The 144,179-nt window shown below is 43.4% G+C and overlaps 1 protein-coding gene across 5 annotated transcripts; it reads left to right on the top strand.

Annotated features, from left to right (window-relative positions):
* Positions 1-76,486: 76,486 nt before the first annotated feature.
* On the top strand, positions 76,487-135,253 carry SPATA13 (spermatogenesis associated 13). Of its 5 annotated transcripts, none has more exons than XM_066583504.1 (13): positions 76,487-76,704; positions 78,686-80,411; positions 96,675-97,037; positions 100,096-100,240; positions 116,870-116,997; positions 117,779-117,958; positions 118,061-118,246; positions 118,886-119,065; positions 121,077-121,309; positions 124,365-124,494; positions 125,591-125,963; positions 129,726-129,800; positions 132,072-135,253. In XM_066583504.1, the coding sequence occupies exons 2-13, from the start codon at positions 78,846-78,848 to the stop codon at positions 132,251-132,253; spliced, it is 3,741 nt and encodes a 1,246-aa protein (XP_066439601.1). In that variant the 5' UTR covers positions 76,487-76,704; positions 78,686-78,845; the 3' UTR covers positions 132,254-135,253. The 5 variants fall into 5 exon arrangements, with proteins under 5 accessions (XP_066439601.1, XP_066439593.1, XP_066439584.1 ...); XM_066583496.1 differs by having other exon boundaries at positions 116,861-116,997; positions 121,080-121,309; XM_066583487.1 differs by having other exon boundaries at positions 116,861-116,997.
* Positions 135,254-144,179: the final 8,926 nt, after the last annotated feature.

Below are 144,179 nucleotides of genomic sequence, written 5' to 3'. Positions count from 1 at the left end.
ATAGACCAGTTTATTCCAATGGGGAATAAATTGCTGCTCGACCCCTCTGGCAGCTGCTTATCTCCACCAATGGGAACAAAGCATTGGGCATGTCAAGATCAACATGCCTGATCCTTCTCTCCCCCCAACATCTACCATCAGGGAAGAGATGTGAGGCAAAGATATATATATATATATATATATATAATATTATATATGATAGTAAGCCAATCCCATTAGCAACAACAAGTTGTGACAACTTTTATCTTAATCATATGGCCATCTGAAGAGTAGATTGCAAGTGGTAGGGATGGGGCAGTAACATCTTTGATGTCATTTTTCTGAAAATGCGTTTTGCTTCATAGGGAACTTGTATACGGATTGTAGGATCTATTATGAGAGCTTCATTCAATTTCTAAAAAAAAAGGGAGGCAATGTAAGTGGGACCATGCCAAAATATCGTGACCATATCATGGTCTAACCATAAACTAGTAAACTAGGACCCTAGCAAAGACTAAGGGTCCTTTTACACATGACCAGTTCTGATCAAAGAGGCCTTCAGACAGACCTATTCAGAATATATGAAGGACGAACAATCATACATATGATAGTTTGGTTATCATACAATTTCGTCATTGACGGCAGCACATCCCTATTCACATAGTCAGATGTGCTGCTGACAACGACCTGTTTTGGGCTGCACAAAAGATGCAATCAGCCAATTAGTGAGTGTTTGCTCATTTGTAGGCTGATTGGGCGCAGTTTCACATGGCTTGATCATTGAACAAACGAATGTTCCAATGAATGTTCTTGCCCAATCATTGGGCAGTGTAAAGAACCGTTAAGCATGGTAATTGATATGAGAACAATGTCAATCTTTCAGTATGATTTGAGAGCAGCTTAAAAATGTGTAACCTCTTTGCGAGGTGTTGTATTTCTGTGAAGTGTCTGCTAGGCCTACAGATTGCATCTTGGTCTTAAATTGCATCCTCAGCTTTTAAGTGATCTTGGCAACTGGATGTTCTATCTAGGTCTGGGTTGAATCTTAGGTGAAAGTCACCTGCCCAGATCATATTTCTAAGTGAATCATCTAAACAATGAATGATATACAGTAGGTTAGGAAGTTGGTTCTCTGGAGTTTAGTATGGGGATAGGTTGGTTGATGATGGTGGGCTCCTTTCAGAATTACAAAATGGGACTAGTTATCTGGTCACTATTAATCCTGGATACACTATGTGGGGTACTATTACTACTGGAGCTGCTATGGGGGGCACTATTGCTACTGAGGTCAGTATTAATACTGTAGCCACTATGAGGGGGGCACTGTAATTATACAGTCTAAGGGTGCATTCACACGAATGTATATCAGCTCGGTTTTCACGCCGAGCCGATATACGTCGTCCTCATGTGCAAGGGGGGGGGGGAAGGATGGAAGAGCCAGGAGCAGGAACTGAGCTCCCGCCCCCTCTATGCCTCCTCTCCGCCCCTCTGCACTATTTTCAATGGGGAGAGGCGGGGCAGGGGTGGAGCTAAATATCGGACCTTAGCCCTGCCCCGCCTCCTTTCATTGCAAATAGTGCAGAGGGGTGGAGAGGAGGCAGAGAGGGGGCGGGAGCTCAGTTCCTGCTCCTGGGCTCTTTCATCCTCCCCCCCCCCCCTGCACATGAGGACAACGTATATCGGCTCGGCGTGAAAACCGAGCCGATATACGTTCGTGGGAATGCAGCCTTTCAATTACAACGGATCCATTGAAGGTAACAATAAGGCTGATGTGGCCTTCGGTGAGTTTGACATAACTGCTGTAGCAGAACAGTGTCTAGGATAAAGTTTATGAAAGAGGTACTGTGTTATAGATATGATGAAATGGTTGTAGAAATTGATGACTTATCCTCAGGATAGGCCAGTAATGAGTTGGGGTCCTTCACCTGGGACCTGTTCTGATCAGTTGACTAAAGGGGTCATGGTGCTCATCCGAGTACTGCTGCAGCTTCATTGTTTATACCCTGTTTCCCTGAAAATAAGACATACCCTGAAAATTAGGACAGCATGATTTTCCAGAATTTTTGAGGATGCAAAATGATTTTTCAGGCTTTTTGAGGATGCTTGAAATGTAAGCCCTACTCCAAAATTAAGCCCTGCTAACAGTTAATTAAAAATGTCAATTTAAATAGTGTCCAGGCAGCTATACATGTAAACACGTTAAACCTTTTTGAACAAAAATTAATATAAGACACTGTCTTATTTTCAGGGAAACACAGTATCTAAGTACAATTCTGTTTTTATTTACAATGCAATACTTATCCTAGTGGCCGATCTGAGTACTACATGATTGTTCCATTTACTTCAGTGGGACAAACTTGCAGTACTCGGAATAGCAGCTATCAAAATGCGACATTCTGAGGACTAAAAGGATCCTACTCAAATGTAAACATTGAAGCCGTTGAAGTGCAGGACAAGTTGTGCGGCCCCTTCAATCATGTGATTGGTGGGAGTCCCGGGAGGCAGACCCTCACCTTTCAGATATAGATATCTATCTTGAGGCTAGGCCATCAATTTTTACAACCCAGATAAGTCCTTTAAGGGCCTTTTAAACAGCCTGATGATCAAGCAAGAACATTCATAGGAGCATTTATTTGCCCAATAATCAGGCTGCGTGGTGAGACACCCAAATCATAGAAGAAACAAGCAAACAGACATTCCTGTGTGAATGGGGGGCAATGATGAAACTGTATAGAGAACAGGCGATCATATGTACAATTGTTCTTCCCCCATGTATTCTGAATTGGACTAAATGAAGGCCAGATACATGAACGCCGATGCCGTTGACCGGCACTCATCATCGAGGTCACATCTTTAAGTGTAAAAGGAACCGTAGACTTGGTACAATTGTCGCAAACTTTCAGCTCTTAGAAGTATTAGTCTGTACAGGTTTACTAGCTTTCCTAGCTGTAACAAGAATGCTATATCCTCCATACATTATAAGTTCCCCAGCATCCAGGGTGGCTCCAGTTTTCCTTTATATTAGACTGATATATGGAGACTGATTATTACAGGTCCAGGCGGTTCCTCTGGAATCTCTCAGACTACTTATTTGGATGAAGACTTCTTTCCTCATGTATTTTGTCAGCTGTCCTGGGCTTGGCAGCTGACAGATTAGAAATCAGTGGCCCTGGACTTGTTCACACAGCAGGTTGTTCTCAGCATGATCAGATTTGATATTCTCAGTTCATCTGTTCGTGCATTTTAGAAAGTGCTATAAAAATATGACAACTTCTTGTCTGCATTATTTCCTCCTTCTGCATTTCTCACTTTGTAAATAGTGTAAGCCATGGGTGTAACTATAGGGGATGCGGTTGCACCCGGGCCCAGGAGCCTTAGGGGGCCCATAAGGTCTCTCTTCTCCATATAGGGAGGCCAGTACTATGAATAAAGCATTATAGTTGGGGGCCCGGTTACAGGTTTTGCCTTGGGGCCCAGGAGCTTCAAGTCACGCCTCTGGTGTAAGCCAATGAAAATTTTAAATATCAGGTGCTGGCAATCATTTACCCAGCAGACGAAGAGGTAAAAAAAAGGTATCTATCTTAGGGCTTAGTCACACGGGCGTTTATTGCCGCGATTTGCGCATGCGCATGCGTCCGGCGACTTTTTAAAACCATTGCTTTGCAATGGTATCGGACACATGAGCGCTTTTTATGCGCTCGTCCGATAAATTAGAGAACAGAAATCGCAGATCGCACCTATCTGCGATCTGCGATTCCTGTTCTCTTCTCTATATGCGCTCAACGGGGCCGGCGGCAGCAGCGCCGACCCCATTGAGAACATATAGAAGACAAATCATTCTTCTCTGCCACAGCTGGAACAGCTGTGGCAGAGAAGAACGATGTTTGCCCATTGAATTCAATGGAGCGGCAATACAGCCGCTCCATTGAAAGCAATGGGCTGCCGGCGTGCGCGGGGTTAATTGTCGGGAAGGGGTTAAATATATAACCCCTTACCTGCAATGCATCCTTAAATGTGAAAAAATAAAAAAAAAGGATGTTCTCACCTGATCCCGGCAGCTGGAGATCCCGGCGGTCGGCCTGCAGTGGGTGTGAAGGAGGTGTGACTCAGGCTTGCCCCTGATTGGCTCAGCCTGAGCCAATCAGAGGCTGAGCTCAGTCACACCCATTCATGAATTCATGAATGGGTGTGACTGAGACTTGCTTCTGATTGGCTCAGCGCTGAGCCAATCAGGGGCAAGCCTGAGTCACACCTCCTTCACACCCACTGCAGGCCGACCGCCGGGATCTCCAGCTGCCGGGAGCAGGTGAGTACATCCTTTTTTTTTATTTTTTCACATTTAAGGATGCATTGCAGGTAAGGGGTTATATATTTAACCCCTTCCCGACAATTAACCCCGCGCACGCCCGCAGCGCTTGCATTCAATGGAGCCGCTGTATTGCCGGCTCCATTGAATGCAATGCGCTGGACAGCTCCGGCCCGTTTCTAATGAAACGCGGCTAGGAGCAGATTTTCGGGCGATTTTTGGGCCGATTTTTCGGCGCCGGTCACGCGATTTGCGCATGCGCATCCGTCATGCGATGCGCAAATCGCGTGAAAAAACGCCCGTGTGACTAAGGCCTTATAAAGAATATGAATTAATCAATTTAATCCTAGTTCAGCCTGCACCAAATGACCACTTTATTAGAGACACATTGTAGCGCATTGAACTTCCTTTGGCCTTTAGAGCTGCAGCGGTTTATCATGGCGTTGATTCCACTAGGTGCTGAAATTGTTCTTCAGGAATATTGGTCAAAATGGACAGGAAGTTTCTTGCATTTGCTGCAAATTAGATGGAGGTACCAATATGGTCTGAACAGCTAATAGGAAGGGGTCATCAATTCTTGCTGCTTGCGCCAAATTCTCACCTCCTATCAGCACAGTGCAACAGCAATCTGCATTCATCTGACCAGGCGATGTTTTTCCACTGCTCAGAGATCCAATTTACGTGTTCTTTTGCCGACTGGAGTCTTGTCTGTTTCTCTTAGGCCAACTTCAAACAGGTATAATCGCATTTGCACGGGCCTGTGTGTGTTTTACTGTATTTTTTTTGCATGCGCATTATGCGTATTTGTGCACGCAAAAAAGCACGCAACCATACTCCGATTAAGTTCAGTGAGCAGTTAAGTTAAATTAGTTTAATATGAGCAATGTTCGTGCACAATACACACAAAAATAGAACATGCTGCGTATGTTTTTTTCGCAAACGATTTGTGTTCGCAAAATACCCTCAGGTGAATTAACCCATTGAAATCAATGGGTTCTATTCACTACGTATTGTGTGTCCAAATTTTGCACGCGCAATACGCTGCACAAATGCATTCATGTGAATAAGCCCTTAGACCACAATGGCGCTGGAACTGGTCATCTGCTGCCATAGTCCATCCGTGCTAAGGAAGGATGAGTTGTGCAACCTGACATGGTAATTGGAGCGGTGACATTGTATTCGGCTGCAACTTCTGTTCATTAGAGCAATTCTTGACATCCCGACCCCTTTCGTCAAAGAGTTGTTAACGTCCATAGCATTCCGTATCACTGAATGCTTTTCCTCAAACAAACTATTCTTCTGGCCTCGGGTACTCTAGCACTGATGACCAGGCCTTATTGCAAGTTACTCAGATATCTAGATTTCCCCATTCTAATGTGGATTTGCATTGAAACTGATCCACAGAAAACTTGCTCGCTTGATTTTATGCTGTACTCGGGGTCACAGGTCTAATTTCCATACAGGGAGATTCTGGAAGGGCTGGAGTCTCTAATAAAAAAGGCTTATACAGTGTATTTCAGTGACCAAAGTAGCTTTACACATGTTACATGCACATGGTCATTTTGTGGCCCATACAAACTTCAACAAATATAGGGTTGGCTATAAAGCAACGCAGTAGGCTACTATGGGCTCATGCTTTACCTTAACATGCCTCCAATTTCTTATAGAGATCAATAGTGATTCACATGCAGTCCTACGGAAAAATTGTCCCATGTTTCATCCGATTGTGTATTATTATATTAATATGTCCTCTAAAATGGGCGATTCTGTTTCGCCTTTCTGGCTCATAGAGGGGTATCCTAAGCGCCTCTATGACATCCATAAGCCTTAATGGGGCATATAGAGAGGGGCTCTACTGATAGGATAGACCATGAATCTAAAATACAGAATGTGCGAATTGATTCTGCAGTTGATCAACACAGACGTTTCCAGAGAAGAGCGAATTCCAGGAAAAAATTCAAAAACAGACACAATGGTGACTCATTGGCTAGTGTTGATTTCTTGCAGCATTGAAGCAGTGTGTTTTAATCCAGCCAGGGCAATCTTCTTATCATATGGGAGTCATCCAAGTACCTACCTTTTCCTTTAGGGGTCACTCATACGGGTGAAGCATATTTGGGCTCATAAATATGTGTAATGCATATTTACGCAACCGAACTGTGCGTGTTCACTTTGTATTTCATGTTTGTTGCACCTGTAAATGTATATTCCCTGCATGTTTACTTATGTGTATTTCCCTCTGCTGTGTTTGACTATCTCTGTCTGTCCCATTGAAATGAATGGAACAGCACCGCTCCATTCATTTCAATGGGGCAGACAGATAGCTGAGCACAGCGCTCAGCTATCTGCCTCCGCTATTGAGAGGAATGGGGCCACTGCTACGCATGTGCAACCAGCGACTCCATTCCTCACTACACTACAGAAATGGGAGACTTTAACTTGAACTGTGAGATAGGAGGGACACTGGTCCCCCATTCTTGAGATCAGTGGGGGTCCCAGCAATCGGACCCCACCGATCAATCCATTTTTTACCCATCCGGTGGAAGGGTGAAAACTGAAAAAAGTCCCTTTAAAGGAGCCATGTGAAAAGGAAGGAGGCAGCGTGGAGAGCAGCTCTGGAGGCTGTAGAGGGACTGTGCATAAAGTAAGCAGCCGCATTAGAAAAGGGGCAGCCTGTGAACTGTGTGTGTTGATTAATGCGGCCTGAACTACAGCTGTCTCCAGTAAGTGACAATCCGACACAAAAACCTCACGGGTCCGGCGATATACCCGCGACTTGTGAGGTTTTGTAGCCCATGTTTCCCTATGGAACCTTCCTCTCTGTTGCATCGCACGAAAACGCGATTTCAGGAGGTGAGGATTTTTCAATCTTCGGCCATAAGAGATGAAGAAGACCAGTGTCTGGGACTAAGAACATAATCTGCACAGCACTTCGAGGTGAAGTATACTTTTTTTCTGCAGTTAGGGGTTATTTCAGGATAGGGCTTATATTTCATCCTCACATGGGGTGCTTCAAAGTTGCACGACTTGTACTGCTACAGAATTGCGGTATTGCCGTGAGAAGACGCAGCGACCAGCGATGTGATATCGCTGCAATTTTCTCACGCTGATGCCGTGTTGCCTGTGTGAAGGCGGCCTTATTGTGCATGTCACTGCTCAGTCAAAAACACTATGTGCCAAATCACAGCAGAACCCTGGGATGGGTTGAGAAGTCACCTTCACAATTAATAGTACATGAGTTGGAGGCAGGGGCCCCTACAATGGCCGGTGGGCCACTTAGGGAGAGGACCATGACTTATTTTTATGTTATACCATTGCATGTCTTTAGTTATTTTTTGTAGGGGGGTGAGGGGTTTCCTAGAAATCCCCTTTAATCATATCACATTCACGTTTCTAAGATGAGAAAGGTATATTGTGAGCCCCATCTGGGTCCAGACGTGACATGGGAATGTTGGTGGTATTTATGCATACAGTTATATTGGTTCACTATGACTCGTCTGTACATACCGTGTAAATTCAAGACTGTTCCTGTACTCCCATTACAATCACATGTAAAACGCTACATTTATTATGAATCCTAACACTTTACCTTCAAAGCATTTGTGGTTGTTTTATCTGCCAACAGCTTTTTCGGAAACAGCAGAGCACTATTATTATCCAAACTAGGTTCAAAGGGAAGGAAATGCTTGTTTCTCAATGAATTTCCCAGTGACTGTCTTTCATTTATGGATCACAAAAATGGCATCAGAAGTTTGTGAACTGAAAACATATTTTGTGATCAAAGTGGAAGACAATGGGGTCTGGTAAGACCAGCATGAGCAGTGAGTGAGGGAGGACATCCACCTCCAGGTCCTCAGTGAAAGTTCATCCTTCAATCATTAACTTTCCCAGGACTGATGTGAGCTCACATTTAGCAGCCTTAGCACACTATGTGGCTTTGTCTGCCACCATCAGTCATTCTGCAAACAATACCCTTTCATGAGTATCATAGGTTACAATGTTTTCAACAGTGAAACGAAAAGAAGAACATTGTCCAAGTCGTCCTCGGCAAGGAACATATTGATGAGTGTTTGTATGCGGACAATAGCAACTTGGCTGATGTTCCATGTAGCAAACAACTTCACGGCATTATATTAATATAAGTGTCATAGTCAGATGTCTGAGCAAATGCTTTGTGCAGCCACATTCCTTCACCCAATAGTCACGTCATTTAAAAGGCCTTTGAGCTTAACCATTTTCTGATCGCATTACGTAAATGTGGCCATAAGGTGTGCGTGGAATGGGCTTGGCAGCATACAGAGGTTGGGGCGCGTCCAGCACTCCATTGCCATTCAGGATGCAATTGCGGGATGCTGATGAGTTAATATGGCAGCCTTGAGCTTAGTGAAGGCTCCCAGGGCTGCCATGCGTGGATGCCTACTAAGCCATGTCTGTGGCAGGACTTAATAGGCAACATTGAAAACAACTGTATTCTGCAATACTGAAGTAGTGCAGTATATGATACAAGAGATCAAGTGACGAATGTAGAAAAAGGTTCAATAAGTTTAAAACAGTGAAAAAAAATATTGAAAATCAACAAAAAACCCTTTTCCCATTTACTCATAAAAAAAAATCTAAAACCCTCCATACTTGGTATCACCATGTTGATCAAAGTTCAGACTATTAAAGTTGCCTTGCGTGGTGAGCTTTGTAAAAGTAGTACAGAATGTCAGAACTGCATTGTTTTTTTGCCAGCCTGAATCACAAAAAACTGAATAAAAAGTGACCAAAAATGATTTATGTACTCCAAAATGGTATTAATAAAAACAAACCTTCACATAGCGCCCAAAAAAAAGAATATGTCAACAGAAGCAATTTTTAAAATCGTTTATTTACTTTTTAACAGCAATAAAAAAACACTATAAATTTGTTATTGCTGTAATCATACTGATCCACAGAATTAGAGATTATTCAGACGCCCTCTTTCCGTTCCCTCGCCACTATTTGCAATGGGAGGGGGCATGAAGGGGGTGTAACTTAGCTCCACCCCGTGTCAACCGTCCAATTGCAAACAGTGGCGAGGGCCGGAGAGGGGGCGGGAGCTCAGAGCACTGCTCCCGGCCGGTCCTGCCTCCTCTCCCTGCAGAGAGGTACAGCGTATATCGGCCAGGCATGAAAACCCGGCCGATATACAGACGTCTGAATAAGCCCTGAAGTTCACATGTCCTTTTACTACAACATGAATGCCGTACGCTGCGATTGCATTCTTTTGCGTTTCACTCCACATAAAATGTTTACGTTTTTCAGTACATTTTATGGTACATTAGTTGCTACCATTAAAATAATATAAGTTGTTCCTCAACAAAACAAGCCTTCATACGGCTATTTTGATGGGGGAAAAAAGGAAGAAACAAGGAAGGAAGAAGGAAGAAACAAATAAACAAATGAAAAAAAAGAATCGCTGGTCTTGAAGGGGTTAAGGCTGTAAGGCTGTGGTTAAAGGCATGGTACACCTTGATAGGCATTAGTGGCAGTCAGAGGGTAAAATAAAAAGATAAGACCGGTCCGCTGACTCGCTGCTCCCCTGCCACTGTTCCTGTCTTCTGGATGGTCACTGTATGCATTAGTTGCAGCAGTCACATGATTGTATACCCGCATGACAGTTGCAGCCAATAGGAGGGCCCAAAACAGGACATCATCAGTGATGTCCCAAAAACAGTGCGCATGTGACCAGGGGTGGAAGACCTGATGACATCACAGGTCCCATGTGGAAATGTGACTGAAAGCAATTTTAAACATTGGAAGGGAAAGTGAGGGAGAATACAGAAAAAAGTAAATATTAAAACCCCTATAAATTACCTTTCTTAAAAAGAAAGGTAATTTAACGCCATTGAAAACACATTTTTCAATATTTTTTCGCTGGTTTGCTTTTGCAATTGTAATCTTCAATTCACCATTTGCTTCAAGAGCTTGGCATATTTTAATCAGCATTAGGGCTCAGTAATTAGCATGATTGTCTTTTTGCTGAGACAGGCATTCCTGTTATTGCATCATCACCGGTATATTCTACACTGATCCCAGCTCACAACCTCCTCACCACTACATAAAGCTTCCATTATAGCACACCGCTGCGGTGAGTTTGTTGCGACATCCTCCGGCATCACCACATTGTGTTGCCATGGCTCAGAAGGGCTTACCATGGAATTAAATACAGTGCAGAATTGAATTCAATTCTGACCTAGTCGGACAAGTTCCAGCCACAGGCCACACCCCAGCTTTTAGGAAGGCAAATATACTCTAAGAGGTTTCAAGCAGTCTCATGGTTCTTGAAATATAAAAGTGATATATAATCTACTAACATATATCCTACCTCAGCTTGCTAATTGACAAAAGCATTAAGCTGACCATACACCTTAGATAACTGTCAGCTCATTCCAGGGGCATAACTAAAGCCTCAGGGGCCCTGATGCAAAACGTGAGCTTCCCCCCCCCCCTCTATCTGTACCTGTACCCATACCTAAACCATGCTGCACGGGAGACATAACTTGAAGCTTCTGGGCCCCAATGCAAAACCTGTAACAGGACCCACGAGTATAATGCTTTATTCATAGTCCTGGGCTCCCTGTATGAAGAAGAGAGGCCTTATGGGCCCCCAAAGGCTCCTGGGCCCGGGTGCAACCGCATCCCCTGCACCCTCTATAGTTACGCCCCTGGCTCATTCAGCTGACAGCTAATCCTCCCAAAATCCCAAACATATGCATGCTGGTATACTGCGCCAGAATGGAAGGCTAGTGTCACACTGGCAATGTCCTATTTCCACCCGGCTACACCATAGTGAAATAGTGGTGGAACAAGACGTCATGGCTGGTCTCTGCTTCTGGGGATGGTGTTGTGGTGTAGTTAGTGGAAATGAGCTCCAGCAGTCAGGGCTTAATCAGACAAGCGTATATCGGTCGGGTTTTCACGCCCGGCCGATATACGCTGTCCCTCTCTGTAAGTGAAGGAGGCGGGCCTGGCTGGGAGCTAGTGCACTTAGCTCCTGCCTCCTCTCCGGCCCTCGCCACTCCTTGCAATGGGAAGGGCAGGATGGGGGCGGAGCTAAGTTCCACCCATCCCAGCTCCTCCCATTGCAAACAGTGGTGAGGGGGCGGTAGCTTAGTGCACTAGCTCTTGGCCAGGCCCGCCTCCTCCCCTTGCAGAGAGGGACAGTGTATATCGGCTGGGCGTGACAACCCGACTGATATACGCTTGTCTGAATAAGCCCTCAGAAAGAGGTTAACAGAAAAAAACACTCACTTTTATTAACACGTCCAATACAGTCATGCTTTCTTATGTCCAAATTTCAGAAATGGTGTCTGGAAGTACCGTTGCCTACAAATCCCATACTGCTTATCCAGAGTTTTCACTGGTGCCCTTAGTCAAATCCTGCAATGTGGTACTTGGCACCTTTCTCTTTCCCTAGACCCAGGAATAGGGTTGTAGTGAGGCTGATTCCCCTAACCAGCTGTGTGCACTTGTTACTAACTAGTATGCTCTCTTCTCCTGAGTTTTTGGAACTGATTAGTAACTTTTATAAACTTTTGGGTCCTCCAAGCAGCATAGAGCTGATTAGCTGAGAGACTAGAGAAATACACTAGACAGAAACTGAGTAATACTGAATCACAGGGGCTACTCTACTCCTCTGAACTTGGCTCTATGATACTCCAACCACCACCTGCAGTATGTACATAGATTCAGCCCATACAACTGAATATTAAAAGATGTTAAACCATCATTATACATAAAAACACTTAATGGTTCATTCACACATAGCGGAAATGCTATATATTTTCTGCATCAGAAAATTCCACGGCAGAATCCGCAAAATTTTTGTAAAAGAAACATTCAAAATCCGCACCTCCTCACCCATCACAATGATGGGGTGCATTAAAAAGCACCGTCAAATGCTGCACCATGCGTTCAAAGACGCCGCTGAAGTTGCGGTAAAAAATGCCACAATTTCGAGCTGCATTTTCTGAACGCATGTGTGAGAGTGGCTTTAGGGTATGTTCATGTTGTTTGTTGTACTTTTGAACCACAATTTAAAAAAAACACATTATAAAACTGCACGCGGTATTCAAAGACCATATACGTTTTTAAGAAACTGCATACACTGTTATAAAACGAATGTGTTTTTTAATTGTGTGTAGTGTAGATTTTGACTAGAAATCAGCTACCTATCTGCAGCAAATTAATGCTGCCACATTGCTCCTCCTAACCTCGTAAGTCTTCATACTGTCAGTGCACCTCATCTCCTGGTACCCAGTGGCCTCTAGTGAGCGCAGTGGTGGTAGTCAGGTGATGTAGTGGTTGCAAATAAAGACGTATGTACCGTTTTAACCTGTTTTCAGGAAGAGACCAAAATGGTCAGTGGTGATGACGCACTGATCAATATGACCATCTCTGTTACCTGGCTGCTGGAAGAATTGCTATAGGGCCTCAGGGACAGTGATGTGTTGCCACAGAAGGAGGAGATACTAATCACCCAATTGTCTGGCCAGTCCGCCATTACTCAACACTGCAAGGAGGGTGGCTTTGGGCAAGAAAGGGGTGAATATTCTTCAACATATTTCTCCAACCATGGGAAAAGTATAGAGGAGGAAGAAGAGGATGTTAAGGAGGGGGATAATATAGAAACAGATGCAGTGAAGGAGGCCACTCAATGTTCTTTCCACCCATCACTAACCCTAGCTATTTTAGTTGAATGGCCGGACCAGTCGGAGAACACTCTTAGGCCTGACTCCAAGGAATATAGGCCATCACCCTTAGGCACTTTGAGGCATGAGTGCTTTTATGCTGCATTGCTTGTAAAAGGAGCATAGTTCATGAGTTCATTACTAGATGGCCACCCTCCTTGATCCAGACTACAAGGCCAAAATAACTAATCTCATTTAGTGGAGAGGGATCTCTAAATGCAGCATTATCAGGAGGACAGACTGTTAAGCACCTTCAGCACAGCAATTCTCCATGGTCGTGGGGATGCATCCACAATAGATCACAGGTCTGGACGGGCAGAAAACTTCTGCAGCAGCACTACCACTGGTGGAGGTGAAGTTTAACTGAAGTGTGGCATAGTTTTTTTTCAGCCCATCGCAACCTGCAGTAAAAACACAGTGTAGGACTGACAGTCACAGGCAGCATTTATCCATGATGGTCCAAGAGTATCTCAGCTCCCATGTGGATGAACTCAGACATGGTGTTGGCTCCTTTGGCTTCTGGGTGTATAAGCTGGACGAGTAGATAGAGCGTGCACAACATGCTTTAGAGGTGCTCACCTGCCCTGCTGTCAGTGTGCTATCAGAAAGGGTGTTCAGCACAGCTTGGGGTTGTAATAACTGACAGACGCATCCATCTGCCTACCCACAGACTATGTGGATCGCCTGACATTTATAACAATGAACTAGGCATGGATTTCACCTGATTTCTGTACCCCATGGCAGATTCCCCTGATTAATTAGCACCCTGGAAATTTTTACTCACATATGACTGAGCATAGATTTATATCAAAGACCACATGGTGTCCTCAAGGTGCTGGTGCTGCTGGTGGTGATTGTGTTGCTACTCTCCCTCTCCTGTTCGTGAAATCTTTCCTGCCCCAAGTTCTACCCCCAAAATGAAAACTATGCGGTTGTTAGCCATTTATGACCCTCAGGGACCCTAAAGGCAAGCACAATTTTGCACTGCTTCTTTCAGTTGTGTGATATCCATGCCAGTATCAGCTCTGACATTATCAGCCATCGTGTCGTTTGGCGACCGGGTCTTCTTTTGCCACTGATCTGTCCAAGCATTATAGATTTTTCTAGCAACTCTGCTCGCATTATATGGCCAAAATACTGGTCTGGTCTTCTTCCCCTCCAGTGATATATCAGGACTTCTCTGTTTGTTACTCTTGCCATCCAGGGCATACGCAGCAGCTTTCGCCAGCACCACAGCTCCAACGCATCAATCTTCCTTCAATCAGCTTTTTTCGCAGTCCAGCTTTTGCATTCATACATGGTTATGGGGAAAACGGTGGTTTGCACTATCCTGCAATTAGTTGCTAAAACTATGAAAAGTATGTCAATATGGAAATATAGAGGTACAGCTCTCATGTTTCTCATGAAAATTTTCTAAAACACAAGAAACAGCTGTAACTCTAAAACTCTTCCTTGGAGAAGGCCCGTGCTTGGCTGTTCTGTTCACCCGGTAGAATTTGTCCTTTGCAAACTTTATTACATTGTTTTTAAAACAAGCAGCACTACTACTGTCTTACATGGCGAAAAAATTTGGTAGCTCTACAGCTGTTTCTTAGAGCAGGCCTGTGCTTGAGTGTTGTGTTCACCTGGAAGAAATTCCCTTTGTAAAATTTCTTACATTTCTTTTAAACAAGAAGCGCATCTGCTGTCTTCCTTGGTGCGATTTTTGATATAGGAGACCCTATGTGGGCCTGCTTTTGTTTTCAGTGACACCCCTGTGCTACAATTGTCCCCTTCACCATGGTACACTATTTTTACCACTTTTTGAGAGGAGCACAGTGTTCCCCAGATCTGTGTCTATATCCCCATGCAATGTGGGGGAATTGGCTGTATTGGGGGACCTCCTGGACGGCAAATTGGTAAATCCGATTTTTTACTCCCATTAATTTTAAAAGTTGGAATAGACCATTTCCAATTTTTGATAAATTAGCCCGATACTGACACAAACCGATTATTTCACTAATCGCTGATCGCTACTTATGGCTCACTGGGTATTCAGCTATTCCGCTGTGGGCCAGTCTGGACCTGCCTATTGGTGAGTAGTACTTCTATTCCTGCCTATTTATCCAGAAAATTATTCTTAGAAACCATACCCATACCAGAGTCTTGGGGTCATTATAGTACCAAGACCCAAACCAAAGTCATAGGATAATGGAGTACTATAGATGAATTATGTGATCTGGTTGTTATTTCCTTGGGTAGATAGATGAATAGACTTGGCAATGCTATACATTTTCCTATGAGTTCACAGGCTAAATTGCACTGGAATCCATAAGTTGGGCCATGAAAAATTAGCCTGACACCATGCTCTTATCAAAGCTGTTGTTGCAGTGGTTCTGGGATTGCTTTCTTTCTAAGTAATCTGGTACAGGTTTTGTATGTGTTTCTCTATCTTCTGGCTCTGGTGGTAGTGGTATTATGTGAGAGGTGCTTGGGCTCACCTGTGGGTAATTTGTCAGGACTATTTAAGCTGCCATTGTGCTTGGTTTTGGTGCTGTTTAATTTCAATCTTCCTCTGGCTGTGCTGGATCTCCTGTTTGCGTGAGTCTTCTCAAAGCTAAGTACAATGGTTATTATCTTCTACTTTTTGTTTGTGGTGGTTTTCTCGTATCCCACCTAGCATCCGCTAGTGGCCTAGGTATGTGGTCAGGTTCGCCCTTCTCAGGACGGGTTACCTACACATAGGCAGGTCCCTTCCCTGGGTAAGGTTCTTTAGGGGCAAGCGTTTTGTGTGCTTGAGTTTGCTAAGTGTGAATCCATTGTTCAAGTGCAACGTGAATTTTGGCATCGATTCCAAAAACAGCCGCCTTATTACAAGCAAATTTACCAGTTGCACAGAAATTTTGTTCAACTAGGTTCCATATGCAATACACATCTCAGGGTCCATAAAATTCTAAACGAGTCACCCAGCACCGAAAATAGAACTTACTTGTATGTTATAAAAATTTTTGAACCTTCCTCTTTTCAGTGATGTGTGGATTGTACACCTGCTCTTATGTAGTTTGTAATTAAATCTCCAAATCTTCAACTTCTTTTTGAATAACCCTGTATAGACGGACTTTGGTAACTTCGTAATGACCTATTTTGTAATTTTGGCTTCATGGACATTAACAGATATGTACAGTATTTCTACTTGTTAAAGCTGTCAGAAATCTAGTAGGGTTTACTGTAATGTTACATATTGCAGCGCAGGGTTAATTACATGACACCTATGAATTTGAGTTTCAGAGCCAAATGTTAGCTTCGAAGTCCCGTTAATTAAAGACCATATTCACAGTTTTCCAAATGTTCTGTAATCTTGCAATGATTCACCATTCATCGCACATTCTGTTTTACAGACAGCTGAATAACACAGGAGGAGCCAGAGATGTGTTGTTCTCTAATTATAATTATAGATTCTGCGAGTGAATGGACAGAAGTATTTGTCTAAAATATAATATTATATCACTGAAAAAGACAAAGCGCTGACAAGCGAAAGGAAGCTATTGAAAATTGTGGTCAAGTCAAGAAAATGCACTGATTAAACTTGAAGGGGCTGTCCAGGACTTTTACTATGGATAACCTCCCCTCAGCATATGTTATCAGTAGTTGATAGACAGGGGTCCCCCACTCAGGCTCTCCACTAATCAGCTGTTTGCCAGGCACTCTGTCAATGCAGATAGTGCTGAAAGCAGATAGCACTGTCAATGTTGCAGTGGTTGGGGTTGGTACTGCAGGCAGAGATGCCATTGAATACAATGGGAACTGTACCTGCAGTACCAACCCCAATCACTGCACTATGGACAGTGCTATCTGCTTCTAGCACTGTCCGATTATGATAGCAGTTGAGGTGAACATCTGATTGGCAGGGATCCCAAGCGGCAGAGCTATGCTGATCAACTATTGATGACCTATCCTGAGGATAAGTAATCAATGCTAAATGTTCCAGACATGCCCTTTAATGTTTACGTTAAAGGCAAAATATTAAAGAAAAATAGCAGATTCAAAGATCTAAGGCTTGGTTACACCCTACAACGTTCCTTTTGGCAAGGCTATATGAACGAGCCTGCAAATGGATTCTCTCAGATATATGCAACTGTATGCCTGTGAGGCAATGTTATTCATCGCATTGTATAAAAAAAGGCAGTTTTTGCATAAAAAAGTTGCACATTTTGTGGCATGCAATATTTGCACAAGAATTTGTTGGTTTTTGTTTTTCCACTGCCTTCACTTAAGAAAAGAAAAGGGAACAAAACTTAGGGCTCCTTCACAGGAGCGTATGCGTCTTTTACATTTGCTCGGATGCGCCCTGATTTTGCATGAATGGACAATTTTCATGATCAAGTCCCGAACTTAATTAGTGTTTTCTTGTCCATTCGCACAGCTGGGTGCAATGTTTTGGTGAAAACATACATCGCAGCCCGGAAATCCCTTGCTCGGCATAAATCCTCGGAATGACTTCAAAGGCCTAAATAGAAGCATCTGTAAGCTTCTCGCAGCGTTGGACGCTGCTAAACTGCCTCCACCTCCCTGTTTTTTTTCCAGCTCCCAAAGAAGTCTATGGGAGCTGCCAGCATATATCGGTCGAAGGATAGAACTAGTACTATCTTTTTACCCACCGTATAATAGCAGGCGTACGTATGTTCTATTTTTTACAATCTGACGTTTTTACATGCCACATATTCGCCCATGTGAACAAATTTATTGAAAGCCAATACCTCAGATGGTCGCGTATATCGGCCGACCGTGAAAACACACTTACATAGCCGCGTATATACACTCGTGTGAATAAAGCCTTAGTAAGAGGTGTTGCACCACATTTATTAAGAGGCGTTTACTCCGGCATTCTTTGGATTAACAACCTTGTATGAGCCGCCGGTTACACAGGACAACTATCGTTTGCACAGCAGTTGGAAATAGTTGCTACATCAAGCTGTTAGCCTACAAACAACTATTGTTGGCACATGGTGATTGATGCAGTTGCTGAGGCGCACATGTCCCTGCAAAATGTATTGGCTAGTTGTTGAAAGATAATGATTACCTATTAACACCATTAACACCAGATGATCATTACTCAACCAGTGATTAATTTTAGTTGAGCTGAAGCAAAGCAACTAGTGAAGAAATTTTTGCTCGCCACCCTGTTGGTGGCCGTGTTTACACAAACCAACTATGGCCTACACTCGCTAAACTGAGCAATAATTCGCACAATAGTTGTTTTGTGCGATGATGAAGATGATTATCCGTTGAGTCGCACTTTATGGATCAATTTTCTCCCCGCATCTCTGTCTTAACATGTTTGTGGTGGCCCTGATTGTATCTAGCCATCTTGTTGTCATGCTGATCTTCTCTTTCCACTGACCTTGCCGAGCATCAGTACTGTTTCCAGTGAGTTAGCGCGCATCACGTGTCCAAAAAAGGCAGACGCTGTTTGATGATTTTACCCTCTAGTGATATTTTCAGTTTGATGCGATCTAACACTACCTTGTTCATTGTCATGGCAGTCCAAGGTATCCGAAGCATTCTCCTCCAGCACCATAGTTCGAACGCATCAATATTCCTTCTGTCTGTTTTTCTGAGTGTCCAACTTTCGCAACCATACATCATTATGGGAAAGATGATTGCACTGACCAGTCTGGTTTTTGTTACAATGCTAATATTCTTGCTTTTTCAGCTATTTTCCATTCCTTGCACTGCTTTCCTACCAAGTGTAATCTGTCTCTTGATCTCAGGTCCAGATTGCCCGTTGCAATCAATTTTGGATCCAAGGAAGATTAAATCTTGGACCGTCTTGACTTCTTTGTTGTTAATTTTTATGTTCACTGTACCGTTGCCTACCGTGGTCATGACTTACGTTTTCTTGCTGTTGAGTTACAGTCCCATGCTTTCGCTTTCCTTTTGCACTTGTTGGATAAGGTATTCCAGGTTCCTTTCACTTTCTACATGCCGGTCTGTATATCGAAGGTTGTTGACATTTCTGCCACCGATTTTGACTGCGATTTCTAATTCGTCCAAATTGCATCGCCTCATGATCGTTTCTGTGTACAGATTGAACAGGACTGGTGATAGAATGCTGCCTTGCCGTGCGCCTTTCTCGATTCCGAACCAATCCGTGTTTCCATAAGCTGTCCTGACTGTTACTTCTTGGTTGTTGTAAAGCAACCTTATAAGCTGTTCAGTATGCTCTGGGGTGCCCATTTGCTTCAGCCACTTCCAAAGCTTGTCATGTTCCACACAATCAAATGCCTTGCTGTAGTCGATGGAACACATGTACACGTCTTTTTGATCCGTATAAAGCCACCTAAAGTAAATTCTCTCATCGGCCGACAATTAAAGATGGAACAAGGTCTTTAGGTCTTCAAGGAAAGAGTTTCAAACTACACCGTCCACAGACTTCACTCTTTTTTTTATTCAGCGTTTCACTCTACATTCAAGTGTTAATTGTTTGCAATGGTTACTTCTTACACACCAAAAATCTATTCCCGTGTGTCAGGTACCAATCCCACACCAATGAGCGCTCATCAGTTCTCTGGACCCAGGTGCCTACAACATTATTAGGCATTTAGACACAGAGATCAATTAGCTGTACAAAGTCATTTAAAACTAGGTTGTTATTTTCTATCTAGAAATTCTGCCTGTTTTCTCAGCAGCGCTCTAGGCAACCACCGACTTTGCCTACCCCTCATCCCAGCACTCTCTACAAGTCATATAGCTGTTCTTCATCATGATTATAGCAGTTCATGTCTATGTATTCTGTGTTTGTAAATTGAACAAGTTTTCCTTAAATTCCAATGACCTGAATAAATGACTAATTATTAATTATTTGTACACTTTACCTTGACGCGTCCTTATCATCAGGATAGAATAAACAGTTGACGTGATCCATTCGCATGCCAATAACCTGTTTGGACAGGTTTCTGTGGCATGAATACAAGTATAATTAAGGTAATCAGTAATTGGTCTGACATCATTTCCTTCTCACAAGATTACTGTTCGACTGATATTTGACCAATTGAGCTCTAGGATATCTAAAATACCTTAAAGTGCCCATACATACAGGAGCAGACATACCATACGTGCAACCTGTGCAGCTGCATGGAGGCCCAATGCAACCCTATAAACCACTTTATACTGACCAAACTGTAACAGGTGCTGAATAGGATACCATTAATGGACAAGCTGTACACAGGTTACTGCAGTAAACCATGTTTTACTGATGGATTGATTATCAAAGTTATAAAATGAGTTAGCATGAATTCACACTTCTCTTAGGGCTGTCAGTTACAATTCTGCCTCTCTTTTTGAAGCAGAGGAATGGATTTAAAATAGAAATAAAGGTTTACATTTTTTTCCTTGGGGGTCTTAAAAATGCTTTTTTAGTCTGCCTTCAGCCATTATAGTTCCATTTTTCTCACAAAAAAAGAATACATATATATATATATCAAGCATATTCTTAAAAATTCCGGATGCTGAAGATAGAAAGTTTGTTCAGGTAACAGGTAGGTGCAATCAACGTCTAAAGCAGTCTAGCCATTAAATAACTTACAGCATTAACACAGTATTTGTATTGGACATTTTCCTTATCTGACCACTTTGTTCCCACTGGTGTTCTCTTTCCCAGTTAGGCCCTGGAGCCTAAAATTGGTTTCCTCAAGTAGTAGATAAGTCTTTCCCTAAAATGCAGAGTATAGCTGACTCTTTCGAGTACACATGGTCCAGCTGTATGTCAGTACAGATGCTGGTCACTCTACACAACTCTCTCCAAAACTGCTGTCACTCCTATGAGAAAAGGATATGGTATGTATGCTGAGTCCGTTGACCAATCGGCATTGCTCTTAATATTCTGGCAGCTCATTGCCTCAAAACAGGACTCTGGTAAATCACATGACCTACTCAGGTGGTCCTTATACACATATATAATTAAAAAACAAATAAATTAAAAAAAAAAAAACACACACACACATATATATATATATATATATATATATATATTAGCTGATTTACACGGCTTCGCACGAGTTAATTTGGTACTGGTGTTTATCTGGTGTTCACATGGAAAATCTTATGAAGTCGTGGTTACTTTAGAGATACCGAGGAAAAAAATATGTCCACCATTTTGCATGGTTCTTTGCGTTACCCAGGAAACACCACGGGGAGGTAACCATGCGACGTTTCCTTTATATAAAATGACATCAGGAAGTGAGAGAATTAGATTCCGTACATAAAATTTGGACGCTAATTCTTTAGCGCTTCATATTGAATAATCGAGTTGGGACCCATTAACTTTTCCTATATATGAGATAATCAATGCTCGTGCCAAATTTCAATTTTCAATGACATCGGGAAGTGAGAGAATTAGATTCCGTACATAAAATTTGGACGCTAATTCTTTTACGCTAGAATTGAATAATCGAGTTGGGACCAATTAACTTTTCCTATTAATGACATAATCAATGCTCTTGCCAAATTTCAAGTTTCTATGACATTAGGAAGTGAGAGAATTAGATTCCGTACGTAAAATTTGGACGCTAATTCTTTTGCGCTAGAATTGACTAATCGAGTTGGGACCCATTAGCTTTTCCTATTTATGACATAATCAATGATTGTGCTAAATTTCATGTTTCTACGACAACGGGAAGTGAGAGAATTAGATTCCATACGTAAAATGTGGACGCTAATTCTTTTGCGCTAGAATTGAATAATCGAGTTGGGACCTAATTACCTTTTATATTTTGAACATAATCAATGCTCGTGCCAAATTTCATGTTTCTACAACATCGGGAAGTTGGAGAATTAGTGGCGAGCCAGTCAGTCAGTCAATGAGTCAGTGGGTGAGTCAGTGAGGGCTTCGTCTTTTTATATATATATATATATATATATTATAATTATTTAGCCCTATGAGCTAAGCTTATTGGTTGAAAGTAGATGACCTGCTGAGTCCAGGTATATTAGAGCTATACTTACCCTCCCCATCATTTTCCCGGTGTCACTGCTGAAAGCCGACGCTCAATGCATTAAGCGGGCCGCTAAGTAAGCCACCCATTCTACTTAGCAACGGCAGCTCAATGCACTGCAGTTGCAGCTTCCAGAGCTTATACCAGGGCAACAACGTGGGAGGTAAGTATAACACTTACATTCCCAGATTCAGCTGGTCGCCTACTTTTAGAACATAAAGTTAGGTCATAGAGATAAAAGTAGGTGATAGAGTCTCTTTACCTACATGACAACAGGATTATCAATTGGGTTAATCCCTTAAAACTCCACAATATACTGCCTGCAAGGGATTGAACTAATGAATTTTATAGTTTACAATTATTGGTGTATTTTTAAAAGGACATACGGGAGAGGCTTATGATGGGCTGCTAGAAAGGAAGAGGCCTATGACCTTTTCTTGCACAGGGCCCTTTGCTGTCTGTGTGGGCCCATGCTTACACATTACATCAAAGATTCTTGACTTTTTTTTACTGGGGTCTCACCATTGTTGAGAATTTAGTCCATGCTGAATTGTAAAAAAGTACCTTAATTTAGCTTAAAATTTGACTCAGTAGAACATACATAAAAATAAGCGAAAAGGACCTCAATTACATTTTAAGCCAAATACTGGTGCAATAATAGGAAGTCCTAAGCAGCCAATTATCACTTACAACAAAACTGCCCCCCAGCTGCACCTCACCAACAACTGGGGCACCTCTCAATTTGAGAAGCACTACAATGTATTAAAGTCAGCTGAAAACAATTAGATGATATATATGGGGGGTGCCCTGACTCTCCAGGACAGCAGATGTTGGGCGAAAAAGAATTGGGCATGTTGGATATCAACATGCCCGATCCCCTGTTTTCACAGGAGTTGAGACGCTGTCTTAAAGGCCTAGCAGCAGATTATTTGACTCGCCTCACTGAATACAGATGTAAGCCCGGCCAAGGATGCATATATATGTGGGAATTGTGAGGAGCAGCTTTGGTATTATGTCTGCAATACCCAGACCTCTTACGATCTTACCGAACCAGAATTTAAGGAGTTTTCCCATCTCAGACTACAAAAAGTCTGATAAATGTGGTTCCCACCTCAAGGGCCCACACATATCTCAAAAACAGAGCCCACCTACCCTCGGCCTGGCTGTATGCATTGACTGGGAGCGGTTGGTTAGGGAAACAGATGAGCAGGCTGTTCTACACTGTTTCCATAGCTCTGTAGAAGTGAAGGGCAGTTATGGGCACAATGTGACACAACCTGCTTGGCGATTTCCAGTGAGTGCCATATACAGAGGGACATTGCCATCTCCGCCATGATTCATTGACATGGTAATACAACTGTAAAGGGGATTCCAGTAATAAGAAGTTATCACCTCTGTATTGGCTTCAGATAGTCATCATCCATATTGTTCCAGCTCTATTGGAACACACAGCTCCCAAGTTAAAAAGTTTAATGTTTAACATCTACTGGATGGTGCAAGAAAGTATCGATTTTGTATCCTGAGTAGTTAAAGATATTCAAGCAACGCTTGCAGACTGTAATTTAAGAAGATAAATATTGTATTTATAAAGCGTCTGAACTTTAAGTGTAGATATAATCTATCAGTGTATGGAAAACATTCATTATGGAAAACAGCTGAGTTTTTTCTGGTAATGTGCCATAAGCGATGAAAACCCAGTCTGTGTGGGCAGCATCTGAAATGCTTAATAAATATGTAGTGAGATTTACATGGCCGCACAGCGATACCACTGGGGTTTGTTCCTGTGGAATGGAACACATTAGTAACATTAAGCTGTTCTTTGCTGCAAGGAAATGTCATAGAAAATCCAGTTCAGAAAACGTGTCCTAAATTGAATATGCAAGATTTAACCGGTTGTAGTGACCAATGAGATTGCCGCTACACTCAGTGGAAGGAATGGGGTAAAAAATGATCTATTCAGTACAGCATGGCATAATAATCAGAGAACATGGCAAAAGAAAACCCAAAACACAAGTCACAATGACATCAGTTCCAGCAATGCTCAGATATAGCATCTCGTCCTCATATAAATGAGCCATTCATCCGTTCTTATAGCCTATGTTACTTGTCTGTGCAGAACACGATACAAGAAAAGCCTTTTGTTAGTCTGATCTATTTTTGCTATATCTATGGAGATGGTGTGTCTTGTAAAAGGGAAAGTTAATAATGGACAATGGTCATTCATTCTTAATATATGAGCATGTCAATCTATCAGAGGACATCTGCGGGGCAATAAGCAGTACCGGTGATTTAGGGGACAGCTAAGCATAAACACTATGGCTACATTTGTATGGATTCTTCTGTTTTTCAGGAATATATTCTATTTTCTAACATTTCAGAAATTTTTATTTTTTAGTAAACATTGGGGGTATAAAATAGGTGTTATGTCCAAGCCGGACACCAGAAATACTTTGCTCGCATTGGACATAATAGTTGTCCAGAAAAGGATGGATATAAACTCTAGTAGAAATGTAAGAGAACAAAGTGACCAATAATTAAAAAAATAAGGGGAAAAGGGAAATCTCACCCTAACATACTGATATGGGGAAACCCTGCCTAAAGCAGGGTGATCGCACTGATGAGGGTAACCCCACATCTGGAACTTGATGGCTTCCTATACTGTCCCCAGATGGAAAAGGGGTTGACAAAGGATAGATGACAACAACAATAGTCGGACAGTAAAGGAAGCATATGCAACATCACAATTACTATAAAGAACACCAAGGACTTATCTGAATGCGGGATGACACCAGAGAGATGTGGACTTGACCAGAACTCCACAAGAGAGGAATAACCGGAGCTCTCAGAGAGTAAGAGAAACTCATATGGCAACTACTATGGTGCCTACCCCCACTTAGACATGAAGTGCACTGTGGATAATGATAGAATTAGTAGAGAATTTAATTTGGATCACAGAGAGGAAATCAAAAACATCATAAGGTTTTCATGTCCTGAACTCACTTGCAGCTTAACCCCTTAGTGACAAGCCTACTTTTTGCCTTAAGTACCAAGTGATTTTCATTGTATTATTGCAAGAGCTATAACTCATTGATATAGCTGTATGAGGGCTTGTTTTTCGTGTAACGAGCTGCATTTTTAATGATGCCCCACTGGAGTGCATGTAATGTGTTATATAACTTTTACACATTTTATTTTGGGGGGGGGGGGGGGGGATAGACATTTCACCATTGTTTTGGGGTTTACCATTTAGTAAAAACAACATGATAACCTTTTAATCAGGATCAGCATGATTACTGTGATACAAGTTTATATAGATTTGTTTTTACTACTTTTGCACAATAAAATCATGTTTTTAAAGAAAAGCTATTGAATCTGCATCATCACATTCAAAGGACTTATTTACACGAGTGTACATTGGCCAGCGTTTTTACGGCCGGACGATATACGCTTCCAGCTGAGCAGTCACCCTTTCCCTCCCCCCACTGATTCTCTGCCTCTTTCCTCCACTCTGGCATTTGCAATGGGAGGGGGTGGAGCTAAGCTCCGCTCTGTTCTGCCCACTCCCATTGCTGGCTATGGGCAAGGGGCGAGAAAGGGCGGGAGCTTAGCTCCACCCCGTCCCGCCGACTCCCATTACAAAGCCCTCGGAGGGGAGGAGAGAGGCAGAGAGCCAGTGAGGGGGAGGGAAGAGGGGACCTGCTCAGATGGAAGCGTATATCGCCCGGCTGTGAAAACACCAGACGATATATAAGTAAATACTCCCTAAGACCCATAAGATTTTTATTTTTCCGTTCTGTGAGGTCTTGTTTTCTACAGGAAGAGTTGTAGTTTTCATTGGTACCATGTTGAGGTACATAAGAATTTGTATAGCTTTTATTGTTTTTTTGTTGGGAGGCAAATAAGAGAAAAATACCAATTCTGGCATTATTTTGTAAAATTTTTACTGCGTTCACCATGCGCGATAAATAATAAAATATTTTCAAAGCCTGGGTCATTACGAATGATGGTTTTCATGTGTTGCTTTTTTGACACTGCATCACACTGTTGACTCATATTCAGTCCGTGATCTATTCCCAATTCCTCCCATTCTGTATGTGCTTTTTTCATTTTTCTTGCCCAGGTGTAGTACTTTGCATTTCTCCTTGTTAAATACCATTCTGTTAGTCGCTGCCCATATACCTGTCTTTATATGAATAAACTCGAATGCTAGTTTAATGGCCTTCAGGGAGGACACATGACTGTTTTTCTACCCTAACAGGACCTGAGCTGCCTGCTGGTGCCTGATAGACTAGGTATGCAGAGACTCTGCTAGTGCGAGCTGCAGCAGAGCTAATCTGCAGCTGAACTTGTGAGATTCTGCTGCCAGGGTGGAACAGAAAGCCTTGTGAGGAGTGAGCTGCTCCTGTGCTGCTGAAGAGTTGGGTTTTCCTGTACCAGAGAGCGCGACTTGGATTTCTGGAACATTGCTCCCCAGCTGTTGCAACATATGCAGCAGAGGGAGATCTGTCAATCATCCAAGGAAACATCAGCTGTAGATACTAACTGCAAGTCCTGAACCATCACTGGGAGAGAGACCACCAGTGAGACCATCACACAAACTCATCACCAGTAAGGCTGCATGCACACGGCACGTCCAGATTCCGGCATAGTCTGGCCTTGACCACAGCCGGTGATCCAGTGTACTTACGTTCTTCTTCTTAATCTGTACTGCGGATGGTCCGACTGTCGCGCCATCGCAGTACAGATTTCCCTGCACCATCAATAGGCGATAACATGGAATTTGTGACCTTTCCGGAATGTTGTTTGCAGAAGAGCCATGGGTCAGACGGCTTCCATTGACTTCAATGGAAGCCATCCGTGCGGGGCCCGCAGAAAAATGGAGCATGCTGGGATCCTTTCCCTACGATCAGAAATCACAATTGATTTCCGCTCGTTGGCATGAAAAATCGATTTGCCATAGCATGCTATTGAGGGTTATTGCTGCGGAATCCGGGGGCAGATGCCCGCCCTAGATACCGCAGCTGTTACCCATCTGTTACCTGTCAATCACCCCTAGCTAGGACTGGGATTGGGTATTGAGGATCCCCTTAGACCAGGATTGGTCAGTGGGGATAGTATAAAAGACAGAGCGTTGGTGGGGTTTGGGAGTGCTGTGCAATGGAGAGGGAGTCAAGTCAAGCCTGAGAAGAGCCAGAGGAATTCACCCAAGTTGTAGTGCTGTAGATACTAACTGCAAGTCCTGAAACATCACTGGGAAAGAGACCACCAGCGAGACCAGATAGACCAATAGCCAGTATCTGGATATTCATGTTTCAGTGATGTGCAATTATGAGAACTATCACACAAACTCATCACCAGTAAGGCTGCATGCATACGACATGTCCAGATTCTGGCTGCGGAATTGCGCAGCGTAATCTGGTTCTGTCCGCAGCCGGTGACCCCGCGTACCTGCGTTCTTCTTCTTAATCTGTACAGCAGATGGTCCGGCTGTTACGCTTTTGCAGTACAGATTTTCCTGCACCATCACTAGACGATAACGTGGAATCTGCGACCTTTCCGGAATGTTGTTTGCAGAAGAGCCACGGGTCAGATGGCTTCCATTGACTTCAATGGAAGCCATCCGTGCGGGGCCCGCAGAAAAATGGAGCATGCTGCGATTCTTTCCCTGCGATCAGAAATCACAATTGATTTCCGCTCGTTGGCATGAAAAATCGATTTGCCATAGCATGCTATTGAGGGTTATTGCTGCGGAATCCGGGGGCAGATGCCCGCCCTAGATTCTGCAGCTGTTACCGATCTGTTACCTGTCAATCACCCCTAGCTAGGACTGGGATTGGGTATTGAGGATTTCCTTAGACCAGGATTGGTCAGTGGGGATAGTATAAAAGACAGAGCGTTGGTGGGGTTTGGGAGTGCTGCGCAATGGAGAGGGAGTCAAGTCAAGCCTGAGAAGAGCCAGAGGAATTCACCCAAGTTGTAGTGCTGGAGGTCAGGCAGAGGGAGGAGGCCTGCAGAGCGGAGTCTTTTTCAACCTCGACTGAAGGAATCTGAGACAGGGAAGACCCCACGGAGGTTCGCAAGAAAGCAGATACCGTAACAGTGAGTTATCTTTTCCCTGCAATGTCTGAAGTCAGTGGGTCACCGGACAGCCTTTACTATTCCCTCCATTCCTCCACAAGTAACCCTCCAGCACAGTGCCCACTTAACCTAGCCTGGCAGCTTTATTCCTCAGGAAAACCTAAAGGAACAAATGTATGACCTCTTGCCTGCACCAGAAGTTAAAGGGAAATTTAGTGCCTGTAGTTTGGAAGTTTTGTGGCTGTTGTACTTGTTTTGAGTTCCAGTAAACAGTGTGCCTTCAGTTTTATTGTTGTGTCCATGGACTTGTCTCTTTATTTCATCACTGCGACACCCACGTCCAAAGGCACTGGCTAACATCGGACATTACACTAACTATTCTCACCAAGAATCCCTATTGCAATCCCACCTACTGTATGCGCCACCATTTTAGGCAACTATTGTGACAAAGTCAGAGTTAGCGCACCCACTCGGGCCACTCCCGCCGACTTCTGTTCGCTGCAGGTGAAGCGCTGAGCAAGATGCGGATGAGAAGATGGCCTTATAGACATGTATAGCGCTTTCTATACACCCTTGTGTGGGCTGTCTTTACCTGCAGGGAGTAGCCAAAAACGAGCAAACATAGCTGAGGTGGTATAGCGCTCGGGGGAGTGCTTCAGCCCTCTCATTCTAGCGATCAGCGGGGGTCCCAGCAGCAGGCTCTATGACATGTCAAAAGTTTTTGAAAAGGCCAGTGGGCGACACTAATTGTGAAAGACAAATCAAGTCCTATCTTTTGACTTCTATGGGGCCCGCTGGTAAAGGGAGGGGGGTGGGAGGAGGAGGGGAATGGAGGGGGAGCGGCATACTCCCAAATACTAGCCACTCGTGATTGCCATTCGTTTACACTATTTAACGCTCTGATAGCCGCAATGTTTTAGTATGGCTATCTGAGCGTTAAACTGATATTCATGTGAAAGAGGCCTCACACTGAATTTTTTTGCCATAAAGCTTTATGTCACGTATGCTGTTTGATTGACAGGGATCACATGGCCACATCCATGGCACCTCGGAAAGGCCACTGTCAGAATGTGGGCACATATCAATGCAATAACGTTCTATGGTCATGCAAGTCTGGTTCAGCAGAGCGGTTTGAGGTTCAGGTATTGCTCTAACATTATGGCTGTCCACAAGTGGCCCAAGAGAGGAAATACGTATGTGGCTACCTGGTTCCCCTTGATCGCTCAGAGAGGGACCACTCAGCTGTTGCAGTAATGCTATTTGAAGTCAGGGAGGAATTTCCCCCCCTTATATTAGGTAATACGATCAGCTTCATGAGTTAGGGTTTTTTTTGCCTTCTTCTGCAACAACACATTGGGTTTATAAGTTGGACTTGATGGACCTTTATCTATTTTCAGCCTTATCAGCTATGTTACTATCTGGTTTGTATTTCTAAGGCCGAATTCACACGAGAGTATTTGTGCCCCAAAAAATTTGCGCACGCAATAAACAGAATAGAACCCATTGATTTCAATGGGTTCGTTCATATGTGCGGTTTTTTTTGGTGCGTGCAAAAAGTACAGTAAAAACCGCACTTGCGTGCACAAATATGCAACACCCACTCCACGACCACGCAGCGCAAATACGGGGGTGTAAATATGCATACGCTCATGTGAATCTGGCCTTAGATCACTTCTTAGAAGCACTGTTACATGGGTCTATTATAGTGATACATACATATATCAGTACAGTTACACCACTTATCACATGTACAAAGGGGTTAACCATGAGTTTCATGCTGAGGTTTTGTATTGATTTTTTGGGCTTGCTTTTTAATAAGCACTTGTAGAAAATATTCCTCGAACTCCTTCAGATGGGTATGTGCCCAAATTCACCAGAGATGGGACATGGTGTTGCACAAATACATTTCCCAATAAGACCACAGTATATCCGCCGGCTGCGCGGCTCTGACCCTCGTTGAGTGATGGGATGTTTCTGGCTGGCTGAGCAGTCAAACATGTAAGGAATCATTACAGAAGTGAAATATCAAGGCCTTTCTGGAAAGAGCCGGGCTGTGAATAGTCTTCAATCTCAGAGGTCAACATTTTCCCAGAAGTTTGCAGCTGATTCCCATCATTATGAAATGTCATCCTCATGTCAGCGCACAGAGTTGGACGTTACTCTCTATATTCATGCTTCTTCCTCATTTTCTTATATCATTATCTGCATATAGCATATGCTGACATCGGCATAATTAGGGGTCAGACACTAATTGGCAGGGGTTCAGCGTAAGGCCTGTTCTCAGTATGTTGTACATGGAGCTGCAGTTTGACAACCATCTGATTTTATCATCACTATCTGTTGCTTATGGTGCATTCAATGATATACATAGGAGAAAGGGGGCCACAGAACAAAGTCTGAATTAGGCACCCCATTATACTGCTGGGAGGCCATATTTATACTAAAAAAATCTAAATTAAAACCCCCCTAAAGATATTTGGTATCACTGTGCCCATAAAAGTTCAATCTATCAAAGTAATGTATTATTTATCTCACATGGTGAAAGAAAAAAATAAATGTCAGACAGGGGTGTAACTATAGAGGGTGCGGTTGCACCCGGGCCCAGGAGCCTTAGGGGGCCCATGAGGCCTCTCTTCTCCATATAGGGAGCCCAGGAGCCTTAGGGGACCCATAAGACCTCTTCTCTCTATATAGGGAGCGCAGTACTAGGAATAAAGCATTATAGTTGGGGGGCCTGTTACAGATTTTGTATTGGGGTCCAGAAGCTTCAAATTACACCTCTGATGCAAGAATGGTGATTTTTTTTTTGGTCACCCTGTCTCCATGAAAAAATGTAATAAAAAGTGAGAAAAAAAATCGCATTTACTCCAAATGGTACCAATAAAAACTATGGGATGTCCCGCAAAAAATAAGTCCTTGCACAACTATGTTGACAGAAAAAAGTTATGACTGTCAGAAGCTGGAGGCAGAAAATGACCTTATTTTTTTCCCAGATACATATTTTATATTTTAACTCCTTAATGACATGGCCTATTTTGGCGTTGAGGACCAAACGATTTTTGGCATTTTTCAATCTCCTTTTTTTAAAAACCATAACTTTTTTATTTTCCCGTCGGCGCGGCCGTGTAAGGGCTTGTTTTTTGCGTGGCGAACTGTAGTTTTTATTGGTACCATTTTGGGGTACATAGACTACATTGTAAAACTTTTATTATTTTTTTTATGATCATAGGGAGAGAAAATGCATCAATTCTGCCATAGATTTTTCGTTTTTTTTAAAGCGTTAATTATGCATCATAAATGACACGCTACATTTTTTTCTGCGGGACGGTACGGTTACAACGATACCAAAATTCTTTTTTTTTTTAGGTTTTTCCACAATATAACCCCTTTTTGGGAAATTATGTTTTTCTAAACTCACTGCATTCAAAGTCCTATAACTTTTTTATTTTTCCATGGACAACGCTCTCTGAGGGCTTATTTTTTGCAAGACAAGCTGTAGTTTTTATTGGTACCATTTTGGAGTACAGACTTTTTTTTAATCACTTTTAGGCCTTAGTCAGACGGGCGTTTTTTCGCGCGATTTGCGGATCGCATGACGGATGCGCATCCGCAAATCGCGTGACCGGGGCCCGAAAATCGCCCGAAAATCTGCTCCTAGCCGCGTTTCATTAGAAACGGGCTGGAGCTGTCCAGCGCATTACATTCAATGGAGCCGGCAATACAGCCGACTCCATTGAAAGCAATGCGCTGCGGGCGAGTGTGGGATGAATTGTCGGGAAGGGCTTAAATATATAAGCCCTTCCCTGCAATTCATCCAGAAAAGTGTTAAAATAAAAAATATATACATACTCACCTGCTCCCGGCAGTCGGAGTTCCCCGCGGCCGGCCTGCAGTGGGTGTGAAGGGGGTGTGAGTCAGACCTGCCCCCTGATTGGCTCAGCGCTTACCCAATCAGGGGGCAGGTCTGACTCACACCCCCTTCACACCCACTGCAGGCCGGCCGCGCGGACCTCTGGCTGCCGGGAGCAGGTGAGTATATATATATTTTTTATTTTAACACTTTTCTGGATGAATTGCAGGGAAGGGCTTATATATTTAAGCCCTTCCCGACAATTCATCCCGCGCGCGCCGGCAGCCCATTGCTTTCAATGGAGTCGGCTGTATTGCCGGCTCCATTGAATTCAATGGGCAAACATCGTTCTTCTCTGCCACAGCTGTAACAGCTGTGGCAGAGAAGAATGATTTGTCTTCTATATGTTCTCAATGGGGTCGGCGCTGCTGCCGCCGGCCCCATTGAGCGCATATAGAGAAGAGAACAGGAATCGCAGATCGCAGATAGGTGTGATCTGCGATTTCTGTTCTATAATTTATCGGACGAGCGCATAAAAAGCGCTGACGTGTCCGATACCATTGCAAAGCAATGGTTTTAAAAAATCACCGGACGCATGCGCAAATCGCGCAAAAAAACGCCCGTCTGACTAAGGCCTAATTGCGTTTTTTGGGAGGCAAAATGCTAAAAATTAGCATTTTGCCTCAGTTTTTTAGCATTTTTTTTGCCGTGCAGGATAAAAAGTATGTTCAATGTATTGTACGCGTCGTTACGGACACGTTGATACCAAATATGTGGGATTTTTAATTTTTTTTTATGCTAATATGAGAAAAAGCATAAAAAAAGGGTTAACATTTTTTTTTACATTTTTATTTTTTGTACTTTATTTTCTCTTTTTTTTTACCCCACTTGTGTCCCTCTGAGGGACTTTTACTGCAGGACTGCAGATCACTGCGAAAGGCATGGCAGGACTTCTCTCCTGCCATGCCTTATCGCTTACTATAACGATCTTAGGCTATGGCAATACAGGACGCCAGTATCTTCCTCTGTGAATGCTTTCCCTGCCGCGATCTGCTTAGATTGTGGCAGGAAAGGGGTTAAGAGCGGGGGCGCATCTCCGATGCCCCCCGCTGTTGCAGAGGGACGCTGGCTATTACTGACAGCCGGCTCCCGCTGCGGGATAGAGTGAGATCTGCTATGATCTCGCACTATCCCCATGACGTAAGGGTATGTCATTTTGCAGGAAGTACCCCGCTCCCATGACGTACCCTTACGTCATGGGGCGGGAAGGGGTTAATAGTACAGCAAAAAATACATACATAAATTTGATATCGTAATAATAGTTCCCACCCATAGAATAAACTTAGCATGTCATTTTTGCTACAGGCTGTACACCGTAGAAATAAGACCCTCCCAAAGTCCGCCTGCAGACGGGCGGAAATTCCGCGGCGGGATTTCCCGCAAGATTTCCGCCACTGGAAGCCTGCATAGGATTGCGTTAACAAACGCAATCCTATGCAGACTGCCCGGCCGCCGGCTCCGGTCTGCACATGCGCCGGCTGCCCGGCAAGCCAGCACATCAAACAGCCGGAGCCGCGCCGCTCTCTGCAGGCGCTCGGGTCCCGCAGCGAGAATCCTCACAGCCGGATCCGAACCGCCCGTCTGCAAGCGGCCAAAGATGGTGGAATTTTTTTTTTTTCTATTTCACTCCACTTAGAATTTTTTAAAGTTTTTCAGTACATTACAGGATACATTAAATAGCACCAATGAAAAATACAACTCGTCCAACAGAAAACAAGCCCTCATACAGCGACGTCGATGGATGAATAAAAGAGTTATGATTTTTTTAAAGTAGGAAAAAAGAAACAAAAAAGAAAAAAGAGGCGCATCCTTATGGGATTAATAACTAAATATTGCTTTTTGCCTGATCCAAGAAAAATTGGGGAGCTATCCAGAAGCATAACATAAACTTCTCGGGTTACAATGCACTGCCCCAACTATCATTAGTCATTTTTTAATTCTTGTCACTAATATAAGGTAGATGGACTTTTGGGTCCTTGAGGTACTGAGACCCCTGCGACCCTGTATCCGTGCCCTTAGATGCACCTAATAGAAGCAGATTTTTGTGACACATGAATCAGACAAGGAAGGAACTGGCTGAGAGTCAGAGCAGCCTTCACAGCTACAAGACATAGGAGAGCAAACCGGGGATGGGCCCAAGGGAGTCTACTGCCCTGACTGTGCAGAGGGTTCAGGTATACAGGCTCTTGTGCCTGGTGAATCTGGCTATTCTCAGGCTGAACTAATTGTTTGCAGTCTTGTATATTTACAATATGTTACAAATCGTAAACCCAGTGGTTTATGGTGGAGCATCACAATGCCCAGCAGGGTCATACCAGGAATCTCCAGGCACAAGGTCTAAGGTCACTTGTAAAGGCTGATATAATTAAACAAATCTACTTATCTTATAGTGCGATTGCATTTACATTTCGGTGCATTTTTCTTGTAATATTAGAATCCATAAAATAGAAATTGCGCTACAATATTGTTTGTTTTACAGCATTTACCAATCATGTCAACAATCTGTCATTACTAGTGATGATGATTATCCTTTCAGTCGAGGCCGACGTTCGGTCACTTTATGGGTCATCGTTCTCCATGCTTTCATATCCTTGACTGCTTCTTTCAGTTCTTCCATGTACATGTTTGTATCCGCCTTGATTGCGTCCAGCCAGCATGTTCTTTGGCGTCCTCTTCTTCGTGACTCAATATATAGTTTTTTTTTTATTGTTTACGCCGATCTAAGTAAAGTTTGTAGATGTGTAAGTGCAACAAATGTATTAGGAGGCGGAAGCCTCTTATATTTTTGCCACATCTGGAAGCACCTCCTTGAGAAGAACTGACACTTATGCTAGCTGTGAACTGGCATAGGTTTCTCCTATGATTTACACCAGGTTCTATAAATCTTACAGGCCGCAACTGCAACTTTTAGGTACCAGAATTCTTGCATAAGGGGTTTCATACATATGCCCCATAGTTCCTAAAACTGCTTATTTTCAAACATCGGAATGACAATTTCACCATGTACAGCTTTCTGTCTTGTCGTATTGTGAAAGTACCCTCCGGCCTAGTTCACACAAAGCAGGTTGGAAGCAGTTGCTGAGAATCCGCTATAGGATCCACTCCTGGGTTTGACTGTAAAAAGGCCCATATTTATTAAGCAGTGTATGCCATCATGCCAGGCTTTGGCATATACTGCAATGATAAAATGGGGCAAATGATAATATGTAAAATTAAAACACTAAAATGTACTACTTAAGGGTACATGCACACAGATGATGGGTTTTGTGTAGCCGAAAAAATCTTAGAGCGGATTCAGAGAAACATGGTTGTGGCCACATAACAGGACAAAACGAAACCACAGATATCAATTAATTTCAGTGGTTTCATTTTCGCCCATTAGTTGTACTGACGAAAAAAGATAGGACTTGCCCTATTTTTCTTGCATGTAGTGAATACAATGTTCAAACTCTTGCGCTCTGGCCCAGAGTTTCAAAAACCAGAGAAGGGGAAGGGATTCCCCTTGTTCAGGCGCAACTGCACTCTGTGCTGCAGAGCGTAGCTGCACCTATGGTTATCTGAATAAGCCCTTATTGGCAGCACATCTCATCATATGAATGGAGGCCGTGCTGCTGACAATGATGGCACTGTATAGAGCAGAGGCCCCAATGCAAAACCTGGAACGGGGTCCCCAACTATAATGCTTTATTCATAATACTGGGCTCCCTATATGGAGAAGAGAGGCCTTATGGGCCCCCTAAGGCTCCTGGGCCCGGGTGCAACCGCATCCCCTGCATCCTCTATAGTTACGCCCCTGGTATAGAGGACAAACAATCACACGCATGTCATTTGCCCTCGTATATTCTGAATCGGCCTGTGCGAAAGCCTGGTAGACGAACCCCAATCTCCTTGATTGACCTTTGTCATCGGGTTCAACTCTTATTGGGTAAAAGAACTCTTAGGCCTCCCTTACACAGGCATATGCACCTTTGCGCGTGCCTCAGAGCAATTGTTTGGTGCGCTGAATTATGCTTTTTTTGCACGCGCATCAGCGTATTTTACTGCATTTTTTCCACCCACAAGATATATTCATTTACGCATGGCAAACAAAGAGGCACCGATTTCAATGGCCATCTCGTTGCATATTGTGCGTGCTTTTATGCACCACCCATTTTGACTTTTTTTTGCGTATCTAAAATGCGCAGGTAATTACGCGCATGTGAACGAACCCATTGAGATGTCCTATTTTTTCCGACGTGATTTTTTTTTTGCGTGCCTGAAAGTCGCTCATCTGAATGAATAGATTAGAATCCAATGTCTCAGATGGTCGCGTTTTTCTGACGCGGCAACATTAGCCACGTATATACGGTCGTGTGACTAATGCCTTATGCCGGCTGCACACGGCCGTGACGGGCTCCGCCGCGGAATATTCTCTGGATGGGGTCTCTGGGCGCCCCCAGAGACCCCATACTTACCAGCGGATCTGGCGTCCTGGGTCCCGCATGACGCTTCGGCGTGACGCGCCGCAGCGTCATGTGACACGCCGGCAACGTCACAAGACACGCCCACAGCGTCACATGACGCGGCCGGCCGTGTCATATGACACGCCGGCTGCGTCATATGATGCGGCGGCAGTGGGCGGAGAGGCAATTTCACACTATCTTCCGCTGTGCTACAGTGGAAGATAGCGTGAGCGGATGGCTTCCATTGACTGCAATGGAAGCCGGCCGTGCGCACACCCGCGGCAAATAGGGCATGCCGCGGGTGAGGACGGGAGATTTCATGGTGGTGGGCATTGAGCTATTAGATTCAATAGAACCTAATAGCTGCGGGCAACGCGGCGGATTTTCGCCGCGTATTACGCAGCGGAAATCCGTCCTTGGGAAGGAGGCCTTAGGCCTCATGTCCACGGGGAAAATCAGGCCCGCTACGGATTCGACATGGAGAATCTGCAGCGGGTCCCTCCTGCCCCGCGGACATGGGCGCTGAAAATAGGAATTTAAAAGAATTTACCCATCCGGAGCGGGCGGGGAAGGTCTTCTCTTCCTCACGGCCGGATCTTCTTTTTCGGCCGGCGGATGAACTCGTCACGCCGGCGGCATGTCGACGGCACGTCGCCGACGGGCCGCGCGCATGCGCCGGGCACATCCGCCGAGCCGAAGCAAGAAAGATCCGGCCGTGAGGAAGAGAAGACCTTCCCGGTCTTCTTTTGCCCGTGGACATGAGGCCTTAGACTGTAATAAAATCTGCTCTAAACTAGGCAAAAACCGATGTATGGAGTCTGGTGTCACACCCTTCTTTAAAAGGAGTTATATGCATTTAAGACAAAGTATCGACTTCTCCGATAACATTTCCAATCCTTTGGAACAGATCCTCTTTTATATTCTCTACCGACTATAAGATTCTTACTGTATATTACGTGTCTCTGTGATTTCGGTTTCGTGTGGGTGGCAGTCAATCTTTAATTGCCGCTGTTGGATTTAGTATTCTGGCATTACAGACTTATTGTTCTTGTCACTTATTAACCTATTACTCAAACAAAGTCAGTGCATGAAACAAGCCGGAGAAACTCAAGTGCAGATTAAAGTTAAATGTTGTGACTGCTTTGTTCCTGAAGGGAGTTTGTTCACAAGCCATAAGTAGATAGTAAGCATGGTAACATGGAGTCATGGTGAGAGCGACGGCATGTGAGCACTGGACCCTATCACTCCATAGCAATCTATACTATGGAGTAGCTCCACTTAGCTAATGAGAAACTAGTAACAAATAGTTACAGTTAGGGGTAAACAAAATGTAGTTGGTCCTTCCTGGCCCCACCGTGCCGTTAGACCCACAGAAGGGGTGTGACGTGTCCCTATAGCAGGTGAACCGGTGCCTGCAGGGCTCTAATTAAAGGACTTTTCCAGTTTTATGCAAATAAAGTTTAATCATTGTATAAAATATACTTTGTGCTTTAATTCCTTGATATTTTGTCATTGAATGTAGCATTGTAATATTGTAATATGGTTGTATATGTGTAAAGGTTAAAGGGAAACGGTCAGCGGGAACATGTTGTCCAAAACATCATGTTACAGAGCAGGAGGAGCTGAGCAGATTGATATATAGTTTTATGGGGAAAGATTTACTATAAATTGTATTTTATTCATTTATATCTCTGCACATTCTGGGCTGAAGAGTCCAATGGGCGGAGCTATCAGTGATTGACAGCTATCTCTGTATGGCTATAAATACACTGTATGGCTGTCAATCACGGATAGGACCGCCCATTGGACTGTTCAGTTTAGACTGTGCAGAGGAATATAATAGTTATACTGAATCTTTCCCCATAAAACTATATATCATTCTGCTCGGCCCCTCCTGCTCTATAACATGATGCCTGCAGTTTGGGCAGCGTGTTCTTGCTGACAGACTTCCTTTAACCACTTTATGCTGCATGGCCTACAGTTATATGATAAAGGTTGGGGGTTTATATGAAGCGGGATTGGGGGTTGATTCTGATCCATACAATGCCGATATCAGCATGCCCACAAAAGCCGCAATCAGCGCTTCTTATTCTAATTGTGGCTTTAAATGCACCAGTCAGAATTTACTGATTCACACTATCAGATCGAGAGTGCTGTTCAGTTGCCATGGCAGCCAGAGGCCTTCTGAAGGTATGCCAGTGTTGTGGCTTGACAGACTGCCTGTCAGATCACGGTATAATGAAATACTATGGTATTGCAGGAGCAATCAAATTATTGCAAGTTCAAGTCCACTATGGGGACTAAAAAATAAAAGTAAAACAAAACTTTTCCCCCCATTTTTAATTTAAAAAAATCTAATTAAAAAAGACAAAACTATATTTGGTATAGTTGAATCTATCAAAGTAACTTATTCCCCATGGTGAACGTCATCACCTCACTAGACATTTGGATAGGAGTGATCTCATTTGGGGCTTGAACTGTAAGAAGCAGTCTATTATTGGGACATTAGCAGGAATGGAGCCTGAACATTTATAGACACTGTTAGTGGAGTTTATACAAACTGGATTATGGAATCTGTAAATGGCGGAAGGAAGTGTCTTTAACAATGAACTGTGATTGTCTGTTTCATTATCCACTAATGATATTCAGACTGCATTATTACCACTGTGTGTTTCTGGTATTATGATTATTCCCAAACTAAGTGTGAAGCATTAATAATTCTAATTGCACATAAAGTAATAGTTCTAAGATTTAGCGAGCCGTGGTTAGCAGAGGCGTAACTATAGAGGGTGCAGGGGATGCAGTTGCACCAGGGCCCAGGAGCCTTAGGGGGCCCATAAGGCCTTTCCTCTCCATATAGGGAGCCCAGTACTATGAATAAAGCATTATAGTTGGGGGCCCTGTTACAGGTTTTGCATTGGGGCCCAGAAACTTCAAGTTATGTCTCTGTGCAGCATGGTTTAGGTATGGGTACGGGTACAGATACAGATAGAGGGGAGGCCCAGCTCATGTTTTGCATCAGGGCCCCAGAGCCTTTAGGTACGCCCCTGGTGGTTAGTATCAGGTAATGGTACCGTACAAGTTGTTGTGTTTCCTTCACATCATACTATTGTTCTTTTACAGTTATTTGTTCTAAAATAAAAATTGTATATTTTTGTAATTTTGTCTACCACACAGTATCCTGGACCCTGCATTGCGCACCAACACCCGCAACAAATGGACAGTATTCCTTGAAGGGACATGATAGAAGTATACTGTATAAGGTTGTCAATGTGTCATGTTAATCATTTGTACTTCTGGACAATGGAACTTGTACAGCATCTCATCTTCATTGCTATTTTCCTGTCATTGTTGCCCATTTGTGAGGCATTTAAAGTAATAGTAAACCTAGGATTAATTAGCGACACTAACAATAAGAAAGTCTACGGTAAAAGATTTGTTATTCCACGGTTATTACTTACATTATTGTGTTCTTAAATAAATATTTCATATTTTTGTAACTCCTTCTTCTGCGTTGTATCCTGAATCTGTGCTGCGATACCACTACCCGCGACAGTACAACCACAACACCTCATCCTCATGGCTCTATTGAACCAAACTCTCTCTCTAGGGTTCTATGGACTAAAGTGGTCAGTCAGTGCGGTTTCTTATCCAGTATGTTGGAACATGTTGCAGATACAGAAAGAATCTACATAGAAGCTCCCTGCCTAGATGTAACTGACTTTCAAAAGATAACCTACGCACTTCCAAAAAGGCATGACCTCTGCTCCAGATCAGTCAAATTCAGCAATATTTATAGTTTCATCTAAAAGATAAGAGAATTCAAACCAGCTGTAAAAGTGGAGAAGAAAACACATTCCTGAGAAGTCCACACCGCACCTCGTGGTTCATGGCACGTTAGACCTACATTATCTAATGGTATGTGCTGTATAATAGATACCAGTCATCGGCACATGTATTGAAGAGAAGGTAGGACCAAGAGTGAATGTAGTGGCCCAGAACACCATCCTGGTCCCCTCCATAAATGTCATACATTTTTTTCATGTGGATGCACTGTGCAAAGCTGTCATGTCATTTTCTGTATGTGTGTTGCACAGCTGCAGCATCTGAAGGGTTAACTGTAAATAAAATTATTGCCTGTGAGCTCGGTCTGCTGAATGTATCTATTCTCTTGTGTCATGTGGTATAAGTGAAGGTATAAATGTGATTGTCTGAGAACGTGAAAATACTCTATCTTCAGGAGGAGATAGTGCTAACACAGAGCCGCATGGAAGTACCTTTAGCTTCCATGTAGGTGAAGATGGAAGAGGAAGAGCGACACCCCATAGCGTTTGGAGTGTGGATGTGAGGAGTGAGTCCCAGCAATAGAGAGCAACTCCCAACTTCCTAAAAACAGGTACCTATTCACAATACAGGTGTTTTTCCTGTGCAGCCGTCCAACTCTAGGATCACCGCACAGAGGTACTTGATTGTGACACCCACGTGTATGCTGTGCGGGGGGTATCTAGGCTAAGCCGTTTCTGGAGTAATTGTCTGCCAGAGTGTGTGTGGAGTGACCCCTACCCCCCTTTCCTCCTCTGGAGTGCACCCAATCCAGGATCGGTGACATATAGATAATGTGGACTGTAGGACCATATTCATCCTGTGTATCCTCCCTACCTCTGAGCTATAGCCTGTCAGTACGTTACGTGAATAACCTGTTGTTCAAGTTTATTTGAAGTAAAAGTTATACCGGGCCTTAACCGTTCCTAAGGACCCGAGGTACTACACACAAGTCTCCGTGTTTATTACTCCACCGCATAGACTAACGGTGTGTGGGAACGGTGGCATCACAAGTGATATCTACTACAACCCCCCTCATCCCCTTTATTGGCACTCCCAGTCAAAGGAGTGTCGAAGCTTGGCTGGCAATCTACACTGGCCTCGGCAGCGTATCATCCCTCTGGGACCAGAGCATGGTAAGTGCCACCATGAGACATCAGCACTTAACCCTCCCAGCTCTTCACGTTAGCCAGATCTCCTGATCCTATTGGGCTGATGTTCCACTTTGTTGACTGCTTTCTCCCCTGGCTGAACACAGATCAAGATGTCAGCAAGGAAGTGGGGCCAGATGGAATTTTTCCCCTCCGCTCAACAGTCCTGACCCTTCCTTCAGCTAGTGGCATTTATATTGTGTATCGATCTACAATTGGCTGCTCTTGGCTTAACCTCTTTAGGAGTTGTTTCGCCACCTCTTCTGAAAATGAAGCCTGGCATGGTGATTGGCTGATTACTAAAAATGCAGATCTGAACAAACAACAAGCATTCAGTTTTTTTCAAAACTCTTTGAAATCAACAGGGAATAAAACTGATCAGTTTATTTTGGTTTTAGTTCTGTTTTCTCTGCTACTCTGCTCCAAAAACAGAATAGAGAAACAAAGGCCCTGATTGGAGAGTGAACCCACCCTCATTAATCTACTGTTAGCATTGGGGGTAGATGCAGCCAGCCATATATTTGTAGGTATAAATGTGTTACATTGCAGCCATTCAAATGATTGGCTGTTCATGTAAATACAAGAACAGGCTGGATCTACTGGATCAAGAGCAGCTGATCCTCAGATGGGGGACTTGTACAGGTGACTGCCTCTCTACATTGTCTGTAGACTCCAATAGGACATGATGGAAATACTCCCTCTTACATCAAACATGTAAAGCTCCTGGAGGATATGCCGAATATATTCATAGGCCCATTGACCCACGAAGAGTCTACTTTTGGCATGTGTCAGAAAGGTAGATCTTGATACAGATGTAAACAGCAGCAGAAGCCTTTGGTGCATTAAAATCCATGATATAAGTAGATAGGTAACAAGAGGGCATCCGCTACGTTTAGAGGAAAGCAGGTTTCATCACCAACATAGAAAAGGGTTCTTTACTGTTAGAGCAGTTAGACTGTGGAACTCTCTGCCTGAGGAAGTAGTGATGGCAAAATCCATAGAGGAGTTTAAGAGGGGACTAGATGTCTATCTGGAGAGGAAGGATACTTTAGGTTATAAATCCAAGGTTAATTGTTAATCCGGGTATACAGACAGGTAGGAACTATTAGGGGTTGATCCAGGGATTAGTCTGATTGCCATTAGGGAGTCAGGAAGGAATTTTTTCCCCAAAAGGGCTAATTGGCTTCTGCTCTTGGGTTTTTTTGCCTTCCTCTAGATCAACAACACAGGAGGATAGACAGGCTGGACTAGATGGACATTGTCTTCATTCGGCCTTACAAACTATGTTACTATAATATGACTTGAGTTTTTGTTATAGACTAAAGCATCATTTACATGCAAAGACAATCTTTCAAACTATTGAAAGACTGACAGTTCTATCTATCATTTTGCATAAAGTGCTAATGAACACTAATGACCTTTAGCACTTTATTAGCTCCATTTGCATGCAAATGAGCCTCAAGGAGCTGCTTGCAGAACACAGCAGGTGGTCTGAGCTCTGCAATCAGCTCCTTTGTTCTCGGGCTGTCAGTTGACTACAATGTAATTAGCGCTTCCTTGCAGAACACAGTGTGCAGTCTGTGTTATCTCTTCTCCAGCTGAATGATGGATTTTAAGCTCACCTTAAAATCATCATTCAGCTGAAGAGTCAACGATGGTAGCATTTACACGCAACGATTATCGCTCATATGCCATCGTTTGAACGAATTTTGAACGATAATCGTTGCATGTAAATGGGGCTTAAGTAACTTTTATGAGGTCACAAGGAACCTTCATTGAGTTTCAACCCAAGGTCAGTCAGTAGTCTACTAAGTACACATACTTGTGACCAGAGAACAAAGTTTTGTCGATTATGGTAGCTGAATGATGGCGCCACCATAAAGATGTTGGTGTTTGCAGTCACCCAGCTTGGATGTGGTATTACCCTGTTTCCCTGAAAATAAGACATGCCCTGAAAATAAGACATAGCATGATTTTCCAGAATTTTTGAGGATGCAAAATGATTTATCAGGCTTTTTGAGGATGCTTGAAATATAAGCCCTACTCCAAAATTAAGCCCTGCTAACAGTTAATTTAAAAAAGTCTATTTAAATAGTGTCCAGGCAGCTATACATGTAAAAAAAAGTTTAACCTTTTTGAACAAAAATTAATATAAGACACTGTCTTATTTTCGGGGAAACACAGTACTCATGTACTCTGTGATATCATAACCACCACATTTATGCCACATTTTCATAACAGTATCCAATGATTAGATTGCAGAAAATTAACCATAGTCTGTCATATTTGGATTTATTATCCAACTCATGTAACAGTTTGCATCATCTTTGCTTATGTTCTAGTAACTCATGTAATAACTGGCAGAGATACAAATGTATTAAGTAACTGGTAAGGTCCAGCTATCAGATATCAGTCAGGAACATGCTTTAATGAGAACATGATTGTTCTCTCTGATGGCGTTTGCGGATTATTTCGCTTTGTGTTCTCCAGCTCGGGAGTTCTGCTGTTCATTTCTATGATTTCAGTTAATGATTTACCCAGATCAGGATTATTGAAATCTCATGTGACAGGTTAATTAATGTTTAGTCTCGTGAATGGGACAGCGCTGTATGCAACTAGCTGCATGTGAAATGTGCTTCAGTTGTACTTTGCCCAAGAAGAAATACATTCAGGCACATGGACACGAATGAGTTTATTTTAAGAGGCATTTACACTGAATTGATTTCTTGATTCCGTTATGTATAAATTATCAATTAAAGTATCCAAACACAATTTTACAGTGTATGTATAGATATGCAAAAAAAAAAGGAAATCCTTTGGAATTACCTGGATTTATGCATCGGTATGCACCACCCATCAGTATCATTATGCAATACCAATTATGCATTCTGGGTTTCCATGGGATGGAAATCCAGCGTCTTGGCCACACTGAAAAGTCGCAAGATTTCTGCAGGAGAGCTGCAGCATCAAAACCCGCTGCAGATTTTGGAGCGGTTCGGCCGCCGGCATACCGTTGCAGCTTTCTTTCCCCATAGAGAGGAGTGAGGCCGCAATAGAATAAAAAAAAAGAATTGACATGCTGCGGCTGTCAATTTCATGCCGCATCGCCAGTTCTGCCCGGCTTTGCCGCAACAGATTGACCGCCCCGTGTGGATAAGATTTTTGAAAAATCTCATCCACATGGCTGGCTAATCCCAGGATTAGGAGCCATGGGCGGATGTGCCACACAGAAATTCCGCACGCAATTTCCACTGCAAATCCGTCCCGTGTGAACTAGTGATGTACAGGACTCCCATTCTAAAACATATATTTTAGTTGAGGATTCTATGAACATTTTATTAGGCACTAGTCATATTATAAGAAGTATTTCCTGCAATGACAAGAACGTATACAATATAGGACATCCTCAAAAAAGTGAAAGAATTAGCAGCGATGTTGATGTATTTTGCCTCCTACAAGGCAGCAAACAGACGTCTTATCTTTTTCTGCATTTAGATCAAAGCATTTATTTATTGCGTTTTTATTCTGAAGAAGTTACAATAGTATCTGATTTCTCCTAATCTGTGTTCTGTTGTGATGAAGTCTTTACTCCTTCACTATGTTCTATTGTGACTATTGTCTGGTATTCTTTTATTGGCTTTGTCACATGGTGTTTGTTCTTTCCTTGGCTGTGTTCTGTTGTGATGATGTCACAATAGTGTGTAAACTCCTTGACTTTGTCTATTGTTAAATGTTACAACTTTTTCTCTCTTTTCCTATGCTGCTACATTATGATGAGGTCACAATAAACTCTGTTTTCATTTATTGTTCTGTTGTAATGATGACACAAGGATTTTTGACTTTTTCTCAAGACTTGTTCTATTGTGATGATGTCACAATAGTGTTTATATTTATGTGGTGGCTGTATTATTTTTTATTATAATGCCACAATAGTGTTTGTTTTTATCCCCTATTATAATAATGAATATGATAATAATGAATATGATGGATAGCTCCAGCTTGACCTTCATGTCATTTAGGCTTCCTTCCCATGGGCGGGTCAGACACCACATGCAGCATTCCCACAGTGGAGTTCGACCCCGTGCCTGTCCAATGACCCCTGCGTACCTGTCCAGCGGCTTCTGTTCAGCTCTGCAAATATGCCGGCCAGTCCTTCGTGGATTCGCAGTAGCCGCCAGCGCTCTGTGATGAAGCGTATCCTGCGATACTTCCGCAGTGCTGCGGGATGAATGGCTTCCATTGACTTCAATGGAAGCCGACTGTGCATATCCTACACAAAATCGCAGCATGCTATGATTTCTCACACTAAAATCTCAATCGACTTCCGCTCGTGGGCAGAATATCGCTTTTTGTCATATCATGCTATGGGCTGGATTTGCTGCAGAATCCGGAGGTGGAATCCAGCTCCTGATTTCGCAATGCAAATCCACCAGTGTGCAGGAGGCCTTATACTGCACAATAAAAGCCAAAACAAAACAATGGCAGAATTCATGTGTTGCCCCCCCCCCCAAAAAAAAAAAATGTTGATAAAAAAATAAAAAAAAGTTATGGCTTTTGAAAAGTGGAGATACAAATCCTAAAAAAACGCAGCGTTCTTATGTCTAAAACAGGTCACATCCTTGAAGGATTAAAGGGATATTCCCATCACAGCATTGTATCTACTATCTGAAGTTCAAGCGATCGTCTATCTCCGGCAGTGCCCTTGAAGTTAATAGAACAGAGGTACGCATGCTCATCCTCTACTGTCCGCACTTTGAGACACACTAAGGGCTTAAACAGACGAACATATGTGTATATATGCTCACCACAAAGAAGCGTATTTGCGCATGAACCAGCTTTGGAGATGGCCCTAAAAAGGCTGATATGCGTGTGCAAGTGCATATTACTGTAACTTTTGCACTCACAAAGCTAGTTCATACACGTGATTACTCCTTTTCCGTGGATAGAATGGCAATTTAACGCCAAATTAGGACCAGCTGTTTCATGCAGGGTAACTCCCTTCCCCTCCCTTTTTTTAAGCTGCCATAGACTTCTATGGCAGCTTCTACATAACTGGGACAAAGATAGGGCAAGAATCTGCTGGCGAGAAACACGCTCGTGAGAACGAATCCATTTAAATCAATGGCTTTGCTTCGTCACGTTTTACGGGCGTGAATTTCATATGCTCAAAAACCTCGGCAAACATGTTCATCTATTTAAGCCCCTAGACTGAAATCGGACCCTCCACCGATTGATAAGTTATCCCCTATTCTGTGGATAAAGGATAATTTGTTCTGATGGGAATAACTCTTTGTAAAATACAGGAAATGGTGGATCTGGTCACGCGAATATGACCAAAAAATCATGCAGGACAAACCTTTACAGAGGTGAATAGTAGTCAAGAGAGGCGCAAGGTTAAAGAGGACCGGCTATTTGGTAAAGCCAGTGGGGCCGGCTGCATAGATTTGTTGCCACGGCCCCAATGACTATATTGCCACTTTTCTTTTCTTGATCATCACCACTTTTCATCCGCACTGGTTCATCTTAGATCCAGGTCCCGATACTGTGAATCTGTCAAGTGGGTGGTCCGCACTGATCATTGTCAATGGGCAACATCGGACTTTATTTCAGTCTGATGTCACCTATTGACAGTGAGTGCTGGCGATCACACCGTGGGGAACCACTGAGAACGGGATCTAAGAAGAGTCCACATGGGTGAATGGAGGTATCAAGAAAAGTAAAGCAGCGGCTGCAGAGCTATGCAACCAGCCCTATTGATGTCACCACATGATAAGTCCTCTTTAACTAGTTTCCTGTGAAATTGGCTGATGCATGCTTGAAATATGGAGTCTAGATTATAAACCCCATAGGAAACAATGGCTATTAGGACTGATGACAATATCTGTACGGTGCCGTGGAATAGGTGGGTGTTATATAAGCAACAGCAGTAAATAAACCATTGAGTGTCTCATATAACATAGCCTCCAGTTAGGGATATGATGAGAATATCATGTAAAGTGAAAACAAGTAATAGACATGAGATGATGAATTACAATTTACACACCTTTCTTTGAATGGCCACAAGGCATCAATTAATCTTACATAAGAAGATCGTCTTATGTAGCAAAAGGAAATCCAATTGTTAACGTCATATTAATATTCATATGGAAGATGGAAAGATAAAGCACAGGTACTTATGAGGTTATGGACTCACCAACCCCAGCTTTATACATGGAAACATGCATAGATTTTCCAGTTGGTTAAGTTTTTATAGACGACTTGGGAGATAATTGAGTAATTTAACAAGACTTATATAATACCATGATGAGACAGCTGGTAATTGGAATACATTTTAGTAATTCTTAAAGGGGACTATTTCCAATCCCCTCTTGTTAGAAGGGTCCCTGAAAAATTAGGTCATAAGTTATTCCAGTCCTGGAGCATCAATTAGATGTCATCTAACAGTAAGTGCTCAATCCTCAAACAATACTATACTCAACAGCAAGACAATGTTTAATAGTACAATTGTAGTACTCTTGTAGTAGTCTACACTTGTCGTATGGGCTGCCGCCATCTGTCCACTCATGATACACTTACTATTGTTAGTTGATATAAGCAATCATGTGAACACTTACTTTATCCATATAAATTGGACTATTACTATACATCTAATACTTCTCTCCCCCATATTAATTGGAGAGTTTACCACAGGGAATGCCCAGGTTGCTAACTTCAGAGTAGTCTCAGAAATAACTGACACATGGATATGTAGTACAAAAGCAGCAGGCAGTAGTCGTAGTCAGAAAGGCAGTGATCAAGGCTAGTAGTGTACTTTCACAATGGTTGACAGGTAGTGGTAGAGGCTAATGGAGTTCAGGCATAATTATAGCCAAGTGAAGGGTCAGGACGGGCAGTGGACAGGTAGATCAGAAAACAACCTAGGCTAAAGATACAAAACTAACAAACACAGTAGAAGAGACTGGAACACTATGGACCTTATTGATTAGGCACTGGAGACTGGAGAAATGACCCTTAAAACACCTTGGACTGAAGGAGTTGGCAGAAGCAGGAGGACTTAGACATGTGATGGCTCTTTAAGGAACTTGGAGGCAGCACGCATGCAGACCCCTAGAGTTCCGAGCAGGAAGACAGTGGCTGCAAGTAAAATGCCAAGCAGAGTGGGCCATGGACCATGGAGTGGCAGTAAACAAGAACGGGACACCAGCCAGGGAAGCGCCAGACAGAAGCTGGACACTTTATGTACATCGTCAAAGCAAATAGATTTATTATACTGTTTTAATCCCATTGTCATTGAATAGAATGTTGTGTCATATTTTCAGTAACAGAAATCTATTAGCAGTGACAAAGGGGCTTGATCACGCAATAGAGCACTTTGGATCTCTAAAATCAGTTCAAAAACATGTCTGTGTGTTGCAGGCATTTAGAGAGCAGGATCTGGAGTTCTCTGTATTCGGTCTGTAGAACACAGCACAGCAGCCAGATTCCTCCTCTGTCCTATCATCAGAGAATTGAGAATCAGATATATAACCTGCAGAGGGGAAAATGGGGGAAAGTACAGGATACAAGTTATGTAATGCCCCAAAATAGTCTTATTGCTCTTGTACACCGCATAGCAGCCTGAAAAGGTAGGTACACTTTAAAGGATCTGCTCTTGGTGCCAGATACCACAGGACAGCTTCACAGGTCTTCTAGAGTCTAAGCCTGAACAGGTTGCAGCTGTTTTAACTGCATAAGGGGACCTACAGAATATTAAGTAGATGTTTTTAATATCATGGTTGATCAGTGTCCATCTCCAGATAGCAGTGAGAGGAGATTTAGCATCACATGCTCTTCTGTGCACCTTATGACTTAAGCTACCCATCTCAATTTGCATGTGTCCTGTGAACCTCAGAAACCTATAAGAACCTCAAGTTCTGATCACAAAGCCACTGCTCAGACATGAACCATGACCTGTGTGTCCATGCGCAGACACTGGAGGAACTGGCAGCAGGTGTTCAGCTTCTCTGCAGCACCTCCACAGGAGAAGTTGTGCATTACACAGGGCTCATTGAAATTAAACTGCCTTGCTAGGTCCTTCAGAACCGGAAATGTTATCTCTAGCTGTTTTTTGTCCAGGCTTAAAAATGAGGTTCCTAAAGATGGCACCCCTCGATTTACTCAAAATCCCTTCATAAGGTATTTGAACAAGCCAGGATCCGACCCGCTCGTCTGCAGGCGGCCTTACAGACGAAATGAAGAGCACTGTGGCGGAAAAAAGTAATCTAACAATTCTTCTGCAAAAGAACACAAAAAGCATTAATGTGTCAATGTAATGCCATCCAATCTAAACATGACCGAGGCTTAGACTTACACCGACATTGTTAATAGGGTGCTGAAGGTGCAGCAAGGCCCGGGGGATTATTGACCATAGCAGGAATCAATGCACTATAAACATTAGGCTCTTCAGTTTTTATTGACTTTCTACAGGGGCGCATTGCTAGAATGAGCTGAGAGGTGCAGCTGGGTTTGGCCGTCGCTTTGTTTTACTTTGTTCTTGTGTCACATTCGATATAATTCCAGACTGGAGAGCCCGGGGTTAGTGAGAAAAGTTATTTCACCATTGATTATTTTAGTGAATGAAAATTCAATGTTTTATCTGTGGAGGGAGAATTGTATGTCATCCAAGAAGATACAATTGTAGAAATGTACTCATGATTAATGGGTTTACGCTGCGTTTTCTCAGCGTGAGAGATATTTACAGATAAGCATTACATAAAGACATGGAAAATATGGAAATATCATATTTATATACTACTGTGACAATCCAAAAAAACCCCATCAAGAATAAAATATCCACAGAGCGAACCATAGTGTGAAATCCAATAAACGAGGAAGAAATTAATCTAATTTGGAAATGCGTTGACATAATAGACTTTGTGATCTACAATCCATGTCTCGGCAATGCTTCTGTTCAAAGCAATCTGAATTTGCTCAGTTGCAAACACTTTTTTGTATCATTTGGAAAAAAAAAGCATTTTCGGTTTTTTTTACATAGCCCTTTTGACAAGAATTTTTTTTCAGTTTTTTTTCCATTGAGAAAACCATAGGAAAAACTAAACTTACAAGATCATCGTTTGTTCTGGAAAAAAAAATACGATGGACCCCAAAAAGATACCAGAAGTGAGGGAAACAATACCACAAAAAACTGCACTGTTTCTAGCGCACTTCATATTTCCCTACTGGGCCTGGCCCTCGAATGCTCAATTTGGGGGTCAGCCATTACCAACAGTGCTGTGAATTTCGAAGAGGCAGAAATGGAGGGCGAAAGGGAGAAACGTACCAAGAGAAAGGAACGTAAAGCCAACCCTTGTCGGGACCGTCTTCCACTTGGGAACAGATGTCCCCACTGTGAAAGGACCTGCGGATCAAGAATAGGACTCTATAGTCACCTACAGACCCATCACAAAGACCCCATACATGGAAGGCCATCATGCTCGGCCTGAAAAAAAAGAATTGCATTGCGTGAAAAAACGCTAGGAAAAATGCCATACAAAGCTTTTTTCCTCCTAAAAACACTATGTGTGAAACCATCCTGTTGGTTCAAGAAAAAGAATAACAACTTACGGTTTTGCACTGAGGCGCCTGACAGCGGTCCCTTGATGATCACTCATGTGCTTTCACACAGGAGTGATCATCGAATGGAGGCAGAGTGTGTTGGCGATTTCTTCTGCCCACCCACCTCCATTCACAGTAAACAGGCAGTCATTCATAGATGAAGCACTGCCTGTTCACACCGCAGATGCAGCGGCAGACCAATGAACATTTTATGGTCTGCATGAAAGATCCAATCAGCGATTCATTCGTTCTTTCACTGCATTCGTTTACACTGCATAATGATCATACAAACTGCTCAAGCTAACGAGCGGTTTGCACAATTATCGTCCCGTGTAGAAGGGGCCTAAGGCTCCTGCAGATGAGAAAAGGCATAAATATGCTTACAAAAGCATGACGTAATTGCGCTGTGAAGGAAGCGCTATCAGTGGTTTCAGCACATTCTAGTGTACTTTTTTCTGCTGACGGGCCCGTTCACATCGGTGCGGGTGTACCAGCTGAGCAAAATTGCGCAGTTCCATGTGCGATTTTGTGTGAACGGACCTCCCATGATGCCTTTCATATGCAAATGCGCACAGAAATAGAGCATGCCATATATATTTTTACGCACCTTAAAACGCTGAATGTGAGGGAAGCCATTGAAATTGATGGGTTCTTTTGTCAATGGTCTTCGCGAGTGATGTTGCCCGTCTGCAGGAGCCCTAAATCCAATGTATGATTAAAGGCGAAGTCCAACATTAGTGCTAATTCACACATGAGTGTTTGCGAGCGTAGTACGCAGAGAATAGAACCCATTGTTTTCAATGCGTTATTTCTCATTGTTCGTTCTTGGACGCGCAAAAAAAAGCAACCTGCTCTATTTTTGTGCGTCTATGGTGGTGCAAAAAAGTGCACATATGTACGTGCGGGTATGCGCAAAACACTAAGCATACCCACAGACACCTGCAGCTAATTTGGTTTAATGCCCATTTAAATCAGGGCCGGGGTGATTCCCCCGCCCATGTCAACGAATGGTGCCTGAGCTGCTGCGCACAGTATTTGCGCAGGCACGCACGCAATGAAGACTCCTTCACAGCGCAAATATGTTGTGCAGGAGCGAGCGTTCTTGAGCTTACACTGGTGTGAAGGAGCCTTTAGTAAAACATGGCTGCTTTCTTCCAAAAACAGCATGACATCTGTCCAGAACTCGGATGAATCTGCTGTGTCCATGTATATCGGACAGATGTGCGTTGCATCCAAGTCTCTCAGCTGTAACTCTCAGATATAACTAGAGTGCATCTAGCCTAACCATATTTTTCAAAAACCTGGACAACTCCTTTAGGGCAAAACCAGACGGCCACATGTGCAACTACTCTCATCGTTACGGAGCATAGCTGCGCATGAATGGTGTTTTTTTTTTTCTGGGACTTTTCGAACTCCGTGCCATATTTTTCCTGCATGTAGTTAATACTAAGTGCAAGAAAAATAGGGCAAGTCCTAGCTGTTCTCGGCCGTACTGTTAACGGGCGACAATACTGTAAATGGCTTTGTTTTGTCTCGTAACGGGACAAAATTATACCCATGTGTATAAGCCCTTCATCTGATTCTGGTGTTTTTCAATCTCTTCACTACACCCTATTCTCCGGTAAATGCACTCAGGAAGCTCAGATATGAAGTGCTGTATGGCCCAATGCAAATGGATGGATTCGCATTGTGGAATCCGGATTCCACAGCAAATACCTGCCATAAGCATGCAATGTAAAAGCGGGTTTTCATCCCCACGAGCGGAAATCAATTGCGATTTTCCGCTCGTGGGGGGTAAATCGCAGCATGTTCTAAGCCGGATTGATGTCAATGGAAGTCGTCCGACCCACGGCCCTTCCGCATTCATCATTGCGGGGATCCACATCATCGCCTAGCGATGGTGTGGCATTATCTGTACTGCGCATGTGCAGCACAGATAACAAGAATCTGTACAGGAACGCAGGGGTCCCTGGCCGGGCACAGGGTCAGATTCTGCTGCGGGATCCAACCCGGTCATGTGCATTCGGCCTATGGTAGGATGCTTCCACTGCAGTTAGGCTTCATTTTCTTGACTGATTGGCTGTGTGGGAAATAACTCCTTTTACACCTTAGACGTAGGCGCCTTTCCTTTACATCGCTCTTCCTTTTTTGGATCGAATCCTAGTAGTAAAGAAAGGAAACAAGCAGTTGCACCATGCCACAACCACAGTGTATTCACTTACTTTTAACCCTTCACCAACTTCGGTTAGTCGGGGAACGAAAATCAGAAGTAACCACAAGGTCCTTACTGCAAGAATCCTGGCAAACAGCACTCTAGAGCTCAGTGTCCTTGTCACATGGAGGAAAGAAGAATTCGGGGATGAATTGCAGTTATAGCTACATTTTCCATCTTTGGCAGAGAATCTACAAATTTATGTGGCATCTATGGGTTTATACTCATGATTTCTTACCAATTAGACCAATTTCAATATCTGTATGATGCAGTAATCTTGCAGTGCAAATGCAAGATAAAAAAATGCTCACTATTTGTTTGCAAGTCGTTATAGCTGACTAAGGCCGCCTGCAGACGGGCAGGCCGGATCCGCCGGCGAGGATTCTCGCCGCGGGACCTGACCCGAGCGCCTGTAGAGAGCGACGCGTACTCACCCGCGCCCGCGGCTCCGGCTATTTGATGTGCCGGCTTGCCCGGCAGCCGGCGCATGCGCAGACCGGAGTCGGCGGTGGGTGAGTGACATTTCTGTGCGGGGGAAATAGAGCATGCCGCAGTTTGTTTGCCGCGGGAGATTTCGCACGGCCAAACCGCGGCCATCTGCATAGGATTGCGTTTGTTAACGCAATCCTATGCAGGCTTCCAGCGGCGGAAATCCTGCCGCGGAATTTCTGCCCGTCTGCAGGCGGCCCAAGTCAGCATAAAAACTATCGCTGGATCGCGTGCTTCTCATTCCATGTAAATGCTCCCCGCTCAGCGCTTCCCGTAGAAGGTGAAGCGCTGAGCAAGAAGCCCGCGGTCCAGCAGAGAACATTGCCTGTCTAAACGCTCTGCATGAGCGCTAGCAACCTTAGCGGTGACGTTGGTGCTCGTGCAGTCATTTAGCCGACTGTCGTCCCATGTAAAAAAGGATATTAGATGAACCAGCAATATTTATTTAAGAACACAAAAAAGGAGTAATCAGTAGAATAACAATGAGTAAGCAACTGAATATTCACCCTCGATTTCCTAGACATAATGTACTATCTATATATTTAAAGGTGAAAGCCCTCACTGACTCACTGACCGACTCGTCACTAATTCTCTAACTTATTTAAATCGCGGCATGCTGCAATTGCCGCACTTCTCTGTGGTGTGCCTATCTATTAGATAGGCTCATCTCGGAGACCTGCCAGTGCTCCCCCCTCCTCTCCTGTGGCGGAATATCACTAGCGATATTCCACCTTGCAATTAAAAAATTAGGATAGCGCTCCTGAATTAACAGCTTGATATAATAATACACAAGTGTGCTCTATATAAGAAATACACACTTACCCGGTGTATGGTAGAGACCTTGGCTAAGATCCCTACCAACACCCCAAATCCAGATAAACCTGTAAAAAGTTTCCTGCCGGTGAGTCCCCTGGAATCCCTCTGGGCTAGACAGTGGGAGAGCTGTGCGAATCCTCCGTCTCTCTGGCCAGAGAGCCGCTGAAGAAAAGTCTGTATATTTGAATATGGATACCGCGCTCCTTACACATGTACACATGTACTTGAGGAAGTCTTTTAAAGATGAAACGCGTTGTATAATAAACGGAGTGGAAGATAATAATCACTGACCGGGGTGTGTATGTCCTAAGGAGCGCGGTATCCATATTCAAATATACAGATATTCCACCTCGGCCGTGGACAGGGGGCCTAAAGGGTCACAACTCGATTATTCAATGCTAATTGCAAAAGTAAGTGCACCCCTATGTAATGTAACTTCCCGCTGTTGTACAAGCCGCTAAAAAGGGCTGCAACCTCTAGTCTGGGGTCAAATTTAAATAAAAAGATGCATTACCTTTAAGGGTAAAGAATTAGGAGAATGGGAGGAGTTGCACATTCCACAGAGGGACATCAGTACATGCAGCCTGAGGAGAATCTAATGCTCCTCTAGTTAGTTGCCCTACACATCCAAACGGATATGGATCTGAGTTAGTACACACTTTTATCCAGAAGCAGGAAGGCCATTCCCTACTTACTCTCTCTTTGTACAGTTGTCAGTGTTATGTCCCACCAGTTTGGGGCCATTGTGATGCTCCTCTTTAATGGGTTCATGCAGCAAAGTACTCAACTTGTTCAGCACTTGCTCCTGCTTGAGTCACTACATAGTAGAAATTGTTCCTTTTTATGTCAAAGCATCAACCAATCAACAAGTGTGCAGTGAGCATACTCAGTTTCGTAGTGCAAAACTTTGGTGCACACTATAATTTTGGTGCAATTTTTGGCACATCTCACTCATAACACTTCTATGGCAATATTATACATTGAGGGGAGCCCCTTACACCTACACCTGAAATTTCAGGAAGGATTGGAGAGGTAGCCAAAGGAGATAAGCTTCTGCCCATACCCCTGGAAATAAACATGCACACCTAACCATTCCGGCAGAAACAACTCAACTATCTCTTGTATATGGTCAATTAAAGGATCCTTTTACATGGTGAGTAAGCGCTGATCTACAAAGCATTTTGATCAGCACTCGCATATATTCAGATTCACTGGAGATGAACGCTAGTAACTATGGGTAGATATGCAGTCAACTTGCAAGCATTTTAATGCTTGATAAAAAGCAGTGATCAGCTGACAAATGAGCATTCACTTGTCCCTTTTACACGACCAGACAGCCGGGTGAAAAAACGTGCTCGTAATTGACAATCCTTAGTTTGCTTATGTTGTGGTGACAAGCAGGAAATACATCTTCAAAGGTTTACATTGTTACTCTTTACCTGGTCATCCACTGCGGTTAACGACACAATGCGAACTATCCAGTTCTGATGTTTATTCTATGCAAAACACAAATACAATTAGAAGAGTTCTTCTCACACCCTGAGCTGTAACATGTAATCTATCGCAATTATTAAGATTTTTTACTTATTAACAAGGAGTCTTGCACAATGGACCCCACAACCGCTCCCACATGCAGAATGCAATGTAATGACTCATGCAAATTAACAGCCTGGTAATAATAATAAATTGTGAAAGCTCATTCGTGTGAACGTTCATTCCTGATCATTGCTCTGTGTAAAATGACAAGCAGTCAAATGACAAACGATAATTTGCTCATTTGTCGCTCATCCAATTGTTTATGTGGACTTAAAAATAGTTTGTCGGTCGCACATTCTATTGAGTAAATGACAATAATGTAAACCAGGCAACGAACAATCTTTCCTACAGCCGATATACGTTGTCCTCATCTGCAGGGGTAGGAGGGGGAGGATGGAAGAGCCAGGAGCAGGAACTGAGCTCCCGCCCCCTCTCTGCCTCCTCTCCACCCCTCTGCACTATTTGCAATGAGGAGAGGTGGGACGGGGGCGGGGCTAAGTTACGCGCATTAGCCCCGCCCCGTCCCGCCTCTCCCCATTGCAAATAGTGAAGAGGGGTGGAGAGGAGGCAGAGAGGGGGCGGGAGCTCAGAGCACTGCTCCCAGCTCTTCCAGCCTCCTCCCCCTGCAGAGAGACGCGGTTTATCGGCCGGGAGTGAAAACAAAGCCGATATACGGTCGTCTGAATGCGCCCTTAGGGCGCCTACCCATTGGCGTTTGCGATTTTCGTGCGTGAAAAACGCAGTGTTTTCCGCGCGTTTTTGGTGCGTTTTTCGCGGCATTTTCGCGCCTTTTCCGTTAATTTCGATTGACATTCATGGGTGCATTAAGAGAAAAATAAGGACACATATGCAACTGACAGTTCCTATGTTAAAAATTGCAACGGACCGGAAACAAAAACGCAAGTGGACAAGAACACATTCTATCCTAATTGCTCTTCAGAAAAAACGCAAAACGCAAAGGAAAAAAAATCGCAAGTGGGTAGGTGCCCTTAGGCTGGGTTTCCACAAGGCATTTCAATCATGGTTTTACCGCTTTTGCACAGTGTTCTTGCCACATTTTATGTGTATTTTAACAGCACATCAATTAAAGGGATTGTTCAGGATAGGCCATCAATAGTTGATCGACGGCAGTAACCGAATGCCGGGCCAGCAGTCAGTGCTGGAAGTAGATAGCACTATCCTTATAGCAGCAGCCAGGGTTGATACTGCAGGCACTATTCCCATTACTGTACCTGTAATACCAATCCGAGCTAGTGCTATACACACAGCACTATCTGCTTCCAGTACTATCTGCACTGACGGCAGCGCAGCGAACAGCTGATCACCCGGGATCCCAAGTGTTGGACCACTGCTGATTAACTACTGATGAGTGATGAACTATCCTGAGGATAGGTAATCAAAAATAAAAGTCCTGGACAACCCCTTTAAATGTGCTTCACCTATAGGAACTGCTCATTGGAAACCACATTGAGAAACTGGTGATTTGGGGTAAAATGTTGTTTTTTGGGCAATTGAAATGCACATCAAAAATACAATAGTAACTCAATCACTATGTAGAAACCCAGCCTTAGTGAATAAGATAAATGCTAGTAAAGGAGTGCCACTTGACTTGCTATATCATCGATTAGCGTTTGTTACGGCAATTAATCTGGATCAGGATCCTTAGAAAAAATGGCTGCTATTTCCAAGCAAGAGCGCCACTCTTGTCCATAGGCTGGGGTTAGTATTACACTAGATTAAAGCAGCAATCTTTCAGGAAGAAAGCAGACATGTTTTTCTAATACAACCCCTTTCATGAGCACAACTAATCATGCGTTACAGGGGGAAGGCATCCCAACCCATGCCAAAATTATCCATATCTTCTTGCCCAATAAATTGACTAGGTGATGGCAATACTGAAGTATTAGAGTTGCCAACTTGACAGCCAACCTTTTTTTTTCGTACGAACAAGTTATTGAACCACAATGATTCATACTGATTATATATGATGCCTGTATATAGGTCAGAAGACTAATATGAAAAGCATTAGCAGCGCTTACTAAGAACTGTATAATGATGCTTCATAAAAAAATTCCCTGATGCATGAATTGTTTTTTATAGACGCTCGAAAAAATGCCCCCAATTTGTAAGGTCTTTCCAGTAGAGATGAGTGAGCATACTCGCTAAGGCAAACTACTCGAGCGAGTATTGCCTTATGCGAGTACCTGCCCACTCATCTCTAAAGATTCGGGTGTTTTGAAGATGCTTGACAAAGGCTGTTTGTAACGGCCGAAACGTTGCATTATTACTGAGGATGGAATAAAGGAATAATACCTATTTTACTGCACCTGGATGCTCCTGCTGCTTTCTTTTGGATATATTCTGAGACTTTGGATGATCTGGATCCGTCTCCTAATTAACGGCTGTGCAGGGAGAGCCTCCCCTTGGATAAGGGTTTGTTGTAGTGCTGCGGGTATCTATATATTGTTGGAGGTTTGAGAACCCCGCCTCCAGCAATAGATTGCTGTGATTGGTTCTCGGCGCTGGCTCGATGCCCAATCACAGCCATTCATTGACTGTCTCAGCTACTAGGTGAGTATTGCTTTTTTTCCCATCTAGTGTAGCTAAGGCTGATTTCCGGGGTAGGGCTTATATTGCAAGCCCTCTCCCCGAAAATCGGTGTGCGGTTAACGCTGCCAAAAACGCGGCACCAAGTTTTGATGCGTTTTCAGCAGTGCTGAAACCGCTGCCCATTCATTTCAATGGGCTTAAAATGGCCAAAAATAGAACATGCATCGCTGTTGAAGATGCTGCGTTTTCAGCCCTGTGTGAGTAGCCCCATTGAAATGAATGGGAGCCTTGTACAGCGTTTAGCACTGTGCTGAAAAAGCAGCGCTAAACGCTGTGAAAAATGCCTGTGTGAGGGAGGCCTAGGGGTGGTTTCACACCTGAGTTGGTGTTGTGGATTTTGCCTTTCTGCTCCGTTTGGGGAGCAGGAAAGGGGAATCCCCGAGGCCAAACGGCTCTGTCCCTGGATGGAACCGAACAATGCCGGGCGAACCCATTGACGATAATGGGGTCAGTCTGCTTTTTGCCCAGCTGCCTCTCTTTTGGATGGAGGAAAAAACACTGGCATTTTCAGCCAGATCTGTGACAGAACCTCTGACCAGGTGATCCAACACAGATGTGAAACCAGCCTTAGCACATGATTTAGTTTTGGTCCATATTCCCCGGTCTATTTTTCAATGTCCTTTGTTTGAATCTAATTAAGGCCGCTGCATACGGGTGGATTTGCATTGCGGAACCCGGAGTGGGCGTCCGCCTCTGAATTCCACTGCAAATACCGCCATATTTGGGCTCAGTGTATGAGTAGAGCGGCCCGGCAGCACATTGTGGCGGCCCTTCCGACCTACTCCAGTACAGGAATTCAGTCAAAGAGACATTTCATTCCCTGTGGCTCCCCTGCTATATTATCAGAATTACTTCCATTTGTAAAGGGGGCGATTTCAGGTAAAACCATAGCTGGAGGGCTGATAGGTATACATGCTGGCAGCTGGATGATGTAGGGGTGCACATAAGGGGTCAGCCGGGCCAGAAAACGGAATCCTTAGGAAAAGAATATCAGTAATTGACGACTATCGGACAACTGCTCACGAGACAATTCCTCTAATGGCTTCAAAGGAGTTTCACAAAAGTTTCTAACATATGAACTCTGTGTAACCAGCTGTGGCAGCTCTTCGATACACAGTCATATATGATATAATGTATTTACAATCCGATTAGCATCTGGTCCTTATCTAGTTTCTTCATGTCACGCCAATGTGGGCAAACCATTTACCCTGTGTACGTGAAGGGAGGAGAGTTTCCAGCTAGGACATTGAACCCAAACACAATTGCCTGTGAAGGAGGTGACGGTGCCTCCCACTTCGCACGCTGACACGAAAAAACGAATGACAGCAAGTGAAACACCTAGCGCTGGTTACCATAGAAACAGGGATTGCATACACACAAGCAAAATCCCAGCATCTCACAGCACATAGTAATAAGTCCTGAGAACAATACCTGCCAAATCCACACAATGCACAATTAGTAATGTCTAAAAAGAGACAGCTCTAAATTGGATGCAGCCACAGAAGACATTAGTATGATTTCTCATAGCAAGTTATGGGAGGGGAGGGTAATAATATGAGACATGGTGGAATCTCAAAGTCACTTATTCCTGGGAATGCAAATCACAGACAGGAATGTGCAAACTGCAGGCTGCCCCAATGTCTACAAATGTGGCTATAGACTTGTCAGTCATTTTATGTCCCAGGCATAGTGTCAGGCGGCAGCCGCACAGGGACTATGAAGTCAGTGAGAGTTGGCTTATTCTCAGCAGTCATTTGCATTCAACTTGCAGTGTTTGTCTATTACCTAATCCAGCCGAACATTGGACATGGAACAGGAAAACTCAGAAATGTAAATATGTAGGACCCTGTATATATTGGACACATGAACAAAATACAGCTGCTATTCATTTATTGCACTTATTTAATATGTCTCTATATATATATATATATATATATATATATATATAGAGAGAGAGAGAGAGAGAGAGAGAGAGAGAGAGAGAGAGAGAGAGCACTGATGTGTCCTGCAGTATTAGGACAGATTCAGACGAGCCGAGCGTGGTTTTGTACCCTTATACGGCCGCGATAATCTCTATGGGATGTCAGTTGTTTCCTTTTCACCACCTCTTTTACCAGCCCTGATTTGTATGGCCGGGAAAAGATAAGGCTTGCCCTATCTTATCTGTGTGTAGTTAAACTATATGTGATTGTTCCCAGCAAGAGAAACCAAGTAATCTTGTAGATATGATAACTTTTAATGGCTAACAAAAATACATGATGTAATAGCGAGCTTTCAAACCTCTCATGGTCCTTCCTCAGGCATTATGGAATAGATCGGAAGCAGCATGCATATATATACACACATGCTTATGACAAGGCACAGACATGGATGGGATTAATTTGCACTTAAAAGAATACACAACAGCATGAGTAAAGAAATAAATAAATAGTCCACTAATAAAGATGTGAAGGTTTTATGGTCACTGAATTAGTGTTAGGAGGTCACCAGTCCTGTGTGTTATCCGTGCTATAGATGTCTCATACTTCCAATTCATGCATGAATAGTTAAACTACGTGTGGGGAAGATCGGGCAGACCCCCGTAATTTTCAGACTTCTGCACTCTGGTGTGGAGTTTAAAAAGCAGGTGAAGCGGTTCCCCTCATTTAGGCGCAACTACACTTTGTGCCTTCGAGCGTAGTTGCGCCCATGCTTGTCTGAATCCGCCCTTAGGGATTAAACAGACAAACGCGATTTCATCAGGTTTTGTGTCTATGAGAATTACGGCCCTAAAATGTGGCCAGACAAAACTATCGATTTCAATGGTTTAGTTTTCACTAGTCGTATTCTAGCCGTTAATGCCACATACGAGAAACATTGGGCAGGACCTATCTTCCCGCTGTTTTTTTTTTTTAAACTCATGCGCACTAAAGTGGAGTTTGGATACTCCCAAAAAAAGAAAAACGTCATGCGCAACTATGCTCCGTAGCGGCGAGCAGAGTCGCGCTTATGCTCATCTGTTTAAGCCCTCAGTCTAAGCTTACATTAGTCTCTGTCCCCGATGGGCTCACAAGCGCTCATAATTAAAATGTCTAATCTCATACACATACAGCTGAGTGTGCGTGTGCTCTGAATGTAGAGAGGGGAAAAGTCACTTTCTCTATCCAGAGAATGAAAAGAAATCCAACTGCCCAATCCTTATTTTCCCCGACATTTGTCATCAAAGGAGAGTTTGGAGGGCCCCATACACATTAAATGTTGGTCAAAATTGGCAGGTTCCAGTAATATGCATCGAATGTACTTGGCCATCTCAAAGCAAGTCTGCCAGCAATTTTGACACTGCAGAACTGCTGACAGCTGTATAAGGGTGTAATGGAGTCCTACCTACCCCTACTTTCATTTCAGCAAGAAAAAAGTATATGCTTGCTTTTTTTGTTGGATATAATCAAAAGTTTTCTATGATGTTTATTGCAAGTAGTACTATGTCTGGTGTCAGGCGGAAAGAGGACCAGGATTCAGGCTCTCTTGTGATAGTTAGGCCGCCAGCAGACGGCCGGGTCGGACCCGGCTCCGGTGAGTGACGTTTCGAGCCCCGCACAGAATTAGAGCATGCTGTGGTTAGTTTGCTGCGCGGGATTTCGCGCAGACAAACCGCGGCCGTCTGCATAGGATTGCGTGTTGTAATGCAATCCTATGCAGGCGTGTAAGGGCGGAAATTCGCGGAATTTCCGCCCGTATGCAGGCGGCCTTAGGGAGATATATAAACCCCTCTTGCAGGAACTCGTTGTTGTGGCGCAACAAGAATTAGTATGCAGGAAATAAGCGGACAGCCCCTGAGACTCTACTGAGGAGACTGGCCTACCAGAGCTCTGAGCTTCTAAACTGAGCTGATAGCTACAGTAATGAGAGTAAAACAGCGTGAGAGTATCGAAGGCCTGTCCTCTGCCGCTGAAGCCTGGCATCATAACCCAACTGCTTATTGCCTGTGAAACACTATAATCAGTATTGCACCAAAGTTGTTATAAAGTTTCATTGCAAGTAAAGAAGCAGAGTGCCGTCATGTGGTTGCGACTAGTGACAACTCCATTACATCAATCACACATCCGGAAACCCCGGCCCCCAGGACCTCCATCAACAGCACGCTGTGAGCCACTGTGACTCTAAATTAAGCCCGTAGGTGTTCAAGTCCACTGATCCCAGAACTCACATCTCCGGTCTATGCCCGAACCCTTACATAGGAGTCAAGGAGATACCTCTGTGTGTGCAGCCAATATCACCAGTTTGTAGAAATCTACATTTAATTCCCCACATGGCTACAAGTATCATGAGGGCTGAACTCTTTGAAATTCCCTTAGCACTCTCCATTGAGCTGTTCTGATTGACAGCTGTAGTGGTCTCCTGATGGGTACTACAGCTGTGGAGCAGTCCAGTAGAGCGTACCCAGGCCATTGCAGATGGGCACGGAGCATTAAACTTAGATATGTACAAACTGGTGATACAGACTATATGCGCAGAGGTATGTTTTACACATGCTCCCCAACGCCTACATAAAGTTGTCAGCAGTTGTGCACTTTCCAACTTTAAGGTAGTGCAACTGTTAAAAATATATGGGTGGTGCAAAGAAGTCATCGTATGTATTTAAAGGGGTTGTCCAGGACTTTTTCGATTTTTCTCCATTGATGACCTGTCATCAACAGTTGATCGGTTGGAGCCCACAGCTCTACAAATTATCCGATTCCCAGTGCTGGTATCACTATGGACAACGCAGGAAGCAGATCGCATTGACCATAGCGCAGTGGCCTAGGTTGGTATTGCAGGTGCAGCTCTCACTGAATTCAATAGAAGCTGTGCCTGCAATACAAACGCGGGTTGCTGTACTATGGTCAGTGCTGTTTGTAGTGAAGCCGGTGACGAGAATCAGTTGATCATGGGGTTCCCGAGCGGCAGACTCCCACTGATCATCTATTGATTACCAATCCTGAGAACATGTCATCAGTTGAAAAAAATCCAAAAAGTCCCAGACAACTGCTTTAAGCAGACTTTTTGCTGACGACTGCTGTCCTCGGGCTTTGCCAGTATGTTTGCCTGAAGCAATTCATATAAATCCCCAGTAAAAGAAAATCCTTAAGAAGATGATCCCGTCTTGAATTAAACAGAATCTTGTAACTGTATCGCGCTGCGCTATATTTCACTGTGTCCTGGGCTGCATCTCCCACAGTTTAGAATGTCAGTCGAGCAGCAGGTTAAGTTACAGGCGTCATTGTTTGACAGAGGTTAATCTTCTATCCTAAGCAGAACACAGCGCCCATAAACCCTGACCCACTGCTAGCAGGGGCTAACAATGGGACTTCCATAATGAGAACTGTTTGAAAGAACTGGATGCATTTGCACATTTGCATTTGCTTCAGGTGCCCGTATGCAACAAACCAGTCTGCCCTGGTATTTAGATATTAGGGTAAGGCTCCATTAACATTATAAGATGAAGCGCCAATGACAAGCACTGATCAATGAGATTGGCGCTTATCTCCAGTCTTCAAATGGACTGATTCAGAATCTATTTGTCCCCAACTGATCTTCATCATTGTCGGCGGATGAGGGGTAGGCGGAAGTAAGCATCTGCCTCGTCAGAGCTGAGGAAGGGGTGCAGTTTCATTTGGCTAAGCTTTATATAGAATGACTACTTCCACTACTGTGACAGTGGGCATGGTCTACAGCAGTGGTTCCCAAACTTTTTCAGCCATAGAGCCCTTTTTGAAGCAAAGGTTTCTCGTGGAGTCCCAAGGTGTGGTCAGGGGAGGGGTTAGGGCTCGGCTTAACACAACACATTTTTTTAATGGCGGTGCTATTGATATGCATTATATTTAAATTATTATACTGCAGAATTAAATCCCGCACCTCATGTCAATATCCGCACGGGTTTTGTGCAGATCTTTTCCACAGCATGTGGATGAGATTTTCAAAATCTCATCCACTTTAGTACTACAGCTACTGTGAAATCCACAGCAAAGTAGTAATAGTGACCACCACAGTGACCCAAGTAGTAATAACGACCCCTACAGAGGCCTAAATAGTAATAGCAACCCCCACAGTGGCCCCAGTAATAGTAGTGACCTCCACAGTGGCCCCCAGTAATAATAGTGACCTTCACAGTGGCCCTAGTAGTAATAGTGATCCCATAGTGGCCCTAGTAGTAATAGTGTCCCCCACAGTGGCTTCAGTAGTGATAGTAACCCCACAGTAGCTACATTAATAATATTAACCCCCTCAGTAATATTAACCCACACAGTAATATTAACCCCCTCAGTAATATTACGCCACAATAGTCACATCAAGATTAACACACTCAGTAATATTAACCCCCTCAGTAATATTAACTCCACAGTAATATTAACCCCACAGTAGCCACAGTAATATTAACCCCACCGTAGCTCCAGTAATAATACCCCCCCCCCCCAACCCATATACTTACCTTCTCCTTGCAGTAAGCGTCTCTCTTCCTCTGCTCAGTGCTGATTCCCGGTGCACACTGACAGCAATGTGTGCACCTGGAATGCTTTTTTCCTGAGCCCTCTCCTGTGGAACTGAGAGGACTCAGGGGGAGCGGATCCCGGGTGCACACTGATGTCTGAGTGTGCGCTGGGATCAGCATCGCAACGTGATTACTGGTGTGGAGCTGCGCCCCCCTCCCGGTACTCATTACAGTGGTGAGCAGCCGTTGGCTCACCATGGAGACCCTCTCAGAGCCCCTGACTGTTACTCGCAGATCCTAGTTTGGGAACTGCTGGTCTACAGTATTATTCATAGGGCTGATCCTGGGGGTTGATAGTATTCATGGGGCCTAATTCTGGGGGTTGGTAGTATTTATAGAGCTGATCCTGGGGGTTGTCATTATTCATGGGGCCTGAGCCAGGGGGTTGGTATTATTCATAGGGCTGATTCTGAAGGTTGGTATTATGCATGGGGCTGGCTGATCCTGGGGGTGGTATTATTGATGGGGCAGATCCTGGGGGTTGGTATTATTCGTGGGGCTGATCCTGAAGTTTGGTGTTATGCATAGGGCTGGCTGATCCTGGGGGTAGTATTATTGATGGGGCAGATCCTAGGGGTTGGTATTATTTGTGGGGCTGATATTATTCGTGGGGCTGATCCTGGGGGTTCGTATTATTCGTGGGGCTGATCCTGTACCAGTCTTTTTGCGGGATTCCTATTTCTGCTGTTGATTGGAAATTATTACTTGTGTCCGGTTTGCTGTTAGCTCGGAGAGTTGAAAATATTATTTTCAATAAAGTAAATATAGCCAGTTCAACGGGCAAAAAAATCTTATTCCTTTATTTGAAGTTTTCACATAGAAGCTCGAGATAAAAAGTCTCAAAGTTGAGAAAAACCGCAAGTCAGTGGAAACGCATTAATTGCCATGGCATAACGCTACACAAAGATTTTAACTTTTTGTCTCGAGGTGTTATGTGAAAACTTCAAGTAAAGGAATAAGATTTTTTTGCATGTTGAACTGGCTATATTTACTTTATTGAAAATATTATTCATGGGGTCTGATCCTGGGGGTTGGTATTATTCATGGGGCCTGAGCATGGGGGTTGGTATTATTCATGGGGCGGATCCTTGGGGTTAGTATTATACATGGGGCCTGATCTCGGCATCTGTAATAAAGTGGTTGTCAAGCCATGTAAATTTTCCTTTTCTTTTTTGAGAGAAGGGGGCAAGTTGCCTGATTTTCCTAGGGCACCAAATCACCTTGTCCCGGCTTTGGCATAGCCCATGCAAAACTGCTGACAGAACTTCATAGAGGTTGGAGAGCAGTGAGCATTATACTTTTATTACAGCTGCCTCATCTGTGTTAAATTAAAGTTTTTATCACTGGCATGCGGTTTGCAAGTGCTCTGTAGATGGAGCTTCTTCCTTTGGTGCTCTCTGTTTATCCAAACAGATTTTCTATGGTAATGAGTGACGTCCAATCAGGAGACCCCTACGACTATTGATTAGAAAGAGAGGAAGACCACCAAAAGTAGACGTCTTGCCCATATAACACTTAGGATGGTTGCACATTGGCAATCAAAAGTCACATTTCTCACTGATGAGGCAGCTGATGGCTGTCATAAAGTATGATGCCTGCCTGCTCCTCGCCTCTTACAGTATGTAGATCAGTCAGCAGTTTTGCATGGGCAAAAGTGACAGAATCCCTTTAAATTAACACCATCTACACCCCAAAGTAGAACTGGATGCTTTTTTTCTATAAATACGTTCTACATTATGAATCCTCTATTTAGACTTTCTAAATTCACATTTTACCATCAAGGCCGCGATAAGAAAATTACAGACTGAGTCACAGGCGGCTTGTCGAGCTCTTCTTGCCTGCAGCCACTTATCTGAATCCAGGCTCTTTATTTTTAGTACCTGCTGTCACCGGCTGTGTCTTGCTCACAACTTCCCAAAACTTCCCAAGTCAGTTTTCTTTTTTTAACGGCTGCAAAGTGTCAATGTGGACAAGGGCCTCCTATTCAGCAGAATGCTGCCATTCAAGTCTCCATTCTAATTGTTTTCAGTAGAAACACCTCTAAGCAGACAATGGCCCTTTATAACCCGGATAGAATAGATGAACGTGTTATAGACTGTGCTGTGAATTCTGTCCCCCAACGTTCATAATGATCATTTCACGGCTACTCAATGGAGTGAATATGGTGTCCAATGAGGGAGAAATTAAAGAGGTTTCCTACTTCAGACACTTTGGCATATTTACAGGGTGAGGGCACATTCACATGTACTATATTCTCGCGCGGGTTTTGTCCAATGCGATGTTCACAAAACACGGCCAAATGTGAAATGCATTTTTTTAAGCTAATTTCACACGGGCGACTAAATCGTGCTATTTTGTCACGATGCAATAGGGCATGTATGTGAAGCCCATGCTTTCCAATGAGTTCTTTCACATTAGCGATGTTTTGTAAGCTGCTACATTGCGAGAATACAAAAATCACAGCATGGTCTATATATATATATGTTATGTAGCCCATGTTTCCCTATGGAGCCTTCTTTTGTGCAATGGCTATGATTGGTTCATCGAGCGCTGCAGTGATTGGCTAAGCTGTGGTGCTTGAGAACCAATCACAGTCAGCTCTTCCTAGAGGCGGGGTTTTTGAATCTCTGACCAGGAAACTTTGGCTGAAAACTACAAGCAGCTGCGGAGAAGACATGCGCCAGAGCGGACAGCGCCTGATAGGTGATGTGTTCTATTTTGTTTTTCTTTTAAAGGCAGGTAGGGATTATTTTCAGGGCAGGGCTTATATTTCAAGCCCCCATGAAAATCCCCACAAAAGAGCACTACAAAGTCGCATGACTTTGTAGCGCCACGCGTGACTTTGTAGCAACACAAAATCGCGATATCACCGCAAAAAACGCAGCAATATTGCAAGTAGACAACTGTGATATTGCTGCAACTTTCCCGTGGGGATATCACTGTTGCAAAGAGAAAAAAAATGTTCTATCCTTCAGAACACCTTGCCTATTGGTTGCAATGGGACCTTGAAAGATATCACATGGCACTTGCATACCATACAATGTGCATGCAAGTTCGATGCGATGTTTCCATTGAAGTCAATGGGAAACACTTGCGATCCTAACGTGTGTGCAGTGCAATTTCACACAGTGATGCACTTTTTAATCAAAAACGCTTTGCATCCCCGTTAAAATCGCAAGTTGGCAAGCGCGATATTGGGCTGAGTTTCTCAGTCCAATATCGTGCTCGTCTGAGTGAATGTAGCATCCGGGTGGGTTCCTACCAATGAGAGAATAAGTGTCTCTTGACAGGCTGTTTCTGTAACGTCTATAGACTTCAAAGAAGGGAACAATGCTGGACACCGTTGCTTGCAGATCAGGGGCCAGGGAGTTCCTATACTCTCCAGAGACGGGATCCATAGTTATCAGGTACTTTCTCCGCTCCTCCTCTTGCGGTGGCACCCGATGCAATGTATGTGCCTATGCAGATAAGAGCTGCAGCTTTTCTTCTAGTGACAGTTCAAATACATTTCATATAAAACAGTTCTGAACTGCGACTCCCATCACGCTATTTACATAATTACATGTAAATGGTACAGTTTGATGTACGTGGGATGTACTATTCAAAAGTTAAAGGTCAGCATTTCAGAACATTTGTCAGTTATAGGAAAGAAATAAATGCAAGTTTCAGGAGCCGTTATACACTTTGACATACAGAATAGGACTTTGAAAGGATTCTGTTTTAAAGCAATTGAAAGAGTCAATGCCCCACCAAGGGGAGGAGACTGGAGAAAATGGGGTCTCAACACAGAGGCATGGTGGATATTAAAATGATCTACCAGATATCCAAAAGGACTAGATTCTAGAAGTGATTTGCTATATTTTTATTAGAGACTCCTATGCTAACTACAATGCGGTGATTCAGAGGGGTAACTTGAAGCTTCTGGACCTCCATACAAAGTCTGTAGCAGGGCCCCCAATTATAATGCTTTATTCATACTACTAGGCAGAGGCGTAACTTGAAGTTTCTGGGCCCCAACGCAAAACCTGTAGCATGTCTCCCAACTATAATGCTTTATTCATAGTACTGGGCTCCCTTTATGGAGAAGAGAGGCCTTATGGGCCCCCTAAGACTCCTGGGCCTGGGTGCAACCGCATTCCCTGCACCCTCTAGAATTACGCTCCTGCTACTAGGCTTGCTATATGGAGAAGAGAGGCCTTAACGGCCCCCTAAGGCTCCTGGGCCCGGGTGCAACCGCATCCCCTGCATCTCCTATAGTTACACCCCTGCGTTGATTGATGTGCAGTGCGGAATGTAAGTCCACAGCATGTCAATTACTGCACTAGATTTTTGGTGTGGATCCCCCCCCCCCTTTTCAAATGAGGGGGTGAATTCCACACCAAAATCTGCATTAAAATCTGTCAGCTCCTATGAGCCGTATAAAGTAAAGTCATGGGCTCATAGAAGCTGAAACACTGAGTTTGTGGGGTGTGACAGTTATTGAAATCAATAGGCTGTGCTGTGTCATCCTTCTGTATATGAAAATAAATGAAGGAAAGAACCAAAGAAAAAGTACTTGGTCACAAGATTGCCCATTGACATGAAATTCTTGTCAGCTGCAATACCAGACGTAACCTATAGATGAGGGTGGCGTTATTTCTGGATGAAAAAAACAGCAATTTTTTGTAATTTTATGAAAACCTCGGATTTTGAGGCTCTGTTCAAATCTCCGCTCAGAGACTTTAGCACAAAATCCTCAAAAAAGTGCAGCAAACTGTGCAATTTTGTCCAAAAAGATGCTGGCTGGCCCCATCATAGACAATGGAGTCTGGCTTGTGCCATTTGTTTCTGTCATAAGGGTAGATCCGGCTTTCTTGCACCCATGAGGGAAAACGAAAACCCAAGCGCAGGTGTGAACTCAGCCTAAACTGATTGCAGAAAAGCCTCATTGTTCTGGACTCTAGAGATGATTGTTGCTGTATTGAGTCGTAATAAGACGATAATCTGTTATTTTAATTAGCAAATCAGTTCTTTTCAGATTTAGCGACAATAGACAAAGGCAGATTTAACATGATTAATGATAACCTAGCTAAGTGTCGTGAAGGACACATATAGCATTACAGCTGAGATATGCAGAACACTTGTCAAGAAGATCAGGAGAAGAATACTGAATTTAGTGTAAATTCCAACTCACTTCACAAAGCTACCACGCATATCTCTAAATGCACATCCCAAGGCTGCTTTCACACCTCGTTAGGGCTTAGTTCAAGGTTTCCATCTTTGCTCCGTTTTTGGAGGAAAGAAACCGGAGAAATGGCTCGCCTAATGTGTTTATCTTCAATGGAACTAAAAATTGTTAACTGCTTATTTCTTCAATAAAAACAACAATGAATTAAAAAAAAAAAAAAAAACGGAAGCCATTGCAAGACTTCCATTCCATTAGGTTTCCGTTTTTCAGTTTGCTTTCCATTTTTTGCTTTTTTTAAACCCCATTGAAATCAATGGGAGTCAAAGCATCCTTTTTTTCAGTTTTATTTCCATTTTTTCTCCTCCAAAAACAGAGCAGAAAAACAGAAACCCTGAACTAAGCCCTAACGCAGGTGTGAGAGCAGCCTAACACATACAGTTGTAATCAAAATGATTTAATCTCCATTATTTCCCAAATTTTCAAACTTTCAGCTGTTTGTAAAAGAAAAACAAGTACAATTTAAATGGCAAAACACAACTAATATACCATATATACTCGAGTATAAGCCTAGTTTTTCAGCACATTTTTTTATGCTGAAAAAGCCCCCCTCGGCTTATACTCAAGTGAGGTAAAAAAAAACAAAACAAAAAAACCCTCAATACTTACCTCCCAGCCTGCATCTGTGTCCCCGGCGCGATGGTCCCCCCGGCGGTGTGGCAAGCTGCTTGTGAATTATCCCCACTGTCATCTCCCTGCTTGGCTTTGAATTCCCCTAGCCTAGCTATACTCGAGTATATACTAGGTAAAGCTGTCAGCGCTGTGTAGGTAAGCACTGTGATTGGATCGAGCGCCAGCCAATCACAGCCGGAGCTCGATCATTCACAGCCATTTAGTGGATGACATCACTGAATTACTGTGATTGGTTTATCGAGCACCGGCTGTAATTGGCTAGCGCTCGATCCAATCACAGCGCTTACGTACACAGCGCTGACAGCTTTACCTAGTATATACTCGAGTATAGCTAGGCTTATACTCGAGTCAATAAGTTACACCAGTTTTTTGCGGTAAAACTTATTGATTCGGCTTATACTCAGGTCGGCTAATACTCGAGTATATACTACTTCTCTAAATTCATTCAAAAGATTTTTATTCAACATTTTTCCATACAGTTATATATAAAAGCTCGCTTGGGTTGCAGTATAATTATTCTTGGGTTTTATGAACAGTAGCCTATTACAGCTTTCAATGAAAAAGACATGAAGAGAAAAGAAAAGGAAAGAAGCCAAGTAAAAAACTAAATCAACTTTGCATGAATAACTTGCAAGGGAATAGTACACTTGAAGACACAACAGAGACAAACAACAAACTCAGAGGACAGGGAGACAACAGGTAACTGGTAGGTCAGGAGGGAGGGGAAGGAGTGACTGGAACAACATATTACACTCCTTTTGAGAATGATAGCCAGGCTGAGTTGCGCCCATCTACGTTGGGGTCACAACTTAGACCTGACCAGTGTCCACCCATATCTTGAGTCCCTCTGACAACCAGAAAGTGATCCAAACCTGCCATGCTCTACAGAACTCATCATGGGCATCACTCTCCCTTGCCCTCATTTCATCAAAGTGCATAAAGTCATTCAACTCCTCCACCCACATCGCCCTTGATGGAGGCGTGGTGGACTTCCACAGTCTAGGAATAATTCTTCTAGTCGCTAGAATGAAGAACCTCAGCAGACCCCTTTTAGTCTTTTCGATAGTGCCTGGAAGGATTGAGAGCAGGGCCATCTCTATAGTTAAGCTCACTCGCATCACACAGATATGATTAGACCTCCATAGCTCTTGAAACTTATAACCCAATGGGTCATAGAGAGCCTCCCTTACTTGGGCATACACCCCGCAAGATCCTTAGAGACCTTATACCAAGCTAACTACCCCCTCTCGATTAAAGACTTAGAGCGGGACTTGAATACTTGAGCATCCAATCTATCCTGGCTAGGTAGAATACACTCTATCAAAATGTCATGGCTTCCAAAATTGCTATATCTCTCCTATGCTTTGCCCATTCCTATGCCAGCAAGCAGATTTGAAACATTTACAATCCAAACTTTTGACCTTCATTTGGTCTAAGAAATCCAGGTATATCCAACAGTCTACTCTGTATGCACCTCAGAGCGCAAGAGGCCTGGGGGTTCCTAATATCTTAAAATACTACCACACAATCCAGTTAGCACAATTAACCTCCATTTTCTCCCGCCATGATAAACTCCAATGGGTATGGATTGAGTCACAGGCAGTTACCTCCCAGTCACTCAAAGGGGTCTTTTGGCATAGAGCGGAACATAAAAAAAGCAATCATTAGCCCCACCCTGTCTTCCTCTCTGGCGCTTTGGAACAGACTTTCTAAGAGATACAACTTGATATCTAAACACCTTCCTATATCCAGTATATTTTGTAATCCTGCCTTCCCTCCTGGTATGAACAAAACCGACTTCGGGTATTGAGTAGTCAGAGATCTCACTAGAATAGTTGATTTGTAGATAGGCTAGGATTTAGACAATTTGAGTTCTTTCAAGCTGTCCACTCTATTCCAAAATTCTTCGATTAAGTATTACGTACTAGCCCTTTAAAGAGGACAGGGCTGAATACTGTGGTGATTTTTGGAGGAAGTAGAGAGCTCTGTTCCCACTGCAGTGGCCAGGATTGGTATTACATTCATTCACTTCAATGGGAACATCTTCTATAATACCAATCCTGGCCACTGCATTGGCAACAGAGCTGTTATTCCCTGCGGAAATCAGCTCAGTGCATGGCACATTGGCTAAATGGTGGGGGGTTCTCGGTGACCAACTTGTACTGATATACTATTAATGGCCTAACATGAGAATACTTAACAACCCGTTTAATCACCACCATAAAAGGGCAGTCATTAAGGGATAAAGGGATTCCCATTTAGTGTATCTCACACATGATGTTTTACGTAAAAGATGATTAAATTGAAAAACTGAAAATGTATAATCTTAATGGGAAGTCAAATACATTACGCATCTATTCAGTTGTGTTCTTAGCACAGGCAAAACAACACCAAAATTGGTGAATACACTGTAAGGCACCACAGTATTTTGCATCACAATTTGTAAGCCAAAACCATGAGTGGGGCCAAATACAAATACTGGACATCACATGCCAGAGAATATAAAGATCTGGCATGTCAGATTTAGCTCATCTATTCCTTTGTTCCCAGTGGAGATAAGCGGCGTCATGGTACCTAGCAGCTACTGATCTGTATTCACAACTGAAATAAATATGCATGCTCAGCAGATCCAATATTGGAGGTTTATGGAAAATTCTGTAAAACGCATGTTTCTAGCTCCTATTGAATGTTTATAGGATGTCTGAGCTTAAATGGGCTGTCCAAAATTAGAAAGATATGGCAGCTTTCTTCCAAAAACAGCACTACCACAGTCTACAGGGTTGTCTGTGATATTGCAACTCAGCCCCATACACTTTAATGGATCTGAGCTGCAGTACCACACGCAACCTGTAGGCACTGTTTTTCCAATAGCCTACAATGATTTCCATTCCGTCCAGGCTCAGGGCTCAGGATCAGTGTTAGGCAAGTTGTTAGGCCTGAAAAAAAGCCAGTCCTAAACTATGCTTTGTTAGGAAAAAAATGGCATGGACCCAAAAAGATGCACCAAAAATGAGAGAAAATGCCACAAAAACAATGTATTTCATAGCTTCCTACTGACCTAAAAAGTGGCAAAAAAGCTCTAGGGAAGACACAACATTTTTCCTAATAGAGAAACCAGTCCACCCCCATAGAGGTTGTGCTAGGGAACTGCAGAGATGGGAACTTTCTTCATGTAATGTTATTGTTATCATAATTGGGAACACTCGCTTCACAAGTGGGAGAGATTAGTTAATAACTTGAAGGGCTTGTTGGGGAGGATTCTACATTCTCTGTGCGACTTGTCAGCAGAATAATCTAAAGACTGGTATTTATTAAAGTTTGGTCCCCTCTGTGTAAACTGCTTTAGTAGCACTTGTATATAATCTTCACATTGAGATCGACATGGCTGTATGGGCAACATTATGTAGATAGTTCTAATACATAGAGCTGATATTATTACAGTCACTGCTACTACAATAACACACACATATATATATATATATATATATATATATAATATATATATATACTCCAGGGGAGCAGCTATAGTGGGTGCAGACACAGCAGTCACATCAGGGCCTGGTACCTGATGTCCCCTCTGCCACATATGTAATTGGTAGATGGGGGCATGTTACAGATTGTGCATTGAAGCCCAAGACCTTTAAGTGACATTTCTGCATACACAGTGAATGGCCACTTTATTGGAAACACCGACCCTTTCGCAATTGGAGCTTCCCTGTATGGGGATTAAACATGTGATCCTGGAGTGCAGCAAAAAACCAAATGAACAAGTTTTCCATGGATGTTTTCATATGAATGCACATATAGAATGGGAAATTGCAAAGATCTTATTACTTCTAATTAGGTCTGGTCATTGGTTCCAGGGCCAGTATTTCTAAAAACTGTCAAGCTTGTAGGGGTTTTCTTGTGCAACAGTGCCGCAAGTATATTGAGAATGGTGTGATCATTGAAAAACATCCAGCACAAGGGGAGCACGTGGACATAAAGAATTTGTTGATGAAAGGGGTCAGAGGAGGATGTCAAGAATCATTCTGACGAATAGTCAGTCCACATTCAAGGATATTACAGATGAATACAATGCTGGTGTTTCAACTAATGTGTCCTAAAGGCTCATTAACATGGATGCACTATAAGGCCACTTTCACATGGCCGAGAAAACCGCACAAGATTTGTGGGCTGTAAGATGTTCCCAAACGCAATATCAGGCCAAGTTTTGCAGCCCAATATCGCATTCGCCTGTGTGAAATTAGCCTAACAGCAGACAAGCAGATCGAACGCCATTGCTGTCTATAAGAAAACAAAGTGCGCAGTGGAAAGACATCGCTGGATCAGATGAATCCAGATTGCTGTTGAAGCATGCTGATGGGAGGGTCAGAATATGGCAAAAGCAGCATGAATCAATGAACCCTTCCTGTCAGGTGTGAACAGTTCAGGCTGGTGAAGGGGGGAGTGATGGTGCGGGGACCGTTATCATGACACATTCTGGGTCACCAGATACCTGCGGATGGAGACCGCAATGAACTGCTGCTGTTCTAAAGCCCAAAGGAGGTCCAATGTGCTGCTAGATGGGTGTTTTCAATAAACTGGTCACTCACTGTAATATATATATATATTTATACACACACACACGTGTGTACTCCATTAAAGGGAACCTGTCACACCCCACAGCACCAGTACCCGACACTGAAAACCATGCATCAGACAACAATCTGACTCTCTTCAGATTCCCATGTACGCACAGGACTTTGGAAAGAGTCAGATTTTCACGCTGCGCGCTAAATTCAGAGGGGAACACCGCTTAAATCGCGGGTCAGTATAAAAATGCATCATCTGTCTCCCTTTCTCGTCTCCTACCAGAACTTAATGTATGGTGCTGTTAGGGGACGTGACAGGTTGCCTTTAAGGAACAAGAAGGAAACTGCAGACCTCATACATGCTGCTTCTTGAAGAACACATATACAGTAATTCTAGAAATCATGCCTCTATGTGTTCATCTAACAGCAGCTCCAATGTAACAATCCTTGCATACAGTAGTATCCGGAAGAAGCCAGGCTCTCCTAGTAGCTGTGGGGTATTTAACTGTCTCCTATGTAATCTTCTCTAATAACCTGTTAAAGTGCATTGTGTATGACACCATAGCTATATTAATGATCATCCTAGTGGCATGAAAGACATGCCTGGCAGCTCAGCTTTACCAACAATTAATCACATAGCTATCATTTACAACATATTGGAGGTATAGAGGCAGGGCTCCAATCCTATCTGCCCTCCTTCCTCCCATTCAGTGCAACACATCAGACTGCTTTGATTAAGTATGTTAATAAGTGTTGCTTCCCCAGTATGACAACTCAGCTATAGCCTGCACAAGCTTGTGTGGGAAGAGTTGGGAATAGGACTCCCCCTTCTTACAGCTTCCCCTCCCTCTGTCTCCAAGCCTACACCCTCCCCTCCTCCCTGCTGCACAATCCTACTGCTAGCCTGCTTCTCAGCTGAAGCCTGCACATCACACTGCTCCCCTGGACTTTTCTTAGGCTCATTCATGCACTTATGGACTCCTTGACTTCTCCAAATCCATAAGGATTATATATCACCTTTTGTTCCAAATGACATGCTCTGGAGAGAAAGGCAAGACAGGGGAGCTGCTACCTCCTCCAGCAGTGCAGACCACCAGACAGACTGTCTCTAGGCACCTTGCATCAATGTAACAGGTAGGCTTCCTCAGACAGCCATGTACCCCCTACTGATCAGCCACATCCAAATCTGAAATTCCAGATCTGGATGAATGATTTACTTTATAACCTTTTATGATATGTCATGTTTGGTTGTCTATGGCTACTCCTAACCACATAGCTTTGTAGTGCTGAGTGCAGCTCCAAGCTAAATGATTATTTTTGCATATATTATATACAGTCTGCTTAATTTTGCATTAATGCATGGAATAAAGAGATCCTGGAGAAGCTAAGGAAGTGATCTGTTTGCCATGACCTCCCAAGGGGAGGTGTACAGTACATGTGAGCTGGCAGTGCACCTGTTACCTGGAGGTGGAAGGTATACCCTGCATGATGGATATGTATTGACTAATAATGCAGCCTTGGACAAGGTATAGCCATCTAATAATTGTGGAATTGCAATTTATGTACCTAATAGGTTTGCTAGAACTTGTTTAGATGCTTTGCCACAGGTATTGCTAATATTGTGGATTGCATTGTTACTTTGTATCGTTTTATTGATAATATTGAACATTATAGTAGAAGACCATTCAAGGCGCTGGTAACTTAGCTACAAATACTAGATCATCTACAGCAGTGTTTCCCAAACTCCGAGCCTTCTTGACATCCCAACAGGTCAAGTTTTCAGGCTCTCCATAATTTTGCCCAGGTGATGGAATTATTGTCAGTCCCTCAGACTTCTTTCTATAGAATATCCTTAAATCATGACCTGTTTGGGGGGTTGGGAGGACTAGAGTTTGGAAAACACTGGTCTACAGAGAAGATGATGATAGATCACTTTCTGGGAGTCAAGTCTAGCCTGGGAAAACTAGTTATCTAACCAGTCAAGTGTGTGTGGCCAGTAGCCCTCCTGCTGGTTCTGGGTACTTTTGTGTTGCCAAGGGGCTTCATTTCCTGTTTGTCTTGTCATACTCTTGAAAGCTCACATTGATGAGTTTTGTTACTACTTGATCATTATTGTAAACTCAGCACAAACTTAAGGGGGGGGGATATTTGCTTTGTTTCTCCTACCACCTTAGTGTAGCTAACTTTTTCCTTTTTTTTTTTTTTTTTTTTTTTAAAGCATGGATTTATGGTTTATAATGTCTTACTGTATTCCGAAGTAACGCACTGACTGTGCAAGCAGCTAATTCTGGATTAGGTGTATCACCCGGCAACCAGTCAGTAATGAATAACCGGCTTGTAAATAAATCAAGTAGTGTGCCTTTCCAACCCTGCCCCCCTCCTGTGTCGTCATACTTCAGGCTAGTTTACACTGGCATGATTTGGGTACTTTTGAATAACCAAGTAAATATCCACATGAGTTCTGAGTTTACTTTAGGTTTTTATTAAGGATGGTATTAAAATTCGCTGTACGATGTTGGCCAGTGTAGATGACTTCAGGAGGTTTTGTGAACAGAGGGCTTGTTCATGTCGTAAAGATGATGGAAGTCTTGTATTTCGAGTGCCTGCGCAGTTTTTCCACTTTCTGTGATTCCACCTTACCCAAAAATATCCTGACAGTCTTGAATATTTCCTGATGTTTACACGGTCTGATGGTATTTCCTGCAGTAATGATACTTTTTACCTTATTTTGCTAAGGCTGCAAATAGACTTAGCTTTACAGTACTGCTGTGTCTTTGGTATGGTTGACATATAAGATTTTCCAGCTTTGTTTTCTCCTTAGAATTGCCCGACATTGAAAAACTTTTCACATGGTTTCACTTGCCACTTAACAATGAGATGAAAGCCCGTTTTCTGAGTTGAGTAGTAACCTCCTAATGAATGTTAACTGTCTTTCTGCTCTGCTGCAACTTTGACTTTCCAAGGTCTCATGTGACGGGGCTTTCTCCAATTAACGGGACTCCTTTCGTTTTAATAAAGCAGGATGCAATTCCCTGCCCCCCACACCAATTCCACTTGGGTAGAATTGTGTAAAGAGAAGGTTTTTTCTAAATGCTGTCTTTGTGTTTTTTTTAAGGGCGAGCAGAGGGCTGCAGTTGGGAACCTCCATGCAGACAATAGACGAGGAAAAGCAAGACACAAAAGACTTTCAGCAGATGACACTTTGCATGGTGATACAAGCTTATAGTATAACATTGTGGCCGAGCACCATAGATTGAATTTCTCCTGATGCTCACATGGTTGAGAGTATGACGTCACCCTCCAAGGGCTGTGGGAACAGTCCAATAGTAACCTCTCAAGGTATAGACAAAAGTGTCTCAAGAACTCTCTGTCACAATGGGACATGCAGCAATAAAGAAGACTCCCAGGATGATCAAGGCTCCTTTAAGTCATCAAACCTCTTCACTAGCCCAAAACAACGGCTGAGTCCTAATAATGAAAGGCCCCGTTCCATGATCGGTGTGGGAAACTCCTCAACCTGGAATGCATTATCCTCTCTGAGGAAGATGGGCTCTTTCAAAAAACTTAAGTCATCGGTTTTACAAGGGATCCAAGCAAAAGAAAATTCAAACATCGTAAGTGAACGTAGAGGTGATGTTCAGAAGTGCTTGTCTTCGGAGTGTTTGAGTTCTCAGACCACTTGCAGGTTGACTAGTTCCAAATCTTCGCCTGATCATTGTAATTTGGTGGATGGACTCCAGTCTGATGGATCTGATATGGAGGAGACTGATAACGCCTTCTTGAGAAGCACTCATAGATCCCGTAGTATTAGACGTGCCTACGGAGCTGGGCGAATCAATTTATTGGACAACGACAAAATGCGTGTAGGCCATAGCCCTCTAAGCTTGTCACCTGTTGGAGCGGAACAACATGTGTGTGAAATCATAGTAAAGGACTTGGAAAGCAACAAAGTCATCTACAGACGAAGTAAAAGCACAGACAACCTCAACTTTCTCAAAAAGAGCTCTTTCAAAAGGAAATCTACCTCAAATCTAACAGATGTAAAATCCAGCAGTGAAAAGGAGATCCTACAAAAAAGTACTCTGAGCACCTCTGCAGATACTGATAATCTTGGTGGGACTCCTGAAAGAAGATCAAAGCGATGGAGAAGTCCAATCAGGGCAAAGGACTTTGACAGAGTATTAAAGATAATGGGCAACGTTACAGATGGACATTGGAAAAGAGAAGGTAGCAAGTGCAGCTCTCCAACATCTGAAGAAACCCACAGGAGTAGACCAAACAGTCGGCTGCATGACGACTACTCCAGGAGAGTTTCTAGCACTGCTGACTCCGAGAGAAAGAGGTGTCTATATAATCCATATTCCCCATCTTCTGAAGCTAAGAATTCCACCAGAACCCATACGAACAATCTTGAAACACATGTGCTGCCTACTAGCTTGACCATGTCCGAAGGCCTTTCTGAGACTTGTAGCTCATCTCCTACAAGCAGTAGCTTGAGCCAGTTGGCCAGCGATGTCTTTTACTCAGACTCTGAGGAACCCAAACCAATCCCTCATTCTGCCTCAGATTTAGGAATTCCTGGAACACCCGTAAGACCAACGGCTCCCAAGCCGCAGAGCCCCAGTACTATCGTTTGTACCAACCGCAACAGCACTTTATCATTGAGCTCTATGGAAAGTGATGAAAGGGCTGAATTGTGTGCCATAAAAGTGGACAGAAGTCCCCAGTCCTTCAAGGATACCATAAAGCTTACTTATTATGATGATGGTAACGAGGATAGTGGAATCAGCAGCCATTCTCAGTTGAGTCTTAATGTGGTTAATGAAGAAAAACGTGAGGAGGTAAGAACAACAGTGATGACATTAATTTCCGCCCACACTTTATAGGATGTGACAATGTAAAGCCTCATAAAAGAAATAACTTGTGTAGAGAAACATGGAGGCTTTGCTGATTGCATCTGGTTAGATGATTGAGGTCATTCTATGTTTTTTTCTGGTTATAATCCTGAATGATCACTATTGGCAAAACTTTTTTGTATGTTAGGCTTCTTATTCTAGAATGGTAAAGTTGGAGGTCAATGGTACCAATACACTCATAACTTATGCAGAACCCTTTTTGCATTAGTTGCTGTGCTCTGGTGTCTCAAGATGGAGCATATCACATAGGAAACAAACATAAGGCACTACATGCCGTCTATCCACATGACTCATCGTGTAAGGATACTCTGACATATTAAACTTCTGGTACTCTGTGGAAGTGCCATAAGGAGCTCCATCTTGAGACCTGCAAGCATGGACTCTGCATTAAAAGTCTAGTCTTTCTCTTTTTCCAGTTAATTCCATAATCTGATACTTTCATACTGTTAGGGCTGTATGAACATGGTTGTATCACGGCTCAGCATTGTACAAAGCCATCGTAGAGAAACAATAGAAGCCTATGGACCTGCTGTATCTCCATGTACTTCTGATATATGGAGGCGCATGGAAGTTATTTCTTTTGTCTGATTCTGCATTAGGTCGGTCTCACACGACCGGATTTGAATGGTGGATTCTGCGATCACTGTCCGTGCAGACTATCCACAGTAATACGTGGGCATTGAAAGGCATGTATTTTCAAAGTCTCCTTTATACTTGCGAGTATGGATTGCGTATTCCGCAAGTGGAAGGAAAATCGCAGCATGCTCTATTTTACCACGGATTCCGCGAAGACTGGCTCCATTGATGTCTATGGATAAGTGCGACCCGCAGCCCGTACGCAGTTAACATTTGAGAGACAGCATTACCTGAGTGATGTTGTCCTCCTTTCTTGTGTTATTCCCTGCATGCGATCCTTCTGCCATGCGGACAATAAGCTATCCATACGCATACATTCACGTGGAAAACTGCACGCATCCAGGACCGTACACGCCCATTTACAATTTTTTTTCCACAATGGATCGCAGGTAGAGATCAACGAGCGTACTCGTTAAGGCAAATTACTCGAGTGAGTATCGCCATTTTCGAGTACATGCCTGCTTGCCTGAAAAGATTCGAGGGGGAGGGGGAGATCTCCCTCTGCCTCTGCCTCTGCCTCTGCCTCACTCCCGCAACTCACCGCTCACCCCTGCCGGCCGCCAAATCTTTTCGGACGAGCAGGCATGTACTCGAAAATGGCGATACTCGATCGAGGAATATGCCTTAACGAGTACGCTTGCTCATTTCTAATCGCAGGTCTTCTGCTGCAGATATTCGCATGCGGAATCCGAGCCGTTCGTGTGAGCCCAGCCTTAGGCTGCCTGTCCACAGGCAAGATGCCATAGCGAGAACCCCGGCAATAAAGCGCCCGCGGAGCTCGCATCACGCGCTTTCCGTAGGATAACTAACTATGCCTACAGGGCCTTAAAGCAGTTTTTATGCTATTGACATTTATCACCTACTGCCTATTCACTCTGAATGCCCCATGCGATTGGAGTGGTGGAATGCATGAATGTCCACCACTCCATTCGCTTCTAAGGAGTGGAGAGAAATTGATGCAGTCGGAAATCTTCCTCCAACCCATAAAGATGAATGGAGCGGTGATCATGCATGCGCACCACTATGCCATTCATATGGGGCATTTGGGGTGTGTAAATCTCCCAGATCACTAGTAGTACCAGCGCTTGGACCCCTAGCGATCAGTCATTTATCTCCTAACCTGTGATTGGGGAATAAATGTCTTTAGCGGAATATCCCTTTAATGAGGTTATACACTAGATATATTTTGTCTAAACCTGCTGGCTCGGGTCATAGTCTAATGTGTATGGAGGTCTTCTGACTCTTCCCTGATGGGAGATGTTGGGGAGAGAAGGATCTGCTTGTTAGATTTCAACTGCCTGCTCCTTCTATTCTCTAGAGATAAGCAGCTGCCAGAGGTGTGCACGCTCCTCTGAATGTGTATGAGGACGAGAGCATTTGTCTGACATCTATCTAGTGTGAATGGCCAGCCAGGGGCGTAACTATAGGGATACGGTTGCACCGGGGCCCAGCAACCTTAGGGGCCCACAAGGCCTCTCTTCTCCATATAGGGAGCCCAGTACGATGAATAAAGCATTATAGTTTGGGGGCGCCGTTACAGATTTTACATTGGGGCCCAGGAGCTTCAGGTTACGTGGCCAGTCTTAGGGCCCGTTCACACAGGCGTGAGCGTATTTCAGCGCGTGAATACACAGTGTACTTGTGCACTGAAAAGCACTTATTACCTGCAAATTTTGGCACTTCAGTGGGATTTTTGGCATGTAAATACGCAGCATATTTACACATGTAAGTAAATACACAGAAGGGCCTATTCTTTGATATGTGAATATGCATGTTGCATGCATATTTGCACTAGCACATTCACTTCTAGGGCCTATTGGTGCTTAATACGCATCCAAATAGGGCATGACTGAAACTCACCTGGGAAATACACAGGTGTGAACTAACCATTAGAATCAATGGGTTTTACTCACCGTGTATTATGCACAAGAAAATCAGCATTTTGTCAACTTTGTGAATGAGCCCTTATAGTCTGATTCTATTATCAATGTTGTTAGAGTTCATCAACACTAATTGTATCCTATATCCATACAAGGTAGTGCAAATATTATTATGTGGCACCTTTTGGAAGAATTTGTAGAACTAGATGTCCTATCCGAGCTCATCCAGGAGGTGGATCTTTACTGGCCGTTCTCCGTCCAGCTTCCCTTGATGATTATTGCCAGGATCCTTCAATGGAAACCAGAGGCGTAACTTGAAGCTCCAGGGCCCAATGCAAAACTTGTAACAGGGCCCCCAACTATAATGCTTTACTTATAGTACTGGGTTCCCTATATGGAAAGAAGAGGCCTTATGGGTCCCCTAAGGCTCCTGGGCCCGGGTGCAACCGCATCCCGCACCCCTATTGTTTCCATCAATTGATTACTATGTAACCGTGGTTCTGTAATATTTGTACTTTTGTCTTTCTGTATCCCCCGTCTATGTAAGCGCTGCGGAATATGATGGCGCTATACAAATAAAGATTATTATTATTATTATCCCCTGCATCCTCTACAGTTACGCCCCTGATGGAAACCTATACGTTGATCAGAACCGGTAATCTTGCATTTTGCGCTGACTTCCTCTGTATCTTCAGATGAATAGTCTCTTTGGGCTGGTGCAACTTCTTTAGATCCTTATCTAATCTCTGGGTTTGTCTCTAAACATAGGTTTGTGTAGTCTAAAGTGCAGATTGTTTCCTGCTCACTTTGCTAGAATTAGGGCTTTGCTTTTAATGATAGCAAATCTAAATGCCGCGGCACTTTACTTTAGTAGTTTTTACCTTAAGGCAGCTGGAGCATATGTTGTATTACTTCCATAATTTATAATGAATTACATGAGACAAAGCGAGTGCGGTGCAATGCTTTGTTACATTTAGTCATCCTGTGGCGCCCTCTAGTGGACGAAGAGCCTAACTATAACAAGTGTTCAAATATTTAGCATGTTTGTCACATCAAGTATGTGTTCGCAGGAATGATTTCTACTGAAAACATAACAGTGGTAAAAACGGCACCAAACGGCACATTGTTTGTTGCAGATTTTGGTGTAGAAATGCTGCAGATTTGCAAAGCAAAAGGGGAAATCGGCAGTGAAACTCTGAAGCAAACAATGGATGAAGTCTGTAAAGATCTGATCCTCATGGGCTGTACTGTAAATGCTGTGGATTTTCTGTGTGACAATTCTGCATGGAACGGTCTGTGGCGTTTAGACCTTATGGGAAATACTTGCAACTTCTAGACTCCTGCATGATGGAGTTGATTTTATAAATGCTTTTCTAATGAGCATTGCCCTGCATGTGTCACAGCCTTCCCAAAGTGATGGAGGGAGAGGATAAATGTGGAATTAATAAAAGCCTAATCCTTCATGTCCAGTGTTACATAGCCATAATATGGTCACGTCACTGTGATGTAGTCCCCCCCCCCCCCCCCCCACCCTACGGTAGGTTCGGTTGAGTAGAACCAGAGGCCATCAGTAGGTTCTGTGATTCTCTCCAGTTCCGTTCACTAGAATCACAGGGTATCTGGGTGCCGCTGCCATACGGCAAAAGTCTATAAAGTGGTTGTAATATGGAAATATTGCGCAAAATAACAGACTTTCAAGGCCAGTGAAACCACTGCGGGACACCACTTGGTTGGGTTCTGCAACTTTCATCAGTAGAAAACAACCAAAAAGTTGGCTGCTAGGAGCAAACTTTTAGGGTGCCTTCACACATGGCGTACATTCAGTAGAGTTTCCTGCGGAAATTCCTTAGTACTTAAAGTGTAAAACATGAAGGAGATTTCTGAAAAAGCATTGCTGATGCTCAGACATCGCATGTGCAAATATGCGATTTCGCACCGCTCGCCAGTGTGAAGGAGCCATTAGTTGAATTGACTACCTGTCTCCTTGCAAAGGCTTAGATTTGTATAATTGCTTATTCCCAGGCAAGCTCTTTCCATAGCCCCAAGGAATTGAGTGGGGAGAGCCTGGAACAAGCACAACCGCCTCACCTTTGAGATCCGTGGAGAATGCAGCAACCAGTGAGCGACTGGTAAATGGGGTCTCAGATTCCCCCTCTTATGACATATCAAGTAACTTCAGCCATAGTGCAGCGAATAGACCATTTTAGTGCATTAAGGATAAATTCTTAACTCCAAATCAGTAATGATCCAGATTGTACAACTGGAGGAGATGAACAGGCTTGAGAAAGGAAGTGATTCCCCTGAAACATGTCAAAAGGCATGTGCCCCAACCTGTTCCACCTTCTCTACTTTTCCACGCTGGACCACTGCCACCTTGGACTGACGTTGTCTATTCTCTGCACCGTGCTATGATATACATGGAAGACTTGCATACAAAGTTAGTGCTTTCAGTGATTGTGTTTTCCGAAGAGTCATGGAAGAGCCTTAACCGTATTAGTAGCAGCTGCATTCCGTGGCCTTTGGTTCAGTGCTCACATGTAATATCCTATAGACACGCTTAAGATAAAAATCAGGCATGTAGTCTCAGCTTCATCTCATGGAGCAAGTATTTTGTCTTGTCTTTGGGTTGTGATGCACAGCTATCCCATGTGTGCTTTAGGCCGCCTTCACATGGGTGGCAAAATCGCACGAGATTTGTGCATTGCGAGGCACACAATTATGAACCCTATTCTTTTGAATGGGGCCATGTACATAAGCGATGTTTTCCTGCATGGAACCATGATGCGGGAAATAAATTGCTTCGTGTCCTATCTTGTGCGTGCCCTTGCATCGCAGCGCCCATGGTTTTCAATGGGGCTGGCAGCAGCATCACACCACGTGCTAGGTGAATGCGATGCAAAGTCTGCCATTGAAAACAATGGGAGAAACTCCGGGGTCCAACACCGCAGCTGACAGCCGCCCCAGAGGATCCCTGCATCCCCGATGCTGTTTTACCATGAAAATACCTCGCATCCACAGGGATTTCATATGGACAGTGAGCGCGATAGGGGTGCGGGATTCATGTCCTCATATCACGCTCGTCTGTGTGAAGTTGGCCTTACAGAGGTATTCTCAGCTTTAGACATTCATGGTATGTTCACACATTATGCCAAAAATGTCTGATGGGTGCTGGTCCCAGAGGTGGAAACCACATCCATCCCCATAAGCGGACACCCCCCGACCCATGCCAGTGGACACAATCGGGCATCTTGCTCACATCCAGCTGGAGAATGAATGGAAAGGTTGCCTCTCCATTCACTTCTGTGGGAGTTTGTCAACCATGCATGCTTGGCTGTTTCTGTGAGTCAGTCCCATAGAAGTGAATGGAAAGATACATGCATGCATGGCTACCTCTCCAACCAGACTGGACTGGCATCAGTTTGACCATTGTTCTGGAGATGGGTGCATCTATAAGACAGTTATGTTATAATTGCCTTTTAAGTAGTGTTGAGCGAACCAAACATGTGGAACCCTGTTTTGGGTTGAGCTTTGCTAAAAGTCAGTTGAAAGTATACTGTAACCACAGGTAGTTTGTCCCGTCTGAACATGATGATGGTGATTATTCCCCACCTGTGGCTCAGTGGTTATCGCTGTTACCTTGCAGTGCTGGGGTGCTAGGTTCAAATCTGACATCTGCATGGAGTTTGCATGTTCTCCCTATTTCAGTAGTCAACCCTAATTTATAGAACACATGCATATTACACAGTGTTTTACATCACTTGATATTGGGCTCTGATCCCATTGGGGCTCACAGTCTATATTCACCTATTAGTATGTTTTTGGAGTGTGAATGGAAAACCAAACAAATACAGGGAAATGTGCAAATTCCACGCGGATATTGTCCTTGGTCAGATTTGAACCCAGGACCCCAGCAGGGTAACAGTGCTAACCACTGAGCCACTATGCTGTTTTATTTCCCTCCTCCTGCTCTGGAATAGTCTATTCTAGAAATTGGAGGGAGGAGGAAGCATGGTGGTCCAGTGTTAAGCACTGTTACCCTGGGTGTCCTGGGTTCAAATCTAACCAATGACATTATCTGCATGGAGTTTGTAAGTTCTCCCTTTTTGGGATGGTCTTCTTCTTTTTTTCCCCATAAATAATGCTTCCTGCGTTTTATTAGGCCTCATGTCCACGGGGAAAATCAGGCCCGCTACGGATTCTACATGGAGAATCTGCAGCGGGTCCCTCCTGCCCCGCGGACATGAGCGCTGAAAATACGAATAAATAAGAATTTACCTATCCGTAGCGGGCGGCGAAGCTCTGCTCTTCCTCACGGCCGGATCTTCTTTTTCGGCCGGCGGATGAATTCCTGACGCCGCCGGCATGCGCCGGGCACATCCGCCGAGCCGAAGCAAGGGAGATGCGGCCGTGAGGAAGAGAAGAGCTTCCCGGCCCGCTGCGGGTGAGTAAATGCTTTTAATTCCTATTTTAGGTCTCCCGCGGATCCGGACGGCTTCCATAGGCTTCAATAGAAGCCCGCGGGAGCCGTCCCCGCGGGAGACCCGCATGAAAATGGAGCATGGTCCAGATTTTTTCATGCTCCATTTTTTTTAAAATCCCTTTTATTGACGATCCGCGGGTATTTATGTACCCGCGGGTGGTCAATGCATCCCTATGGGGTGCGGATCCGCGTGCAGGTAATCCCCTGCGGATCCTAAATCATATTTTCCCCGTGGACATGAGCCCTAGTCTTATTTTGATCTACCTGTTCCGACTGCATACATATACAGGTTCCCCCCAGATTGTCAGACATTCGCTGCGTATGACAATCCTGAGGACACGACCCGCCTGTTGTACACAAGTGAACTCTCTCAGATCCCCACAGGGCACTAGAATCTGTTATATAAAATAACTATTTATTTCCATTGAAACTTGGATGCTCGTTGTATATCTGTATCTATTCGGGTCAGTAGTCGCTGTGTGCAATTGCATAAAGATGGGGGCCGAGGCCAATCTTAACTGTGCACGGAATTTAGGATGTGAGCTGTGCGCTAAAGAAATAGGGCATGAAAGGCTGATTACTAAGAGGAAACTCTACTAAATCTCATTTACATGATAAAAATCCAACTTTGCCATAGTTTTCTGATGCAGCTTTTTCCGAATTGCAGTCGAACTCCATGGGATGGGGTGGCCCTTAGGTACCGGGGCCCGGGTGTGAGTGCTTCCTACACTGTCTATAATTGGGCCCTTGCATCTTTAAACACCGTTTCATATTTTAAATCTATCAATAATCTACATATCACAGCTCAGCGTACTCACCTTTGTTTTTCTAGCTGCAAAGCAAACAAACGCGAAAGGCACGGTTCCTTTCCATGAAAATAAATCCCTCTTAAGGCCCTTTTACACGGAACGATCGTTCAAAGGGGCGAAAATGAATGCTAATGGTTCAGTGTAAACACAGCCAACGATCGAACGATAAATCCTTGGCTTTTTGTTCATCCTTTTGATGAGCCAGACATAAAACCATTGTTGACTCATCGTTCGGTTTAAATACGGATCGCTCAGTCCTTCTCAGTCACTTATACTGGCAATATCTGTGCCCGCGAGAAACTTAGTATCCCTCTGGATTCTAATGCTAAGGCCGGCTGCACATGGGCGGGTCTGATACCACATGCGGGAGCCCACAGCGGAATCTGACCCTGTGCTCGGCCAGCATTTACATATGCCCGTATTTTCTTCTTTTATGTACTGCAGATGGGCTGCACGGTTCGCCGTTGGACATGTGCAGTACAGATAGTTATATATTACTATTTATTTTTTTAAACTCCTGCTTTTCCCTCGGAGTCCGCAGCCCATCCGCAATGTGAATTACAGATAGGTCACAGGTTGGATGACTTTTATTGACTTCAATGGAAGCCGTCTGTCCGGAATCCGCACAAAAATGGAGCATGGTGGGATTTTTTTTTTTATCCTCAAGCAGAAACCACAATCGGTTTCCGCTCATGTGCATGAATCATTTTTACATTGCATGCTATAAGAGGTATTTGTTGCGGAATCTGGAGGTGGTCGCCCGCTCAGGATTCCGCAATTCAAATCCGCCCGTGTGCATTCACCCTAAATAGGAGAAAATCCTGGCTCTCAGGGATCCAATAAACTCATCCACAGTTGCCAATTTAAGCTCTGACTCGGTTATAGTGTTTCTAAATTATTTTTCCATTGTTCTTGGGCATTGAGACTTCCCCCTCCCCTTTTTTTTTCCTCTTCATTTTTTCCCCTTTTTACCCAGTGCCTTCCCACCCCCCTCCTATTCTATACTTGTAATATTCTTATCTGATTGTCTGTCACACTCTAGTCTCCTCTGTGTATTCCAGTCACTTCCCTGCAGTGCAGCCTCCTGCCTGATGCTTATCAGGCACCATCTTGAGATTTTTTTACTTTCAGTTTCACATCAATCATGATGCATTAGCTAAGACTATACCATTCTGCCTGCTTGGTGGGAAGTTTGATTATCATATTCTATAGTCGCCTGGATAAGTTACAGCCCATAAATATACAGTTGTGAGTGTGAGCTGTGACTTCCTCTATTACAACTGTGTGACCATTATTTGTAACTGTGGTAGGAATGCCTGTATCCTCCGGTAAGATGTTTCAGTGGTAGATCTATGTCTCACACAGACTGAGAATCTGACTAGAAAATGAACACATAACCCCAAGTAGATCTGACCTGGTCAGAACTGAGGTCACATGACCATCTGAGAGAAACTGCTGGGAGTTTCAGATGGAAAGGAATAACTTACCAAGCAACACTAGCTGAATTATATATACGGGGGATAGCTACATAATTAGTGAATTATAAAGAGTCACTCAGGAGATTTTTTTTAAGTTTATAGTTCCTTTTCTGCATGTGGAAGTTGCCCGTAGGTTGCTGAGCTTTCAGCTCATGGCTATGAAGCACTAGCAGAACAAGTCTGTCTGAGCTGAGTAGGAAGGAAGTCTTATTACACATTAAAGACTAATTGCAAAACCTAAGATGAGAACGTTCACTTCACACATTTGTTCTGTGGGTGGAATTCTCGGTTTTGTGTCACTTCTTCATGCCAGCTGCATGAGCGCGGCACTGTGGGCCACATCACTAGAATACTTCTACGTGGGGGCAGTATACCCGACCCCTGTAATCTGGGTAATGACGGACCAGCATCTAACGCCTGGCAGAAGGAAAATCCCTACACATTTGGTGAGTTGAGGTGCTAATGAGTAAAATCTGAGCAGCCCAGCACTTGCCGTGGGGAGCTCTCGGCACCATGTCTTGCGATTTATGAGGACTACTTGGCAGCCATTGTTGGGTGAACTTCCGAATATGTTAAGGCACACCTGTCGCCTCTGGTTTTCTGTTTTGAACTCCTTTGAAATTATTAGGGTTGCGGTTTACAAAATGGCATAACTATTTGTGCCACGTTTCCTTAGGACTGAGGGAAGGGTATGTTGATGCAAACATCTTAGCACGTTTCTCAGTAAATGCCACATCTAAAAGCAAACGCAATACACCTGCATATAGGCTGGCATGGCAAGATGTGGGTAGCAAAAGAACCAGCTGTTGGTTGGGTTGACTGTGCCCCCCTCCACAGACTGTGTATAGGCGTACTCGCATTAAATGTTCTTGGTAGGGCCCAAAACTAAACTAACTAATGTGATACACATTTAATTATAAAGCTTGATAAATTAGAGGCGGACACCGGTGTAGGGGGATTAGAGAATGCTGCTGTACCTTTTATTGTATAGAATATCTTTGCAAACCATTAAAGATGTTTTTCCATTCATTACCTATTGATGGTCTATCCTAAGGACTGCTCTTGTGCGCTGAGCCGCTTCCTGCAGGAAGCAGACGGCTTTGTTCTTACTGTAGTGGCCAGGCTTGGTATTGCAGGCCAAGTTCCAATTCATTTCAATGCTGGCAAGGCTTGCAATTGCAGGCATAGAAATTAAATCGGAATTTGGCCTGCAATACCAAGCCTGGGCACTACAGTAAGAACAAAGCTGTCTGCTTCCTGCAGGAATCTGTTCCATGCACGAGCTTGCTGGCTTTGGCAAACAGTTGCTCAGTAGGAAATCCTCGGCAATTGATTTCACCAATCTACTATTGATGATCAATCCTTAGGATAGATCATCAATTGTTTACAGCTGGACAACCTCTTTAATTTAGGTTCGCTTTAAAAGACAGTCTCAACTTTGAAAACAGTATAAAAATAAATAGCTTTGACAACCCTTTTTAAAGGAGTTGTGCTAAGATGGGTCCCCTGTTAATATGCCTTAATTGGGACTGTGAACATTACAGGGGGTCTTATAGAGAGCGGCTTTGTGAATTTGTATGAGTATCTGAGTTAGGAGAAATGTTATGTGAAGGAAGATCTGATGTAGTGATGTATTTAACACTAGGCATTTCTACCGGATGCTTCCCCTTTATTTTACTGCTTTTGCCAAAATCGCCATCCAGTCAGTCACTCTTCATAAACATAACTATACTCGGCCCTGACGCCTTTTGTGAAAATTGCAACAATAAAAAGCCCTTGCTACAATCATGGCAGTCGTCCTACCAATGGATAAGCTCATTTCTTCAGACTACTGCTTTTTGCCTTCACATAATTCTCCAGCCTTTTAGTCCAAATGCATGTGAAAGCATCTAAAATAGAACAGAGGCCTCTCAGTATTATCTGCAGGAGGTGGACAGAGCAGGGAGGCTGTGCAGTGCAGCCCCAGCCCGAACCTGCAGAGTAGGAAGTAATGTCAGAAAGAGGGGGCGTCATTACGGCGACCACAGTCCAGTAACTGCAGATTTTGTTGTTTTCTGTAACTTTAAGGATTATTTTGCACAGAGGATATTTAAAAGCTTATATGTGAGGGGCAAGAATAGAAGAAATAACAGCCCTGGTGTGATAACTTTCTCATTCTGCAGCATACTAATTACATCATAGCAGTTAGTGCCAACTGCCATAATAGTGCATTGCAGTGAAGGTATTTTTTCTGAATTCATGTCAGAAAAATAGTTTACTTTTCGCTCTTCCTGCGTTTTATGTAGGACTAAAAATCATCGTTGGCCCATTAACTTACCTTGCAGTTTAAATATCGTTGAGTTGTTCTCATTCATTAATACGACGTGTTTATCAAAAAAAATATTTAAATATAAAACATGACTTTTCCAATGCTTTTGGATATTTGAGTGGTGCTATTTACGTGGAACCCATAGCTGTAGTGTGAACCGGTATTCCTTGCCACTCCTAGACAGTAATATGCCTCTGTGACAGTATTATGACCGGTTAAGTAATATGTAATACCGCAGTTTAAATAGTCTCGTATGCACAAGATAAATCAGGAGCAAAAATCTCATTTCTGTCCAATAGCATTAGCACTGAGTGATTAGTCTGGCCGGCGATGACCTTGGGAAGTGCAGGATACTCCAGGACAATATATAATGCAGTGCTGTATGCGGGCAAGCGGTCTCCCAGAAAAGACGCCTAGGTATGAACGCTATCCAGTGTTACATATTATATATCAGGACAGATTCACACGGGCAAGAGTGATATCGCTTGTGTGAATAAGCCCTTAAAGGGAACCTGTCATGACCTTTGAGCCCCATAAAATACGTTATGGAGCTGAAAGTTCCCATGAGATGTCCAGGGAGCAATATTTTATACTCCGGTGCCATAGAAATGAATGGGAGAGAGCTCATGCAGAGCAGACTGAAGGGAGTCACACTGCTGCCATGCAGAGACTTCAGGGAAACGCAGCGCTCAGTAAGGCCAGTCTCGTATGGACCGGTCAGATTCCGCACATGGGAGCCCGCGGCAGAATCCGTCCCAGATCACGGCTGATGTCCGCGTGTATCTTCCTTTTGATTTCTTCTGTCCGTGCAGGTGACTATCGCGGATTCCACAATTTAATCCCGGTACTTGTTGGCTATAAGGGAGGGTGGAAAATAACTCAGAATCGCATTATCAATAGCTATTATCTGCATTTAAAAATCAAAATGGGTACATTACACCCCAAACGCAACCATTCTTGTCGGCCAAAGATTTTTTTCTGCAGTGTGACTGGCCCGGGTGTTCCATTTGGAGCACTGTAAGCACAAGCAGCGCCCCTCAAAATACCCTACTATGGCCAACATAGAGCCAACTACCGCGTACTGCCCTTATATCGCTGAGAATTGCCACTTACCTCAGTTCCTGCGATGACCGCGCTGAACCGTTCAGACTGAACGCATATTTTTGCACAGATTCTATGCTGAAACTTGTGTCAGATCTGATGGCTGTCCGCCCCCGATGCAAGTGACTGGGGTTTCTGCAACACCATTAACCCGCATCGCAAACTGCTCAGTGATGACTGTCACTTTTGGATTTCTAATCCAGATTCTTTGGGGGGGGGGTAAAAAAGTCAGATTTCCCTGCGAACATATCTCAATACTTAGCTCTGCTGGTCATAGTGGGAAAGCTGAGGCCCAATGCACACAGGCGTATTGGCATTGCGGAATCCGGAATGGGCATCTGCCTCCAGATTTCGCAGTAAATACTGCCCATAAACATGCTATTGAAAATCGCTTTTCCGTGTCCGCAAGCGGAAAATCGTAATTAATTTCCGCTCGTGGACATGGAAAAGTGATTTCTCAATAGCATGTTTAAAAAAATCGCAGCATGTTCTAATTCAGCACGGATGGCTTCCATTGAAGTGTACACTGCGGACGGGCCACGGAATACGTGTCATCGCCTAGCGTTGGTGCGGCATAATCTGTACTGCACATTCGCAATACAAATTATGAAAAATCTGGACAGGTACGCGGGGGTCACTGGCCGTGCGCAGGGTCGGATCACTCTGCGGGATCCCACATGCGGAATCTGACCCGGCCGCATGCATTTTGTACAGCCCTATAAGGGCCGAGCAACCTTTTGGACTCCTCAGAAGACAAACTCTGGGTGTGACTGCTGCCTTCTCACCGATATAACTACACCCCATGCTTGTTCCAGCATGATGGAGCACCGTGCCACAAAGCAAATGTGACAACTAAGTGGCTCGATGAACAAAACATTGAAATTTTAGATCCGTGGCCAGGAAACTCCCCAGATCTCAATCTCTTTAAGAACCTGTGGGCAATCCCCAAAAAACGGGCGGACAAATAAAATTAGAAATTGTGATTAAGCTTCAAGCACTGATTGGACAAGAGTGGGTTGCCATCAGGCAGGATTTAGCCCGGAAGACGATATCCAGCATGCCGGGGCGAATAGCTGAAGTCTTGAACAATGAAGTTCAACATCGTAAATATTGAGTCTTTGCCTAAACTTCATGTATTTGTCAAAAGTTTAAAAACGTATGAAATGTTTATAATGTAACTTCAGTATTCCATAGAAGCATGAGCGTAATTCACTGTATGTCACACACATGTGACAGTCATGCGGCACGCAGAAAGTACGTAATGACATTGTGTTCTTGCTGTGGGCTGCTGATTACCACGCCATATCTTGGAATGCATATACACGTAATCAAGGGCATAGCTAGAGGCTCATGGGCCCGGGTGCAAATGTTTATCTTGGGGGGTCCCCCAACTTCTCTTAACCCCTTAACGCAGAGGTGTAACTTGAAGCTCCTGGGTTCACAAATTTTATTTTTCACAAAGTCTGCTGCTTCAGTGCTCTTAGATCTTTTAGGGCTGCTTCACACAAACTTATTGTTACAGTGTATTCCGCGCACACCAATTTGCCAAAAGCTCCCATGTTGCCAATCACATATTGCGTGAAATACGCGTGCAATAAAGATCGCAGCATGCTTTATCTTGGCATGTATTACGCGCACTGGGGTAACTATAGGGGATGCGGTTGCACCCAGACCCAGGAGCCTTAGGGGGCCATAAGGCCTCTCTTCTCCATATAGGGGGCCCAGTACTATGAATAAAGCATTATAATTGGGGGGCTCCGCTACAGATTTTGCACTGGGGCTCAGGAGCTTCAGGTGACGCCTCTGATGACTTATCTGAGATAAAACTCAGTTCTGGGCTGGTACTTAAGTAGAGCGGCTCCATTGTGAAAGGTACAGGGTCCACCTGCAAATATAGTGCACACAAATTAGTCCTTCTTATTGTAGTGTCGGTAGGAGTTACCTGGCACTAAGTGATAGGGGGACGGGATGCCGGCTGTCGGGCATCTCTTGTCTCAGTGCATCTGTGGGACCCCACTGTCTGTTACAGATAAAAAGGTATTATAATTCATTCTTCTGTATCTTTTAAAGTTTATTATTACATTGTACTTTAGATATGTTTTATATATGATGCAAAACTTTGGTAAATCCAGTAGTAAACTGTTGTAGTTGTGGCAATATGGGCAACATAGAAGTCTATTGATACTGATATAGTCTTTGACTTAAATGCATTTACGTAGTGCACAGAGATGAGGAAATGTGGTTCAAATAAGAGACCGGTCATATGAAAGGGGAAGGTAGTTGGATGTTTGTGCTGGATAAGGCCTCCTGCACATGGCAGAGCAGGATTCCGCATGCGGAACACCCTGTGTACCTGTTATTGTCATTTTCTGTACTGCAGATAGTCCATTCGGCGCACAGGCACGGTACAGATTTTCCCGCGATGGCTATGCAGGGTCTGAGTATGTATGTATGTATGTATGCATGTAGAGATATAGATAGATAGATAGACATAGATATAATTTTTTTTTCCCTCTGAGTGGAAATCGCAATTGATTTCCGCTTGTATGTGATAGATAGAGAGATAGAGAGACACCGGTGCTGGAGATTCCACTTTCCTGCTCCGTTTCAGGGAGAAGGAAAGGGAATCCTCACAGCAAAATGGTTCCATCTCTGGATAGAATAGCACAGTGCCGGACAAACCCCGTTGACTATAATGAGGTCCTTCAGTTTTCTGTCCAGGTTTGGACAGAAAGCCCTTTAACACCTTTAACACTCCAGGACTTACATTTACATCATGGAGGTTCGAGGTTTGTTTGGAGGAGGATTTGGGGTCGGTGCCGCTCCAGACAATGCAGGTGCCAACACCCGCCCGCAATAGCTCCAATCAGCAACACCACTGGTCGCAGCTGTTAGCCCTTTAAATGCCACTGTGAATTCTTACGAGTAGCATTTAAATGCCTCAATGGATGTTTGGGGTCTCGAAAGTAGTAGTTTGAACTCTGCTATGGTGTCCCCCTATTCTGTGTACATTGTTGCGTCTGATTGTCAAACACTACCAATCAAATGAGGCAACGAAATCTAATCTCATAAACTATAATTGCTATAAGAATCCAATACATAGTACCATTTTTCCCAAAAAAAGTATTTTATACTTCGTAGTATATATTTTTTAAATATTGTTTTTGGAAATTGTATGACTTTTAACATAATTTTTGGTACCTTTTTAGATGTTTTTGTCCATTCTGACTGTTGTGAATCTGTTCTGCTGGTCAGAATCTGGTCTGTTGGTCTGAGGTTCATACTTTATAGTAATACTTGCTGATTAGTGGTTTTTATTTTGGAGAAGTCCAATTACTACAGTCATATGTGATATAAAAGCCACAGTGTGGATATTAATCCTTATGTATTCAAACATCCGTTTTTGTCATTGCCATTTTACATTTTTTGTAACGTTTCTTAATGGGACTAACATTCACCAGGTTACCTCACTTGCATTGTTCACATTTTAAAAAAGGTTACAACTGAAGATCCCTGGACTAAATCTCCATCTCCAGACGAGGAAAAGGCGGAATCTCAAAAAGTGTCATCTCAGAAATGGGTCACTGGAAAAAACCGTTGTAGGCCAAGACCCCTGTCGGACTATGGTCAGATGGCCATTCGCAGTTTCTCCATCCCAGAAGACTCTGTACCGATGGATTGCCAAAATGCTGATGGTGGAAACCCTACATTTCCATCATCTATTAGTGGAGAAACAAGAGCTCGTAAATCTAGCATGGAGTTCCAAGGAAACTATAAAAGAAGACCAGTTTCTGTAATAGGTGGTGTTAACCTTTATGGGACAAGCGAGGATGAAGAGAACGGTGATATGCTTCAAAAAGTAAGCCTTGGGACGTGACTTCTCTGCAGAATGAAAGACTTTCCGAATATTCTCTTGAATGGTGTCCTAACCTTCATCTTCTTTCCTTTACAATAAAACATGCATGCCTTTGGACTAACTCCAGTTTCTTGACTTCTTTTTTTTTTTCTTTCTCACTAATTGTATTCACTTTCTACAATAAAATATGCAGTATGGTGTGTTGATTCGGGGCTACTAAGAATCTGCATGCAATAGAACATTAATCATTCATTATAAGATCTATGTACTAATCATTTAATAATATTGAGCTGCTGTGGCCTCATGTGACCTGTAGACTGCTTATATAGCTAGTGTTCTAAGAAGAAATATCCTACCTACATATTGGCATTTTGAATATTGGATAATGGGAGTAAAGCTTCATTTCCCTCAATCCTCTTAGGAAACCCCTACAACTATTCAATCCCTAAACTCCTACTGTAACGTTTCTTCTTACTGTCCTTAGAGGGAATCTGTCAGCTTGAACATACTGCCCAAACTGCAGACATCATCTTATAGAGTCAGATGAGCTGAGCAGATTGATATATAGTTTTATGGGGAAAGATTTCAGTAGAACTTGTATTTTATTCATTTATACCTCTGCTCATTCTTAGCGGAACAGTCCAGTGGGCGGAGCTATCAGTGATTGACAGCGATCTGTGAATGATTATACCTAAAGAGAAGGCTGTCTCCTTTTAGTTTTTTGCTTTGGAAACATTACTTGCCATCTTTTCAGTTCAAATTGATTGAATGTTTCTATACAGTAGCATGAGAAAAAAGTTATAATAACATGAAATTAAAAACTCAGCCCCTCCTGGCCTTGTATTGAGTGTTTGATGCAAAATCTATAACTGAGCCCCCAACTATAGGCTTCATTCATAGTCATGGTCTCCTTATATGGAGAAGGAAAAACATTTTTGGGCCCTCTAAGGCTCCATGGTCTTGTTGGGACCACATATTCTACACTGATTATAGTGATACTCTTGCCCATATGCCCTTTTCCCATTCCCTTACACTTGGGGTACTTGCCCTCACCTTATTGGCTAAATTTTTAGGGCCTATGGAATGGGGATCCCTAAACAGGTTTTCCCCACCCATTATAGTAGGGGGATGGAGCTGACCTGGAGCCCCATAATGGCTGCATTGGCTTGGTTCTGTATTATGTACACCCATGACTCCCACATTAACAGGAAGCAGTCCTGTCATATAAGTATAATAAAGAAGTGCTGTAAATGTAGTTCCCTAATACGGGAAAACGTTTTTGCCTATGGATGGTGAATCTATAGTTTGATTGCTGAATATTAGAGATGAGCGAGCGTACTCGGATAAGCACTACTCGCTCGAGTAATTTGCTTTATCCGAGTATCGCTGTGCTCGTCCCTGAAGATTCGGGTGCCGCTGCGGCTGACAGGTGAGTCGCAGCGGGGAGCAGGGGAGAGCGGGCGGGAGAGAGGGAGAGAAAGATCTCCCCTCCGTTCCTCCCCGCTCTCCCCTGCAGCTCCCCGCTCCGTGCCGGCACCCGAATCTTCAGGGACGAGCACAGCGATACTCGGATAAAGTAAATTACTCGAGCAAGTAGTGCTTTTCCGAATACGCTCGCTCATCTCTACTGAATATGCAACTTTACATAGACCAGAATTCTTTTTTTTTTTTTTTTTTTTTTTAACTCAAACTTTCTTATAACTGCATGCGATCTGAGCATTGATTCTTCTAATAATTTTTAGATGGAGTGTTTTGTTGTTTTTCTAAAAGTATGGTATTTGTGTATATAAATTTTTTTTTTATTTTTTTTTTTAACTCTTTATGAATTATGTTAAAGGGGTTGTTCCATTTCTAAGATTGATTACCATCGGCAGGGCTCTGCCTTTTAGTACTGCAGTACCACGCTGGGCCACTGGGCAATGTATTGAGCTGTCTGCTTCTGGCAACCAAGCAGCTTTTGTACAGAACACCAGGCCCGGTGATTAGCCATTGGTGACCTATCCTGAAGATAGATCATCAATCTTGGAAGTGGAACAACACTTTAAAGGCGTTATCTCAAGACTGACTAATTACCTATCCACAGGATAGATGATAAAAATCTGATTGGGGGGGGGGGGAGTCTCACAGCTGATATCCCCACCGGTCCTGAGAAAGGAGGTCCTATGTCCACCCCTACTTCTTTCTGCACCCCCACAGTGCGTAGGAGATTGAATAGAGTAGTGGTTGAGAATCTGCTGTGTCGCTTCACTTGTCTTCAATGGGCTAGCCAGAAGCAACTGCCATTTTTTTTTTTACTTCATGGCCGCCACTCCATTTAACCTTCATGTCACTGGAGGAAGGAATGCAAATGAGCCAACAGTGAGGAAGAGACAGGGACACGGGACCTTGTTCTTGGGGTTGGTGTAGGTCTTGGGTGAGACTCCCCACTGTTCACTATAATTTAAAGCCGATAAAAGTCATTCCTGGGGATACCCCTTAAGTTTGATCTGCCGGGATCTTTGGGTCCTTGAACTGTGCTGTTGGGGGAGCCTTCTATTTCCACAATTTAAGTGCACTGCAGTTCTACTTTCACTTCTCACATGTCCCTCAACTATGTCACGTGCGGTCCTGGTAACATAACATGACAGCAGTGGTCACTTTCTCCCACAAGATCAGTTTACTCCTTTGTTGCTGTTGTGATTACTTATAGAACTATAGAAGTTTTCAAGGCCAATTAAAAGGTTTAAAAAACTTTTTAGTATGGTTAAAATAACAAAGGAATGTACTTCCCTTTCCAATCCCCACTATTCCTCTACTGATGGTTTCCTAGTCCACTGTTAATCTGTTAAAGGACTGCCCCAAACGTGACCATGGCAGCCAGTCACTGGAACAGCTGTGACGCGTCAACTTTGCTAACATGGCTGAAGCTTGTGATTTGCTACTGTAATCATGTGTTGGGACTGCAAAAAAGTCCTATTGCATGGATCATGTAGAGTTTGGTGGAGACCCTGATGATGGTTTGTGGATGTTTAAGGTTTCGACTAAGTTAATGTATTTTATTCTTTGTTCCATTTATTTCCAGCCAATCCCTCGTCCTCCTGTTCCATCACATAAAGTGCCTCCATACAAAGCTGTCTCAGCTCGCTTACGACCCTTTGCCTTCTCACAAAGCACACCAATCGGCCTTGACAGAGTTGGACGCAAGCGGACTATACGGATTTCTAACAGTGAGTTGTCTTCTGCTACTTCCCAATTTAGGTGCTTTTATATACATAATTCCAGTTTGACTCGATTGCAAAAAGACTGAAGTTCTATAGCACCGGAGTTTTATTTACGGTGTGCCGATTTCTCAGGAAGTGCCAACAACTACTAGACTGTCAACTTCTAAGAGAAGGTCTTATCTCCATATACAGAAATGGCATTAATGCTGCTTCTCCACCCTTAATAAAGCGCAGTAGTGACATAATTGACTGTCCTAGTTTATACAGGGTGGGTGCTAGAGTTCTATTCCAAAAAAATCCATAAAACGAAAAACTTTGCACTCTAATATGCAATTCAGATCATTTCTGTTTTATTGAACTGGCAATCCAGAATAGTAAAGTTTTTTTGTTTTTTTTTTTGGTCTGTATATAAATGTCGACTTTTTTTCAAACATGATTGGCCGCTACTAAAAGTGGGAACCCAAAAAAGAGTTGGCTGTAGCCATTTAGGAAATGACGTCGGTCAGAACAAGTCCGTGGGATGGAACATCTAGGCAGGCAGCTATCCACTGAATAGGTGATAAATGTTAGATTGGCAGGGATCTGACTGCTGGAACCTTCACCGATCATCGAAGTGGGCAACCCTGATTCTCCCTCACTGATCATCCGAGTGGGGAACCCTGATCCTCCCTAGCTGCAAAATCATTGTCTAGGAGGAGTTTGAATGGAGCAGTGAAGCATATTCTTGACTGCTGTTCCATTCAAAGTATATGGTATAGACGGAAACCGTGGATAGGCGATAAATGCCTACCTCTTTACAAAGCCATTTACGGGACATGTTTTATGTGTTTTGTGGTTTCCTCCAGAGTGCAGTTGATACAAGATGTCCTCTAGGGCAGTGAATATAGTTACTGATTGTTATATTGAGGAGATATTCGCTCCATTTGGGTTCCACACGACCTTTGTAGTGACTAGTCGAATCCTACAGCAACAGCTATGTGGACCAAAAGTATTCCTATGAGAGCTGCAATGTGAGTCTCCTAGGAGTAACAAATAGTGAGAACCTCTACTTCCAGCCTGGTTCCAACAGAGAGTCACGTGATAATAAATTAATTCAAGCATGCCTGGGACAACCGTAGATCTAACCGAAGAGAAAACTAAAAAGGAGATATAAGGGCAGACCAGATGAACCATGTGATCTTTTTGTGCCATCAGTCTTCTATGTTTCCATGGTATGGCCCCCCTCTTTGTGCCGTCACATCATCAAGGGGGCTGACCGTTTGTCTCATTTAAATAACTAAGCCAGCACCCTTCTCTGTCTTTGCATTAGCCGTAACAGAGAAGTGGGCTGGCCTAGTTATGAAGTTGATCAAAACTGCTCCGTTAGTGATGTGACTGGCACATCGAGAGGGGCCATGCCACATGACCTGGTGTTGGTACCAAGCCAGAATGGAGTTTCTGTAATCACAGGTCCTTATAAGTATTTGGCCTCCCTGGACAATCCCGTTAACTGCCTTGTTAATTAAAACCAAGGGCAACAGTGAAAAAAAAATCCTCGGAGTGCCCCTTTAAGAAAAAGGTGAAATTAAATAATTTTATTTTTGTGATTTTTTTTTTTTATTTTTTTTATTTTTACTGAACTAGTAGATTGCAAGCTCTTATGTAATACTGTATATCTGTTCATGGTATGTCCCAGGTACAAACTGAGCCCACTGTAGACCCACAGATGTTTACAGCTTGGTTATTGAATGTGACCGCTTCCTGGTCTATAATGACGCTGACTAATTTGTCCTTTTCTTCTACATTTGCTTTGTGGTTAAACATGTCGTTGTCAGACTATCTTTCACTTTCGAGCCTATTTAATTTGTACGTTCAAGGACCTCACAACCCCTTGTTGAATGCAGGAACCCCCAGCAAGCTGCTCCTATGACCATGGGAAGCTGTGGCCAGCCATTCACTTCCTGTGTAGTGGCCGCTGCAGGGGGTAAACGTAATATTCTATGTCAGCCATGTAATACATTGTAGTGCTGAGTCTGCGGGAGGAAGAGCTGCTCTTTGTGGATGACTCTCCTGTGTGGTTCATAGAGGGGGATCCTGAGCACAGAGAACCCCTCTATGGCGTCCATATGCCTTAATATTGCTACTACGGTTGTATTGCAGTGTAGAGTGATTTAGAAGATAATGGTTACTTGATAGATTTTGACTTCACGTTTTGTATTATTTTGAAGACTAGTGACTGAATCCATTAAATTCACTTAGAGGGAATTTAACATTTGTTTTTTTTCCCAGCAGATTTTTTTTGCATTAAAAAGTTGCACGGCTATATTGTACAAATATTTGCATTTTTTACATTATTTTTTTTACTATGATCCCGTTGCTTTAAAAAAAGAAAAAAAAATTGGGCCCTTTAATAGATTTGTAGCCCTTGACTCCGGAAAACTTTTTACTAGCATTTAAAACGCCGTCACTTTCCTCCATCTCTTGCAGTTACATGAATGGAGCAGCAATGTTCATGTTCGACCACCGCTTCGTTTATTCCTGCACACACCAGGCTCCTGTTTTGTGGATAGGTATTAACTTCCTTTCCAGACACAATCCCTTTAACTTAATTTAATGTTGTCAGTAATTATTTAAACGGGGTTTGTCATTAAAAAAAAAAAATCTATACTCTCCTATAGACTGCCTCCACAGGCAGTCTCCTTATGGCATCTTCTCCTGGCTGAGCATCTCTAGTCCCCTGGGTCACATCACCTCCAGCCGACTGGATCTTCCTCTTGTTATGAAGCGTGCATTCCTCGCATTCTTATTTTGGCAGGTCAGTTAAGGTCACATCCCTGTGTAAGATTCACTGCTTAGGAAGGAATGCTGATCTATTGCAGAGACAGCGGGCATGAGCAGTCTCTGCAATAGCTCGGCACTCTCTTCTAGGCTGTGAACTAGTGACGTCGCGTACATTGGCTGGCAGAACGGAGACTGCCTGTGAATGTACATAATATCACAGGAAGCAAAGGAATCAGCCAGCTGGAGGTGAGGTGACCTGGGTCAACTGCAGGAGAAGATCGGTGGAAAGAAAATGCGGTAAGTAGGCTGACAGAGGAGGAATAGGTAAGTATAGCTTTGGGGGCGGTGGAGGATTCACATGTGACCAAAAAAAAATCCAAGTAGATTTTAGAGTATGCTGCAAAAGTTAAAGTATGTTATGGATTTGCAGCAGATTTCGTCCTTACCGATACATTCGCAATTTGCCACAGATCCGCTGAAAATCCTCTACATCTGAACAAACCCTTGGTTGCTAAATAGAAGTGGTTGTCCACAAAATAGATCATAAGATGATCTGCTGCTCAGAATCTTGAATGCAATAGGAGCTGTGCCTGCAGTACCAAATTGGACCACTGCGATATTGTCGGCACAATCTGCTTCCAATGCTGTCCACATTGACAGTTGCACCGAGAATCAGCTGAGAGGCAGGCCCCTGCTGATCATCAAGGATGACCTATTCTGTAGATATAGTGAAACATCCAAAATCCTGGACAACCCCTTTTGTTATATTTTAAACTCTTAGGTGGCTTCACACTGGCGTATTTGTGTATACACAGACAATTGAACCCATTGATTTCAATAGGTTTGTTCACATTTCTGTATTTTCAAACGCATTTTGGTTGTGAAAAAAAATAGAGCATGTTCTATTTTTCTGTGTGTTTTGTACACCAAAAGTCCCCATAGAAGTCAATGAGGTGGGGAGGGGAGGTACATGCGCGCGCAATACATAAGGAGATGCGTGAAAAAGAACACCTCTGGAACTGATTATCCATTCCAATCGGTGCGTTTGTTTGCTGCAGAAAAATGAACCTGCCTTGTGGGCAGAAAAAGTACGGCAAAATCTGACGATGCGCACAAATAGCCTTGTTCACTGCGTAAATACGTTAGTGAGGCGCACACAATTGCGCTTATGCCCGTGTGAAGCCAGGCTTAAGGTTCTCATTTTCAAACATCTGGCGACTAAGCAAATCGTTAGTATGTCTACAAGTCTGAGATAATCTATGATTAAGGGTGGACACCCACTGGCCATATTTTCTTTCTTGCGCTGTGAGAGCACGAGAAAACTCTCTCTCCTCGCAGTGCAAGAAAGACGCCAGAATAGAACCGGCATATCGCTAGTGCTTTCAATGGGGTCAGCGGCAGCAGCGCTAGCCCCATTGGAAACATAGGGAGAATGCCGTAGACTTCTGCCACAGCTGTGACAGCTGTGGCAGGAGTTTCCTCATTCATGAATGAATAGCTAAGGGCTATCTGTCATTGGCTGAGCGCTCAGCCAATCAGCACAGCCCTTTAAGGAGTCGGGGATTTTTAAATCCCGGCCTGCTGAAAGAGCTTAACAGCAGTGCAGGGGAGCCAGCTGGAGGATGCGTCTGAGCGCCGGAGAGGTGAGTAAATTTTTTCCCCCCTATTGATGATGATTATCGGGGAAGGGCTTATATTTCAAGCCCTTCCCCGATAATCATACTTCTGGGCTTGCCAGAAAGCAGTGCTTTCAATGGGATCGGCAGCAGTGCCGATCCCATTGAAAGCAATGGGATAGAATGCCGCGGACTTCTGCCACAGCTGTGGCAGGAGTTTCCTTCATCCCCGCGGTCCCTGCGGGGATGAAGGAAACTCCTGTCACAGCTGTGGCAGAAGTCCGCGGCATTCTCCATCTTTTTTCAATGGGGCTAGCACTGCTGCCGCTGGCCTATTGAAAAGACTGGCGATATCCCGGCGTGATGCCGTATTTTTTTCTCGCACTGGCTTGCGAGACTTTCCCTTTACTCTCGCAGCGCAGTGGAGAAAAAAATGCCAGTGGGTGTTCACCCTAATGGTAAGAGTGATGTAAAGTTTAGCTACATGTATAGCTCTCTAGGCATACAGCTTCAGTGTATATGTGTGTGCATATGATATATATGTGTATATAATGATATGTGGATTTATAGTAGACTACAGATGTAGAGACATGAAAACCTTGAGAAACAACTCCCTGCAAGTGCTGCTCCTCAGACACCACATTTTTGCTTGCTTTACAAATTTTAAGGGCTATTTCATAGACTGGTAGAGTTGGAAGGGACCTCCAGGGTCATCGGGTCCAACCCCCCTGCTCAGTGCAGGATTCACTAAATCATCTCAGACAATTTGGGCTTGTTCTCCCAATATGCTACTTGCCAAATGCAGAATACCCCTTTAAGTCATAATGAAACCCTTTTTATATAATTCACCCCCCTTTAAAAGAACAAACACAAACTTCAAAAATCCCTTAATGCAGAAGCTGCTAGGCGTTGCTATCTGGCTATTAATGCTTGGATGTCTCGGCGGCAGCAGCGGCGGCGGGTAGACTGCATTCATATTGATGTTTTAGTTTTTCACCTCCTCCCTAAGGGTACCCCATGGTGTCGTCACTTAAGCAGCCAAATTTGCAGCAACACATCCAGTTGATTCGTCAGTTCCCTCCTAGTGTCTGGCCTGAACTGCAGGCGTGGAGGATGGAGGCGATGAATAAGCTCTTTCCATAGCCGGCTTCTAGCAGCAGCTTCAGCATCGTTCTCCTTTTTTATGTAGCTGCTGTGTATTTGCTTCTGTTAAAGGCACCCCCCCCCTTTTTTTTTTCTGCATTTTTTTCCCCTTTTCTTCTAAAAGCATGGTGGCCCGAGGGGAAATGACACGCTTCTGGAGTCTGGAAAGTCTTCACATGGGTAGGTGTGCTGTCTGTCTTTTGGGAAGTAGTTGATTAGATGGGAATGATTTGGGATGTCTGTACTGCTGATGTGCCGCACTTGGACGCTCGCTGCAGACCGCCGGCCGGAGCCAGAAATCTGGATTAGGATTTGTGCTCTGCAATACTGCATGGAACAGCTTGGGTTACAGGGAGGGAATGGGAAAATCAGTTACTGCTCTAATTCCAGATTTTATTTCCATGGAAGTCTACCGGTGAGATTAGACGAGGACGTCTGGAGGGTTTTTAACTCTTTCTCTGATGTAGTAGTAGAAAGCTGAAGGGTTACAAGTACATGACAATGTATCAAATAGATGTATCTTAGACCAGCTGGTCCCCCAATCATTTAAAGTACCAGGGAATCAACATGTATCGATGTTCTACCAAGAAGTAGCAGTAGATACATTTTTACTATCCTTTTTCAAATGTCAGGAAATTGCTTGTATAACCATTCCCTAACATTATGGTGAAACTTGAGCACTGTAGCCGTCCAATGAGGACATACGGGATTGCTGAGAATTAGAAATTGCCCTGCAGGCCTATCAGAAAACTACAGACTACTGTCTACTGCAGCCTTCAGTCTGTGAATAGACTATTTTCTGTCCGTGTGTTGTTTGTATTTTTTACGGGCAGCGCACGGACCTATTAAAGTACATTGGTGTATTCAGATGTGCGTTTTTTATGAAGACTAATATTGCACTTAAAAGAAAAAAAAATGGCAGCATGTCCTATTTTGGTCCATATTCACAAAAGTCGATGGAAGTATAAAATACGGATGACACACAGATGTCATACCGACGTAAATAAAAATGCACATGCAACAAAAACGCATGTAACACGCAGTAAAATCGGTCAGTTTCTCACTGAATGAAATTGCGTCCGTCTGTGTTTGAGCCCCAAGGAGCTGCATAATTGGTCTACAGGACAAGTGCAGAAAGAGGAATTCCCAGCTCTAGTTATTGATCATATGAAGTGATTGACTTCCACACGACCAGATAGGAATTGTGGATTCCGCAAGCTTTTGAGCTGCGGTAATGCGCAAATCAATCATATGCATTGGATTATACAATTCCGCTCACATTAGTGGGTCGGAATTGTGTAATCCACTTGTGGAAAATAGAATGCAGCAGGTTCTATTTTATAGCGAATATCCGCAATGGTGCGGGAAATATATAAACAAACAAAAAAGATGCACTGCGCGTGAGTAACCTGTTATGCGCAAAAAATTATGCGGCTGTACGTAGGGCTACAGCCGGGCTCACAGCTGGAATCTGCTGCGGACCTCTGCAAGCAGATTCCGCATACGGTTGTGTGAGCGCCACCTTAGACCGTATTTCCAGATTCTCGTGCGTGACATGCATTGTGCAGACCATGAACACCGTGTCCGTGTTCTGTGCGGAACAGCACTCCTTTGCATGTGAGACTTGCACAAAAATAGAATGTGCTGTGATTTTTCCATCTCACCATCATTGTGAGCGAGAAATTGCCCATTGCATACAATTGGGTCTATTTTCGTGTGAGTTTTGTGCATCTCACATCGCACAAAATGCAAGTAAGGCCTAACGCAGGAGAGTCTTTTTTTGTAGGGGAGCTCCAGGGTTTGAAAATGGGTAGGCTTTTTTTCCCCCAAAACAGTGCCCCTCCTGTCCATGGGCTTGTCTGGTATTGCAGCTCCATTTCCGTGAATACTGCAGTGCTAGACACAGTCTATGGTAAGAATCCTAAACCTATACTTCAGATGTTATCATTTGATTTAATGCTAGTAAAGAATTGATCACATTTTCGGTAACTGAGCCGTGCCCTGTACCAAGAAAACCCGGGTCTGCGGGCTTCCTGACAGATGTGCTCTACATAGCGGTAATCCATAATCTGGTCCGGTGCTCCATACTCTCCTTACTGAGCGACTGCCAAGCTCGGTGTCATGTCTCGGCACATAATTCCCGGGGTGATCTTGTTCTGCAGGTACAACTGAGGTGGAACAAATGGTTTTCACAGCTTCTGCTATGTGACTGCATGTGTGAGGGCTTTGGGAAGTGCTGCAAGCGTTTCACACCTCTCATAGCTGACATTGCAGCTATCTGGCACTGTGCTATTCATCGTGCAAAAATAGTGGACTTCAGTTTGTAAGGGGCACTTTGGGGGTAGATAAGAAATTGTGACTCCCTATTGAATTAATGGGCTGTCATGAATATTTGAACTTTCAAATGGAAAACACATAAGTTTCATGAAGGGAGACCATTTGGGATATACTTGGTCATCAGTAGGAAATGGGAGGTAAGGGTGCTGATATCCTTTGTACATACCACACTGTAGCCAAGTTTAAAAAAGGAAAATATATATAAAAATGTATTTGTGTTTATTTAAATTAAAATCATGTAGTGAAAAAAAAACTACTTTTTTTTTTTTTACCTTTTTACTGGCAAATTTTAGCCTGGGGGCAAGCACATGGCACTGGCCCATGAGTCGTGGCCCACCCTATTTGGTGGAAACACATGATCTGGCTGGCCATACTGAGCCAATCCGTGGGCACACCAATTACCGGCAAAACGATGCAGCTATTGACTGCTGCAAGTGAGTGTGACCTGGCTGTGTTTGGCAGCCACACTTGTTCTTTCCATTCTTGTTTGTCTATTTACCATAATTACAGCACCAGAACCAAGTTCAAAATATAAATCTAGCAACAGAACCAAGTTTATAAAGTAAAAACGGCACTAGAACTAAGATCAGAACATAAATACAGTACCAGAACCAAGCTTGTATGTAAGTATAGCACCAAAACCAAGTTAATAACATAAATACAGAACCAAGACCTATATTTCTTCTTTATATGGCCAGTTTCAGACTAGCATAATTAATTTTGTTGTCTGGTGCCCACTTAAAATAACCCTTTAATATGGCTGTTTGTAGTAAGATAAACTGAGCTGTACTTACCCCTCCTCTGCCACTGGGATCAAGCGCTACAACCCCGCTGTGGATCTGGTGCTTGTTGTCACAGCAAGTCAGATGACCACTGCAGCCAATCAGAGGCTGCACCTTCCCTGCTTGTTTTTCTGGTATTGGTGCTCACATATTGAGCGCCTTGATGCCAGGAGTTTGGGAACGTGACGCTGCAGCTTCTGATTGGCTGCAGCGGTCACCTGACTTACGGTGAAAGCAGAGGTCACAGCAAATGCCAGGATAACTGCTTGGCTGCAGTGCTAGAAGCCCGTGACAATGGTGGGGCAAGTACAGTTTTTATTATTTTACTACAGGCAGCTTTATTAAAGGGTTGTTGTCTGGTAACCAGACAACCCCTTTACAGAGGAGTGGCCCGGCCATGGGTCTACTGACCCGAGCTGACAGCATCATGGGGATATATGAAGTATGCAAGTAGAAAGAGCGGCAAAGAACTCGCAGGGCATAGTAAAACTCGGAATTTGCCTCCCACCCCAAAAAAAAAAAATTCTAGAAAAATCATATAAAAAATAACTTGGCAGGCTTAGACTCTGTGGTTCAGCTCTAGTATATCCCTAAATAATAAAGTTGGCATGTAATCTACCCAAATGCACAGTGGTAGTGATTACAGTGCTGTTACTTCCAGTAACTACAGATGATGTCTCTGTTTGGAGTTGTTCGTATTTGGTTTTTCTTCTACCTGGGTCAACTGAAACATCTTCGAGCCATGACTCACTTCTGCATACTCTCCTCACTCTGCTGCCGCAACCCTTAATCAGCTGCTCAGTGCCCCCCATAGTAGTAATGTGCTTGCTGTGGCCCCACCAAGTAATAGTGTGTCTGCTGTGGCTCTATTAAAGTAATAAGACCTCTCTGTGGCCCCAATTGATGATGGTGCCACCACTGTGGCCCCACTAAGTAATGGTGTGTCCAAAATGACCCTGATAAGTGATGTCTATTGTGGTCTGACAATGTAGTAGGAACTCTCTGCTGTGCCCTTTTGTAATAGAATACCCCTTTGTGGGCTCACTTTGTAATAGGACCCCCCGTTTTTTAGAATTTTTAGAAGCACCAGATATTCTGTCATGAAGTGTTTTGGGAGACAGAAGTGAGTATAAGTTTTACCAGCTGTGGGACTTTTTTTTAGTGTGGGGGAGGGGGGGGGGCAGGTGGGCCTAAGCTAAGCTGGAGACCCAGCCCAGGGGTCTTGTATCTTCTTCCCCCTGGTCCATCCCACCCCTGACTATGGGGTAACCATTTTGCCTGAACTGCTGTTAGCAGCATTTAGAGAGATGCCTTACATCAGCCACATGGGCTGTAGACACAATGGTCAGCAGGAAACCCATTAACTTCTCTGGTTCTTTGGGAGATACAATTGTTTGTTCCTATGGGCCAGCTGTACATCTTACTGTTCATATGGGACGATGTATTGCTGATCATTTTTACGCTCCTGTTAACAGGATGATCAGAAGACAAAGAAGTGTTTGCTCGCTCGCTGATCATTTGTCCCTTGACATGGCCCAATTATTAGCCCATGGAGAAAGACCATAACACATTGGTAGGGTTAGTTTAAAAGTATACAAACAAGCAATCAGTAAGGGGGCCATGGCAATCTGTCACTGATTAGTCAAAGTTGAAAATGGCTGTACACGATAAACCTTGGTGTAACTATCTTTTTTTTTTTTTTTTTTTTTTTAAGGGTTCTGTCCAGGATTAGAAAGGTGGGACTGCTTTTTTTTTTTTTCTAAAAAAAAATAGCGCCACACCTGTCCACAGGTTGTTTGTGGTATTGCAGTTCTGTTCCATCCACTTCAATGGAACTGAGCTGCCATACCCAACATAATCCATGTACAAATGTGGAACTGTTTTTGGAGGAAAGCTGCAGTTTTTCTAACTTTGGCAACCCCTTTTAATCGTTCACAATGAATTCGAAGTGAGTCTCTTTATCCACTTGTAATACCGGTCAGTATCATGGCCTACTGTGTTTTTGAAGATACCATGATTATGTCTGGGCATGCTGGAACTTGTAAACCCGTAATGTATGAATAGATTCTGGCAGTCCTGCTGTTTAGGGGACCATTCTTGAGATGCGCTGCTCCTGGTGCTGCAGTACCCTGCAGTATATTTAGCCAGCGGCAGGTTAAATTCTAGCTACTTACTGCATGAAAACTTCTTTCCCTCTGTAATGGACTGTAGCTTGGCTGTACAGATGAGAGGAGGAAATAATCAGATGCCATTTACCAGGTTAATGACCGTGGCATTAACCACAGGCTGGATTCTTGCACTCTACAGGTTTATGGGTTACTACAGTGCGGGTTTTATTATGCTGTTACTGATCAGACAGTAGAACCAGAGCCTCTCGTACATTATTACCTACACTGGGGTTTGTGACCGTTTTTACATAGAGTATGCCTTATGAATGAAAATGCTCTTGGGACATTCTCCACTTCCCCCAGCTTCTAAATGTAGACAATAGATTGAGGTCCCATAGAGATTACCCTTGTTGTTTTTGTTAATGACCCCATTCATGGTCATAACAGGTAATGAGACTGATTGATTATATAAGACAAGCAGCATAGCATTAGATTTTGCATTGGGTGAGGATAGTCTAGCCATGCTACTGCATTGCACAAAAACTTTTATTGAAGTTTTTAGGACTGGCAGTAGGTAGAAATTTGGGTAAAACTCAAAAGGCTTTTTTCGGGACTAAACTATTAATCACCTGTACTTAGGATAGGTCATCAGTAGTTGGTCTGCAGGGTTCACTGCTGGGGATTCCCACTGATTTAGAGTCCGCAGTGCCGTAGACTTTTTCAGGCCTTTGACATCACGTTCATCATTCATATGGCCTGAGAGCATCTCATTCCCATTCAAGTGAATGGGATTAAACTGCTATACAAGGCACAGCCACTATACAATGTACAGAGCTGTGCCCGTGGTATAGTCTGAAGCAGCAGTGGCGCACACCCAAATGACGCTGTCAGTTCAAACCCTTGCCAATCGACTATTGGTCATGAATATTTAGTTCCAGGAAACTCTTAAATTTGCACTATGGGAATTTATTAAAGGGTTTGCTCACTTGTTGTAAGGTCTCATCATAATAAGCAGATTACAGTGTCTTCTGTATCTGGAACCCTGGCAGGAAGTGCTCAGTTCTCCTGCAGCACCTCCAGAGGAGAGGAGCAGCATTACACAATGCCTATTGAAATCAGTGGTCTGTCTGTAGTCTACAGTCATGTCATGGAAGAAACCACTCTTTAAGTTCCAAGTTGGTATTTGTATTTTAAAACTCCTTTTAGCTCCCAATTGGTTGCAGTGTCCGTGAGATAATTTATATGCGTGATCCTGCTATTAACGTTGACAATAATCAAAATGGAAAATTGGGGAGTCTGTTTTTAACACTTCTTGGCTGCCCAAAGACTATAAATGTCCAGATGGCTCATACCTGGCAATGACAGGAGGTAAAACCTCTAGTCAGGAAGTGGTTAAAGTATTGACTCCCTGAGGCTTTCATGTAATGGCAAATATTCAGCCAATCACGCCATATACTTTTAATTTTGGCCAAGACCGAGGTCTGCCATCTGCAAATAATCATTTATGTTAATTTCTCAATTGTCTGAAATTTCTGAGCAGAGGGTTTGATCATAGGACCGAGGAGAGGGCCCTTCCAACTCTACCATTCTATGAAAGGTCTTATGTATGCGCAACATAAGGCTTTAAACTGAAGAATACATTACATTATACATGGGGGCTATCTTATCTATTTCCCGCAGTTCACACGGGTCAGTTTCACCCCCCGGAAATCTTGCCGCAGCGAAAAACCTCGAGATTTCCTCCGGTAAAGCGCGGGTTTTGGAGCCGCTTGGCTGCATTCTTCTCTGTTGCGGCCGGCGCTGCCATAGAGAGCAGCGCGGCCGTAACAAAAAGACATGCCACTGCCGGGGGAATCCGCAGCGCCGGCTTTGCCGCAATAGATTGGCTGTCCCGTGTGGACAAGATTTTTGACATCCGCTCTGTGTGAACCCAGCCTTAAGTGTTTTCAGACGTATAAAAGTTGCAGATTTTGGTGTATGCTAGATTTGATCTAAAATTTGTGACTTTTACCTTTTCTTTTTGAATTTTTGAAAATAGGTGAGTTTTAGCGGAAGAAGTGAAGCCTATTAAAGAATGGCATATGTACTCTAATTACCACCAGAAACTGCTATAGATTATGGTTCGAATCTCTACTTGCACATACCATATGTAGATTTGATTTTCTGTCTCATGGATGGGCAAATGTGCGCCAAATTTATTAAGAGGTGTGCATGAATTTTGATACATTTTATTCTAAAGCAATTAGATTTAAAACTTGTGTAAGAAATGCCCCTCTTAGTGAATTCCTCATAGTCTCTTAATAATTAGTGATGAGCGAGCATACTCGCTCATCTCGAGTACCTGCCCGCTCGAGAGAAAAGGTTCGGCTGCCGGCGGCGGGCAGGCAGCGGGGGAGGAACGAAGGGGAGATCTCTCTCTCCCTCTCTCCCCCCCGCTCCCCCCTGCTCCCCCCTGCTGACTGCCGCAACTCACCTGTCACACGCGCCGGCGCCCGAACCTTCTCTGCCGAGCGGGGAGATACTCGCTAAGGACAATGCTTGATCGAGTAATTCTCCTTAGCGAGTATGCTCGCTCATCTCTAATAATCATCATTTATTTTGTAATGAAGTTCCTGAATATTGAGACATTCCATATATGCCAATGATTCACTAAATCCGTAACCAATGGACCTATTTGTCTTTTTTTTTCCTTTTCCATTAAATTATATAGTTTGTTTGCTCTAGTTTCTGCTTCTGTGTGCACAGATCAACCAATTTCTCTGGCATAATGGGTACATATTAATCTATTGCCGGCTTTGATCATCCGGCTCATGTCATCATAGGCAGAATGAAAGAACGGCGCTCTTCAGCATCGCAGCGTGGTAATGAGGGGCTCGTGTCAAGTAGATACTGAAGATGTCTGTATTCTGCGCCGTGATATGACATGACTAAAGTACAGTCACAGCAACCGCTTCCAAATCGCCATATGCCGTAGCCTCCTCAGCACGTCTACAGCTCTTGATTTATAGAATGGTCTGAACTGCAGGCAACTTTTTCTCTTATCGGCTGGAGATTAGTACAAAGATGTGTTTACTGATCATACAGCCTAGAATGATGTCAGTAGCTCTTGTTTTCTGATCTGATGAATATCTAATGTGGGGATGCTTGACCGCAGGGTGAATAGTGAATCCGCCTTCATAGATTTATTATTTGCGCTTCCCCCAGTCTTCCTCCGTAAACATTAATATGCATATTTTGCTGAGCCGATTGTGCAGTAATGCGATCCGGAATATTGAATAGCAGTAATTGTATCTCTGAACTTCATTTCATGCAGGCCAGCTAATACTATCTGACCACATGTGAACATAAGGCAAAGCTAACCTAGCCCTGTCTGCTCTAAATGGAGAAGATGCATATATCATTAATTCAGCAGGGAGCCCATGTAAATGTAGTCTGGTGCCTAGGCAGCTTTGGTCACAACCCCTTCTTAGACTGTTTTTGGAAAATTGGTAACTTGGAAATTTGCTGTTTTGTGCTATCACTTGGCAAGTTCTAGGGCTCCTATGTAAAATCTGTAACGGGCTTACCCATCTACTATGTTGTACTAGTTATAACACTGGTGGTCCCTTACATAGCAGAGGGATAGTTGGGACCCCTTCAGGCACCCCCTATAGATAAACCCTTGTGAATTGGATGGATTTTAAATAGAGATGAGCGAACGTACTCGGTAAGGGCGATTTCGCAATCGAGCACCGCGATTTTCGAGTACTTCACTACTCGGGGGAAAAGTACTCGGGTGCGCTGTGGGTGAGCGGGGGGTTGCAGCGGGGAGTGGGGGGGAGGGAGAGAGAGAGGGCTCCCCCCTGTTCCCCGCTGCTACCCCCCCCCCCCCCCCACGCCCCACAGCGCACCCGAGTACTTTTCACCCGAGTAGTGAAGTACTCGAAAATCGCGGTGCTCGATTGCGAAATCACCCTTACCGAGTACATTCGCTCATCTCTAATTTTAAAGTCTCGATCATGTATGTACAATTTTGATTCTAGCCTATCCATCTCTGGAGAACCTTGTCAAACTCTCTTAGCAAAAGTTGTTCAATATAGATATGCAGGACTGTGGAGTTGGAGCTACTTTTGGGTGGAGTTGGTAGAAATATATTGACTTCCACTTCGAGATAAAAATATATAAAGGGAACTTATCACTTTTTTCATGTAGTCTGATCTTTAGGCAGCACGTTATTGAGCAGGAGGGGCTGAGCAGACTGAGATATAGTTTTATGGGGAAAGATTCAGTATAACTTGTATTTTATTCATTTATATCTCTGCACATGCTGAGCTGAAGAGTCCAATGGGCGGAGCTATCAGTGATTGACAGCAGTAAAAGCCAGTATAACTTGTATTGTATTCCTTTCAAACCCTGTTCTTTCCATGCTTAGGAGTCCAGTGGGCGGTCTTATTAGTGATTGGCAGCCTTCCCTGCATGAGTGCGCATAGAGAAATAGTTGTCAATTACTGATAAGAGTACAGTGGGTTGTCCTATCAGTAATTAACAGCTGTTTCTCTCTGCACACTCGTGCATGGAAGGCTGCCAATCACTAATAAGACCGCCCCCTGGACTCCTAAGCATAGAAAGAACAGGGTTTGAAAGGAATACGCTAAAAGTTGTATAGTTTTGTTGGAAAAGATGTGATATATGAATCTGTTCAGCTTCTCCTGCTCTATAACTTGCTGCCTGCAGACTGCACACAATGTTCAACCTGTCACATTGTCTTTAAATATTGATATACACTATGTTGACAAAAGAATTGGGATACCCACCAATCCTATGCTGTCAGGTGAAGAGAATATGCAGATCAGATGGGAAGGAAGTCAACCTTCAACACCAATAAGTACAATGACGTTCTGGGCAATGTGGTATTTCCTATCCTGTAGCAATACATATGATCATGTTGGTGGAGACATGGAGCTGTACCAAACACCATGTCATACAGCATCCACTGTTGAGGCTTTGTTTGTGGAGCAGAAAGTCTGCAAACTTCATTGGCCAACCCAAAGTCTGGATCTCCATACACAGAGCATCTTTGGGATGAACTAGAACACTGTATCCGTGGACGCTCAAACACCCATCATTCCATGCATCACTAGCTGTGAAGCTCTCCTTGAGAAATGGAGGCAAATCGCTCCATGCATCTATTGGATTTTGGTGGAAAGCATGCCTAGGAGGGTTACTGCAGTCATTGAGACCAAAGGTGGTCCGATGCAGTTGACTCGCTGATCGGCTATACATTTCTCTCCCCATGTGATCAGGGAGAAAGAAAATGAGCACTGCTTTGACATGCGTGTTGATCAGCGTTCGTTACATCGGCCTCAGAATTTGGCTCGTGTAAAAAGACCTCAACTTCCTGAACACACACACTTTTGGCTTAGGCAAATGTTCATGTATTTTGATGAAAATGGCTCTTGGATGAATATGTTCTTGAAAGTAAATGGGTGCCTTTAGAAAGATGAGTGTTGGGAAGACATCAAATGTGAATGATCAAGTGTTAGTCATTGAGAACAAGGTTACATTACAAATAATTGACAGCCCCATTGTGGTTTGAGAGTTGGAGATTTAATCTTCATTATAAGGCATACAATAGAACTGAAGCCGAGCTAATCTGTTGAGGTCTCATATCTGTTTGTATTATGTGTTCTATATTTAATTGTGGAGTTGCTCAACTACTGTTATTCGGGATCACCCAAGGTGCTAGACTACACATGGTCACTGATCACTTCTTGCCTCTCCCCATAACTGTGCTATTAGTGAATATAGACCGTACTGAGGAAAGCATTTCGCCTGCTACAAGGCTTCATTAGGAATATTTTCCATGGTAGTCACCTATTGCACCATTTTGATTTTCTCTAGTCTCTACAGATGGAGGAGCAGAGTCCACAACATTGGTTGACGACAATGGCAGTGAGGAGGAGTACAGCTTTGATGACCGCTACCAGGCCAATCCAAGATATCTACAGCCAGGAGGGGAGCAGTTGGCAATCAACGAGGTATATATTGTGACATTACATTTAACAGAATGTTCTTTGTGACAGAGCTGTAACCTGAAAATTCTGGACCCCAATACACAATCCATAACGGGCCCCCTTCTACCATGTGCTACTTATAATACAGTACTGTCTTGTTATGTGACAGAGAGTCTATAGGGCCACCATTAACACCAAGACCTGGATACAACTGCGTCCACTATACCACCTATAGCTTTGTATTACAATGAATGCTTGGCAAGGAAATTGCTATTTCTATAGAATATTATGAATCTAGTTTATGTGCATTTGTATTTAACTTGAGTTCTGCATGATATACTGTAACTTCCACATGTGTTGGAATATATAAATATAATGAAACCTTTAGAGGTGGACTGTTTGGTGTACATAGCAAAAGGTTTTGCGCTAGCAGATAACCACATACATAATGGAGACTAGCGTCTATGCTTATATATTTGACCCTGTCTCTTAGGATGCATGCACATGGGGGTTGTATGTATCTGTAATAGACTATAGTGGAGTTGTACAGGGCTACAATACAGCTCCTGGAGAACTTCTGTGGGCCATACTGTATCTTTCAAATTGGTCTTTATTCAACATGTTGGTTGAAGTGTGGTTGGGAGATGACTAGGTTACCTCTACTGTCCAGCCTTTATGGTCCTCTTCATGACCACCCAAAGAAAACTCCTTGTTCCATTGTGTGGCTTTCAAATGTTTTGTCTACCTCTTACACGCTGTTTTAAGAAGTCCATTAACCACTTCTTCTTGATGTATTTTGTTTCAGTTGATAAGTGATGGTAGCACAGTTTATGCAGAAGCATTATGGGATCATGTCACCATGGATGATCAGGAGCTGGCCTTCAAAGCCGGAGATGTCATAAGAGTCCTTGAAGCTTCGAATAAGGACTGGTGGTGGGGGCGAATTGGAGATGATGAAGCCTGGTTTCCAGCAAGTTTTGTTAGGGTAAGTCAACATTCGGCTACTTGAATTAAAGACATTGCCGATGCCAAAGCCTTGAACTTGGAATTCAGTAATAAAGATCTTTATCAATGGATATAATTCTAGTTACGAGTGAATCAAGAAGATGTGTCTGAAACCTCTGGTAGCATTCAAGATGAAGATCATGACCCTGATATTGCTAAATTCCGTCACAAGAGCACTGAAAATAAGGACCAAATGCGAACAAATGTCATTCAAGAGATAATGAACACAGAACGGGTCTACATTAAACATTTGAAGGACATCTGCGAGGTATACTTCAGCCCCAACCATACAACATAGTTTCAAGGCCCATTTAAACAGGACGAATGCCCGGCAAACGATGCCCGACACTTGTCCTTGTGTGTCCTCGCTCCCGTGTCTCATGCACGAGAGCTAGTATTGCTGGCTCGCTTACAGAGTGGCCAGCAGGGGGCCGGGAAGGCTGCAGGAGATTTCTGCCCTCGCTCTCCTGTGCCCCTCTCCATTGAGTTAACACAGCGGCCATTCAGTACTGAACTGCTGCTATTGACACTGAACGATGATCGTTCAGCTCCTCGTCCATCGGTTATGGTGTAAATAGCAGCCGTTCAGTATTGAACTGCCGCTATGTTAAGTCAATGGAGAGGGGCGGGGAAGCGCGAGGAGAGAAATCTCTTCCAGGCTCTCCGCTGTGAGTCAGCGATACTAGCTCCCGTGCCGCAGCATGGGAGCTAGTATGTGCGGGGACGAGTGTCGGGCATCCCGGGTTCTTGGGTGATCTTGCTTGCTGCACTTCTCGTCTGCACGATACTTTAATACTAAATGAATTGAGTTTACATGCTTGTGTGTGTGCCATGCCTCTATTTTATACATTGCTGTTGCCAATTAGGTGAATTTTTGGGAAAATCAGATTGTGGTTCTTAATTTCAGGGGTATATCAAGCAGTGTCGAAAGCATACCAGCATGTTCACTGAGGCACAGCTCAAAACCATATTTGGGAACATTGAAGAGGTCTATAAGTTCCAGAAAACTTTCTACAAAAACCTGGAGAAGCAATACAACAAAGAGGAGCCTCATCTGAGTGAAATTGGGGGCTGCTTCCTTGAGAATGTGAGTTGTGTAGTTCTTAGTTCATTGGTTTGTTTCACTTTTCTTAATATACATAAAGGTACCTTTGCACAGAGGGATTTTCTGCCAAATTATAGCTGTAAACAGCAACTTGCCCTGTATATACACGGCTGCCAACAGGGCACTGAGTAGGAATTTGCTTATTTGTTGGGGTTGCTTGGTTTTTAGCTCACTTAAAAACCAAGCGACTGTCGGGCCGTGTATACAAGAGTTGCCCAATCTTTGAACCACTGCCTGTTTACTGTGGATGGAGGCAAGCGGGTTGGAATGATCCCCTCCCACTCCGCCCCCAGTCACAGAAAAATTATTGTTGCTGAGCGATCGTTAAAGGGACCTTTAACTCAAGGTATTTGATACATTTTCCATTCGGTAGCATGCCACATCTCCTCACTGTGTGAAAACCAACAAATTACTCAGTGTAAACCCAGCCTTAAAGGGGTGGGCCGGTTACAGGTTTTTAAAAATACTGTAGGTTCAATACTGGTAAAATAATAAAAGCAGAGATACTTGCCTATCTTCACACCCAGAGATCCAATGCTGCAGCCCTGCAATCCCAGTCTTTGTAGTAAATGGACACCATGTCATTGCTGCAGCCAATCCGAGGCCACACATCACTGCCTGTTCTCCTGACCTCAGCACTCACATCCTGGCCACTAGATGCCTGGAGTTCAGGCAGAGACGCTGTGGCCTCTGATTGGCTGCAGTAGTCACTTTGTATCTGTTTCGCAACAAAGTACCGGGAGGATCGTGGGGCTGCAGCATTGGATCGGGGGGTCTGAGGATGGCTGATTTTATTAATATAACAGCATTAGACCTAATTTATCGGAACTGGACCGCCCCTTTAAAGGGAAATTCAGTTTTTTCACAAATAAAGAGTATTCATTCTATAATGAAAAGTTATACATTTTCCAGTGTACATTCAGTAAGCATTCCTGTTTTCGAGATCTCTGCTTGCTGTAATTTAAAATGAACTTTCGTTGTTTATGTCTAGAAACTAAAAATCTGCCTGGTCATGTGATACACGGCTCATTACAAGATACAGCTCTGATCATTAATCTGTAAAGAGCTATATAGTTGTGTGTCTACAACATGGCCAGGGCAAACCTTTTTTATCCACTATTGCATGACTGTAAGTAGAGGTCTTGAATGCCGGGGGAAATTGATTCACAAAGTGCATTGGGAAAATTGTGTAACTCTTCATTATAGAATGAATGGCCTTTATTTGCTGAATCTGCCAGACCCCTTTAAGATGACCGCAGTCATAAGGCTGTTAATAATTCATTATGATGATTACCGTTATTGGTATGCTAAAAAAACAAACTCTTGCTCACTTTTTTCACATAATTGCTTGAGAGATTGTCCGTAAGAACAAAAATAGGTCATGATGAACTCTTAACATGCCTGACTCTTCTTTCCCCTCACATCTGCCATCTGTGGAGAATCAGGAACACCCAAATACACATAGTGTGCCCGTTCCCCCGATGTTTCACCTATGACCAAGTAGGGTTCCACTGGCCCTAATGGCCTAGTCACCTGATCACACTGTTAGGGTGGCTTCACGCGGCTGTATGCATTTTTGCACATGGCCAGAATAACTCATTTACACTATGAAAGAGATCTGAGTATTTTCCTAAGTTTTTTTTGTGCACTGGATACAAGCACACCCCAATTTAAATGGCCATTTAACATAATGAATTCCAGATGTGTTTTTTTTTTTTCTTGTGGAGTTGGGCAGTGTATCACGCATGCCATTGCGCACACAATGGCGAGCCCCCAATGGACTTCTATAGGGACCTTTGGAGTGCGAATGTGGGTTTTTTTTTTATAAGCAAATGTGATTCTTGTATAACTCTATACACCATAATGAATACTGTATCACAAGAGTCCCTTTTGGAATGATTTTGGCAACTGGTGAAACTAAATTGGAACTCTTCGCAGCATTTACATGAAAGCTAGTGGAATATAATGTAACTCTTCCTTTGCCCTTATGTAGCAGGACGGATTTTCAATCTACTCCGAGTACTGTAATAACCACCCCAACGCCTGCCTGGAGCTTTCCAACTTGATGAAGCACAGCAGATATCGGCATTTCTTTGAAGCCTGCCGGCTGCTGCAGCAGATGATCGATATTGCTATTGATGGCTTCCTGCTGACTCCAGTCCAGAAGATCTGCAAGTACCCTCTGCAGCTAGCTGAACTCCTCAAATACACAACCCAAGACCACAGGTGGGGACTTGTCTGCTAAGTAGTTCTTACAAGGTGGCTACAACTAAAGGAAAGTGAAGCATTATGCATGGGAACGTTCTTTAAATGAATATTGACAATGGCTAAAATATTATCAATGTAAAAATCGGGAATTTATCTTTATCCTTGCTTTATTGTATAGTTGCACACTTCAAAAGCCCATTTAATAAGGAGGCACTTGGAAATTGTGTAGTTACAATTACATTTACATTGTTTTACCAAAAGTAATAGTTTGCCAGTAGAATGGATTGTGTATTATTAGCATGTGATTTCTCATAAACCATATGATGGTGACCCTTGGAGGTGTCTGCCATGGTTTGTGATGGGAACTACATGCTATTGGATATATGGGTTATGCTGCTGCACACAAGCCGCCCATCACGAAGCACAATGCATCGGCCCATCTACAGTGGTGCAGGGATTGTCATCATTGGACAGTTGAGCAATGGAAGAACGTTCTATGGAGTGATGAATCGCACTGCTCCGTCTTCACTTCAGATGGTCATACCTGGGTGTGGAGGATGTTTGGGAAATGCCTTGTGCCTGAGTGTGTTGTGCCAACAGTTAAATATGGCTTAGGTACTGTTATGGTCTAGGGATGTTTTACATGGCACGGTGTCTGTCCGAGAACCATGGAGGTGTACCCTGACATTCTAGACACTAATGTGCTGCTGACAATGTGGGAATACTCTGGGAATGGTCGGCCATACTTCCAACAAGACAACATGCCTTGTCACACATCCAACACTGTTTTATGTTAGTGTGAGGATATAGATGTTCCACGATTGGACTGGCTGCACAGAGTCCTGATCCAAACCCTACTGAACATCTTTGGGACGAACTGGAATGTCTGATCAGAAAATATGAACGGCATTCATCTTCCTTGAGAGAACTCGACAGACGTTTTGTAGGATGAATGAAAGGAAATGCCAGCTAAAGTATATCATCGGACATTAGCAGAAAGTTTGACACGGAGACTATCTGATCTTTTAGGGTCAAAGGAGCTCGACTAAGTATTACCATATGGAAATTAATATTAATTTTGATTCTTGCTCAGGTGTCCAATTCCTTTTGGTAGGATGGTTTATGGTAAAACTTCTGTCAATGATTTTACAGACTCTAAAAGTTATGTCTCCACCTATTGGGTGAATAGGACCCCTGATTTGGCAGGTAAAGCATACATCAGGTGCTACTTTCAGGCAGAATAATGTAGGGGTATAATACATCAGGTGCTACTTTCAGGCAGAGGTAGAATAATGTAGGGGTATAATACGGATTCCAAAGATTATCCTTATCAGGTGCTATCCCAAGTCATAAGTGTGTGCCTATATAGTAAAGGTTTATAATACAGGATCGGCTTTCAGATTTAAAGGAAGGCTGTGTGCTACACTGTATGTCCTGTGCATTTTACACTATATTGCATGTTTGATGTGTATGGCTTATAGTGTGTACATCACAAATGTGGGAAAGCCAACTAATTGGAAGCACTAAATATCAGGCTACAAGACTTCTCATTGAAATTCTAAGGGGGAAAGATATATGTATCTAGTACACAAGCCTTGTTGTCTATCTCCTCTGGAACAATCTTCAAGTTATTTCTCAGCCTTAAGTACAAACTGTCAGTGTTCGCTCTTGAATTGACACATTCATCTCACTTGGCTTTTAATGTTGTTTTGAGGTCTCTCGTAGCTGTGGTTCCCTTGCCTCCAAATGATATTCTTAATTTCTCTCCCTCTTATCACTCCATACTTCTTGGTGTATCGTGTGACCGCACACCAACCTCTATCTGGGCTAACGGATGGTCCTCTCAGGAACACAATGGGAGTAGTGTTGGGCTGTGTTGGAGCTCAGCAGGGGAAAGTGGAGAAGGTCTGCAAAATAGAGTATTCTATTCTTTCTACGCCGGGAGAGAGAGTGCAGCTTTCCTGACCCTAATCTTTAAGAATGTCTTGATGGGAAAATGTGAATCTATTAGATATTCAGGTCCATGGTCTAAATACCAACTAGAACGCAGGCATCCGGTCACAGCTGTGGCATGTACATATCTTTCATAACTTGCATTATTCAGTTCCTGACTGCAAAATTGTCCATTCTTCTTGATGAGATTTGAAGTTGGCGTGTAGATCTTTTGTGTTATGATCTTACATTGTCCAAAGAATCCCCCAATTTTTTTTTTAGTTATTTGTAAATCTAATTCCTTTTTGAAGGAGCATACTCCTCTCAGAAACAGCTTCTCGCCTAGAGAGGTGACCACTGCATCCAAGGTCTCCAATGGATGGAGAAACGGCTACAGCGTTCTCCATTTATATTGCTTTGTCTCCCCGAGAACAAAAGGATCAAGAAGTTAAAATATAGCATGCTCAATGCTTACTTCACCCAACATCAACTGCTGGTGGGAAATCAGGAGGCTCTCATACACATTAGTTGATTGACTGTCCCACTGAAATTAGTGAGTTTGTCTATTTACATCTAATATGTATGAACAGCCTTCTGTCTATGGTAGTTACAGAAACGGACAAGCACAGTAATATGCATACCCCTTCAAATTGTCATCTTCTATCGAGTCCATTGAGGCATATGGCAATAATAATCTCTATTCACTAGAGTGGAAAATTGCCACTAACAGCAGCTTTTCCTCTATATGGTCCAACTCATTTGTACATTACATGCAAAGCCAATTGAGTTCAGAGATTTACTGTCCACTTCCCTTGACAGAAACTGTGGATCACAATCTGCTTATTGTTGGTGGACAAAAATGAAGTGTGGAAAAAGTTGGGGTTGTTTTGCCCTGTGACTTGGCACTTGCTGTCGTGGTTGGGACTGCTGTCACACCAAAATATTGTATTGAAAGGAAAAAAGTGTTTGTATCACTTTAAGCAACAAATCTGATTCCATTTTTCTCCAAGTAGTCAAAAAATAAAAGCCATGACCTGATGGGCTCCGCTGGTTAACACCTTCCATTAGCTTTCCTAAATCGCACCCATTGTGTTGGGCATTGTGCGCTGACATGTTTGACATCTGCTTGTTTATTTTGCAGGGATTACAACAAAATAAAAGAAGCCTATGAAGCCATGAAAAATGTTGCCTGCCTAATTAATGAGCGCAAAAGGCGGTTGGAGAGCATTGACAAGATTGCCTGCTGGCAGGTCTCCATAGTAGGGTGGGAGGTGAGTTCTTGGCATCGTGCTGGAGATGTCGAAAAACTGCATACCAGGAAATGAAAGTTTCTAAAGTGATGGTTTTAGTGATTGTGTAATTCTGGGCAAGTAATCTCTGACTGGAACTGGTGCATGTAATTTAGCTATTTATGTCTTCAAAAACAGAATTTCCCACAAAAAACAGTAAATAAATAAATCCTGGAATTTGTCCTCTTTTTGTCAAGGTGCAAAAAAGTTATATAATGCCTTTTTTTAGGGTCCTTTTACACGGGATATCATCCCAGTGATAATTGCTCGTGAGCTTTCACGCAGGAGCGATGATCGCTCAGCGAATGGAAGCGAAACGGACAGAGATCTCTTCCAGTTTCCTGCTTACAGTTCATACAAGAGGTTTACACGGGTCAACTTCTGTGGCTTTTCGCCTTTCTCAGTATCATTTGAAACCAGTGATTGACCGCACCAGTTGTGTGTGTAAATGGGTACATGATCACTGGACCTGGAAGTAAGAGGGGAAGTGCAGCCTGTCGGGTTAGACAAGTATGACTTTTTTTTATCCCTTAGCCACTGAGAAGTTCAAGGACAGAAGTGGACAGTGCAACGGCTCAGAGGGGGCACAACGATGGCGTGGGTGGACGTACCATCTTGAAACCCATGCACTGGACCCAATAGAGTATTAAAATGTATACTCTGAACCCTACCAGGGTCAAAGTAAAGTGAAACATTAAAAACCAGTATAAATATTGGCCACTGGTGAAACTACTATGGACCTGCACTTTCAATGGTGCTCAATACTATGTAAGTGGGTCCTGACACGAGCTGGTCGCAGTGCCCAAAAGGGAAAAAATATAGTAGAGCATGGATGGCAAGCTGCCACACCTATAGAGACCATCTTGAGGGAACGAGAAATGCACAACTAGTCATACTGAATCTGACACTGACATAGCGTATAATGAACCAGTGCAAGAGACCAGAGGGTAACTTTATCACTTAGCAACATATCGTTTAGCCTATGAAACCCTCTGCACCAGACTCCTTTGTGTAATGATCACAAATGAGTACAAATGTTATTATATATTATGTGGGGTTTTTTTGTTTTTCTTTTTAGGGACAAGACATTTTAGCCAGAAGTTCTGAGTTGATCCATTCCGGGGAACTAACGAAACTCTTCAAGCAAAGCAAAAGCCAACAAAGGACTTTCTTTCTTTTTGACCACCAGCTAGTCTTCTGCAAGAAGGACTTATTGCGTAGAGACATCTTGTACTATAAAGGCCGGATAGACATGGATGAGATGGAGTCTACTGATGTAGAAGATGGAAAGGACAAGGACTTCAATCTTAACATTAAGAATGCTTTTAAGATGGTGAATAGGCAAACAGATGAAGTACATTTATTTTGTGCCAAGAAGCCGGAGGACAAGCAGAGGTGGCTCCAAGCATTCTTAGACGAAAGAAAGCGAGTCCAGGAAGACAAAGATATGGGTAAGTTTGGTATTCTATTACCCAAGTGTGCCAAAAAGCAAAATAGTGTTTACTAAGATGCTATCGCAAGCACTCTCGAATAAGAGAAGGAACCCAGACCCGATGAACCCTGCAAAAATCAGAAACATGTGAGCTTCCCTTGTCTAAAGCTTAGGAAGAACTGTCTGCGCTCCAGCAACTTTCATGTCTGCTAACCAAGCATTCCACAAAGCTAGAAGTACTAAGATTACTTCCCTCAGAAAGGGGCATGGAGGTTTTGCCACGAAAGACATTTAACCTTTGTACACAGGATATGGAATAAATGTCTGAAAGTTGTGGGTCTGACTGCTGGGACCCACCAGCGATCACAAGAACAGCGCATCTGAATACCCAATGTGATTGAAGCAGCTGTACATGTGTGACCACTGCTCCATTCACTTCTATGGGACAGGTGAAAATCGATGCGCTTGGCAATCCTTGCTCCATCCTATAGAAGTGAATGGAACGGTAGTCACGAATGCACACTGTGCTCCATTCACATTGGCCATTTGGGGGACACCATTTTCAGGATCACTAGGGGTCCCAGTGGTCACACTCCAGGCAATCGAACATTTTTTTTTCCTGTGGATAAGGGGATTTTTCCTTATGCTCTTTGGGATAAAACTCTTTAATCACTAATCCTAGTCCTTACACAGTGCCAAGGGTTTTCTATCTTGGCTCAAGTATTCTTTGACTACCTGCACCAAGAACCACCAGCACCATGTTGACCTGCATTTCTTTACTTCTTGATCACAACAGGATTGCTAATATCTTATACCACTGTGTATAGCCACAATCATCACTTCTAATGACTCCAATTAATAAAAAGAGGGTGTTTCACTCAATATTTTGCTGAGATGGTTCCACTTACATTGATCTGTTCCTAAATGTTCTGATGGTTGTTAGATGCTGTGATGCTTAACCGACCGGGATTTGAGCTGGGGCTTCTCCGTGTCCTCCAAGGGGGGGCAAGGCTTGGCAACAGACCGGGATGTAACTGTGGGGTAAAAGGCTCACCTCTGTTCAGGTCACTGACTAAGTCATTACCCCAGTAAAGGTGCTTTTATCTGTAAATGTCGGCAAGGGTACCATCAGACTTTAGTGACCAGCTTCTGACCACAGCAGGTCTGGAGTCTGTTTGGACTATACCAAACTGTGGTGCACTCTTGGGGCAGTGTTGAACCGCAGGTGTCACGGACTAGTTGTTTAGGACATGGACCCAGACATCTCTGCTTCAAAACTTTCAGAATGGAACCATAAACAAAAATACTTAAGCCTTAACTTGGCTGCAGACTGTCAGTAAAACAGTGCATTGCTATAATGGATTGGGATCAGCAAATGGCTCCCTTCAATCATAGGGTAACAACAGTCTCTGAACTGTCATCACCCTTATGCCCTGGGTACTGGGTAAAGTCACTGTCCATTCAACTTTGTCTCAGTGCCAACTGGGCAGCAAAGTAGTCGGGAAAATTTGAACGAGGCTTGGCAGTACTGCGATGGTACTCCTTGTCGCACATGGGGAACTTCTCTCCCAGAGGGTAAACATTTCTCCCGCGATACACCCATAGGGCAAATACAATTCATTTAGGTCTACCAAGCCACAGAGCGACATACACAATGTATCCTTCCAACGCTACTCGCTGTACACCCTACCTGCCTTCAGCTTCTGGTCAGTGGTGTCTTGCCAGAACCTGCCCCACCCCGAATCCTCCATGCCCTTAACACTACAGAATTCGTAACCCAGGTAGTCTTATGCAGCAGTACAAATACCTATAACAGAACCAAATAATTGTAAAGCTACAATGCACAGACATAACCTACCCCCCCTTACAGAGTTTTGCTTTTTGAGTAGGTTGTTGCTGATCTTGTTTGGGAATCTCTCTTATAGTGTCAGCTAAAGTATTGGACGTGTCTGAGTGAACATCAGCGGTCTTCTATAAGCTATGACCATGTATGTGTCCATAAACTCTGGATCATCTGTTGCTTTGACTAGCCCCGGAAAACATTACTTGCAGTTGTTGGACTTTCACAAGTGTGATAAGACTGAGTCACGTTTGGAGTCAGTGTGGAGGGGTTTCCTTCCTGGAATCTACTTCCAGACGGAATTTTTCCAATTTAAGCAAGCAAATAGTATGAGGCTTGGATCTCCTCCCACTCTAAGGTCTATATAAACTGATGTTTAATAGTAGAAGGCATCACTTTGCCCGGAGTTCACACATTACATTTGAGAGAATGCCAGCGAATATGAGACTGTACTTGGCTGCTCCGTATTTCCTCATCATTAATGGTAATTATTGTATTGTCTTCTGTTCTGGAGCTTTCACTTGTGTTCTTTGGATGTTTTATGGGTTGTGACACGCTGTATCTTATGTATCGAGATACTTCTATTGATTACAGTAAGCTGAAAGGAACACTCTGGGCAAAGCTGATAGTGTTATGCCTGATACAATGTATCTGTTTTACCTCCTTTGAGTCAGAGTCTCTCGGCTTGAATGTGCAGCATGTATAAGTCTGACCATCGGTGCTTGTCTTACTTCAGTTGGGATGGCAAAGGTTTAAAGGCAACTTATCCATCAAGTAGAAGTACCATCAGCTAAGTTTTGGTGCTTATAGTTTAGGTGACGTAGAGTTTGGAGAGCATCTTTTCATACTCGCGTTGCTGCGGTGTCCCCAGTGAAGTTAGCATGTGCATGTCAGCTCGACTTTTTCAGAAGGCTTTGTGCACGCACTTCTGTCAGTGACTGTGACTGTACAGCCTTCTGATGATAGTTGAGCTGCATGCATGCACTGACTTTGCTGGGGAGTACAGTAGCAACAGCTGACCAGGGGAGTATGAAAAGGGGCTCCTCCACCTAAGCTATAAACACCATAGCTTAGTTTATGGTGCCTATAGTTGATTATAGGTTGCCTTTTTAAGGGGTTTCCTTGGACTTTTTAAAATTGAAGATCTATCCTTAGAATAGGTTATCAATAGTAGATGGGTGGGGGGTCTGATCTCTGGCACCCCAGCCAATCAGCTGTTTTGTCTTAGCTGTTATGCACCACAACTTAGAAGAAAGAAAGCGTGGAGCAACTCTTGATAAGGATGTGGTCCAAGGGGTAAAAGTTTTTGTGCTATATCTAACTGGGTGCTGCCAGTTTGAATACAGTCACTGTGTAGGTAACTGGGCATCAAACTGCTAACCATAGACAGGAAAAAATAGTGGACTGTAGGTGCAACCCTTATAGTGTAAAACGCATTCAGACAAGGGGATTGACCCAATTCTTCTTCCTCAGAATAAGCAGGTTCCATTTCTTCTTTTCCTGGACTACAGAAGGGGCTCATATGGCAACACTAGTGTACTTTATCCAGCCTATTCTAAGGAAGGGGCTGCATCCCCAAAATGCATTATGTGCTGACTGCTAATCAATTCATTTACCCAATAAAGAAGAATCTGGTCAAATCCCTTGTCTAATTGTGTTTTACACTATAAGTGTTGTGCCTGCAGGCCACTATTTTTTTCCTTTCTATGGTATTGCACCAGAACTAGCACAGCTGCATACGTGGTCCAACCGTACTGCAAGTTCAGTCTCATTCCCAACTGCTCGGAGGAGGTACCAGATGTTTGAATCCCACCATTCTGATGATCTTGACCTATCCTCAGGCTTGGCATTGGCAGTGTTGGGAGGAGCTTTCACTCTTACAATACTTATCTTATCTTCCTAATATTGTAACTCTTGTGGGTTTTTGTCTTTTTTTATTAGGAATGGAAATATCAGAAGACCAAAAGAAGCAAGCAATGAACAATGCAAAAAAGTCAAGGCAGGGGAAGATAAAAGGTGGGTGCTTAGTTTTCCGCTCAGACAAGTCATAAACTGGTATTCAGAGGTTATGTATGCACTGTGGTGTTGGCATGGACCTACAGGACAATTCAGTTAGATACCGTCTATTGTTCCTGGATTCAACATATCAGGCTGGTGAGGTGATGACTGAAAATACTTTAGTAACTACTAAGCCAGAAAGATTACTACCTTTATCAAGCTTATCTCCAAAACTTTAACATTTACCTACATAGAGCTTAGAATATCCCATTCACATACTATGTTTAATAAGTTTTACCTTAATAAGTTTGACCACTTTGGGTTTGGTGCTCCATTAATCCTTAGAAAGTCTCTTCTCTCCCATTTATATTTTTCAGTGACCTGTTTATACAGTTAACTCTTCACATACTGCAAATGATGTGCAGCAAATGCACCAGACCTTAATAACATGTAATACTACTACTAGACACAAGTAAATCAATGTATTATCTGAGACTGCTTCTAATTAGGTTTCCACTGCCAGATTCCCAGCACAGCTAAGGCCCGAGGCTGGATGTGACCCCGACATTGTGACATTCAACAGTCGTTTTTATAATTGGCTTACCCAGCATTGTGGTTGTCGGTTCATGATAATTCCTCTGTATTCTGTTTCCAAGCAACAATTCTACATGAAGTAATGATGATTAGGACATAGAGGTTCTTCCTCCTTTCATTAGCAGTAGAAGTTAGATGAGTGAGGCTGGTATTATGGCTTCTGTACCACAGTACTCTATAGGACTTGCATACATTGAGGGAAACCAATTTAGTCCTCAGTGATGATTGTTTCATTTATTAGGCCCTGCGCTGCTGATTTTTGGTCCATGTTTGACCCCAAAACACCAAATAGAGGGTTAGCAAACTTAAACTTGCCTAACTCGGAGGCCTGGAAAGGAGAAGGAAAAAAAACGCTTCTCCCTTCTCCTCTGGGTCTTCGGCTGTGTCTCACAGCTGAGGACCAACCTGCTTTATTGCAGGAGCTGAGGCTTTAATTCCACACCGTACTTCTACTATCGGCTACGATTAAAGCCCAGGACCAAGTGCTGTATATTTACGGCGCTTGGTCCTTAAGGGGTTTAAACTGACTCATTGTATTCAGTGGTGGAAAACATTGTTTTGTGAATGGAGAGCATTGTTGGAAAACCAAGGGGTTCTCATTGAACGTTTGTAGCATCATTTGCATAGCTACAGAACCACGTATGGCGACTTTTCTTTTACAGAATTTTGTTTTCTCTGGCGAACACATCGTCTTTAGGTGGCTGTTATCTGAATTTTGTCTAATTTGGACCAGCAGAATGCCCTCCAGACACCTCTGATTTGAGAACTTTAATTTCGCTATCCCTGTACATAACTAGTAAAACTTTAATGTTACTATAAGGCTCCAACCAAGTACTCATGTTGGGCCTTTGATGGTCCTCAAGTTGCTGAAAGAGTCGTACACCACCAAAATCTCATGGAGAGTAGAAACCATAACCGTTGGGGGTAAAGCTATCCCAAGTGATAAGGCTGACAACATAAACCTTGTCTTGACTTTCTGCTGAAAGTCTTGTATTTTATGGCACACCGTAGTATATCTTGATTGGGTATAACCATTCCCCTTGTCAGATATGTATGTTCTAAACACTCCGGCATTATCAGTCAGTGCTAGTAGTTTTGAACTGTGTGACATCATACCTTTTCCACAAGAGGAATGGTAACAACCAGTAGTCAATTGATTTATACATTTTCCAGGAGGTATAAGAGAGGTACAGCACATCTTAGAATTCTAAGAAAATGTATGATCCAGAATGATTTAATGGGCGATACAATTATTTACTAAAATGGACATGTCACAGAGATAAGAACTCTTTAAGTGCTTGTTGATTCTTGGCTAGGGGTTGTCCAAGAATTCAATAAAATAGCCACTGGCTGTAAAGCCTGTGAGAAACCTATCCTATGATGAGTTTTTGCTTCTTTAGACCAGAGGGCAGCATGTATGTAGCCACAGGATGGGGTGAAGTATGACACCACAATCTCCAATCCTGTCAGGTTTACCGTTCACCCTAACAGGAATAAGCAATGTGCCGTTGATCCACACCATTACATATCGGGGTCAACAGTAAAGGTTTATTGAACATGGTGCATAATGGTTTGTTGAATGGTCATGATTGGGATAAGATTTGCTGTATTTAGTTTGTCCTTACTTAAATATTGGCTATTGAAACTTTATATATGTCAGTTTAATAACCACTTTGTATTCTTCATCTGTCACAGGCGTCACGTACAACGGTATTCCAGCAGTCCCTCCTCATCAAAACTTACATCCGATCCACCAGCGCCACATCACGGTGCCCACCAGCATCCCGCAACAGCAGGTGTTTTCCCTTGCAGAGCCCAAAAGAAAGACGTCTCCGTTCTGGAACACAATCACCAAGCTCACCCCCTTCAAGAAATGAGGCCCTCCAACATGAAGGAGAACTACTGTATTTATCTGAGGGGCACTTACAGTATTTTGAGATTTGAAGGTTTTATGGTCACCTGCATTTCTTATGTTTCCTAGAGGGTGGGAAAAACAGAAGAAAAACCGTTGTGAAATTGCTGATCTAATACTGTGGGGGTATTGCCATATGAAAGTACTTGCTGTTGATGAATATTTTATTTATTCCTGGACTCGTTATGATTTTATGGAACATTTTAAATATGTAAATATATAATTTTTTTACATCGTTGTCTGGTTATTAGTGAGATGTTGAGCTTTTATCGCCTTTTTTTCAGCCTGTTTGCCAAAAACATCAGGGCATACCGTAATCATGGCTGGTTTTATGGTACTGCTGACTGGAGGCCATTTTTTTTCTCATCAAGGAAGTGATGTTAATGAAGGAACCCCCAGACAATTGTGAATTCAGAATTTAGTGTCCAGGTCTTGAGCTACGTGTAGACTGGCATGACTTTCCAATTCTCGAGTGACTGCTGCAGTCTATAGGAGTGCACCAATTGCATACAACTCCAATGATTCCTCCGGTCTGTTGTTAAAATTGGAAAGCGTCACAACATAAAGGTTCTCTGTAGCTCAAGCCTTACAGTACATTTGCTTGGGTGGGGTACATTTGTTTACAATTACTATTTTGGACATTATGGAAAAACCACATTTACTCTTCACAATAGTGAACAGGCCAGTGGGGATTTGCTGGCCTTTGGACCCCCTGGTCCTGTCAGACCCTTCCTTATTTCTAGGAGTCCTATGAAGTAAATCGGAGTAGTAGCCAAACAAATCCTGCTATGATTTGCGTTTTTTACTTTTTTTGTTTTAGTTTCTATTATTTTTTACTCTTCACGGATTTTTTTTTTGTTTTGTTTTGTTTTTTGGCAGCTTCCATTTTTGCAAAAGTGACAAGTACTGCTATATTGGATGTTACTTTGTTAGTGATGGGAGCAGCTGATGTTGATCAATGTGACTGCACTTTTTGTTATTTTTTTCCTTTTCCTAAAAAAAATAATTTTGCAAAAATGGCAACTGTTTCTATAAGTAATCTAAAACAATTAGGTCATGATTCAGAAATGCTGGCTGCTTCAGATTTACTTCAAGGGGTGGCTCACATTTTAAATGTTACATTACTCTGTTGTGAGGAGAACAGTTTTTCGGGTAGCAATCTTGTATCTAGATCCGTGGTGCACAACTTCTTCTGGTCTAAGGACCACAATGTCAGATTGAACCAATCCCAAGGGCTGCAATAAAAACTAGTATTCCCATTTGCATTCCAGAGAGGAAGAGACCATACATGACTGCCTCTCTCTATTGTAGTTTATGCAAATTGGGGAAACAGCTGAGAGTTTGTTTTTTCATAAAGTACAATGGAGATTGCCAAACACATGCACAGTTAGTTCTTCACCTCATCTACTTGTTCCAGCCACAGAGAGTAGTCCCATTCTGCTGATATATGGGGAATAAAAATGGTTGCACAGAGCACCAGGAGCGTAACTATTGGGGAATGCTATTGCACCTGGGCCCAGAGCCCATAAGGCCTCTCTTCTCCAAATAGGGAGCCTAGTAGTATGAATAAAGCATTATAGTTGGGCGGGCCCTGTTACAGATATTGCAGTAGGGCCCTGAATCTTCAAGTTTTGCCTCTAGGTATGGGTACAGATGGAGGGTGGGGGAAACCTTTGCACCCGGCCCCTGAGCCTCCAGTTACACGCCCTCAGAGCTCCATTAGTACTTAGTCCCTGCTCCTATGCTGTGTACCGCTCATCTTTGACATATGAAATACATGTGAGCAGATGGTTGAGGGCCACACAGAAGGGTCTCTTAGACCGCATATAACCAAAGGGCCGGAGGTTGTGCACTGTTGATCTAGATGTTGCTATTACATACTTGGCATAGCACCCCCTGCATTTCCTTCTCCCACCTAAAGTATTCAATGCTGTTGGTGACAAATGGTAAGCTCAATACTAACACTCAGACCCTCTTGTACATGGGTGATATGATTCCTGTTATTGTAAAGTCCTGCCAATAAGAATCGAATACACAAAACCTACAAACACACCCGGACCACCTTTGGTTCTTCTGAACCATGTGCACCTTATAATAGAACCCTATGGTGATCTAGGTTCGGTTCAGTTGAACCACAGAATGACTGAGTATTATGGTCCTAATGCACACACAAAAATGTCCCTGTAATTTGGTTATGTTGTTTTAACTCTGTATTTGGTCCATGTTTAATGGACTGTAACATGGAGCTAATGTAAATCTATGTATCTATTCACATGGCCGTATTTTGCAGGGCTGTTTTGTAAAACAGCAGGATGACCTATTTTTGTCAGTTTTTGCCTTCATATTCGTATTTCATATTGGGCAAATACAGATCAAATATTGCTAACCTACGATTTTAAGGTCATGTGTAGCATATATGTACTACAATACCCTCATCTGCAACTGGCCTGACTCCTATAAACATGTAGGAGATTCTTATAAAAAATTACCATATACTTTAACAAATGATCTTCCTTGAAGAAAAAAATGGCCGCCTTGGTGAAATCATTGTATATCTTCAATATTGCATTTAAAGTGAGTGTATCACTGGTCACTAGACTTATTTATTTTGTATAGCTAACCATACCGTTTTATTATTCTGTTTTGTCTATTTTTCATAATGAAAAAGCAGTTTTCCCATACTGATAATGCCAGGAGGAGATTTGAATGATTTGCAGAAGAACCACCTTATTTGGTTCCCGGATTTCGTTCACATATGTTAGCACTGGAATGTGTTATTTTCAGTTCAGTGTTAATATGAAACCATGAACCAGTTTTTAACTTGTTTGTAATGAACTGTCGTTTTTGTGACTCTTTCATGATGGACTTTATTTTACTGTTACATTTCGCTGGACTTTTGATGAAGTTCTGGTTGGAATATTTCTTAAACATGTTAAAAATCGCTTGCTAGTTTAGCAAGCAACCTGCAAGAACTCGTGTTGTGTGTCATTTTTCCTTCCCTTTATATAGTAACGTATGTTAGGCTGAAAGGAGACTGTCCATCTAGTTCAGCCTATTTCCACCCCTTCCCTCCCCCCCCCCCCTTCCTTGTTGATCCAGAGGAAGGCAAAAAAAACCCCAATGAGGCAGAAGCCAATTAGCCCATTATTTGGGGAAAAAAATTCCCGACTCCATAATAGCAGTGAGAATAATCCCTGGATCAACGTTTGAAAGTTCCTAGCCGACTCAAAGACCCGGATCAACAACCCCGCTGGTCAGGTAATGTCTATATCCTGTGATGATATAGCACTCTAGAAAAACATCTAGTCCCCTCTTAAACGCCTCTATGGATTTTGCCATCACCACGTCCTCAGGCAGAGAGTTCCACAGTGTCACTGCTCTTACAGTAAAGAACCCTCTTCTGTGTTGGTTATATGTTGCTTAGTTTGTCAAAGTTTCAAAACAAAATGCAGATAACACCTGAAAAGAAGAAAATGTGATAATGTGCATAGGTCCTGTCTGTATACGGACTGTGTGCACCTGGAAGCTATAGTACGAGCCCATTGCAGGCTATAGATACCCTATTAGAAATCTGTACAACTCTGCAAATATTGCCCTGCCCATGAGGTCTTACGGGTCAACATTTTTTGTGAAAACACTACTGCAGCTTTTATTGTAGTTCTTTGAGGCATAGCCAGAAGCGGATCCAGCAAGAAGATGTAGAAGTTCTTTCTTAGATTATATTTTTCATTCCTTTTTGAATCCATCCCTAACTTGGAATTAAAAACTGCAATAAATTCAGCATTTTACAAAATAAAGTGTGAGAAACTAGTTTAAAGGAGTTTTTACTATCTTTTATTTCTTTTTTTAACAGTATTGCCCGCCCTGCCCCAAACTATATTTTATCAATATACTTACCGTGACACTAGAGCACAGTTTTGGACTCAACGGTACCTACCATATGATGCAGGCTTGCCAGCGACCTAGAAATTTGTGCACAGGCTGTAAAAACACAGCATATTTTTCCAGTGTTTGTGGAAAAAAAAATAGATGCATCCATGAATTTTTTTCATTCTTTAGAAACTGTGTCATAGTTGTCCATGTATCGAGTACAAAATTGCAGTACAGCGTTGTTCAAGTGCGTAAAGCAGGCAGTCCTATAGGCTTGCAATAGGTAATAGGAGGTTGTTGAGGTTACATGAGAGCAAGAATCATGGCAACATGCTGGGTAAGCCATTAAGGTGTGAATTCTGAATTACAGGTTTCAGATGGCTGTAATACAGCTGCAAAACATAAACCCCATGATTCAACTAAGTCTGTATACACAGCTGCATTTGGATTTCCATTGATCAGATCCATCAGATGAAGAAGAAATCACAGAAGTGCCATTGACTATAATGAGGCCTGTCGAGTTTCCATCAGCCTGCCTAGCATTTCACTGGACTATTTTGTCTAGGATTTTGGACCAGATCTGCTATGGAGCCTCCAATGCAGGTGTGAAAAGAACCTTAGTAGAGATGAGCGAATGTACTCGTTTAGGGCGATTTCGAGTAACTGACTACTCGGGCGAAAAGATTCGGGGGGCGGGGTGGTGGAGTGGGGGTAGCAGTGGGGAACAGGGGGGAGTTCTTTCTCCCCTCCCCCCCCCCCCCCGCCCCCCGCATCTTTTTGCCCAAGTAGTTAGTTACTCGAAAAAAGCAGTGCTCGATTGCGAAATCGCCCTAAACGAGTACGTGGAGTTGACGGTGTGGAAAACTCTGCATCAAATTCCATAAAGGCGGCTAAAGGCGGAATTTGATGTGAAATTGAGCGCACAATATTCTGCCATTTTTAATTCTGCATCAAAATCCGCACACTAGCCATATTTTACTACATAATCGGGGGCATTATTACTAGGAAGGGATAAACGGCAGGCGTTACTACTGTGACAGAAAAGGTGTACTCTAACAATAAAAATACCGCATACAGCAAGAATTGTATCAACTTTCAAAAGTTGGGAGGTATACTTCTAGACTGTGATTGTCGGGGCATGCTGGCGATTATAGGTTTGCTATAGCCCAAGCCGCTGCTCTACCGTGTTTCCCCGATAGTAAGACGTATCGGGGGTTTCAGGGGGGTCGGCCAATGGTAAGCCGTACCCCGAAAGTAAGACATATGTCTTACTTTCGGGGAAACACGGGGGTATTGCCGCCTCCCTCTCATCTAGCTGCGCGCCGCCTCCTGCCCACGTCCGCACCGTCCCCCTCTCCATACGTCGCCGCGTCTGCCACCTCCCTCTGATCTTAATGAGCGCCGCCTCCTGCCCACTTCCGCGCCGCCCCCCCCCCTCCATACGTCACCGCGTCTGCCGCCTTTGGCCGCCTGCAGACGAGCGGGTCAGATCCGGCAGCGAGAATTCTCGCCGCGCGATCCGACCCGAGCACCTGCAGGGACGAGCGCGTACTCACCCGCACCTGGCGGCCCCGGCTCTTTCATGTGCCGGCTGCCGCGCAGCCGGCGCATGCGCAGACCGGAGCCGGTGGCCGGGTTAGTGCGTGCCCCGCAGAAAATTAGGACATGCCGCGGTTTGTTTGCCGCGCGAGATTTCGCGCGGCCAAACCGCGGCCGTCTGCATAGGAGTGCGTATTGTAATGCACTCCTATGCAAACTTTCAGCGGCGGAAATCCCGCGAGAAATCCCGCGGCGGGATTTCCGCTCGTGTGCCCCCCTCTCCATACGTCACCACGCCGTCCCCTGCACTTGTCACTGCTGCCTCCTGCTTAAAATACGGTAAAGTAAGACATACCCCGAAAGTAAGACATAGTGGGGCTTTTGGGGATAAAAAGAAAGTAAGACACTGTCTTACTTTCGGGGAAACACGGTACAACAATTGGTCCATTTCGGTCTCTACATGCGGATAGCGCAGTTCCAGCAAGAAATATCTACTCTTAATTATAAAAAGATCTTCCGACAAAGTAAAAACTCCCTATTGGGTTGAAGAGTAATCCAGTTACACCGTTCTTAATAAATGCCATCGTTCTTTGTCCCATTTTAATACACGATTCGCAAATTAATAGACGGCTTCATCCAGTCCATTTATTTCACATTAAATATGCAGCAATGTTATAGAGTCGGCCTGAGCCAACACGACCCCCCAGCTCTATCACGTCATGTACTGATGCAGCCCCCGTGCTGTGCTGGATGTTATCTACCACTCTAACATCTGAGAGACGCCCTTTAAATATTTACTACTACATCATTTTGGCAGATTGACAGTTTAAATTCCCTGTTGGCACAATGAAGGCTCTGGTATTCGTACACAGCAGATATCAGCCATTTAGTTTAGTGAAATGCACAGCAGAATATTTACGCCAAGTATGGAGATGAACTACACAGTCTAGCAGCCCATAGGCTTTGTTTGCCAGATTGGATGACCTAATGCTCTAAAGCTCCATGGAAACTGTGCCTATGGTCTTCTGTAATGTTGTGCATGCTTGGGCCCAGGCAACATATCTCCATATGTTGTGCTAATTGGCATGTGTGAAATTGGGCTCTGTGTCCATGAGTGAGTGAGTTAGATGCTCCTCCCCTATTCACATGACAGTGACGTCATCACAGGTCCTTCACTTTATTAAAAACCTGCAGAGTCGGACAGCAGGCATATTTTTATATTCCACAAGACTTCTGCTTGATTCGCAACCTGATTGGTTGTTTGGTGAATCAGCCAACCCAAACAACCAATCACTGTGAATTAGCCAATCCAACAACCAATCGGGTTGCTAGAATTGTGAATCAGCCAACCCAAACAACCAATTAGGTTGCGAATCGAGCAGAAGTCTTGTGGAATATAATAATTTGTGGACAGCAGCTGTGTACTTACAGCACCTGTGATGATGTCACCATTATGTGATCAGTCACCAGTGTTGGAGGAGTCCGGGGTCACATGACCAAGGGGGGGATCAGTGTGTGCAAGACTCTGCTGTGTTGGTTGTGATCCATGTTGTATGGGATGAAAAATGTATGTAGCAGAGCTGTATGTGATGTACATGTACCACAGCTATGTGAGCATGTGACGTGCATGTAGCAGAGCTGTGTGTGTGACGTGCATGTAGCAGAGCTGTGCAGCGCATTGCGCCACCAGACACAAAGTGTCTTCCTGCTTGGATCCCCAACGTAATCTATGAGGAAACCTGTGCATTCATTAAATATTTGCGCAGCAAATCAATAGGCCCTTCTGTGTATCTTTTTGTGTGCACAAATACGAAGTGTATTTGCACACACCAAAACCCACAGCAGAGGGGTAAAATACGCGGGCAAATTCGATTTTTTGGTTGCATGAGTATGCAGTAGATTTACGCTTATGCACTTGTGAATGAGCCCTAAGTGTCCAATCTGGTTGCACCACCCCAGGTAAAACAAATCATTACACAGTGTCCATTCACATGAGCGGGTTATCTGCGTAATGTAGGACAGGCCCTCTATTCTATCTAAGAAACTGCAGTAGATTCTAACCCTAAGTTTGTCATATCTTCTGTCCTTTTCCACCTCTCTTATTTCCCTTTTCTACTGGGACTGAGAGGCCTCCAGCTATTTCACTTAAGTTGTGTTCACTTTGGACAATCCCTCTTTGTTAGCGGGGTACGTCCACAATAAGTTGACCGCAGTATGTACCACTGTTGGAACTACCAACTGTAATCTATGGAGATTTTAACAGCAGGCATTCAATTTCCCTGCAGCACCACCACAGAGGAAATTAAATATTATATGGTGCCCACTGAAATTAGCGATCTGTCCATCTAATACATGCACAAGTTGGTTCCAACTGAGCGGGGAATGCTCTTTGTAGCCATTTTATGCTCTCGGTAATAGACAACTCTGTATTAACTCAGAATTTCTTAATGATTTATTTGAAAATATCTGTTTTCCCATTTATATTGTGACATCATAGGGAAAAAAACATAATGATGTCACATGTAGGTAACGCAAATGTATTGCTGCAGAGAAGAGATAATGCACACAGCAGGGGTAATCATGATGCTCAATGGTAAGATTTAGGATGGGGCCACAAACATGTCCTCTTTTATTGTACATAGTCATCAATAACTACAGGGCTCCCAGACATACTTTGTGGGGTTACGGACGGGGGTACAATTACTATGGGAGGGGGATTAACTTAAAGGGGTTGTCCCGCGAAAGCAAGTGGGGTTATACACTTCTGTATGGCCATATTAATGCACTTTGTAATGTACATTGTGCATTAATTATGAGCCATACAGAAGTTATTCACTTACCTGTTCCGTTGCTAGCGTCCTCGTCTCCATGGTGCCGTCTAATTTCAGCGTCTAATCGCCCGATTAGACACGCTTGCGCAGTCCGGTCTTCTCCTTGGTGAATGGGGCCGCTCGTGCCGGAGAGCTGGTCCTCGTAGCTCCGCCCCGTCACGTGTGCCGATTCCAGCCAATCAGGAGGCTGGAATCGGCAATGGACCGCACAGAGCCCACGGTGCACCATGGGAGAAGACCCGCGGTGCATCGTGGGTGAAGATCCCGGCGGCCATCTTGCTAAGGTAAGGAAGAAGTCGCCGCAGCGCGGGGATTCGGGTAAGTACTAAACGTTTTTTTTTTTTTTTAACACATGCATTGGGTTTGTCTCGCGCCGAACGGGGGGCCTATTGAATAAAAAAAAAACCTGTTTCGGCTCGGGACAACCCCTTTAAAGGGCATTGCAGGTAGTGGCAGGATATGGAATTTGTGCACAGATGACTAGTGGCTGGAAAAGTATTCACGATGGCCCAGGTCCAGAGAGAAGAAAAACAAAAATGGATGCCACCATTCAGAGGAGACGTCCCTGTGGGCACTGGAAGTGAGTGCACTGTAATCACCATCACATTGTGAACCTGGTTTCTGGCTATTATATTAAGGTATATTAGAACTGTGATGGGATGACTAAGGGGCACTATTACTGTTCGGGGACACCAAAGACGTGCTTTAGTGTAAATGAGACAGGACTTATTGATTAAAATGTTTGTCGCGGTACACTAAGCGTCCTACTAAAAATTATCCCTCTTTTCATTGATTAAAAGTTTGAAGGCATGCTAACTATACCATGTGTTTTAATAGAAAGGGGCCGCCTTAGGCATTGGGCTGCATAGCAGCTGCTGTACCCACTACCCTGGTAGTCACGTCCTTGCTTGTAATACACTTTGGCTCATAAGACTGTGACTTCATATAGTAGTCGAAAGATCCTTTTACATGGGGCCAATGATCAGGCATGAACATTCATGGGAATTTTTGTTTGCTCAATCATCAGTCCTTGTGAAGATACCCCAAGATACTAACGAATGTGCAAACATTCGTTCATTGGCTCCAACAGGAGATGTGCTGTGGACTAAAGCAATCTCTATGAGAAAAAATAATCATATTAACGATTGTTTATCCCCATACAGGGCTCATCTTGTGTATGGGAACAACAGAATGGGTGCTGATTGACATGCTATAGTGCCCATCTGTGCTCACTGAAAAGGGTGGAGGATCAGCCCATGTTAGGGCTTCTTCAGACGACTGTATTTGCATATGTTTTTGCACAGGAAATATAACCCATTGATGTCAATATGTTCGTTCCCATAGGAATGCGCAGGCAAAATAATAGGTCCTGTTCTATTTTCCAGCATCTTTGCGCACCAGGGGCCTCATAGAAGTCTATGGGAAGCACGCAAATACGCATTTAATATGTGCACAAATGTGCAATATGCTGCGCAATTCTGTGAAAGAAGAACACATCTGGGCCTCATTAGGCTAAAGAGCCTTTCAAACCACAGATGGGGTGTGTGCACTGAAGCGGACATATTTGCACATACGTTCGTGTGAAGCCGCTCTAAAAGGGCCTTAAGGCTCATTTACATGAGCATATCTGTTGAGTATAGTACGCTCGCAAATTTTGCACTCGTAATACTAGATAGAACCCACTTACATAATTAGGTTCAGAGGCGTAACTTGAAGCTCCTGGGCCCCAATGTGAAACCTGGAATGGGGCCCTCAATTATAATGCTTTATTTATAGTACAGGGCTCCCTATATGGAGAAGAGAGGCCTTATGGGCCCCCAAGGCTTCTGGGCCCGGGTGCATCCTCTATAGTTACGCCCCTGATTGGGTTCTATCAATGGACTCATGGACTCAATGACCTCATTCCTATGAGTGTATGTCATGCGATTGAACGATACATGAAAAAATACGCTCATGGTAATTAACCCTATAGGAATCAATGGGTTCAACTCACTGTGGATTGCGAGTGCAAAATTTACGCAACGTGACCTATCTTGTGTATCATTTGCACACTGCAAGACCCCTTTAAGATCAATGGCTTGGAGTAAATGTGCACGATATAGGTAGAAAACCTGCGCATATACACACAAAATAACTGTGATTTGTGCAGATGTTTATGTGTGTTTACACGCGGTACATTAGCACGCACAAATACACGTGGGAGCCGGCGAAATTCATGGGCGAAAGCACATTTCAGTTGCGCAATCACACAGCATATTTGCACAGCCAAAATGCGCTTATGCCATGAGAGCCTGGCCTTAGGAAAAAAATGTATGCAAAAGAAGCCATTGGTTTTTTAATTAGGGCTCATTTCTTAGAAGTCTATGTCGGTGGCATTTTTTGTTTTATTGCCACAAAAAAATATCAGAAAAAATGGCACTATAATGTTGTGCATGAAACTACCCTAAAAGGCACAGAACTCAGTAAATCTGGCGCAATTCAGACTGTTGAAGGTCAGAAAATTAAGTCTACATCTGTTGCGAGCCGTCATGGATTTGAGTCACAAACTGCATCATTTTCTGGCTTGCAACTTAATAGACTTTTCTTAACCTTTGAGCCCATGCCCGCTCCAAGGAGGCTGCGGTCAAATTCTTCACATCATTTTCAAATTTTGGGAAGTGAATCTAAAATACTGACATTTTTTGTGCAATTTTGATGACGTAATTAGTGACAATTTTTGGAGTAGTTTAGGCCAAAGAGCTGGTACATGACCTAATAAATGTGGGCCTATTGTTTTAGATGGGACAGGGTAAGTTTTCAGGTGATTTATGAAATCATCTCTTCGCGGTCAGATTTATTGGGTGACCGCCCAGCAATAGAGATATCCACATTATCACGGCTTCGTGTGTCACTGGGATCTGTTGTGGGGCTCTGTGATCCACATGCAGTCAGTTACCCCATGATAATGAATCTTTGAGGATAGGACTAGATGAAGGCATAAATCTGGACCAATAAAAAAATCTGCAGAAATAAAGTGTCATCTTCTGTTTAGACCTTATTCTGACCGTAATTTAATTCTACAGAGCAGAGAAGACGTACAGCACAGAAAGAACGCAGAAATCCAGTATATTACCCGGAATTGCATTGTATAAATCATTGACTATGAGCCTCATATACTGGTAGACTGGGTTACCTTGGGCCACGTGAAGGAATTATACTTTATGGACCATCCTCCATCTATATAGAAGAAGTGTAAATCCATATGTAATCATCAAAAACAGGGTTTGTCTGAAGTCTGCTACCATGAAAACACACAGGTCTGCATAGGAACGTTTCATTTTTAGATGTATTAAAACAATTAAAAAATAGATATAAAGGTGAACATAGCAGAAAATCTGCTCTGGGTTTTGGTATGGGTTTTGCCACAGATTTCATCCCCTCATTTAAAGCTCCATATGCTCTTGGTTTAAATATTTTTGTAACTTTTTATAAGCATTGCACTTTTTAAATTAAAACTTCAATCCTTGTCACTCTATAAAACCTATAGTCCCTGATAAGTGTGTTAACTGCTGGAGTGCAGTTGTGGTACGAGTACTTACTGTATAAGCTATTGTTTCTCTGTTATCAGCCCAAAGGTTGAAGCATATTATATATTGTTATGTATCTACCAAG

This window comes from Eleutherodactylus coqui, chromosome 1 (genome assembly GCF_035609145.1).
Source record: "Eleutherodactylus coqui strain aEleCoq1 chromosome 1, aEleCoq1.hap1, whole genome shotgun sequence".
In the NCBI taxonomy this organism is placed as follows: Eukaryota; Metazoa; Chordata; class Amphibia; order Anura; family Eleutherodactylidae; genus Eleutherodactylus; species Eleutherodactylus coqui.
This window is presented reverse-complemented; position numbering and strand designations above follow the sequence as displayed.

Excerpts from the sequence above, each read along its gene's own strand:
- SPATA13 (XM_066583487.1), top strand. The coding sequence starts at position 78,846 with ATGGTTGAGAGTATGACGTCACCCTCCAAGGGCTGTGGGAACAGTCCA. Across the intron at positions 80,412-96,674 it reads ATGAAGAAAAACGTGAGGAG|GTTACAACTGAAGATCCCTG; the intron begins GTAAGAACAACA and ends ATTTTAAAAAAG. Across the intron at positions 118,247-118,885 it reads ATTTGAAGGACATCTGCGAG|GGGTATATCAAGCAGTGTCG; the intron begins GTATACTTCAGC and ends TCTTAATTTCAG.